This window comes from Aphis gossypii, chromosome X (genome assembly GCF_020184175.1).
Source record: "Aphis gossypii isolate Hap1 chromosome X, ASM2018417v2, whole genome shotgun sequence".
Taxonomy (NCBI): domain Eukaryota; kingdom Metazoa; phylum Arthropoda; class Insecta; order Hemiptera; family Aphididae; genus Aphis; species Aphis gossypii.
The window spans coordinates 38,820,370-38,923,688 of record NC_065533.1 but is presented as its reverse complement, the minus strand read 5'-3'; the positions used below and the strand labels follow the sequence as shown (position 1 = coordinate 38,923,688).

The 103,319-nt window shown below is 26.1% G+C and overlaps 5 protein-coding genes and 2 long non-coding RNA genes across 17 annotated transcripts; 3 read left to right on the top strand and 4 right to left on the bottom strand.

The window, feature by feature from the left end:
* Positions 1–2,510: 2,510 nt before the first annotated feature.
* Positions 2,511–14,371, bottom strand: LOC114129465 (angiotensin-converting enzyme-like). Of its 2 annotated transcripts, XM_027994208.2 has the most exons (15): positions 13,975–14,371; positions 12,172–12,309; positions 11,676–11,834; positions 10,776–10,878; positions 10,540–10,683; positions 10,079–10,270; positions 9,666–9,780; positions 7,569–7,721; positions 6,831–6,955; positions 6,655–6,753; positions 6,510–6,586; positions 5,314–5,474; positions 4,189–4,311; positions 3,240–3,421; positions 2,511–3,177 (listed from the first exon to the last, which is right to left on the bottom strand). In XM_027994208.2, the coding sequence occupies exons 1-15, from the start codon at positions 14,065–14,067 to the stop codon at positions 3,077–3,079; spliced, it is 1,965 nt and encodes a 654-aa protein (XP_027850009.2). In that variant the 5' UTR covers positions 14,068–14,371; the 3' UTR covers positions 2,511–3,076. The 2 variants fall into 2 exon arrangements, with proteins under 2 accessions (XP_027850009.2, XP_027850010.2); XM_027994209.2 differs by lacking the exon at positions 13,975–14,371 and having other exon boundaries at positions 11,676–11,830; positions 12,172–12,284.
* An 8,787-nt stretch (positions 14,372–23,158) lies between these two features.
* On the bottom strand, positions 23,159–59,465 carry LOC114129449 (homeobox protein Hox-B4). 2 transcript variants are annotated; one of them, XM_050207607.1, is made up of 4 exons: positions 59,328–59,465; positions 50,326–50,970; positions 27,467–27,627; positions 23,159–24,225 (listed from the first exon to the last, which is right to left on the bottom strand). In XM_050207607.1, exons 2-4 carry the CDS (start codon positions 50,942–50,944, stop codon positions 23,872–23,874), a joined length of 1,134 nt encoding a protein of 377 aa, XP_050063564.1. In that variant the 5' UTR covers positions 50,945–50,970; positions 59,328–59,465; the 3' UTR covers positions 23,159–23,871. The 2 variants fall into 2 exon arrangements, with proteins under 2 accessions (XP_050063564.1, XP_027849983.2); XM_027994182.2 differs by lacking the exon at positions 59,328–59,465 and having other exon boundaries at positions 50,326–51,348.
* Positions 59,466–64,884: 5,419 nt separating this feature from the next.
* LOC114129447 (uncharacterized) lies at positions 64,885–66,305 on the bottom strand. Of its 2 annotated transcripts, none has more exons than XR_003592837.2 (3): positions 66,074–66,305; positions 65,235–65,396; positions 64,885–65,166 (listed from the first exon to the last, which is right to left on the bottom strand). It is a non-coding gene; the product is annotated as an uncharacterized LOC114129447 (long non-coding RNA). The 2 variants fall into 2 exon arrangements; XR_003592836.2 differs by having other exon boundaries at positions 65,235–65,354.
* A 1,072-nt stretch (positions 66,306–67,377) lies between these two features.
* Positions 67,378–70,406, top strand: LOC114129460 (uncharacterized). Its single transcript, XM_027994196.2, has 5 exons — positions 67,378–67,540; positions 67,673–67,747; positions 69,145–69,233; positions 69,347–69,396; positions 69,575–70,406. Exons 1-5 carry the CDS (start codon positions 67,466–67,468, stop codon positions 70,363–70,365), a joined length of 1,080 nt encoding a protein of 359 aa, XP_027849997.1. The 5' UTR covers positions 67,378–67,465; the 3' UTR covers positions 70,366–70,406.
* A 14,717-nt stretch (positions 70,407–85,123) lies between these two features.
* LOC126552501 (putative nuclease HARBI1) lies at positions 85,124–85,699 on the top strand. The gene is made up of 2 exons (XM_050207208.1): positions 85,124–85,237; positions 85,310–85,699. The coding sequence occupies exons 1-2, from the start codon at positions 85,124–85,126 to the stop codon at positions 85,697–85,699; spliced, it is 504 nt and encodes a 167-aa protein (XP_050063165.1).
* Positions 85,700–89,716: 4,017 nt separating this feature from the next.
* LOC114129474 (uncharacterized) lies at positions 89,717–96,427 on the bottom strand. 8 transcript variants are annotated; one of them, XR_007606207.1, is made up of 6 exons: positions 94,065–96,427; positions 92,738–93,023; positions 92,464–92,667; positions 92,259–92,390; positions 91,615–91,747; positions 89,717–89,891 (listed from the first exon to the last, which is right to left on the bottom strand). XR_007606207.1 is itself a non-coding variant. In XM_050207732.1 (4 exons), exons 1-2 carry the CDS (start codon positions 94,406–94,408, stop codon positions 92,759–92,761), a joined length of 609 nt encoding a protein of 202 aa, XP_050063689.1. In that variant the 5' UTR covers positions 94,409–96,427; the 3' UTR covers positions 91,555–91,747; positions 92,658–92,679. The 8 variants fall into 8 exon arrangements, 2 of the variants coding, with proteins under 2 accessions (XP_050063689.1, XP_027850022.2); XR_007606209.1 differs by lacking the exon at positions 89,717–89,891 and having other exon boundaries at positions 91,555–91,747; positions 92,464–92,576; positions 92,658–92,679; positions 92,759–93,023; XR_007606205.1 differs by lacking the exon at positions 89,717–89,891 and having other exon boundaries at positions 91,555–91,747.
* A 135-nt stretch (positions 96,428–96,562) lies between these two features.
* Positions 96,563–99,203, top strand: LOC126551996 (uncharacterized). Its single transcript, XR_007605852.1, has 3 exons — positions 96,563–97,093; positions 97,164–97,230; positions 99,050–99,203. It is a non-coding gene; the product is annotated as an uncharacterized LOC126551996 (long non-coding RNA).
* The last annotated feature ends 4,116 nt before the right edge of the window (positions 99,204–103,319 follow it).

Below are 103,319 nucleotides of genomic sequence, written 5' to 3'. Positions count from 1 at the left end.
TATTAATATAAATATTTGGTGAAAATTTCAATTGTTTCTGAATGTTTGTTATTCGATTACTATAAAAGTCATAATCGCTTTTGTTGAATATTGGTTGTACGTAAAAATTTTCGTTTAGTGAAAATATTTTTCACTAATCAACAATAATTGTAAAAAGGTACACAAGTGGATACCACATTAGGTATCTAGTGGGTTACTGTTGTGTATATTTACAATTACATATTTATACATGAATTTAATTATGTATTATTGCATACAAAAAAGATTCTAAGCGGAGACGATTATCATCCTGTATAGTGAGATCTAATATTATACTTATTTAGTGAAATATATTTCATGAAATGTTTTTTTGATATAGCTATTAAAGTAATTTATTTTACTTTTAGTATTTCGATAGGTTGATATATTTTTTTCCGAAAATATTGCACTTATTATATTGTTATAATATTTAATTATTATAATAGTTTATATATTTAATATTTAAATCGTATTATATTAACTTACATACCCGATTCAAAACTTAATATTATATTTTTATAAATGACTATCGTAAAACAGTGAAAATAGATTTATAGTATAAATAGATAATAATATATTAGAAGAAATCTAAAATATCATTGCATATAATAAAATTCATAATAATATAATATGTTAAAATTCGTAGCGACGAATAATGTTTTTAAATTATAACAAACGTACATCTATTATTCATTATAATCATCAGGTAATAATATAAATAATAATTGATTAATATAATAAAAAATATACTATACATAGATTTTAATCGAATAATATAATTGTGTTTTTCTTTGTGATATTGATTCAGTTCATAAGTTAAGATGTGACTGCGTGTATATTATGTTTCTTAATAACATTTACTAATCGCATTACCTACTCCTATAATGAAGGGTGTTTATAACGTTATATATAAATTAATAAATAAGTAAATCTGATGTACAATTATTTACTTATTACTTATAATTCACGAATATTTCAAAATAAAAGCAGCGAGTGTGAAGTAAGATTATTAAGTTAAATAATTAATACTTAGGAGAGAAATTTAAAATAATTGCTGATTTAAATATTTAATTTAAGTAACCCGTACATTTTGTGTAATTGATAACGTGGCGAATATAAAGTTAGGTAATCCATATATTTACACGAAAAAATATGAATAGAGGACCAGAACAATGATTATTAATATGTTGTTAAACATCTGACATGGTTAATAGGTATTTCATTAATATTATTCTTCCCTATTTTGTCTAAAAAATATCTAAACTTCATAGTATCTATAGGTACATAAAAATAAATAGAATTAATAGTCAAAATTAGGTAATAGGTATTAAGTATTAACTTAAAATTAGGTATTTCCTCTTTTTGTAATTATTTTAATATTAAAAAGCGTCAGTAGCTGTGCGTTTGTTTTTTTAGATTGTGAGTAGAGACCCAGTTTGTTAATACTCGACTAAATTGGTTTTGTTTTTTTTTTTTTTGATGAAATTGAAAAATAAATATTCATAGATAGATACTTGAAGTTTTCATAAAATATTTGTGTCAGAATTATCTACACATAGTATACATTTTCTGAATGTTTTTGAGCTATTAATTATGGACAACAATTTGAATTTTTTTAGAATTTTTTTAAAAATATCAATAAGAATTTTTATCTAAGGCAAACAGCTTCGAAATTTCATGTAGGTTTTTTCATAAGATTTTCATCTACTATTTAAAATTGTCAAAACATAAACACACTATTTTATTCTACGCATTTAAAATTAGTGATGTATTAACTAGTATCGACTCAAAAGATAATAAAAATAACCCGAGCATAATAATGCGTACCAATATTGAATATGGTATAAATATATACTATTTTAATAGTTAAATATTAATAAGAAATAGTATAATGCAATATTTTCGGACTTGATTTCCGATTTCATTTTAAAATAAATTACCGAAATACTAACAGTAAAATAAATAGCAATATCAAAATATACATTATTAAATGTACTTAGTGATATAGACTTAGTCTGACTGACCGTCACTACTAAGAATCGTTTTTCGTTTGCTGTGATATAATATATCACATATATCAGGGGTGGTTAAAATTTTTTTAGTCACGATCTACTAAAATATATTTCACCTTTGAGGATCGACTTCTATAGAAATTTATTTTTATTTTTGAATAACTATAATTATTAAGAAACATAATATAGGGCCCGTGGGCCTAAAAATAAATTCTAACATGATCGACTTGGAAATATTGTCTGCGATCGACTGTTTGGCCGCCTCTGATATATATTATATCATTAAATTTAAATTCAACACATCCATAACAGTTTCAATTTTACATCTACTATACAGCAAAGCGGTACCCATTTGCCAACTTTTTTTTTTATTTATTGTTTTTTTAACCAGGATTTTATATCTATTGGATATTTTCATCATTGATAATATAACTTGGATATTTCGGTATAGGATATTTTTACGTAGATTCAGTGAGTGAATTATACACAAGAAATATTATTATTTTATTTTTTTTAAACTATTTAAAGCTATTTAAAAACTTGCAATAATAAAAACATATTGGTCCCTCTTTTTGTTGTACAAATGTTTGACTTTGTTTACCTGTATTTCTGATGGTATTAAATGTCTGTGTACCATATTTCATGTCAATCGGGCCCCTTGTGTGGTTAGGTTTGTTTGTCTGCAGTATTTTTTTTATCCGTTTTATGTATAGGTTATGATTATAATATTATATAATTGATAGTCCTACAATATTTTGTTGTGTTTGTACTTTGTAGTCATTAATATTACAAACACGAATAACTACAAAACATACTTTTTAAATTAAATCTACATCCTCTTCGCTTTATTTTAAATTAAGTAAATGGATATATTATATTATAGAATTAATTATTAAAACAACATGTCATATTAATGTATTTTACACTAATATTTTACTAATGAGTTACAATGTACAATATTAAAAATACGATACAAATTGGTTTAAAACTACATTATACAATTAAAATAAAAATTTGTAAATTATTATAGTTAACATAATATAAAGTTAATGGTACACATTTTTTACTATATTAAAAATTATAAATATAATTAAGTATTTGTCAACTGAAATGCAATTGTTGGCCTTTGATAAGGGTTCGAATAGTGCTGAAATTATTAAAACAAATACGGTGAGTGTCTTTTAATATTATGATTTGGTTTTTAATTACCTATGTCCTCGTTTAATCTAGACCATCCTATTCGTTCTGCCTTATTTTCATTAATTAACCAGTGTGTGAGTGGTTTAAAATATTCAATCAAAGGCCGTGCGTCAATTTCACTCGTTTTTCCTCCAGTAAGGATTTTAATAACTTGCGGCCATGGTTTTGAATAGCCCATTGACATTATTTCACTAATAGAAGACAAAACATAATAAATAGTGAAATGATTAAGTTTTATCAGACTTTTATTTTTATTTTAAACCGGTACTCGTTCTAACACCGTGGATGAGAATGAAAAAAGTTTAATGTGAGAATTTATCAAAACAACTATAGTTTTATCGTATACATAATGATTTTAACGACTAGTTTCCGAGCTATAACAATTAATAATAATGGTCTTTGGACTAATTGCACCTCTGTATATACTGGATACTATAGAATAGATCGTTTAAAAAGACACTTGTTGTAGTGATAATACAGATGAGATTAGATTTTTTTATATAATATATACTGTAATATATATTATGACATAATATTATTATGTATATAAGTAAAATATAAAAGTATATTTGTATTTTTTTACAATATATTATATACAATTATATCGGTATTTGTTTTCTCATCGTCAGTCAGATTTAAAATCCGTCTTAAAAACATAAATCCACTAGGATTTATTTTAAAATTTAATACTTTTTTTGCAATTTTTAGAGGTTTTAAAGTTATTTTAATTTTGTTTTGTCAATTTTTTCTTGAATATTTCTTGGTGGTATATTTGTAATATGTCTTCCTGGAAAATTAAGCTAACATTTCGCCATTTTTAAAACGAATATACCTAAAGACAATTTTCTATTTGATATTTAATTACATTTAAAACAATAACGCTTTACCGCCGTACTAGCAACATTTAAATTTATTTTACTATCGGCCAAATAAATGGATGATACATTTTGGTTCTTACCTCAATATTCGACCAGCTTCTCTTGAACGGTATATGTCACACGTGTGTAATGGACCAATATGTCCTGATGCTGTACATAAGGCTTCATGTATTTGAAACTGCAGAATTATACTAATGAAGAATCTGAAATAATTGATAATTTAAATTAAAGTATTTAAACGATATTTATTGTTATATTATATCATAGAAGTATAACTTATGTAATTATATGAACATTTTGGAAAAACAGCTGCGTTATTGTCTACGCGAAAAAGTTCTTAACAATATTTTATCAATAAAAAATTATATGAAATATGAATCATACATTTTTATTTACCAATTCAATAGTATTTTTTTATAATTGATAAACTGATGAATTTTATATTAATTTACTCATTAGTTATTTATATTATGTATATTGTATATTTTAGGTATGATATTTTAGATTTTGAGTGAAGTGATGATGATATATTTAGGTTACAATAATAAATGTTGTGGTTTTTTTCTTACATTTTTACCATCGTATTTTAAAGTAGTTAGTAAAAATTTATCATTCTTTAACTTTGCGATTTCTTTTAACAGATTAAATCTTTTTGGTACTTAAAAGTTTAAAAGTAAAAATTAATTTTCAGTAAATAAATAAATTAGTTAAAAAAATAACGGATAAATAGTATTATTTTGTTATACATAATTAAAAATTGAATAACTAGTTATAGGACAATATAATTTTAGATTCTGAGCGAAGTGATGAATGTATTAATTTTATAATGATGTGTATTTTTTTTTATTCTCTAAGTCTGTGTACAGCATAACTTGTCGAAATAATGCTTCAATTTCAAACTTCGGGGATGTTTTTTTAAATATAGTTTATGAAGTTTATATTTTGATTTGTATAACAAAATTGCAACGCGCAGTCTATTAAGTATATTAATTGCTTGGAAATTTCAAATTTTTTTATATTACTTCCTTTAAATGCAAAGTAGAACTTAGATATCTGTATCTTTATAATAGTACACAAGATGCTTATGCTAACATAAACTAGAGTATCCACAACTAAAAACAATACAAAATTAGAAATAAACTAGAATTATAATAAAATTATTTTTGAGCTTTTTATAGCTTTATTCAGTTAGGTGTTATACTTACTTTATGTAAGGAGTATCAGCAATTACATGGTATTTAGAACCTGGATCGAAATCGTTTTCATCCCTGGCTATGGGTGGAATGATTCCTTGATACAATAATTTTAAATCCCACCAACGAGCATTTAAATTGTGTATGCCTTTGGAAAAAACACTCCATCGCCACTATAATTTTACATGTAAATGTCAAATATAGGCAAGAATGAGTAAAATAAAATGAGTATCGCGGTGCTAGATATAGGTATTTTCAGTCTTGTAAAAGTATTCAAATTATTTTTAAATATTTAAATATTTATGTACTTTTTATACTTTTGAATATACTTTTAAAAGTGATTAGGGATATTTAAAGTATTTTAAATAATTTCTCAAATTATTTGTATTTAAAATCAAATATTTATTTTTAAATTCTTTTCTTTTAGGTCATATCTCGTATTTTGTACTTCCAATTCAATAATATTAATAATAATTAAAAAAAAAAATTATAAATTGAGAATGAATGTGTGATTTTAGTTAGAAAATATAATTTATATTTTACATACAAGTATAAAATAATACAAATTTGTCAGAAGATTTATTCAAATTGGTAAAATGATCTCTAAATTAATTTAAAATATAAAATTACTATAAAAAAACTGTTTTGATGGTTAATAATATACTAAAAAATGTCATTAAAAAATGTTAAACGCATCTATAAATAATTTTTTTAATTACCTATTTATTTTTTACCTTTTTCTTAAAATAAGTATATTATTTAAATTTGAATACTTTTAAAGTTTTAAACAGTATTTATTACACGACTGCTTACTTGTCTTTGAAATACTTAGATATACTAGAGACTATAACTTGTTGTGCTAAGTATAATGTATATTAACTTAACATAATATCACAAATTAGATGTGTGTTTACTTCTGCATAAGTGTTTTGACTGTTTTGAGTAGAATAATAATATTTTGTGGGAACATTTATCAGGTATTAACTTACCTTACTTACCTTGTGATGAACATGCGATGATTAGATGCCTATTGCCTATTAAAATCATAATGAGTTATACCTAGACGTTCTAGATAACACTCCTTAGAAAATTACCATTTACAGTGTAATCTAGCTTAATCGTTTTTTTTTTTTTTTTATAAACATTTTTTTATGGTACCTACACACAATTGTCTAGCATCATTATATATTAGAATTAGAATTACTTACCAAATCAACTGAATAGGCAAAAGGTAGATAAGCAATTTTGTCTAAAGCCATTTCCATTAAAAAGTCTATTTGATCTTCTGCAAAAAGAATAATAAAAACATAATGCATAAATTATTTTGATTTTAATTTCAAGTTTCAATCACACCATAATCGTCAGTTATGTTGTTTAATAGTCCAATCCTGTGTAAATGCCGTGGTGTGGAAATAGAAAGAATAACTGCATCACTCAAAGCTTCATGAAAACCTAAATATATTGATTTGCTTGTAATTGATCTAATTTTGAATAAATGTAATAATACAATATTTGCAGTTGGTATCTACCTGGATTTGCTCCTTCTTTAAACAGCAGTGGCTGATCAGAATAATGGAGATAATATTGAATATGAGCCATTTCATGATGTGTTGATAATAGATCATCCATTGAAACTTCAGTGCATTGTTTTATTCTATAAATAAAAATAAAATTGGAATTATTACTTAACAATTTTTAAAATTGTGTTCAGGTTAATTACTTGTTTATATATAATTATTTCTATACTTTTACTTAATAATTGTTAAGTGGAATAATTCTCATATACTTTTACATATTATATTAATAACTGTATAGAAAATAGTATAATAATCTTTTAATTAGATATCTTAGTAAATATACAATTTTAGTAAAATTTAACTGTATTTTAAAGGTAGATAGTTTAATTAATTGTCTATCCCGAATTACCGACTAGTTTTTTTTTCATCTATAGAATATTTAACTCTAATAAATGGTAATAAAAGTTGACTTTTATTTAAGTAGGTAGTTAATTTTTATTAATTACTCATACCTTTTCAATCTTGAACTTTTAAATGTATTTAAAATTCCACCAGCAAATGTCTACGTATTACCATAAAAGTTTATGTCTTTGAAAATTATTACTTTTATTATTAAAATATTATGCAATTATTTTAATTTAAACACAAAATAAATATAAATGGATCACTATTTAATTAAAAGATACACAGAATTAATTAGGTAGTTGATTAATTGCAATTTGTAGTATTATATATTATAATATTTTTTACCTGTAATCATATTTATTGCAAAAATCCCATGCAGATGCTTTGCACGACACTGGTCTATTTGTAGGCTTTTCCAAAATTGAATTATGCCAAAACTCCACTGGCATCGCTTTTAATCCAAGTGATGTGAAAAATTCTTCAGAAATTTGGAACATCCTAATATCATGTATGTATATTTTAAATGTATAACTTATCCGTTTTTTTCAAATAAAATGCTTACATTATCGTTATTATTATATGTCGTGTAAAATATAAGTAGGTGCGAGGTATCTATAAATTATTATTTTTACTCTCCAGTGAACCTACCAAGCATATTGTTTTATGAAACTTTCCACTACTTATACTCACCATACTATAATGTATAATAAAAAATAAATATCTATAACCAATAACAATATATTTAGAAGATAAATAATCGAAATATTACTTCTAAAATAAAAAGTGTCTTGAGATAAAAATAATAAAATAAAATAGGTAACACTATAAAAAGAACTTCACATCATTATACAAACAATATATATTTATCGTTCCCTTCAAAATCTAAATTTTAGGTACCTAATTGTATGAATCGATATTTGGTAACATCTGTGTAATGGGTTGAGTATGATAATCTATAGTCACATAGAATCATGGAGGTTAGGACGTATAAAATATTGACCATAATGCTCTTATCCCCTTAACAAAAGCGTTTTTCGATATCTGTCTCGTATAAAATAAAATATAGATAGTAGGTACCAATTTAATTAGTAACTTTAAATGTACAATTAAAATAAAGTGATCTATTTTTTTTAAAAAAATTCAATAAATCCTTTGTTATACTATAAAAAACAATACTGAATTGTGCATGGTTCATATTATTACCTATTATGGCATTTTATACGTGACTTGATATAATCTGAATTATATGAGTTTTTGAATTAAAATTGTTTGTGATTGTTAAGTTTTTGTATAATGAGTTTAAGTTTATTTAAAAAAAAACCATATCAAATTATTGCAGTTAGATTTCGGTACCTAACAAAACAATACGAAAATGCTTACATTATTTATTTTAATATACTTAATAAATAACAGATTAATTTATGACTTAGTGTAATGCCTAATTAGGTTTATTACGTAGATGTACGTATTTATATAACTAAATGGCCAAAAGAACAGTAGGTTCTATTGATTTATGAGTTTATCTACTATACATGTTAAAACTTTATGTACATAGGATTTACATTTACACGTTATAGAGGGGTTATTTTGACTTTGATTAGAGTTAAAGTTAAATGTATTTTTCAAATTGGCATCTACTTCGATTTTATTTAAAAGGTGAATAAAATAGTAGCACCGAAATGCGTTAAGTATTATGAAGTAAAAATGTAATATATGTCACTTATTATTTATGTTAGACTATGTGATAGGGATAGCTACAAATATAAAATAAATTGAATACTTACAGCAAGTCTTAGCAGTATAATATAAATATAATTATTAATCAATAAGTTTTATACACATAAACAATATGTATACGGATTCGTTTATTATTTAGTTACCTATTCTATATTGATAAGCTTCGCCATATTTGGTTTTGATATTTATTCTCTGGCTTATCAACTAGGTCCCAGAGTTCAGAGATTGACATTTTTAGGAATTAACAATATAATCATTAAGAATAGAATAAGTATTGACTTTGACCAAAAATAGTAGTTTTAGTACGCTTATTTGATGAAATTTTCTTAACTAAAAATATAACGATTTTGAATAAAAAAAATTAAAAAACTTTGAAATCAAAAGAAAATTGATGTATATAGTATATAAATATATATTTTTTTTTTTGTAACAGTTATGTTTGGTTAATTTCTATGTTTTTATTACAACCACTGTTTTCGAAATATTTAGATTCTAATTTACTAAATTTGTATTTTATAGGTGAGGTCTAAGTGATGTATGTTTAACATATAAAGTACAAAAAATGTTTAGTATAATAATATCATAGTCAAAAATTAAATTGACCTGTTCATAATTTGATAGATATATTTGAAAAATAAAAAATGTATTTAGGTCATTCTGCTATTGTTATTTGTTTAAATGTACTAATTCTAATGTATATATTACTTTAAAGGCGTGTATCCTTGGCGTAACATTTCACCGGAAACATCAATACGTCTTTTCTTCGGAAATGGAATCACTAAGTCTATTATGTTTTTCCAGTTTTGTGCCCACATGTTACCTTATAAAAAATATAGAACTTCTTAAGATATATTGTAAATTATAATGTTGTAAAAATGTCAGAAAAGATAAATTAGAAAAATATAAAAATAGATTTTTTCAAAACTGTTTAATTTGAAGTGCGCAATAGTGTAGGTTTTGTTGCATCTATAATATTGTACGAAGTATTTACATTTGAATATAATATTATTTAATTTATATTTGTAAATAATTTTGTGCAACAATTTATTATAATACTAAATTATTATTTTTAATATTTTATGTATTATATTATTTAATTTGTATTGTATGATACCTACCTAGTAAATGCGCTGGAATTGGTCCATCGATTCGAACCCTGCGTGTACCATAGTGAGAAACTAATTTTCGCCGAACGTAAGAGTGAAGGTGTTTATAAATTGGTTCTATAGCTGTCCACAAATTTTCAAGTTTTGCTTTAAAATTTGCATCTTCATACATTGCAATTTGTTGTTGACCCGCATCTTCAAACCCTACAGTCACAAATAAAAAGGAGTGATCTTGCTGATAGGACAATGTTTTAGCTGTATATTATTTTCGTGTATAATAAATACTTAATACATAATATTATAATATCATGTTAATACTACAGAATTATAAGTTATAAGATTTAAAATTATTCCGGTTATTTTATTTTTGTTCACTTTTAAACACAGTATGTTATATTTATTATTAAACATAGCGCAACTAATTATTATTCATCATTAATATTTTCAATAATTAAAAATATCATAGTACCTACCTATTGATCTTGCTGCTTCGTTAACCAATTCCATATATTTTATGTATTTAGGTCGAATTGCATGTCCAATATTATCTCTCCATGAACGCCAGGTGTACAATAGCTCTTCAAAATCTCTTGAGTTAGCCATTACTCTTACTAAATCTTTTTGTATTTTTTTTTTCAAAATTATCATATTACTATGCACACGACTGTTTATTATATAATATAAATAATGAATTATTAATTATTGATACCTGGTTCAAGACTTAGTTCACAATACGATGTCAATCTATAACTGAATGGACATATTTTCGCTTTAGCATAAATATCTTTCATTTCGTTTAAAATTGAATGCATCTATAAAACGAGAAAAGATTAATGTCTATTTTAAATAATAAAGTTATAGTTGATTACAAAAATATTCATACTGTGTAATCATATTTTGTTTGGTGCCTGCTTTAAATATATATGAAAAACTATAAACCTCACTCCCAAATATGTATAAATATTTTTTTTTATTAAAGGTTACGTAGTTTAATATTTAATTTTTAAGTGTTTCGATTAGTGGATGAAACATCTAAATAAACTATTTATTAACACAATCGTATAATAAAAAAATTATTCGAAATTAGAATTTCAACTGTCTATAAAAGATACTATTATTCAAAATTCTTAATTTATGTTAGAAATAAAAAATTGATGATATCATCGTATTTCAAAATAATAAATATAAACACATACCTATATTTTATTGGATTGCTAATAATAATTTTTTAATAAATAACTTATTCCGCAAGAAAACCTAAATTTGAAAAGAAATCTGCTTTTTAAATGATTTGATGTAAGAAATTTTAATGAAATTTTGAAAAGAATTAAAATTTTAAATTCTAAATGTTTTTAAATACTAAAATACATACTAATTCAAAGTATCTTATAACAGTAATTCCATGCACTCAAAAATTTAATGACTTCTATTTTCTAAGTAGTTCATATTTATTTTGTCTTATTTATGAATGACGAGCATTTAGTTCCTTTAATTTAACTTTTTATAACCTATTTTGTATTATGTAAAATAAATTTAGTATTAAATTTAGAATTCAATTTTTCTTTTTAATGAATATTAATGTGTGTATATTATATACATAGATATCTACCTGATTTAGTTTCGAATCTGGTACATTTGATTGGCCTTTCAATGCCAAAATTTTGAGTTGTCTTTGTATAATAGGATCCGATATACGAGTCCACATGAAATCAGAAGCTTTTCTCCAAGATACTCTATTGAACTTTGAGTTCAATTTTTGTTCATCTATCTTTATAATAATAAAGTTCGAAAGTAATAAATATAAAATGTATTATTATTACTATAGTAAACATGGAAATACCTACCAAATAAATAAAATTTATCATTTACAAAAGGAAAAAACAATTATTAAATTTATTACCAAAACTACCATCAAAATTGAAGATGTTCATCGCTCCAAAACATGATTCATATATTGATTTTATACATATTATAGTAGGTACATACCTTATACCTTATATTATTATTCTAAATTTTTAGTAGACAACCACTATTTAACAAATATTTTATCTATATCGTTATTTAAAAACTGAAATTCAAAAATATTTTAATTTGTATAGATTCACCATTTGTTTTTTATTGTATTCCGTTATATTTGTTGCGTATGTCCACTGTGCCATTGCCACTCTATTGCACGAGGCTACTGCTTCATTTTCCCATTCACGAAGGAATTGTGTAGCTTCTTCCATGTTAGTATTAAACCCCTAAATATTAATAATTATTTTACTATTTTATAAATAATAATTTAATATTTAAAATGTAATTCGATTTAATAATAAGAAACTAATATGCAGTGTTAATAATTGTTGATATTTTATCACAACAAATATTTAGTTTCATACAAAGATAAATATATTAATAACGTTTTATTTTTATTTACGATTTACCTATAATTAAAATATTTTAGTTAGCTTTCAAGATAACTTGATGAATTAAATTCACTTTTACCTACTTTTTAAATTTATGATTTATTTATTTATATTACTATTTAATTAAATTATTACTTATTAGATCTAATTCATTTACAAAATTGTCATAAAGAATAATCATTAGCCGTGAATTAATATAATATATTACCAATTCTTCAAGGTCAAAACATTTACCAATATACCTGTATCAATACATTTTGCTTGTATGTATTTTTTTATATAAATGTACATATATTTAAAATTTTAATACATTTATATATTTGAAAACACTTATTTAAAAATGTGCTTATTATTTTTAATTATTTAACGATAATTCAAAATTGTTTATAAATATTTTATGTTATAGGTATGTTTTTGATCAAATTTATTTAAATAAATTTATCTGGGTTTTGGATACGACTAATTTTCAACAAGATAAACATTAAATAACTTAAACAGCATGTGCACAATTAGAGGGACTTGGGAGTATTAGCACACCCCAATTTTAAAATTAGTGCCCTTCAATAATGTTCGTGTTTATGTATCAAAACTTCTGCTTACAAACAAACCAAAAACAGCTAATCATCAGCCATTAAGCTATCAGGCTATAATGAATGAAATAATGTTGTTTGACAATTGAAATTTTGTCGATATTAAATCTATTTATTTAACAGTATTTATTATTTCTCAATTTCTTATTTTTATCTTCTACTAAATAACTCTATCGTCAGTCATATTATTATCATGTTCAGTAGCGACTCAACGCTGTGACAATAGTATCGCGGAGTATTTACTTATATAAACAATCCCGTACTCGATTGTCGGGGTTAAATAGGGTAGGACAAACTTACGGATTTGTCAATATAATACATAGAAAAATATATGATAGAATTAATTCAATGTTAATACAATTATAGGCTCATTTGCAAAATAAGATAAACGTATAGGTAACTATTGTATAAACTTTTACATAACTCATGTACTAGTAAAATTCAATAGGTACTCATACCTATCTGTTGCATTAGTATTATTAATTATTATAAAATATAATAAACATAAGTATTTAATATTAAATTTGTTATAAAACATTTTTGCTCAAAAAGCCATTAAAGTTAATTTGTTCCTTATAACTATTATAAGATTTACCTATTTCAACATACCTAAAAATTCATAAAGAAAATAATATTAGCTAATTAGGTATATATTTTCAAATTAAAAATTAAGATCCAACTAATATAAACTATATTATTATTTTTATTAGTATAATATAATATTAAATAAAATATTAAGTTACTGTTATTTATATAAAAAAAAAATATTAAATAAAAAAATATCTGGATTTTTATCCATAATAATGGTATATATTATATTTACTATTTATCATATCAATAATGAATAGTAAATACATTATGCCTCAATTTTTCTATTTATATTAAGTAAAAATAAATTAAAAATAACTACCTGTATTTTTGAATAATCTAATTCCAGAGAATATTGTATGAAGTATACTGCAAAAACTAAAATAGTCTTCATTGAAAAATTAGAGGTCTTCATTTTATCCTTGAAGTGTTTTAGATAATTTTATCTTTAAACAATAAATGTATGAAACATATGTTATAGCCGTTATAGGTATATGTTTTTTACTTGACTATAATTTTTTAAAACTAATGCTTAAATCAATTTTTAACTGGTTAAAAAAAAAAATAGTTTAATAGCTGTCTTGTATAACTTTTTCAAAAAAAAATAAATACACACTTATAGAAAATGCACAAAATATTAATTTAAATATTTTCACTAAAATTAATTAAATTACACCGAACAACGTATGTATGTCCTATTTGGATCACAAACGGCAACTGTCAAAGGAGAATTATTTGAACGTATTTCTTCAGGTTTATATTGTAATAACTTGTATTGTGATCATCATCTGTAACGGGCAACAATTACATTCTATACCTTCACCATTTTCGTTCGTTGTTTAATTTGTGCTTTTATAGTTTTAAACACTTAAAAAACAAATTTTGTTTCGTTAAGAAATTCAAATAATTTGTTTTTACGATATACAGTTGATATTTAAAAAATAAAATAAATGTTGTCGAAACTATATTTTATTATTTAAATTTTCGTTAGGCTATATCAATAAGATATTGATTTGCAAGACAAATTTAGTCAAGTTACGTTAATAAATACATGTACAATATGTCAATATAGTCTCTATAGTATTAAATTACATCAAAGTTTAAAATCTAAAATAATACTGGTAAAATTCTTATACTTCTAATTCTAAAACATTAATGTTTTATGAAACATATTTTAAAGCTCGGATAAACATGCAGTTGGCCCATACACCTTTCACCATCATTATACAGTAATTATAAACAACTGGGTTATCACTGAGGTACAACAATAGCTAATAACAATTTCGGTACTTATTGTACAATGTGTTTAGTAAATAACGATAGTCATAATAATTTTGATTTGATGGAGTAGGTATAATCATAAAATATCATAATGTATACCGACCAAATAAAATTTAATAATTGTTCTGTTCGGACGTGCATTAAAACAATTACCAAACCGTGTCTTTTTACGTCTTGATAGTTATTATAGACAGCGTGTCTCATTTTTCTTGTCATAAATAAAAGATAGATTCAGTCGATTCAGATGACCAAACCACAGAAAAAAATTTAAATACATCATATTATTTACGAATTAGTTTTTATTGTTTTTAAATATACCTACCTATGTTATAAACACAAAACAATATTAACATTTTCTATTTTAATTCTTATTTTTACCTACAATATCAAAAATAGATTTTGTAAAAGACGTAAATTTTCATTTTGCAACTATTTTTACTGTCCTAAAAAGCGATGATAGATAAAAAAAACAACATCTATATAAAATACACATCATTGTAAAATCAATACATTCAGTTGCATTAAATGCTCTGCTAAAATCTAAAATGAAGGTAAACGAGAATTTTACGCTTAACTAATTTTCAACAAAATTGAATTCTTTATTTTGCAATAATTCATAAACGAATGATTCTAGTAAATTGAAATTTTCATCAAATGTTTGTATTATTATTGTCTATACGTGAAATAATTTTAAAAATAGTTTGATTTTTTTTTGTGCTTTTTGTAGACAATTGAAATTTACTTTTTTTTTTAATTGTCAATAATACTTTTTTTCTGCTCGGTCCAAAAACTTAAAATTTTATAAAGGTTCTCCGTGAATTATTCATAATATACTAATAAAAAATTACTAAAAATACATAAGCACATTTTTTTTACAAGCATTTGAAGTTAAAATTTGATAAAAAAAAAAACATAAAAATTAAGAAAATTTGTAAATACTTTTGTAGTTCAAAATTTATAAAATGTTCAATTTCTATAGGTTAGGCTTGAAAACTTATAGAAGGTTCCTCATAAAGTCATGTGTTCGTATTGAAATTAAAAAATTTAAGAAATTTATAACTACCCTTTATATAGGTACAAAGGTATGAAGTTTAAATTTGAATGAAATTAGGTATTAAAACGATGAATAACGGTATTGATTATTTTATTAGAATTAAAAAACATTGTACACGGAGACTTCCAATTGTTATTGTTCAGTATAATTAGGCCCTGTAAACATTTACAAATAGCATAATTATTATTCATTACAATGTATAGGTATCTTATTGGTGAAAATTACAAATTATATTTCACACTACTTACCTATTATTATTATTATTATATTTTTTTTTTTTGTTAAATTTGAGTTGCATACACTCTGATAGACGACAGCGAATGCAGATCGTTAAATTAGGTGAGTACACGGAGACAGATATATGGTTGTTATCATTTTTATTAAATATTATAAACTATAAGTAACCTGAAATATACTTTATATAGTTATATGACATTGGATAAATGTGACGATTAACATTTATTTTTTTATCAATTATCTGATTACTTTTCCGTATATAAGAGCAAATATCGAACCCATATAGATACGTTGTATAAATACCTACTCCTCCTTGCTTATAATTATTGCAATAGGTAGTATCTATATGTGTGACTGAACAGGACACGAGCCGTCTCGCTATTCGCTCACGACGGTGAAATATATATGCAGTTAATGCGTCGGGTACTTGTATTATTATTATAATATACTTTTGAAATCAACGAAACGATAATATTTTGTACATTAATAATTACCTTTGTGACAGTAAGCACTAGTTGACAGTTCGTAATTTTATTTATTTTTTTTTTAAAGACAATTTATGTACCTATATAGAAGAACTGTGCCTTCAATATTTTAATAACAGGATGTGTAATTTCCTGCAAATGTTTATCGGCCTGAAACGCAGAGATTATAAGATGGCTCTACTTTTTATGGTATGGTTCTTTGGCACAATGCAATACCGTTACAATTTTTTAAAACAATTATACCTAGTCTACGATGATTTACTTTTAAAGGAGGTCTTTATTTACAATATTATGTATGTATAATGTATATATTATACCGCCTTGTGTTTTTATATTTAATTTATTTGTTATTGCCAAAATATAAATTTTTTTTAATATTTTATTCATAGTCTTATTGTACAATACAAAAATAATTAGTTTATATAAATTTACCCGTATTTTCAGAAAAAATAAAAATAAAAAATAAGACTACTGTCTAACCCAATAAATTGCAGTAATTAATTTTCATATAATGTATAATGCGTAATACATTTTACTGTAATCGAATAACTGCAGTTAAATGCACACATAATTTCCTAAATTGTTTAAATTACCTATTTACGGGTACCTAAACTCCTTTGAACACTATTTACTCATGTGTTGTGTTAAATAATTTGTTAGTTAATCTGTATTTTTATTTTAACTCTTTCTGTTTTATTTCTGCACAAGAAAAAAATTCTAGGTGCCTAAATGTGACGGGCTCGTCAGTGATAAATTGATAACTAGAATATTATATTATATTAATTACAGCAAATAAAAATTTTATTTTTCCAAATTTTTAAACTTAATAGTATTGTGTACGTACTGCTGATTTTAAAATTTGAAGTGAATCGGTATCGATCGTTTATCATATTATAATTATAATATATAATATGATCACATTTTTAAACAATAGGTACATACATATTGTCGGACAAAATTTTAACGAATAATAGAAAATTTCAAGATTGTTATGATTTTTACTTTACATGCATGATTCGCAATTTAACATAATTTGAAAATGTAATATAATCCTAACACTTAGCATTTAAAATTTTAGTATAATATTATACTATAGGTATATTATTCTTAAATCTCTTCAACAGTTCAATTATGTTGGTTTATCACCATATGAAGATAATTTATATCACACTTAATGGTTATTATACACCTAGGGGTAATTTTGTTAGACATTTTAGCAGCAGTATAACTAAAAATCTGTTGACTGCAAGTTTTAAAATTACTTAGAAATCATCCATCTACAATATCATATTTCCATATCTAATTTATAAATATAATAAATAAAACAATACGTTGGGGATAAGTATACTAAAATTATACTTATACCCATTATGAGTATAATATTATCATCACGTTTACAATATTTTTCTTTTCATCCAAATTTAATTCAATAAATTAAAATTGTATACGTTTTTAATGACAATAAAATATTTAATATATATATTTCAAATATTAACCACACGCATAGCTATAAAAATTGAATATCTTATACAATTTTAACTACAAAAAATTTGCAAATATTCATGATTTTGACGAATTTTATAAACATTATAACTTAAACACTTATAAAAAAACCGGGCAAGTGCGAGTTGGACTCGCGCACCGAGGGTTCCGTACAAACCTGTAGGTATATAAGTAAAAGTTTTTTTTATTTTTATTGCAAAATGAAATTTCACGGCTGTATTTTTTCAATAAACATCAAATATCGTTTACAGAGAAGGTTTTAATTCCCTCGCAAGTAGTCGCGAGTTTGAAAATATGCGGCTTAAATTGTTATTATTTCTTTCGATTGCGTTGACATAAAAGTTTGATTTTGTTACAGTTTAAAGGTATTATAGACTTAAGTATTTAGTATGAATTTTAATTTAATACCTCATCGCGTTCATGAGATAAGGAGTAGTAACTTTGAAATTTTCAAAATTGTCAAAAATATTTTTCAAAAATATTTTTTTTTTATATGATGAACTAAAATTTACGGTTTTCGTAATTTTTCCTATATCTGTACTATAAGACGTGACTTCGTACGAAACTTCAGATTCTAAGTTCACAGGAAGTACCCTGTAGTTTTGATTCCCGTGCGAGTTTCGAAAATTTGACAGACGGACGGACGATATGCGGCTTAAATTGTTATTATTTCTTTCGATTGCGTTGACATAAAATTTGATTTTGTTACAGTTTAAAGGTATATAGACTTAAGTATTTAATATGAATTTTAATTTATACCTCAACGCGTTCATGAGATAGGAGTAGTAACTTGAAATTTTCAAAATTGTCAAAAATATTTTTTTTTTATATGATGAAACTAAAAATTTACGGTTTTCGTAATTTTTCCTATATCTGTACTATTGACGTGACTTCGTACGAAATTTCAAGATTCTAAGTTCACGGAAGTACCCTGTAGGTTTTGATTCCCGTGCGAGTTTCGAAAATTTGCGGAAATTTGCGGCCTAAATGGCTGTATCTTTTGATTGCGTTGGCTTAGAAGGTTGATTTTTCTACAGCTTCCAGGGACAGTAGACCTGAGTATCATATACAAATTTCAGTTTGATACCTCCACGCGTTCCTGAGAAAAACGCTCTTGACAGACGGACGGACGGACGGACAACAAAGTGATGTTATAAGGGTTCCGTTTTTTTCTTTTGAAGTACGGAACCCTAAAAACCTTTTAAGCTCAACTTTTATATTTTAATTCTAGTTATTAAAACTAATGAAGAAGGTTGTATTACATTTTCAAGCTTTTTGATAAAGCATATGAGATATACATTTTTATTAATTGTATTTAATAAAAAAAAATCGAAGGTAGGTGATTCGATTTTGTCGAAACTGCTTTTGTTTAAAAATACCTATTTGTAATTTATTTATCTTATTTTGTTTTTCTTGATTATTTCAAAAAGTAGGTACTGAGAATCATTAAATTTTATTTCCTTAAAATACCAACTAGTTCCGATCTTTTTTTTTTATCAAAAACCGCTACCAAGATTCAAGATGCAACATCGAAGTATTTTTCTACTATAAAGTATAAATCATAGGTATATAAACATAAAAAGAATATATCATATCCAAGTTTATTTTACATTTATATTTATTTTAATGTCTAATTGTTATTATTAAGATAATGAATAACAACATTAACTGTTTTCGGATTCTAAAAACAAATAATAATAGTTATCTATTATATTGTTCCTGTGTGGACTAAAATTAAATAATTTTTTATAATTTACTATTTCAGTAATTATTAACACTTATTATACTCAAATAAATGTTTATTTCAGTTAGTATAAATATGGCCATTAATGGTGTAATTGAATTACTACAAAATTCGTATACAATTAATGATTTATTAATAAAACTATTTTTTATTAGTAATCAAGGATTATCGATTCGTCTAATAAAAATGAATTTAACTGTATTTTTTTTTAACGTTGATCAGTTTAACTATAGACACTATCTTTTTATTTATATTTCATCAACTACTAGTCAACCTATATTTTTGCATACCTTTTACAGTACTACTATCGTAGAATGGATTTCCCTTTTTTCATTTTTTGCATAACTGCAGTTAATAATAAGTGTATCAGTATTTGCTGCTGTAAATTCTGTAAATAATACTATAGAATAATTAATAAGTATTGATAAGTAATTTATAGTACAACTAGTACAAGCATAAAACTGTAAAAGCATTATTGTTTTAGAATTCGTTGTTTTTATATTTTTAAACTGGAATAACTTTTTCGTTAACATGATATTGAAAAAATAAATACAATACTGCAATGTAAAAGTTTTTTTTCATTTTATAGTAAACATTTAGGGTTTATCTTGGGCTAAGACTGTCTACAAATCGAATGATAACCTTCTTGATTTTTTCCTTCGAGAAACCCGCTTTTATATAATTTCGTAATTAAGCGACAATTACCGATGGTACTATATTATAATGGCATTTAAAATTAGTACCTATTAAAATATATTTGAAATTTTTAACATTGATAATTTTATTAAAACTGTTTACATATGCTCTTTAAATGAAATGAATGTGTGGTGTCATTATGCTTATAGTAATATAGTATTAATGATTTTGTAAGTAACAATAACATTATTGTTAGTAGGTGTATATCGAAAATTTAATATATTATATTTAATATTTAAAACAACATATCGGTTACAACAACTAAACAATTTTTTTTTCAATTTAAAATTAAAATAATTATCTCTTATAAAATATCAATTTGTTATAAGCAACGTAAAAACATGTGTCTGTAAAATTAGTATAGGTACCTACACACTACCTGCCTACCAAAGGGAAACAATCGAATTTGAATAATATATATTTTGGGTTTTTTTTTCAATTAGGGTAGTGTATGTAAACTATACGAGGGTGAAAATGAAGAAGAAGAGCGATACCATAGTCGTTTTCATCAAATGGCCAGCCAGTAGAATATAGTTTTATTCCTCTCTCGTTGATCATTAATCACAAGTTTTTACGAGCGTTTTCCCCTGTGTCTACCACGTTTTCCCGCAGTTGGACCGGCTGGAAAACAGTTTTAATTAACAGCTAAATGTCTCTAATAGCTCCCTCGACATTACTTTAATCTGGAGCTAATTAGAGCTGCGGCGAAAACTCTCCTCCTCCCTAAACGTCGCCTGTTCACATTGGCACGTTGGTGGACCGCTACTTGCTTGCTCCGCCTAACATAAAACCACTTTTTAATCTCTGAAGGAAATTGTAAACTCGCCCTAGCTCATTTGTTTCTTTAGCGGGGCCATCGTTCGTATGTATTTAGGATCAACGTCACACATTTAACCTATTGAATTAATGTATTCATACTGTAATTAACGAGAACATATTTTAATCTTGTAAAATATATTATTAATTACACAATTTCATTTGAGTAATTGAATTCATCAACACCACAAAATTATAACTTTTACATGGCTGGTGTCCCGTAAGTCCGTTTAATGTGTTATTGACGTATCAATAAAGTTATTTATATGACAACAATTTGATTTTTGATTATACAAATATAATATGAGGTAAATAACGACGAAATAATTTAATATTAATATTATATTTTATATTATTATTATTTATTAATATTGTTACATATTATAGTAACAATTATACATAGATCTAGTGATTTACAAACATCACATAATCATATAAATATAATATAAGTCTATATAATATAAACTATACTTTATTCAAATTAAGTTCTGGATTACTAAACTAATAATGTTACCTAATTAAATTAACTAAAGAAGATTTTCTCAATATTTGTTCTATTGTAGCTAGGTGTTGTATTACATGGTGGTATAGTAATATTAGGTACCTATAGGTATAGGTATATTACATATATAGCCATATATAGATACTTAATATGATTTAATTAGAAGATATTATGATGCATTTAAATATAACTATAATATATTCAGTGTAAAATTTTCAAATTATCTAGATATACTTAATACAGCCATATAGGTATATTATTATTACGGTGAGGATATGTATTTATGACCTCGAAAACTAAATAGGTAATGTACGTAAATATGCGTGATAATTATTAAATGCTCTTAAAACAATCAAATACGACAAAATAAAACGCATTGAAATATAATATTGTAAAGAGCATTAAAATATGCGCTTATTTACTGTTTCATTATAATTTATTATGTTTATTCTTGTTAACTCCCAAATATGTAAAATAAAATTAAATTTATTACATCTGATTCTATGTCAAAATGAATTTATTACTTAGTCTGCAATGTGCACGACTAAAAAAATATATGTATAAAAAAAAACACAATGTACACATCCTAACCCTATTAATTATTATACTAATATAACTTACAAGCCATACATAAACCATATATTATACATTATGTATATTTATTGAGGAGAATGTATTTTATAAAATTATAACTGATTTGTTCAAGTCGTTCTAATCGTATTTGATTGTAATACCTTAAGTTTTTAACACAATGTTAATATATTGAAGGAGTGACGATTAGTGAATCCACTCTTGGAAGTGTACGTCATTTTTTATGTAAATACTTATTAATTATTAAACTGTATCTAAAAAATAATACAAATTGTTAAATTAGGATGATAAGGTTTCTGTGGTAAGATAATCTGTAATTACCAATAAAAATACTCAATTATGTTTTTAGAAAGAATCGAGATCCACAAGACCATTTTATGTAACCTGCCGATAATAAGATAAATTATTATGCCTAGTATAATTAATTTTATGAAGGAATAAATAAACGAGGCAAAAAATTAATATAATAATAGCATCTATTAAAAATACATTAAACTTTGGTAAGAAATGAAGCGCTTTTATTTTATATAATATGTAATTTTTATTTTTATTAAATATTCACATATATTATGTAGTTATTTACAATTCACATGAATAAAGCGTGCACTTATACAATTTTCAGATTTTGATTGAGTACTATCATTTATTCATTAAATATATTTCATATTATCTATTATTAAAATATTTCATAGTAATATTAAATTAGTAGGTAGTGAGTATGAATAAAAACAGTCACACAAAAACATACAATTATCTCTCTCGTAAAACTAAAATAAATAATATACGATATTATTAAAGAACATTAAACTTATGTAAAAGTAAATATACTTGGTAAATAACAATATTTTATTATAATATGAGTATACACAATGTGTGTATCGTATTATGAATCATGATAACGATTTCAGACGATTATTACAAATAAATATATTACTGGAAATCCAGATTAATATTCATTACATAAAATTAAAAATATTTAGGTAGGTATTATACTTATATGTTCTTAAATATAGTTTTTTCCAAATAAAATTCTAAATGTTTAGAAATGTGTTGAATACATTACTTTATAATTTTCTTGTTAATAAATTATTATGTTATTAAATTATTATTTTACTCAATAGTACAATATTATGATATATATAAAAAAACAATATAATATTATGTATAATGTATATGAATTTGATCAATTTATTTAATTATAAAATAATTAAAACCAGTTAATAATAGCTATAATACAAAATGGCAAAGTTGTTATAATTTTTGTTGGAATTTTATGCACAAAACAATTAACAAACTTACTCGAAAGTCTGTTATGATACGTACGGTCTGTATAATGACTCGCAATTGCCGTCTTGCTCATGCGATCTAATATTATTTAAAGTGTGATAATTATGGTTTAGTTGAGCAGTAGAATTGTGATGAGATTGAGTTTGAATTGTTGTGGCAGCGGAAGATGTCGGGCAGTCTATTTTTATGCGAGATTCTTCGGGAGATCTGATGTTAGGGTTACTTTGTAGATCATTACTCCCAGTGCCGCATGTACGAATATTTACGGTTCCTCGTTTTTCCAACGCCGTATCATCTCGCGAAGATATTTTAGCTTCTTGCTGAGCTTTTTTACTACGTTTCCACTTCATTCGGCGATTTTGAAACCAAATTTTTACCTAAAATATAAAATATTACGATTACTTAAACTATTATTTATAGCATGTTATTAATTGTTAATAATAGGTACATTTAAATACATGACTATATGTCATAACACTCATTACTTATAATATTCAATATAAATTAAACGGTTTTTCATATTGGTTAAAAAATCATAATTTGTTATAAGTTTTAGATAATAATTAATATGAATACAACGTCTACAATTAAATAGATACGAAGTAATACATATAATTAAATGTTTTTACTGAGTTTGTATTATACACCTTCAAATAGATAATATTTTATTTGTCAATGAATAATAAGTAGGTACGTACGCAATATTTATTACCGCATATAAATGTACAGTTCTATGTTAGAGTACGGCTAATTTATTGAATTTTGCTTTATAAATACTTATGTCGCTATTATTATAGTCCTATTTTGTTTCATTATTATTATTAAAACGACATAATATTCAAATCGATGTTAGAACCGTTACATTTATAATACAACCCATTTTTAATTTTCAATAATACAAAATATCTTTTTTCTTTTTTAGAAAAATATTGGGAAGAGGTGGATAGAGGTATCAGTTTTATAAATATTAATGAGTTTTTAGAGCACAGAACCGTGTTATTGCTTATTCTTAATATTTCAAATAAAACTTACAATTCCTAATACACCTAACAACTCTAGTTGATAAGATATAAAAATAATTAAGATTTGACGTATAATTAATAATTTACTCAATGTTTAATATATTATTTTACTCATAAGTACTGCTAGCTACATAAAGGCTTTATAAGTACTTTAGGCACCTACTAAATAAGTTACCTATATTTTCGAGAAGTTTGATAATTTATATTATGTTTATAAATAACGAACCCTATTGTATTATTCAAATAATTAAAATCATTATACTTTTATAAGTGAGGTTTTTTTATATTATATATTTACTTAGCGATTATGAAGTGTGTAGCTTAGTGAGCTACTGAGATATTATAATTTAAATCTACTCTTTAAATTACTTCATATTACTCGATGATACATTGTATTTTTATATGTACATTGTACATGGATATAACTACTTTCTGAAGCAGTGTAAAAGCGTGGTGAAATTATAACGCTCAACGGTATCTCTATATAGTCTTTATACATCTAACTAATGCTTGAATTAGCATTCGTATAATATATACATTTCAGGAAATTTAGCAGAATAAGGATTACCTATGTCTAAAGAGGATTCCGTGATGCGAATATATGTGCGCACTATTCGCATAAAGGTACCCATAAATATTTAAATGTGTATATAATTATAAGAATACAATTATAGTATGAAGAAAGTTTTACGAATGTGCAAAGTTTTGTTTTATACATAAACTTAATTAAATATTACTAGTCTGAAATAAATATGATGAATTTTTTTATTGCACTACTTTTAACTCAAATTGACTATAATATAAGTTTAAACCATAGGTGAGGTTAGCATCGATAGGTAACTTTTGGTTGTAAATGTGTAATAACGTCTAATATTGTAATACATTTATACATAATAAAAATGCAAAATGATTACTAATAATTTAATGACAATGAAATATTAGACCCAGGCAAAAATGTATATTTTGGAAAGTGAATACGTGAGTATGATTATTGTAAGTTGTTGTGTCAATAAAAGTTACGGTGATCAGGGCAACCTTTTTATATTTAGAGTGGAGTAGTGAGTAAGTGTGCAATTATAGTTTAACATTGATGAGCGATGACAGTTATTTTTTTCCAAACAACTTTTACAAAAGAAAAAAATACATCAAATATGTACTTCAAATCTTAAACACTCTTTATTTATTACAATTTTTGGAGTGCAAATAACAATTTCTTGCCTATTATAATATTCTTGATAAGATAGATAATTTAAAAAAAAATTTGAAATTTGATGATAATTTAATAATATTGTTATTAAATATTATTACTCAATTATAATGTAGCGGCAATAGCCAATACAATTAAAATTTAATTATGTATTGAAATTTAAAATATTAAAAAACAAAGTTTACTTATTTGATTTCAACAAAAATTATTATCATGATAGTATAAATATATACCTAATCTTGAAAATATTTAATTAAAAAATGCTTTTGAAAATAAAATGTTTAGATTTAAAAATGTGCGTTATTAATATTAATATCAGAAAAAAGCTAAAAATATACTTAGCACATAAATGTTAATCCAATATAATTATTTTTCACTGTATTAGTAACTGTATATTTAGAATCTAAAATCCCAGCGGCCCTTCCTTGTGCATACGAATAGGTTAATTATATGGCCCTACAACATACGTTGGGCGTATATTCCTATATTATTATTATTCATTGTTTAATGATCTATTATGTAATTTATGTATCCATGTTAGTGTATTCACTGTTTTTACTTAAAACAAATAGTAAATATTAACTTATTTGGTCTTAGTTTTTTGTGTTAAACTTTAGAATACATCCATATTATAGTGTTAATTTTTTTTTCATATATGATGAAACCTAAAACAAAGTGTATACATTTTATTGTAAACATAGAATAGTATAAAAACATTTATAAGAAAAATTTAAGTTTACATTTAAATATAAAGATTGTTTTAAAGCTCGAATTTATATATTTTTAAGTACAAAATAAGTTTGAAAAGGCTATATAAAATAATATTAAAAATTAATGTTTGAATACCTAACATAAATAACACTAAAAAAAAAATATAATATTTTCTCATATTTGAAAATTATTTTTACTAATTTAGGTACGTCTTATTTCTTTTGGTTTATTACATAACTTTAATATATAATAAATATTTATTGATTAAGTTAACTTTAAATATTAGTTTCAATTATTTTTAATAACTTATTATTGAGAAAATTTTTTTATAGATGTAAAGTATTACTTGACATGAAATAACACTGTTTTTTTAAAACATTGTGTGACATTTAGTTCCTAGGTATATGATTTATGTATGTGTCATTACAGAAACAAGTTATTTTTATTCATCCATATTATTATATATTATTAATAAAATCATTTTAATTAATCATACAATTTTGCATACATTTATTTAGAATTAATTAGGCAATGAAAAAATGTTCTAAAAAGATATTGATTTAAAATCATAATGTATTTGTAAAAATATACATACTCTTATACATCAATAAATTTTCAATATCACATTTACTAGTATAGTTTTATTTATAATAATAATTATTATTTAATTATTCTTACTTGAGTTTCAGTGAGCATTAAATTTGTAGCCACCTCGAATCTTTTAGGTCTGGATAAATATTTGTTTTGTCTGAATTGTTTTTCCAACTCTAGAAGCTGCTGACTAGTGAATGCAGTTCTTGGCCGTCTTGTCTTCCCCAGTAAAGTGTGTGGATGTGGACCTATAAAAATGTAATCGTTTGTGTATAATTAAGGTTTGTACATTTTTTTAATACATCATAATTACATAAAAATAATAAAATATAATGTTACATGTACACTGGTTTATTTGTTTAAATATATTTATAAGTCATATTCTACAGTAATTTTACGTCATGTAACTTATAAGTAATATTGATGGTGTAAAATATAATATTGAATAGGAGTCTTATATTATAGTAGGTCGCAACATTCGAAGAAATTGATTTTTACACCTTTACTAACCAGAATGTAAAATTAATTTATTATTGTTGTTTGTATACATTTCATTGATATTATCATACATTTTTTTTTAAACCTATCACATATACAAACAGTGGTTGTTGAGAATTTGTCACGCTTCGTTCACCATTGATGCAGGATAATGTTCCATTATAATTTTTGATTTGAAAGCAATGATGAATCATCGCGTTCGAAAAATAAAACTGAGGGAAGATCGGTTTATTAAAGTGTTTGTCGCTTTCCAACTTGAAGTGATCATAAACCAAATTTACATAACAGTTTCCGAGGGTTTTATTAACATTAGTAACATTATATATGATTAAAGTAGATAGGTAATCGATAATGCAGAATACTGAAACTAAATTTGTGTAGGTTGATTATTGACAAAATGAATATTGTCGTGTCATGAATAAATTTACCTATATTAATCAAATTATAAATAATAAAATATTTTTACTAAATAAGATAATATAAATTTATAATCAACTGATAAAGCAATCACTATAATATTACAGTGTAAATAGTATGATATAATACGATTATAATTTATAACGTTGTATTAAAATGTCAATTGTATGTAAACTTCAAGCATTAAAGTATTATCATACTATTCATACTATTAATTGGAAATTTGAATAATCTAAATCATTTTCAATTCATTATAAGATTATAGTGCTTACATAATAAGTCAATATTTTTAAATTTGTTAACTGATATAGGTAAGTAGCCGGATAATTAATAAATAATAACTAGCATATTTATAGCATATTATAGTACCTACTACTATAGTTAATAAAAAAGTCACAAATAAATTAAAGTGAATATATTTTTCGTAACTTAAGCTTAAAAACTAATTTGATTCTGATAGTATAAGAATAGACGTATATTTTTAATGTCTATTTGTTTTAAATTGAAGTAATTTGCTCGTTTGATAAGTTGAAGACTCATATAATTATTTAGAGAACTATTTGTGATTTTGTGCATAAAGTAAATAATGATTTAGATACCTCAAACACCAATCTATACTAAACATAACGAAAATATTTTTATAGCATTAAAATACCAACTTATAATTAATTCTATTATATTAATCTGAAATTACAATATCATATTGTGCTTATTAAATAATTTTTAAACATAAGTTATTAAATTATTATTCAAAAATAAGTCTCATAGAAATTTGAAACTTACGTATATTATTATGTTTTACTTATATTATACAGAATAAAAAAAAATATTAGACTAAAATGTTATGGTATTGTTTATTTATAATTTATATCGTATAGTACTACTATGATAAATAATAATCAGAGCAAACATATTTTATGATTATATGATAATAAGTTGACAGACAGTCTTTACTCAAAACCATTTTTCGTATACACAATGATTTATCATTAAATTCAATTTTAACTTGTTCATTACCTATTTTTTTATTTGTCTATCCACACGCTATATAGGTAGTAGTAAACTAAACATTTTTTGATTTACAACTTCAATATCTTTTGTAGAAAAGTGAATCAAATACTTTAATAAAAAAAGTTTGTAGAAAAAAGTGAGTTATTATGCGAAACTTGTTTTTTTTTTTTGTCAGAACCATTTTTTTTATTTTAATAATCGTAAATATTTTAAATTTTCATCGAATATTCTATATTAAGAACCTATATTATATTATAAAATATTTCAAATCTTTTTAAAATACCTACAAATAGTTTAAATTTTTTATTATTATTATTTTTTTTAAAGTTATGTTGATTAAAAATGTTATATTATATCAAAAAGAATAAATATTTAAAACAAAGTTCCTTAATAATTTAATAATATATTAATTCTATATTATTATTGTATAATAATTCTAATATAGGTAAATATATCACGAAATATATTTAATAATGTACAGGTCGACAAATCGTCCTCGCTCAAAATTGTCAATAATTAAACATTAAATCCAAATTTAATATTTTAATAACTCATTAAATGTTGAGGTAAACATGACAATGATTTTCTACTTTTACCTTTATAGTAAATGATATCTTTGAATTATTTATGTGAAGAATAGTATGTATCACATAATAAGATTATATTACAATTTATAAATAATATTACACGAGTAGGTTAGTTTTGAATAAGGACATTTTCATCGCGAATATATTATAGCAAACGCTAAAACTTAATCAGTAATCACTAAGAACAATATAACTAACTCGCTAAAGTTGGTTATAAAATAAACATTTTACGAGTATAAAGTATATTCATTTCACAATCGTTAATTTTTTTTCCTATGTTCAAGCACGAAATTTGAATCTAACGAAACTAGATTAATGTGTAACCTCAAAAATGTTATAATTTATTTTACTAACTTTGTAGATATGTATACCGAAACATTATTACGTTACATTATGCTAAAGCCGAGCTTACTAAAACAACTGCGTAATTTTTAACAATCATACGTTTAAACTCTTTAGCATATTATAAATTATATACGGTATATTTAATACGACTATGTTTTATATTTTAAACCTATAGGTTATAATATTAATGGTCATAACTCATAATTAACTATATTTCATAATTTATTTAATTATATTATGAGCATACTACTCGTATTATTGTAATAATAATATGATCTATAGAAAATCTTATACATAATTCCAAGTATTAAAACAGTTTAGACTCAAAAATTAAAATTATAAGTTTTAATATTTTATAAAAAGGATAATGATAAAATACTTCAATTCTTAAATACACTATAACATTAGTTCGAATTCAAACCCTTACAAAATAATTTACCAAAGTCAAATCTTTCCAATCATTGGTTTATACTTTATATCAGTATCTATAAGTAGGTAATGAAATAATATAAAGATAATTAACTTTATAAATTATTTGTTACTGGTATTTAAAATTAAAATCGGAACGTTTTGAAACAAAAACTTATAAATCAAACCTCATTTTTATATATCTTTATTCTTTATATATAAATCAAAAGCTCATTGAAGCTACGTATTTCATATTTTCATTAATAAATAATCAATTGATAAAAGATATCATCTTTCTTTTTTATAAATTTAACTTTTGTCTGGATAAGTACCTAATGTTTATATATATATACATAATTATTTCATATAATGCATATGATACTTGATAGATTTTTTTTAATATACATAATTTTATGATACATAGATATCGAGATGTTCTATTATACGTTTTTACCGAAAAATAATGATAAAATTATTTTTAAAAATGACCATAAAATATACACTGAACGTTAGAGAGGTATAAAATAAAATGTTATAACTCCATAATTTTTCAATTCTATAATAATTTTCAGTTCTTTCTTTTGTAATCCTTATAATCTTATCCAATGAGATTATGAAAATTAATTGCATCCTTATAAAATATATCGCAAATACACTTTTTATCAGATTGTCAATTTCGTAAGTAAATTTCCTATTTTGATAGACATACATATTATATAAATTACGTATTTCTTTTAATTATTATAGGTAGACCTAAAATGTTATTTACCTACTTTACAGTTACATATAGAATTAAATAAAAAAAATAATGATTTAATAATGACATAAACACTAACATTACGAATAACTAATAATGTTATAAATTGTATAACTTTAATGTATTTTGACTACAATTCCATGGTTACTATTTTAGGTATAGTGCTGATAAACTATTATTAAATATACAAAATGTATTTTAAAATACATTTTTCATTTTAAATTGTATATAAAATATTTACACAATTCTCTACCATATGGCACATTTATATAATCAGTTTTATAACAAATAGATAAGTATAGACTTATCATACGATAAGTTCGGTATTCAAAATATAAAATTAATTATCGGTTACTGCAGAAAAAAGATGCATCATGTTCTATCACTTATATCAAAATATACACTATTTAATCTATAAATTTATATTAGATTTAATATCACTATTAAATCTATGAATAAATACTTAACTTAATGTAATGTTTACTTTATTTAAATTAATATAAAGTTATGAAGTAGCTTATCTAGTTAACTTTAAATCAAATAAGCCCAAAACGTGCATATGTAATCGTGTAAATGCAATTAAGTTCGAAAAAAATGTCCTGCTACAATTCGTTTGAAGATGTAAGTTAAATGTAACTTCAATAACTATTAACTACATAGTATTAATGTATTATTATTAAATGTATCATTTTTACGGATATTTTAAATCATATGCACAGTAAAAAATATTCAAGCTGGCCCCTGTATAAATAACTCAGATATAGGCGTACGATCGTCTATCGAGGATCAATTATTATTTATTTTCTATCGGATTCTGAACAAGTATAAGAAAATCGAAACAAATGGAAAGTCGAATTGAAAACGGGACGAGTGCAGATCATATATAGTGACATTTAGCCGTTTCGACGTATACTCAGCATGTACTACAACTGGCGTTCTATAATAATAAGTATATATAGCACTATAACAGCTAACACATGGGGTGGCTATACTATTTTGTTTGTATAAGATCTACCGAGTATATATTTTTCCATCGGAGATCAACTTGTACGTCAGTGTAAATAATTATTAATCAGTATTAATAATAAACTTTCTAAAAACCGTACATAGATAATGCAATTAAATGTATATATAATAAGTAACCTAACTAAAAATAAATATTTAGTAATAAAATATGTCGTCAATAAAATAATATATGACATAAGACGATATTTAGTCGATCAAAATCTGGATAATTGTCAATCGTTATTAATCGAGCAGTTCGCCTTTTTTTAATCGATAATCAATTATTATCAATATTATTTTATATAAATATAAAATTTAGATTTCGTGTTGTTTTTTAAATCGCCTCACACAATTTTATTAATAATATTTCAAGGCATTTCCGACGATCGACTTTGAAACCGTCGCCGCGCGGAGTTCTGCAACCATTTGCTCTATTCCGCCCGTTATTGTACGTCGTGTCGTATATATGCACAGCGCTGCGACACGTTCAAAAGACATTCGTTTTAAACGTAACAATACGATAATAATATGCATTATTAGTATTTATAATATCGTATTGTACTACCGCGCGCGCATCATCCGCTCGTTTAAAATACGATCTTAATTTGTAAAATCGACAAATTCGTCACTGCAGCACAGTTGCTGCAGGGCGGTGTGTGTACACAATGCATTATACGGAATACGATCGTATTATTATTATTATTGTATTATTTATTATTATTATTATCGTCGTCGTCGTCGTCGTTGTCATTCGAAAAGAGTTTTGTCGTTCGTACACCGCGCCGGAACAATCGATAATGAGAGAAGTGCGCGTTGGGGTCAGCCTACGGCGGTGGCGGCGGCGGAGGCTGCGGCGGCGGCGGGCCGACACGATAGCCGTGAACCACATGCCGCGAGTAAACACAAGATCACGCCAAATGACGTCCCATTGTGGCCCCGGTGGATATAATATAATATAATATTCGTACGTTAACGCTGCCTCCTCGCTCGTGTGTGTGTGTGTGTGATTCCGCTTATTATGGGGCGGTTGGCCTTTTCTAATCGCACCCTTTATATATGATTTGTGTTTATCCGAGAATTAAATTATCATAACAATGGCAACTGTCGCCAACAATGGTTAAACGTTTAGTCAATGTTGTCGTTATCTATTAACCACCCCCCCCCCACCCTCCGCTTTTATACCGGTGATGGTTCTTGTCCGTTTTAAGCTACTCTCGTGACCCTCCGGCGATTAATTGGACGCTCCTCCTAATTGCAACGAGGGAACACTCTTCGTGTTTTTATATATATATGTGTGTGTGTGTATGTGTATACTTGCATGTACGCATATGCACCACCTCTATAATATTATATGAGTCAGTATAATAAAGTATATTATAATCTTGTGGTGACATGGTATATATTATTATTATTATTATTACACTACGATATAAAACGCCATCGCATAATTGTGTTGACGTTTGAATGCTCGCGGACGTGTACAAGACCCGCGCCCGTTCGACGTCGCAGTACCTACGAGTTTTGAACTCTTTCGGGTTCTGTTTTCGAACTCGAGTGCAGACAATATTTATATAATATACATATAATATAGTTACCTATTATAATGTGTGGCCCTGCAGGTACCCGCTTAGTATAGTATGTACGCTTTGATAATTCGATTTGAATCAAACGGCCATTCGCCGCAGGTCACATGTGACCTATAACTATTGCTTACCGACTTTCGGGTGTACAGCATTTACCCTTGGTAATTGATATAATACATATATACACACATTACACACGTTTATAAGTGTACGCGTATTGCGTACACATTCGTGTATGCTTAACAGACCGGATATTATTTTAAACTTGTAAATGATCACGTGTCTAAATAATAAAATTGTAGTAGCTGCAAAAGTTCAGAAAACAACGAAAATTGAACTTCATAAATTATAAATAAGTAATAAAATGTAATAATAAATAATACGTTTATAAAATTAAATAACTGTACGTAATTAATCATAAAATAATTGTAATTTGAAATATTATTTCAGCGAGTTTAATAACGAAAACCCCTTAAAATTAATGAATAAATATTAAAATAACTACATAATAGTACATATATAAAAATATTAATACATTATATAGCTTAAATAGTAGTTAACAGTGAGTTTTAATAGCTAGAGTTTATAAGGTGGTAGATCATTAACGTTGAATTAATAGGTCATCGTTATCCCGTTGATGAAACGGATTTAAGTTAAATGTTTGTGTCAAGTGCTTCGGTTTAAACGATGATAGCAGAAACCAATCACATATATATATAGGTATACCTATACTTTCTGTTATTGTGATGTTCAATATAAATAAGTCCCTATTTTAAACATCCAGTCAGAAATATAATATTAAATATATATTATAAATTATACTACTGACAAGTTCATAGTCTCAAACTAATAGAGATTCGATCTTTATTATTCGGCATAAAATTATATGAAATAGTGGCTTATATTTTTTTTTTAGTGCGTACCTATCTACATTAATCATTTTAAAGATGTATTTTATATTTTTTAATTTTAATATGAATTATTTTAAATATCAATATTGAAACCAAAATAAATAATTACTTTGAACACTTCTTATCATGATTTAGTTGCATTGATTGATTTTCATTGATTTAATATTATTATTTTCAATTTAAATAATTATAGTTTATTTCATATTGTAGTGCATAAAAATATCTACTGCGAATGTATTATTTACATAGTTATTTCAAATTGATGTATTTATATTTTTATTTTAAATAACTTACATTTTACTTTAAATTAAATAACCGTAATATGTATAAATATATTGTATCACATTAAATTAAATCTCATTTAAAACTGGACTAATATGATATTGAAAATTAATTAATAAAATATACAGGATTTCGGTACCTATGATAAATTTGTGATACAAAATTAATTTATAAACTATAATGAAAAAAGTAAATAGTATTTTTTGTATGTTTACCTACGTAGATTGGAAAACGTCTTGAACCAGGGAAGTTAAAAAGTCAATAATAAGCTCGTGTTATATTTAATTTTATTTGTACAAAAGTTGTACGTATAACAACCACATATACGGTATGCTATGTACCGTTAAATTATATAACAATAAATATCTTAATGGATATATTATATACTCTTATATATTTTTAAATTTGGGGCTTTTATATATTTTAAAAGGACTGAAACAACTAATACTTTTTATGTGTCTAGACCAATGAGTGGGAGAAAAATATACTTCCAACAACTATAGGTTTTAATTTTGAAAACTGTATTTGGTTTGTATTTCTCTTCTCCTGCATGTTTGCTCGTAAAAGGATTTTTATTTATTTTTATTTCATGACTATCTAAAATGCAATAACCAAGTAAAAGAAACGTGTATTTTGAAAATAAAGTTATTTTAGTTTATATTATATTATTAGGTAACTAAAAATAAAATAAAATCAAAAATCTATTTCCAAATAAACCTAGAAAATAGGTTAACTAGTTCAATTTTTTTTCAAAATAAATATTATCGATCAAAAAAATAATTTTTCTTTCTAGTTTAATATACTGTTTATACAAACTATTCATTTGTATTGGTTTTAGAACATTTCTATATGGGAATCTTAGTAACCGCAACAAAAATAATACTTATCCGGCTACCCACATGTTAAGCAATTATATAAATCGATACCAAAGTGAAATAATAATACACAATACTTATATAATGCATTGTCGATTCATTTACAAATCAAATAAATTTATATTATGAAAAAAAAATATTTGTTTTTAACTATTTAGCCAGTACAGTACAATTGTTGACAATGTGATATTTTTAAAATGAATGAAGACTGCTGTTTCGGCAATAAAAAATAGCTATAACTCAATCTGTTTTCACATTGGTAAAAACCAAAATTTGCTAAATTAAAACGTAAAAAAGCTTTTTTTCAGTTTGAAACCGCAACGTGGTGGGAATACTTTAGTAGTAGGTAATTCGCGACACAGCAAAAACGTAAAAAAAAACACCTTATAGTTGTAAAAACAATAACAATAAAGTAAGTAATTATAATAGGCACATTGATAAATTGATTAATTAAGATTAATATTTCTAATCATATTCTCTGTAACTGCCGCTAACTGCAACTATTGTGCTAACCTGTGTAAAATGTGCATATTTTACAACAATTAATTTAATACTTATACCTAACATAAGTAACAATACAATTTAAAAAATGGTATTTGGATTAAGTTATAGCCATTTTATAATACTTATATTTACATTTTATACTTAGATAATAATTATGCATTAATTTGACGAGTGTAAAATAAGTATTTGAAAATATTTGAATAATATATTATTACACTTTGATAAAATTATATTCAATTAATTTTTTTAACGGGGACAGAATAAAACATGTATAGTTAAAATTTATAACAAATTAAATGAATAATCTGTTTAATATATATGATTATTTATTAAGTGTAATATTTATGTCTAGTTTATTTTTATAACGACCCGAAGCAGGATAGCGATACTATTAAATGCAGCTAAACGATTTGTTTTCTATTTATTTTTGATAACAATCGCACTATAACGAGTGTTGAACATTTCAATTCCTAATTTATAATTTAATTGTGGTAATTTTGATTCTAGCCTATACAGATTAAATATAGAAGAATGATGGCATAATTGATAGACGCTTTTGGGGATGTAATTTAGGACGTTTGCCGAATGTTTACAAAGAGCAAATTGTCCGCATCTGTTGAACGTTTTTTTCTACCAGGGTTTCAAAGTAATATAAAAAGGGACGACGCCCGGGAGAGAACAAATAAAACTAGTCGCTGCGTAGCACTCTGTCGAGCCAAAAGCCATTTAAAAGACGAGGGGGGAAGGAGCGAATCCGGACGACGGGATTGCCTACTTAATTTAATCACTTAGCCTTTGCTGTGGACCATCACAACACGAATTGAAGGGAAAGAAATTCAAAAATTTCCAATACAATTCACATCAAAGTATCAAACAACATGTTAGAAATAATTATTATTTATATATTATTATATACAAACGTGTTAAAATGAATAGTTTTGGAAAAAGAAATAATATTTTTTATTTAATGTAAACGCTTCCGGGTATCTTATTTTATTATTAGAAATAATAACGAAATATATATATAATATATATATATTAATAAAATATTTAATTTAATTTAGGAATATGTATCTTAAAAATATTTTTCAATTATTAAATTCCATTAGGCCAATAACATTAAAAAATGTGTTTAATACTCAAACTTTGAGGTCTTCTGGTTATTATCATAAAACGATTTAAATGATAGAAAACTAAAAATAAATACATCTCATATGTTCGGATACTATTGAAGAATTCTTTCTTTTAAACATATTTTTTTATTTTTTTATACGTTATTACTATTTGATGGTGATAAAGTTATTGGTCAATGCTTAAAATAATATGTTTTTTTTTATGTGAATACTTTTTATAGTAATATAAATATTTCAAGTTTTATGTAAGATGTTATTTTATGTATTACATAAGTTTATAGATTGAATAAATAAGATACTTCTGTCACAAAGTTTTCAATAATTATGTGAACTCCAAAATAAAACTTTAATATGTTATAGGTAATGGTACTTCATTAGGAATTCATTTTTTTTTTTTATAAATATTTAAATATTTTCCAATCGTTTCAGCCGTGAAATATAGGTGAAAAAACCATCACAACTTACTTATATGATAAAATTGAAACTTAACTCCGTTCTAGAAATGAATTAAAATCACATAAAATAAATTCTAGACAGATTGTTATTTAGAACATGTCAAAAATTAGTTATAATAAAATACAGTAAGGTGTCTTAACAAGTATTCTCAATTACTTTTAGCGTTAGAAAGTTTTCGGTTTTTATAAGATAATATATAAAATGTAGATAATATTACTTTTTCAAATACATTTTATTTTATTACTTAAGTAAATTCAATTTAGGATCTTATCCTTCAATGTACGTTTTTATTTAATGTGATTTCAGTATTTTATTGATATTTATTTGCCCACTATTTCACCATATTATAACTATCAAATAATTTTTTTCTGTATCACATGATCCAATTATTGACCGTAAATAAATACAAGCAGTGATTTTATATAACTGCGTATTACTCTAACCTCCTGCTAATAAATTGGTATATATATATTATTATCATGTTTGTCGTTTGTGCCATGCACCCACACCATCTGTCACTACTATTTCAATATTTTATAGATTTATATTTTGTCGAGTAGAATAAAAACTGAGAAATAATTTGTGTGGATATATAGAACTAAAAATGTGGATTTCTTTAATAGTACAAAGTATTTTAAACAAAACCACAAAATAAGGTTTAAGTAGGTACCTTCATACATTAAATTAATTATGCTTAAGAATAGTTTTTATTGCTATTCTACATTATACGATGTGATATTGTTAGAAAAGATTTTAGGTATTATAATGTAATCAATTACCATTAACTGTATTTTATAATAGTATAAAGAGTAAAGGGAGGGAAGTAATAGTAAGGGGAATTTAAGAACATTTTGAACTGCTGAAAAACTGATCGTCTTTGATTGTATATGTTTTGTAGTTAAGCTTTGTTAACTGTTTATCTGTCACTGTTAGGGTTTTCGGTATACTTAGCATAATGGCTATAAATTTTACATGAAAATCCCTCGAGATGTTTTCTCTTCAGCTCAGTCGTTTTATCGTCCCTGTTGCAACTGCCGTGGAAAAAAATCTGCAATTCCAAATAGTCTGGCATATGAAATCTCGTACATTTTTCCCCTATTGTTCAGAATACATGTTTCAAAACTACACAAACTACTCAGTTATGCTAGCAGTAATCAGAAAAAGAAAAGATGAACTTTGTGTATAAACTATAAAATGTTTGTGTCTTCATAACGATTTTCTATAATGTATAGTAGACATTTAGTGTTATTTTGTTTTATTTAGGAAAATTTTTGACAAAAAAAAAAAACCCCTTATAGAAAGTTCAACGAAATTATAGTATTGTAATATTTAGATATATATTTATAATTTATAAGTGAGTAGTTATTACAAATTGTTAATATCTAAAACTGAATGATGGAAAGCACATCGTGGAAATCGTGAAACACTTCAAATTATCGTAATAAAAATCTAGCAGAAGGTACATAGTTTTCTATTTTCTATCAAGATTTAAAAAAAAAATCAAATTAAATATTTCAAAGGTAATTCGTAATGTAATTAAATTCCAAGTTGCAATTCGTAATTAGGAAAAATATCTTATTAAATATAAATAGTATTAAACTATGTATATACATGTTGTATACGCTTGTTAAATAATTTTTAATTTGATAAAGATTGTATTTTTCCTTACTTTTGTATTTGAAACTGTTTTTCATAGTTTATTTTTTTAATTTGAATGTCAATCGTTGGTATAATTAATTAGCAATAAGATATAAGTTATAATTTATACTGAACATCTATATAAAATGTAGATTCTTTACTCGTGTTATATTTATAATCTATACATTTTGATGATCCTATAGTTTGTAAGTTATAAAAATTAGTAAGTTAGTTTTAAATTTTTGATATTGAATGTATTTTATTCTATTCGTAGAATTTAGATGATTATTTTAATTATATAAAATTGCATTATTTTATTTTTGGAGTTTATAATTGTATTAAATATGTTTGAACAAATTTAATTAATTAAACAAAAATAATAATTGTCTTCATAATTTTAATAGAGGTACTTATATTAAATATTTTATTCATCATAGAAAATAAAAATAATAATATATCTAGTTGTAAAAGCAAGTTACTGACTAGTTACAACAGTTTTATAACAATGCACTAAATTGACAATAAGAATTTTTACTCTTCAGAAAAGTAATTAAATGTAATTTACTGTTTAAGTAAATACGACACCGGAACATTTTTGAATGAAACGTATTGTTTTTTTACAAAATAAACAGTTTTATCAGATTCTACGAAGGTGAATCAAATACATGCGCAATGCGCATAATACGTCATACAACTGTTTTAATTTTTATGAAAAAATTATGAAAAATATATAACTGTTTTTAAAATTATTATGGTTCACTCCAGATTGTGTCCGTCAAGCAATTATAACATTTGGCTCGATGTTTTCAGTATTTAAATTGACTTTTGCGTATAATTTCTCGATACATTTTTTTCTCTACCAATAAAATAATTATTATGCTGTAGTTCAAATTAGTTAAAAATAGTTTTATAGATTCATTTATAAGTTAATTTTAAAATGCATGCCATAATTCAGTCCTGATGATATATTATTATATTACAATAGTAGTATATCAAATACATTTTAATAAATATACCAAACATATAATCTGTAAAGAGTTTTGTAGTGCAAACGTTTCTTTTCTTTTTTTTTTTTTAATTAACACGATTAAAATTATAATACTACTCCCGGTTAAGATTACCTCAACTGTTGTATAAATAATGACGACAAGTCAGAATTGCATAATGAAAGTTTTTATTTGAAGTATACACATTCATTATCATTTCTAATTAAAGACAAGGCAGCGCTGTCGTAGGTTTATACCCTCATCAAGAATTGAAAACTGACGTTGGTCGAATGGTTATACAGTCTAATGCTTTTCACCATCTGCATAATAATTCTAACCGTTGCCAATATACTCTATTTAGTTGCCTTCAATATTTAACTTGGTTAAATTCTATAAATAATTTGTCCTTTAATTTTTTGAATAACGAAATATACACTTTTGTGTAATATTAGTTAATAAGTAATAATAAGAGTATGACCGATAATTAATTCTTGTGATAAAAATCAAATCAAGATTAGTTATATTTGATTTTTATCACAAGAATACCTACAAGGAAAATTCAAAAAAAGTAGATAACAATAAAAATTAAAAATTATGTTTGATAAAAATTTCAAAATAAACCTAAATCTTATGATTTAGACCACTAAAAACAAAGAGAGCTAATAAATAAAATATGTCATAACACTCATAACTCATACTTAAATTAATATGAGATTGATATTATTGATACATGCGTGCTCTTTTGAACATGTCTGTTAGTATTATTTACGTATTAAAAAAAAAACATGTTGGTATTTTTTCCAATAATACAGATAAATATGTACTTATTAAATTAATTAGTTTAATTATTATAAAACAATTGCGGAAATTATAATTTGTAAGTATGAAAATAATTAGGTACATTAAAAATAGAAAATTGAATGAAGTAGACAATAAATTAGTTTGTTTTAAAAATATAATAGTAAGTAATATATGAATGAAGAACGCTACGGATATCTTTTGTGATAATAATAATTTAATTCTTACAATGAATTTAAAATTCAATAAGTGTGCCTACTTAATATAATAATTTATAATATATTCATGTTTCATACTATAGGTACCTATACCAAATTTGTTCATAATTTTATACAGAGTCTTGACACAACGGTTTTTAGATAAGAACATATTGTAGATATACCTATCTATGTCCTGTGCGGACATCGGAATTCACATTAAATTTTATTAAAAAAACAACTTTGAGAATACCCTGAGGATTTTTTTTTTAAACAGTATTTACGTAAGTACGATTGACAAAGGCACAAGGTACTTATTGATTAAACTAATTTAGCCGAAGAGCTTATATAAAATCTTTTACTATCAGGCGGGAGTATTATAACATACTTTGGTTAGAAATTAATCAATAATGAAATTGATTGTCTTGAAATACTTAACCGTGTTCTTTTAAATGTTTTCACAAAACGTAATCCAATATTACTCTTTAATTTTGTTCTTTTAAGCTATTATTGTATAATTATCTCATTAAGTTGTTTATCAATTGATTAATGAACTTGATTTTAAGTTATGACGTTATTATAACAATTGTATGAAAACTGAATATCTATTTAAATCTTAGATAATATTATTAACATTTTTTATTGGTAGATAGATAATAATAATATAATAAATATAACTAAAGCTTTTATATATGTGTGGCTACTGTGCAGTGTATAGAAATAAATAAATTTATACATATACGTATTTATTAAATATTTACTAGGTAAGTTAAGTACCTATCTATAATAATGCATGTGAACTTAAAACATTTTCAACTTTAAATATACCAATTATACATGTAGATAGACATCAATCCAATAACAAAGCGTAATACTCAAGAGTATTTCTTAAACAGACAAAGTGTTTTTTCGTAACTCAAGAGTTACTTTACGTAACTACTACCTATAGTAACTTACTTAATAATGTACTATATACATTCTAGAACATATCTATTTTATATGATCATAATTTCAATTATTTTACTTAGACTTCATACTATTACTTTACGTATTTGAAATTTAAATTAAAATATATACTTTATTCACAAGCTTCGATTGAGACTTATGAAAACTGTACTTATTACCATTTATCATACTGTTTAATAATTATAATCTATTAAATACATATTTTATTGTAAAAAAGTAATTCTGGATCTAGGTAGGTAGGTATACGTATTTGTATCTTGACAAACTAATAAAAATTTCACAGATTTATATCTAAAAAACTGAATTTACTACTTATTTAAACCAATTCTTATTTAATAGTAACAAATAACAATACACATAAAAAAATACTTAGAGTAATTGGTTATAATCTCAACTTTATAAACTTTGAACTTTGCTTCCATTTTTTGTAAAATATATCTGTGTAAGTTATATCATTAAAAAATATACTCATTAATCAATATAGTCATTGTAAATCTACTATTACTTATTACATATTCGTTATTAATTACAAGTAAATAACTTTGAATAATTTGTCATACATTTTGTTTGTTTTAAAATTAAAATTAAATTGAAATCATAAATTAATTGTATATACGGGTATCTATTGAAATGCATGGTATAAGGTATAATATTTTTATAGTTTTATAAAAAATATTCTATTTTTAAATTTTCATAATAAAAATGATTAAAGAATATAAGCTTATGTACCTAATTTAATTACCATTATTTATGATAATTTCAGACGTTATTTCAATGAATGGCTTGATATACCTCTCGGTGTTATATTCCGGAATGCGAAGGGACAAATGGTCAAAGGGAGGAAAATATAATTATTACCATAGCAACCCTGCAGTTCTCGTACAGTCATGGCGGCGGAACCAGACGACAAAACCAATAATATTACTTTAAAACAAACACCAAATTTGCTTTTGGATTGTTAGTATCAGATTATTAGTTTTGATAACTAACTAGATTCCATTTTCAAACTCGGTATTATGAACAATTTGGAAGGTTTACGTAAATAATTAAATAAAGGCAATTCGTAATTTGAAATATAGAGTGATAGTAACAAATTAACAAATAATTTGAATGTAGGAATAATAATAAACTGTATTCTTGTTGATATCGTTCTTAATTTATATTGTAATAATCGATAATTAATTTTTTTTTTTTTAGAAATATGCTAGTGTAACTTGTTCCATAATGTATACAGTATTAAATAATGTTTAAGTTAATTTACTTTGTCGGCCAATAGTATCTGTATTTTCCAGGCAAAGTAATTATTCACTTATTCACTTTTCAGATATATTGTTTTATATATTTAATAGTGAACTTTTGACAATCCATAATTCATAACAAACTGTAATTCAGAACATTATAAAATAGGCAATAAAAAAATAAAAATAACGAAAGTTAATAATAAGGTATTTGATATAATTAACATAGCTCATTTGAGCATCACAAGGCAAGTATTGCAGTTTTAATCTACGTTTATTAAATTAATGTATAGACATTCCTCAAAGTTGAGCTTTAAAATTGTAAAAATCACAAATATCCTTAAATATGTTAACATATTTTATTCACGGAAATAATGAAAATAGTGTTAATAAAATATAAAAATATCGGCAAAATTAATAGTACTTCAATTGAAATAGTGTTAATATAATTAACGCTATTATCTACTACCTAAATTATGATCACTTCATAGAATACATTTAAGTATTTCAAGTTTTATTAGGAATATTAGTAATTAGAATCATCCATACATCAACTAAACTCGACTTTCGTTATTTTCAAATTATTTTTAAAAACAACTAGGTATCTATTACATTTAAAAAGAAAGTATGAATAACGATTTATACGCTAAGAAGACACGCAATTTTAAGTTCTGAAAATAAACAAATTTTTCGAATTTTATTAAACCAATTTGGCACGAGCTGTCGAGGTTGTTACTTTTGATTTGAATGTTCATTATTTGAAAACGATTCAAAGCCGTTTATTTTATCTAAAAATGATTGTAAAACATTTTATTAATACAACATAGTCGATGTGCTTTTTTATCTAGACTCCCTCAAAACTATAAACCGAAAAATTCAAATAAAATACATATATTAAGTGATACAATTTGTAGTTTTGTCTTTAATTTATAGAAATATTTATAATAGACTGAAGTTGGTGAGTTTTTTTTTAATATAAAAAAAGTATAAACTGAGAAGAATAAAAACATAACTACTCAAATTAATAAAAATCAAATAAGTCTTATTTAATTAATTTTTTTTCTTCTCTTGTAAAATTTACTATTTTGGATATACAGTCTTTGCAGCTCAGGCTGAAAATAGCATCGCTCGGCTAAGTATTAAAATCTAATATGTTCAATATCATTTTGTATAATACAGTTTTGAATATAGATGGTACCTACCTTCTTAATAACTAGTATAATACATTAATAGCAATAATTATTATTATATTTAATACTACTATGTACCTAATAAACTAATAACTAGGATTTCAAACTGTGAATTTGTATATTATTGTAATGAATATTGAATAAAATGTAATTCGTATAAATATTTATTTACTGTTAAGCATAAATTTCTTAACATTATATTTGAATCAGTTACTAATGAATTAAACTTATTTTGCAATTTTTAATTTTTGTAATATTTAATTTATTAGGTATTTTTAAGAAATTTTTTTCATTTTTTATTATGTTTTTCGATATTTTTAATAATTTTACCGATCGAAACTTTTTACACATATTTTTTAAAATTATTTTCCCCAAATAAATAGCTCACATATTATACACATACATCGTATTAAATTAACAATATCTTTAATCTAAAATATTTTACATTTAATAAAGTATTAGATTTCTTAAATCATGATTTTTGTATAAGTACTTGCAGTGCATTTTTTATAGTGATTTTTTGAGATTTCATTGTATTTATAAGGCAGTTTAATGCATTCCCGAGATTTATAGTACATTTTATTCTACATATTGTCAAGATTAAAATGCATTTTTTAACTATTAAAATGCATTAAATTCAATTTTCGTGTAATAATGTTTATCTTTATCATCTTCACCCAGTTTTATTGATCGTCCAAATTAGTACCATGACCAGTTACCAGTAAGTACAAAGTATACTAAACAAGTATATTAATCATCATACATTCATACCCATACAATTTATCAGACATTGAACTTTTAATACTTAAAAAAGTCGTGGTTAAATCAACAAAAAGTTAATGAGAGACATAAAAATAAACTATAGGTAAACTTTCATTTCCTAACACTTACATTATATAATAAGAAATTAAAAAAAAATAAGATAAATAGGTTCTCTAAAATATTATTGAAAACCCCGTACTCAAATATTAACTAGATTTAGTAAATTTAAAACAATACTAAAGCAAGTGGTATTGTAAGAATAATAGTAAGTATATACGCTTTTTAAAATGTTTTTTTACATTTAACATTAAGTATGTTTGATTTATTTGTCTTGGAAGATTTTCAAAAATTGTGTAGACAATAAGTGAAATATAACAAGTTAAAAATCAAAAATCCCTCTTATTGGTACCTAATATTTTTAGACTGTTGTTTAAAATAAATGGACGATTATCAATTTCAATTAAATTTTTTATCACCATGAAAAATATAATATCTGTTTTGAAATATTTGGGTACGTTTTTAAAGTTCATTAACAAAGACACTTACATTAAAGCGAAATATAATACAAATAATACAATATATAAAATAAATAAATAAACGCAAAACACATCAAAACTTATTCTATGTTTTGTTATCACTCCATAACTCAAATATTATGTTGTATTTGTATATTTTGCATATTTGTACACTCTTTTGTTTATTGTTAAATGGTATGTAATAAACTGATAAAATAAATAAATATTTGTGGTATTAAATAGACTATATGAAGTCAACATGACGTGCGACATAGCGTTTGAAGAAAAGTTTTTCGATTGCAGACGTTATGTTGAAATCAATACTTACTAAAAATGAGCTGTACGAATTACAAGCCAAGTAAACTTTCAATAAAATTAGACAGAATAAAACCACAGTGGCTACAGACAAATTTATTTACCTAATTACACATTGCCTATCTAAATAATCAAAGTATCAAAGCGTCCGTAGAATATATAGAGGACAGAAATGTATTCAAAACTTAAAATGTGTTTTCGGCTGAAAGCAAAAATATTAAGTAACAGTCAGAGTTTCAGTACTCAGTTCTATATTTCACAGGTTTGTCTGTTTAATTGTGAACTTTAATAAATATAACCTACTTAATTCAATCTGAAATCGAGTAAAGACGGACCCGTTGTTTGTCGGCTCGGTTGATCGCTATTTCTTCAATAATTACAATAGGTACCTATAGACTATGACTAGAAAATCGGTGGAATCCAAACAATCGCCATTTCACAAAATATCACTATCGGGTTCGTATTTTGTCGTGTCATTTACACTGAAAAGAACTTCATGAAAAAAACCAAGGAATGCGTTTGTTTACACGTTCGCTTGACGTTGACTGAAATAATACATAAATAAATAAAAGCGGAGCACGAATAAGATGTTTGAACAAGGGATTTGAAGGAATCATTCCTTAGGAATGAAATAGCTGAAGCATATACAGAGCTATATATATTCATATATATATATATATATATATTATAGCTTGTATATTCAGAGTTCACACACTCCCGAATTGATACCGATTCGTTTCAGTTAATGTCGATTCCAAGTCGATTGCTTAAACGTTTAGCGGGTATATACCTATAATGCATGCTTAGACACAATTATTATTTTTGTTATTTTTCGATTAGTGTGTACACAAACACGTATATTATGTGTAAGCTCAATAAAATATTCATTTTCAAGTTCAGGTAGAAATCTATGGCCATTAGACTACCTGTTTTAACTCGTCGTAAGTTCACATTTTTTTGTGTTTGACGTTTAAAGAAACCAATTAAAGTTATAGTTCATCCCAAAAACATTTAGTTATATTTGTTGTTGTATATTATATATAAATTATACATACATATGTGCCTTTCCATAAGTTTATAAGTATCGTTGAATTCGTATTTGTGATTTGAAAAAGAAAATTGTTTTCAGTAAAATATCATAGTATGATGAGCAAACCACAGTGAAACTGATAGAATACTATTCAATATGGATGGATGGTGAATCTACCGATTTAATGTATAAGTTGGTTGTGTTGGTGTTACAGATAAACTCACACACTAGAATTCATATTTTATTTTAATCTACTGTTGTGTTCAATTTTTGGTTTATTACCAATGGATAATTCGTTTATAATTATCGTCCATTGAAAGCTGAACTTAAATATAATAATAATTTATAAAAATAGCATATACAAGTATATACAATGTGTGCTTAGAATTTTCCGATTTAATTAAATATTAAACGAATAGAAAAAAACAGGATTATGTACAGATAATGCATTAGCCTAAGAATAAATTTTAGAATTATGGGTACGATTTAAATAAAACTTAGGTATTAACTCTATGGAAAATCTAAATTATTATCCGTTTAAAGCGATTCACATAATAGTTATACCCTTAGATCATATACTATATTATACTATAACATACTATTATTATACTATATTATATTATTATACTGTATAATATGATCTAAGCTTATATCTGATCAATTTATATGTATTTGTAATTCAGATTTGTATATGAATAATTTATCAGTATAGGTTAGTCTGAGCTTTAATATTTTCGTTGAAAGTTTAATCTGTCATATTTTATAATATATCAATAATAGGTAATAAAATGATTTGAGTTTGAAATACTTGTTTTGAAATTATTTGATATTGCAAACAAATAAATAAAGTAAATAATTTTCCTATTCCTACGACAAAATTAGTTTAATTTAACTCATTTAATTTTGTTTGTTTATACACTAAGAAAATTTTGTTCAATTTTATGATTAAGTATTTTCAATTTATGAGTTTATGACAAGTGAATCAAATTAAGATTCAAAAACGATTAACTACCTTATATGTATTATCAATGAATTTTATTTGATAATAATTATTATAGTTAGGACACAAGATAATTGTATTGATGGTTAATAAAGTAAACTATTATTGAGTAAAGCATAATAACGGGTTGAGTCATTTGGTCAATATTTTAATGATCGATAAAATATGGTCGAAATATCATGTAGTCGAATCGTTTAATAGACAAAAAACAAATGGTTGAATATTTTATTTATATGGTCAAAATATAATAATGTTTTTTGGCCGAATAGGTTTTTTGGTCGATGTGAAGATGTAATCATTAGATTTCAGATTACTTTATCTAATATATTTTGTTTTCAAGTACAATTCTACAATACACACTTAAAAGAAATGCATAAAACAATCTTAGTCGATCCCGGTTATGATTTATTAGAGTACTTAAGAGAAATAGCTCGACATTTTAAATTTTAATTATTTATACTAATTATTTTTATATTTTATTAAACTTTTTTTTTACTCAATATTAACTTAATCAAATTGTTTTGAAACAACATTCTTACTCATATGATTTTTTGAGATATTTACCTCAATACATATATTTTTCGATCGTACCTAATATATTTCGATCACTTGAATTTTCGATATTATATTTTTCTACAAAAAATGTGTTCAAATACATGACATTTCGATCACTAAACTTTCAAACACTAAATTTTCGACCAAAACATCCCCATACGCAAAATGATAAGTTAATATATATTCGGGACCATTATATTTTCTAAATAATTAATTTTTCTTTCTAAATAAGTACCTATATTATTAGAAGGTAATTCGATATTTGAAAATTCAAATTTTACATTATAATTTTTTTAACCGGAAGCTTTATCGTAACACATTATAATAAATATTATAGGCAATAGTAAAAATATAATTTAGAGATATTTTGTGATAATATGGCAAACCTAAACTAAATTATTTTTTATTTGAGATAGAAAAAATAACTATATTAAAATAACTATAATATCTAATTGATTCATTTGGTCTTATTATATTGGTTAATTATTATACATTTCGCTTACGGCAGTTGGAAAAAGTAGTATTATTTTGATTTTGTTATGCTAAATACATCCCAAATAATTATGTCTCATATTTAAAAAAATAAATTATTGTAATACATTTAAACTATTGAATGAAACCTTTATAAATTAATATAAATTTAATTACAAAAAAATATATATTAAATAATTAAGATAAGATGCTAAAAACCAATAATGCTATTATAAAAATATCGTCTTAAATATAAATAAATATGGATTTAAATATAAGTAATAAATTCTCTATTTTTTTTTTAAAAGATCTATATACCTATAGGAATTTAAAATATTATATTATTATTTATTAAGCTATTTTAATCTTTATTCCGGGAAAGTAATAATACTACTTAATAGTTTGAGTGTATAATTTTAGTTTTTGTTGAAATTGTTTGAATAACGTTATTATTATATTATAATATTACATTGTTTGTTACAGTGAAAAAAATAACTTAAAAATATATTTTACCTGTTAAATCGTGTAATCTAGGTCCAGCGTAAAACATTCCCGCTCTAGCAAACCACTCAAGTTGCATCTGTTGTAATTGGCCAGCAGAAACATTGGAACGATTGGGATTTGTAGTTGTTGCCGAAACTGTTGCGATTGTTGAGCTCGGCGAATTATTGATGTTCGTATCTATACGAGGTAATGGCTGGAATGCTGAAGATCCGTGAATAAATCCAAAACCACCATTCCGTCTATGATCGCGGGACAAAACGTCGGCAGCCGAGGAAGTGATCGGAAAGTCGGATTTCAAGTAGTTGGAATTGTAAGTTAATGATCGCATTGTTGTAGTCGAAATCGCATCGTTCTCGTCGCTGTGTTTACCTTCATAGCCGAATTGTTGTTCCGGTCCTGGAGATATCGAAGCACTACGGCTCGAACAAGGAGTAGACGAACAGTCTGATGACGCGGTCAATGATGTCTTACGCGAAACTTCGCGGTGGCCTAGCAACGCTTCTATACAAAATGAAGTTTTCTTCGACTTTGACGGAGAGTCGCTTGTAGGTTTTTGTTTCAAATCTAATGGGCTCGCCGAGTACCGTACTCTGGGGCACGAGTCTTCTTCAACATCGGACCGTGACATAATTTAATGTTTCACGTTTACAGTAACTACGACAGAGGTAATTAATATGATTAATTAATTTGATTGATTATTTTAGCTGGCGAAACAACACTGTGCTGCAATATCAATTGATGTGTTTCTACAGTGCACATGTGGTCGACTGTTACGAGATGGAGTTTATCATACAGAGAACGATTGTAAAAACCATTCGGCTACTTAACAGGGGGACGAGGGTTGGCGATACGGCTACCAGTACATAGGGTGAGAAAAGGGAAGCGAACGGAACGACCTTATTGGTTGCCGTTTTGTATAGAGGGCCACGCCTCTATCTCTTATTCTTTAGTAGTTGGCATATATGTGGGGTTACGGGCTTTTAACAACTTGTTAGTATCTTTACCAAACGCATTGGTCGTATTATTTGGCTTATTCATTTCTGTTCACGAGAACGATGTGATTTTATATCGTATTATTTATATGGGTTCTTATTTTATTATTATTTTTATTTTTTGTCGCGCTTATAAATCTAACAAACATTATTCGAGTAGCCAAAAATATGAGTAACCAAATTACGAACCATACTGTTCTCGTGCTTACGATTTTTTTGTACAAGCTTTAAGAAATAATTATCACACAATTTACAGATTAAGTACGACTATATAATACTGAGTTGGCTTGTAATAAATTACTGGTGTGTGATATACCGTGATTGCTCCTCTATTACAATTAAAATAGACATTTATTTTATCTTTTTAATTTACACATTTTTTTATAATTTCCTATTCCTTTTGCCACTTTATTCTGCATTTTAATTTGAGTGCGCAATTATGCATTGTATTACTGATTTAAACTACTGTTATTACGTGTACCTACGTAATATTATAAATAAACTTTTATTGATCCGAGTAAATGCGGCTTTACAGTCAACATAAAACCTAAAAGGATTATTTTTATCTTTATATTTTAAATTCTTGTTCCGTGGTATTTTAATAAATATACATAAAAATAAAATAAATACAATTTTATAACTATTATAGGTACCTTATAATTGGTAATTATACTGTACTTATATAGCAGCAAATAGGTACTGTTAAATACTACCTACTGGCAATATATACGTAACGTATATAGGCATTAATATTAAATCCTATTTGTTATATGTTAGTTTGCAGTTACTTTATTTTATTTCATTATACCTAATAGTCGGCTGAAGTATATATATATATGTTTAAAAAGACGACGTTGTTCTGCTATTGGATACCTACCCATTTTGAGGCTTACGTTCTATTTTTTTACTTTACGAAACTATATGTTGAGTAAACAAGTGTATTTGTGCCTTGTTGGCGAACATCAAGCTCTAATATACCCTGCAGGGACTACGGGTAATAAGCGGCGGATCTGATCTAATCAGAGTCCGCACGGTCTGCCGAAAAACAAACATAGTTCTCGTAATTCCAGTCACGTACGAATGGGAAGGCTGGCGTGCGAGTATTAAGCTATTTATCGTTTTCCACGACGACTTATAGTTAAGTTTTGCGTCGTTTGCGCATGATAATGTATACGAATTCTCCATTGTGATCGTTCGAATGAAATATTACAACTGTTTGAACTGAATAAGTTGTTCAATTCGAGACTAATATAAACGGCTGTTTTTGAAATCGACAATAATTTTCTTTTGGAATTCAATTTCAACGCTTTCGCTTAACGGCGTGTAATTGAATTGTTTCGTTATGATTAGTGTTCATATTTAGATACACGTATTGATGCTTATATTGATTACTGCGGTATGCCTATATAATGATAAAATTGTAGTTTGATTATAAATTTCTCAAAATGAACCATAAAACTCGTAAATTTACCGTAAAGTTAACCCGTTATTTTCTTAATGTCCAAAAACTAATAATTTTAAATTATTAAGTATATGTGTGTTTGTGTATTTATATGCTTTGTGTGCTGAGCTTCAATACCTATTTGATGGTATTCGTTATGGTATTGTGATTGTTTTTATTTATTAAGATTTCAACGTGTAGAATATAGCATAATACATAGGAACGGCTGAGAACAGACTACCACCATATTCCTCATAATTTTAAATGAGGAATATTGACACTGATACTTTTTGTTCATACTTATATTCTTAGTTAAATGTAAGTTTTGTAAATTTATTTTTACATTCTACATCAATTAGATACCTACCAATATTAAATTCAACAATTTTAAAACGTATATAATATAACGTTAGAAGGTATAATTGTTTAAAAGTATTAAACTATCAAATATAGGTACCTAGTTAATGTATATTACTTTACGAATAATTGAACACATTATTTATTAAAATAAAGTCTTAAAAATTAAATTGTTTATTTTTTCTGAAAATGATGTACAGACCCATCATTATTTTTTTAAATTAATAATTTTACGTGAATTCTATGCTAAAAGTATTAATTTTTATTAATATTCTGTACCAGAATAATATAATATTTATCTTGGTTTTAAGTGCCAAGTCTATATTATTTAAGATAGGTATTTACTTAAAACTATAAATTCCATTAAATTGAATAAATTATAGTTAACTATTGCAGAATAGAATATGTTGGTATGTATCGTATCGTTCTTATTTTAAATACTAATAATACATATTTACATCAAATATTTCTTAAACTAAATATTAAATTAAACGTAATAGGTACATAATATGTAGATTGTAGGTACACGTGATTGACTTTATAATCCGTGCCATGTATAAAACTGACATATTTTATGAGAAATTCTTCAATTCCATTAAATCCATTGATTTACATATTTAAACATTTAATTATAACGTATAAAACATTGTTTTATGCTATTATATGACAAAGAATAATGTTAAGCATTAAAAAAAAAATTATTTAAGTATTAGTAGTGAACTTATCCAATTGAAATAAATAAATGTTAGCATTTTATTTAGGTTAGTGTAGCTGCTCAGATACTGAAAACAACGTTAGTATTAATTTAAATTGTAAGAACTGAGCTTTAGTCTCAACTTAACTGTAGGCCATAAGCAATCACATGCATCTAATGATACTTTAGATACGATACTAATGATATAATAATAAAAATAATAATGTAAAATCAATATTGTTTCATCGTTTTTATCGATAGATATCTATATAGAAACGAAAATTGTACGTACAATTTAATTAACCACTATTTTAGATTTGTTTTTAGCACAGTACATTTATTTGAAATTCAAAAACTATAATTAATATGGCATTTCAAGACCTGCATTTTAATGAATTTGTTTCATCTGCAACTATCAGAAAATAACTTAGGTAATGACTTAAAATAGTCTCATAAATAATTGTTTTCATTATTATATAATTATAGGCATAATTCATATGTAACATTCTATTGATGGTTTATTCTTAGAAACTGTTAGCATTTTAATAATTATTTTTTGATAGTTCAATAAACAGTTGGAGATACAAGAATATTAATCCAATATTGTATTTTATATGTTTGTGCATATTTTAGTTTTTACTTATTAATTATTCTGCAAAAGAAAAAAACCCGTTCATAAAAAATGTAATTTAAACATTAAAAATATGACAATTTATAATTATTAGTTATTACCTAGATACATAGTAAATATTGTGTGCTTTTCACGCGGTTTAAGATTTGTAGTTTTTGCATTCCTCATCGTCGGTAACAATATCGATGGAATAATTTCTTAAATTTTTTATTTTTATTAAAGGATTAGATTTTCATATGACATTGGTATGAAAGCGATATAGTTTTCAAAAATAAGAAAAATAACTGTGCAAATAAATATAAATTAAAAACTTTAATAATTCAACAATATTTGCTTTAGAACGTAAGTATTTTGTGTGAAATATTTGCTCATTTTTTGGTATAATATCCAAGTGTATTATAGAGCATATAAGTCCCAAAGCCTAATTAATAATATGATATAACTTTATTTAAGTTAGTAAAAATATTAAGTATGATTTACTATAGTAATATGAATTTATGATATGTATGTGTAATAGTATTTAACAACCTATCTCAATATTGTTTTAGAAGTAGTAAAAATATATGTACAATATACATTATTATAATATTTTATACCGTAATATATATTATTATATAAAATAAAGCAAAATGTTGTTAATTTATTAAAGCAGAATAATAATAATAATAATGCTTATTCACATAACCACATGTGTATAAAAATAATATAATATCATATTTAAAATCTAGTTCTAAGTGTTGTATATAAATTGCACGTTATTTATTTTTATTAGTATTCGTCAGGTATCTGATCCCTTTAAGTAAAAACTTGTAGTAGGATTAAAGAAAAAATAAGCAAATTTTTCATTTGTGTGTATTTATAATATTGTAGGTACCTAGCCTAACCTAACCTAACCTATACAACTGTTGTATAATATATATAATGTATATACATTTAATAATGGATATACTTGTAGTGCCTATTAAGAGAATTTCAGACAAACACTATAATTCGTTTAATTTTTATGAAAATATTAATAAATTACGTTCCATTTCTATACAATTATGCACTCGAAACAACCCTTACTAATACAATATTATGCATTAATGTAATAAAACCATAACTATTGTCTATTTTATGATCTTTGAGGATCCAATAAGAAATGTTAGCTTTATAACAGGTTATTTATAAATGAAAAGGCGTGATACTATAATTTTCGCTTGATGTATATAAAACAATTCAATATAAAAACGATTCGTGATCGACAGAAAAAAGAAGTCTCATTACGAAGCCGCCATTTTGAAATGATGATACGTAACTTGGCACTGAGCTCAAGAAACAAAATAAAATCTAACGAAGCGTTACATAATTTGATTTTAACCTACGCCTCCCTTGCTTTGTGTAACCAGAGGGAAAAACAATTTTCCCACCACACTATATATACGTAAAAGCTTACTACTCATATTTTTATTTACGCTACAGTTATTTTCAGTAGCGTGGTCGCATAGATATCCAGAATTTTTTTATGTGTGCGTCTAAATATTTCTATTCACCTTCTAAAAAATAGGATCACTGACATTCATACATTTAAACATATTTTATTTTATTTCGAGTTGATTGTATAGTCGTTAACCCGAGATGGCAGGGTGGCTAGGAAGCTGAATATTTGTGGTTTTATCTAAAATATGTTTTGTATATATGACTAATGACTATATATAGTTATTAGATAGCAAATAGAAAAACAATAATCATGATAACTTATATTTGTACATTGTACTATTTAAAAAGATAAAAAATGTATACAACTCAATTATGTGTTTTTTGTGCATGTTTGAGGGTGGTTTTACATAAAAATTGAATCTAATTTGTGCTTTGGATGGGCCATAATTAAAAATGTCCATTATTTTTTTTTTCAATTAGAAAAAAACAAAAAATAAAATGAAGAAAAACAGGATTTTTTTATGCAAATTCAATATTTGACAAAATCAATTTTGGTTTTTTAGTGTAACACGAGAACGAACAACCGTATAGATAATTGAAATTTTCAAAATATTTCAACTATTTCATAGCTATTTAATATTTAAAAGCATCTGAAGTTTTCGATTTATTTTAATTTTTTTTTTATGAATGTTGATTAACAAGTATCCTCATCTAAGTAGAAATTATTGTTTAAAATGTTGACAAAATTCGTAAAAATAATATAAGTACCTACTTAAAATTTGTAAGCTTTATACAAGGTGATATTGAAAATAGCCTTCTACCAGAAAGTAATATTTTTGATAATATTTTAAAATTTTGTTTATTGACATAAGAATTTTTTGTTTTGTTTTTTTTTTTTAGATACTCAAAATTAAAACTATTAATAAAAATTTTTTCACTGCTCAAATTTCTTGAAATTTAATATGACATTGCAAATTAATTTCTCTTATATCTGTACAAAAATATTAAAAATGCATTTTTCAAATTTCACAATTTTTATTTATGTATTTGAAGTTAAAATATCGATGAAATTACTTATTTAAACAAAAAATAATGTTAATTATTTTGCTATAATTTAAAAACATTTTTCATCGTCTATAGAAACTTAAAACTTTTACATGTAGGTAATACATTATTATGAATTTTAAATTTTACTATGTGCAATGAACATTTTTAATTTATTTTAAAATATTATATCTATCTTGAACCTACCACAATTTTTAAAGTAAAATAAATTACTTAATAAAAAAAAAATCAATAAAAATACTTAAGGCTGAACGATCGTCACCGCATAGGATAGTTTTTCGTATATGATGTATCACTGAATTTAACATACAAATTACAGGAACACCCCCACCCCCTCATCGCCCCAATAATATACAGCAAAGAGGTACCTACCGCAACTTTCGTATTTTTTATTATTTTTATTTAACATATTAATTTGAATTTGAATTTTATCAAATATTTTATAGTTGTTAGAAATAATATAATTTTAAAAATATTATGGATCTTTTGTGCTATTTATTAGCTTTTGAAATTCACAATTTTTTTTATATAATATGATACCTAGGTATATGATAGCAAAAATCTTATGTTACATTTTAACAATTTCAGGTCAAGCCGCCAAGCATTGCTTTTATTTATCAAGATAAAATAATCTCATCACATCGTTTAGAATCAAAAAAAAAAAAAAATCGAAAACTTCAAATGACTAAAAATATTTTAAAATTAATCTAAATATTTTGAAAAACTCATTGTGCGTAGAAAATGGTATTAAAGTATCGGTATAGATTATTTCAAGAAGTTAATACATATTTTAGATTTTGACCTTATTGATTTTACATTAATGTGTAATGTGTATATTTTTTTTTGTGTCTGTGTACAGCTTAACAAGTCAAAATAATGCTTCAATTTCAAACATCAGGGGTAGTTTTCGACGACAAAGTGAATATCCTTCGTGCATTATACAGGTTAAAAGTATGAATTTTCCAACAGTTTACAAAAAAATCGGGAAAAAACAAAAAAAAAAAGAAATTTGTACACAAAAACAATTTTCAAAAAATATTATATTATTGTAAACTCAAATACTAATCACTGTAAATACTTGAAATTTTCACAAAATGTTTATATTATTTTTGTCTATACATGGTTAGGTGCATTTTCAAAATATTCTGGCTTTTTTGATCTATTTATAAACAACTACAGCTTTCGATTTTTTTTAAGTATTTTTTTTTGATTTCTTATAAGTTGTTCTTATTGCAATTAAATAAAATCAAAAATCATTGGTCACAATTTTTTATATAAGTTAAAATTTTTACAAAATATGTCAAAATTGCGAAAATTTACGAGTAATTTTGTAGCTGAAAATTCAAAAAAATTTTTATTTATAACTAAGGTTAAAAAATTCAACACTAAGTTTCCCATAAGTTTTCCTTAAAATAGCCGTAGAGAAAACTGGAAGCATCATTATAAAAAAAAAAATGTTATGAGTGTCTGAATTCAAAATTTTTACGAAATCGTATAACGATAACGATTTATCCTCAAACGATTTTCAATATTTGTTATTATTCAAAAAGTATGAGTCGTAGATACTTAAAATTTCACCAGTTATTTAGATTGGCATTTTTCTTACGTAAATTATTTTTCAAAATACTTCGCTTATTTTAATGCGATTTATAGCCATGTCGAATAATATCTTTGATTTATAAGAAATTAATTAACATTGTTATTTATCGTTAAAATACGTAATATTGTTCAAATATCTACAAAAAAAATTAATGAATTAAATTAAAATTGTGTTTTAATTTTTTAGATTAATTAGTTCCAGTATGAAATAGTTATGGGACTATTAAATTACATTTTTAAACTTAACCTATGAAAACTAAAGATTTTATCATTTTTGTTTTAGTATAAAACACTTGTAGTTTAAAATTTTCAGGATTTCGAAAAATGTTGTGAGTATAAAATAATATTTTTTCATTGTGTATTTTAAATAATTTTATGTATAGATATAAATAGACAATAAAAACTTGTGTGGGATTTTGTATTAGATTTTGTCTTTAAAAAGCTCAAACCATATTTTTAAATTATATTACATAGGAAATGCTAATATAAAAATGTTGTGAAAATCTCTACTGACTACGATTATTCGTTTATGAAGTACAACAACAAAAGGGAATAAGAAATTAAATTTACTTCAGTAAACATTTTTTTATAATGGGGGCAATATAACGGAAAACAATCTATATTACATTTTAAAATTTAAGGTTAAACAGATATTTTTTTATAAATTTCTAACTATAAAATTATAATAATTTGTAATGTTTGAACTTTTGACAAATGTTGTTAAAGTTCTAATTTTAAATGCTTATAAAAATGTTGATATATTATGTAGGTATATACAATATATACTTAGGTATATATAATTATAATACATACTTTCATTATTTTTTAATTGAAAAATGGTCCACTTAATACGTAATATTACATTTTAAAATACTTTTATCCATTCATAATTTTTTTATTGTAATTAATAAAAATAACTAAATAATAGAAAATTTAAATTGCCAATACATAGTTTTATGTCAAAATATTTGAAAAAATAAATTATGTTTTGAATAAAATATAATATAATATACCGTGTGACGTGTATATATATATATTTATTTATTAAAAATATCAAGTTTCTATAGTTATTGTTTTTCGAATTATGCTTAGAAAAACAAAATCGGTATTGTCAAAAACTAGATTTGTTTAAAAATTCATGTTTTTCTTAAATTTTTGTTTGTTTTTCCCTTATTATTTCAAACAATACTGGTAATTTAATTTAACTTTTTTTAAGTATTAAAATCGATTTGATATCCAAAACTATTATCAAAGATAAAATTCGAACCATTTTTTTTGATTACATAAGTATTGTGATTAAAAATCAATACGCTCCGAATTTAAACAACTTCTAGTTCAGTATTGGGACAATCTTTGGGTAATATTTTAATAATTAAGAAATAAACATTTAATAAATAATAATAATTCAATATTTCACAACACATTAGCAGGCATAGGTACCTAATAGAAGTGGTTTGAAGTGGTTGAGTCCTTTTTAAAAATCGAACTAATCTCGAGCTTCTACCTTTACAGTGACTTATCTACTCAATGATGATATACATTCCAAACAAATTAATTAATAATATTGCTGTAGATATATATATATATTTTAATTGTAATGGAATTGTGATATAAATGGAATGTTTCTTATTATTTGTTAAATATCAAATACTATACAGTGCTAATAATAAATATAGGTACATGAATTAATATTATAAATAACTTTAGGTCAGTGCGATACTCATAAGCGTAAAATGAATTTAAGCTTTTGTACCTTGATAGTGAAAAAATATGTATTACCTATACAGTATTTTACTCGTTTCACTACAGTTATTATTGTGTTTGCTTGTGTGGCTGTGTTTTATAATCTAACCACAAAGACGACCGCTACAAATCTAAAGTCATCTCCAATATACAAACACTTCTAGAACTATAAAAAAAAAAGAAAAATAATTTTGGAATACTTGATAACTGTAGGCTTCAAATTTTAAATTTAATTTTAAAGTACTTACTTGTTATAATTATATTCATAATATAATAATTGTAAATTTAAAATAATACTCATAATTATAATTTTTATTTTATATTTTTTCAACTTATTTTAATATAACTGTAAATCCTTAATTAAACATTGATAATAACTACTAGGTATTTAAATAAAATACACTTTATTTTTATAAAATTGATTAGTGCTTATGGGTTGTTAACAAGGTAATGTTTTTGCGTTTATGAGATACCTACTTATTTCTGAACTTTTGGATTGCATTTAGGTCATATTTTACGCTTATGGGTTACAGCCATTTTAAATAAATATATATTAAGTGATATGCCTAGTAATATATTTAAGGATAAAACTGTTTTATAAAAAAAAATGACACTATATAGATTGAATATTTTCCAAATCGTCGAAAACAGCACATGACCAAATGCCACGTCGTTATATTTGTATATAATTTATTTCGAATATAACAATAAAATAAATATAATGAATAAATTAATACAATAAAGTATTGGTATAATTAGTCTTTAACTAAGTACTGAATGATAACTTAATTCCAAATAAAAAACAAATAGGTATGGTACTAATAATAATGAGAGCAAAATAACAAATTCCAATTACTCACTAAGATAGGTAATTAATTTTATAACTTATAAATATGCGATTGGCACTTATAAATATTATAAATCATAAAATAGCCACGCACTGTATTATATATTTAACCAAAGTAAGTAATAATGAACAGCAGAGTAGTTAGGTAGTTTCTTAATTATGATATAGTTTTTCTGTTTTATGTTGGTTAAATATATTTTTTTTTCCTGACGGCGACATGTGAATATTATAATACAATTGTATATGTATTCAATGATTTTTTTTTTACGTTGGATATATTATTAACTGATAATACAACATATGATGTTTCCAAACAAAATTTAATCTCGTTAGGAGTTGTGTGCGAACAGACTGAGTGATAGTTTTATTGTGCGTGGCGAGAATGTGCAGAGGAGCCAAGCTGCTGTTACCAATCACCGTAATCTAATCACGTGCGAATACAAAAGTCACATATGGGAAATTGTTGTTTGGCAACCTTATACTGTTAGTGTTAGATAAAATGATACAATTTGTGAGTGTATATATATATATATTTTTTATTATTCCTTGTTAACATTATATGCTGTATCTACCTACCTAGATCTATATTTATTTCAATCAGATTTTGGTACTTGAAGATTTGTTGGCATTATTTTATTCTATATTCTACTATTTTTACACGATACTTTAAAACTATAAGTGATCCACATAATGCTGAAGAATAAATTATCTTCATGAAACCTATCAAGTTTGAAATTTTATTTTCACATTTAAAAAATATTTAACCCATACCCAAATCATAAATAGTATTTAGATAATGATATCGATAAAATAGTATTTTTATCGTACACTGAAGTCATAGTAAAAGAACTCGTAAGTACTAAAAAATTTAACAAGTTACGCAAATTCAATAATATTCGTTAATTATAATTAATAGGCACCTCCTATACAATTTATTTATGCTTATAATAGGTACAGCAACTTATTTTATAATTAGTAAATAAGAATTGTATTATGTTAATATTTATATATGTTTAGAATCAACCTAATGAACGCAACAATATTCAGAAAGTGAACAGGTTATTCGTACAATATGTAAGCATATTATCAGCAAGAGTATTATATAATAAATGATTTAAACACTACATAGGTAATTTTATTTTCTATATGAATATATTTCATTTTGCTAAATATTGCCTACCAAGGTTTTTTTTATTACATTATGTAATAACTTATTTATATTACAATATTTTTATTTTTATTGATTTAAATAAATAAAAAAAAAATACCTTCCTATTTTATATGCAAATATATGATATTAAAAGCAAAGTTATACAATTTAAATTAATTTACTACCTATTGATACACTAAATAATAGATAATAGGTACTTAGTTTTTAATTACGATCTCGGCTTAATTAAAATATCTGCAAATCAAACATTATGTTTCAGTTTCATAAAATATTTAACATTAATATAGGAGAATTATTTCCATCAAATTGTGAATGGTTTATACGTATATTGTTTTAAAAACGGGTATTTTTTTTCTGGTGTTTTGAAAGTATAAAATATGTTTTTGGTGATACTGATTATTTTAAAGAAATTATTACTTGCATTTTCTTAGTTTTTAGAGTATTTTTTACGTTTTGTTCATATAATGAACAAATAACAATTTATTTTTACAATCCCGAACATACAAAAATAGGCACAAATTTATTTAAGCTGAGGTATACCTGAGGTACGATTGCAATATTGTACATATTTTTTTCCAACTCAAACTGCTCGAGCTTAATAAAAAAATAAGTCATAATACATTTTTAGGTACCTATTTAATTATTTTTTATTTCGATCAACATCATCGCAAGGTGTTTGATGTGTTTTCATTTCGTATATAAATTAAAATCTAAAAAGATGAATTATCAAACTTACAATACAAATATTTCCACCTTTCAACACGATTGTGTTGTTGTCACGATTGTGACAACAACTTTAAACACTTGCTCAAAAGAATTTTAAATTTTATATATGAAATAAGCCTCCGTTATCATGGATAACTAATTTCATATATATATTCTTTTGAGCAAGCGTTTAATGTTGTTTTTACAATAGTGGTCGTATTAAAAGGTGGAAGTGTTTATTGTATTGTTAAGTGTCTCGATGTGCGCAACGAATTCTTCGTTGCACTGTTACCGCTTCGACGTTCCTCCGAACTCGATACGTTATGGACTCAAACGTCTGTCGACCAAAGTCGTGTTCGTAGTGATCATAGTTGAAGTACCGTGGAATCGATTTCGGTATTTGAAGCGAACGCGGAGACGGTGGTAGGTATACTATCGTACGTATTGTCTTTGAACTGAAAGAGATCAATTTGTGCTCGAAGCGGGGAACCCTTGGAGCGCCTGCAATCGGATGCGCCGTTTCCGATCGCGGAGCATCCTTTCCCGGACGTGCTTTTCGAAGAGTGGTTAGTCCCATAATACGTCGATCCGGACGCCGGTCACTTCGTGTCCACAGTACCGTCCATAGCGTCTTTGGCGTCCGACCGACGTTAAAAATGCACGAACGCTTAACTTTATGAATTAAATAAATAATTCACCGTTATTATGATATGGAATACAGTTTCTGTTTTTTTATAATATTTTATGTATATTATATTATGTATAAAGTAATATTATCTTTATCTACGTCATGGTATTTTAGAACTACTAGTAACAGTTTCAAGGTACTGAGACGAAAAATTAATGATTTATAAAATATTAAAAATTTCACTGTTATTATGATACGAAATAATGTTTTTATTTTTTTATAAATATTTTATGTATATTATATTATGTATAAAGTAATATTATTTTTATCTACATGGAATTTTAGAACTACTGGTAACAGTTTCAAGGTACTGAAACGAAAAATTAATGATTTATTAAATATTAAAAATTTCACTGTTATGATATGGAATAATGTTTTTATTTTTTTATAAATATTTTATGTATATTATATTATGTATAAAGTAATATTATCTTTAACTACATGTAATTTTAGAACTACTGGTAACAATTTCAAGGTAGTGAGATGAAAATTGAATGATTTATTAATAATTTAAAATTAAATTAAATATTTCACTGTTATGATATGAAATAATGTTTTTATTTTTTAATAAATTTTTTATGTATAAAGTAATATTATCTTTATCTACATGGTATTTTAGAGCTACTAGTAACAGTTTCAAGGTACTGAGACGAAAAATTAATGATTTATTAAATATTAAAAATTTCACTGTTATTATGATATGAAATCATGTTTTTATTTTTTAATAAATCTTTTATGTATATTATATTATGTATAAAGTAATATTATCTTTAATTACATACAATTTTAGAACTATTGGTAACAGTTTCAAGGTAGTGAGACGAAAAATAAATGATTTATTAAATATTAAAAATTTCACTGTTATTATGATACGAAATGTTTTTATTTTTTTATAAATATTTTATGTATATTATATTATGTATAAAGTAATATTATTTTTATCTACATGGAATTTTAGAACTACTAGTAATAACAGTTTCAAGGTACTGAGACGAAAAATTAATGATTTATTAAATATTAAAAATTTCACTGTTATTATGATATGGAATAATGTTTTTATTTTTTTATAAATATTTTATGTATATTATATTATGTTTATAGTAATATTATCTTTAACTAATTGTAATTTTAGAACTGTTGGTAACAATTTCAAGGTAGTGAGATGAAAATTGAATGATTTATTAATAATTTAAAATTTAAATTAAATATTTCACTGTTATGATATGAAATAAGGTTTTTATTTTTTTTTTAAATCTCTTATGAACATATTATATTTAAAGTAATATTATTAAATGGACGGGCTAATCTTACGGGATTATTAACAATAAAAGTAAAACAGTATTTTATTGCTTCAATCTTCTTTTACACTGTGTTGAGTTTCTTTGTATTATGTCGTGTGTTCTTGTCTATTGGTGCTGCTCGATGGGTTATTTCCTTGTTTTTTGCTTAACTGATGTTGGTGTTGTCCTTGAATTACACAGCCATTTCTATTTAATATCTTAAATGATATACTATTAATTTATTTAACCAACGTCTACAGTTAATTTAAGAGCAGATCATATATACCTTTTTTGCTGTTTTGGCTGTAGTTGTTACTGTGGTTTTTGCTGGTTCTCTCTGTAATTGATTTTAGTATGTTCAGGACTCTCTGAGTATACCACGATCAGTGCTACGTGTACTGATATCCTATAATTAATTCAATGCATGTAGGTATCAAAAATGTTAGGCCTAAAATACAGAATAATAAGAAGGATGTAATTTAACATATTGAGTTGGGAAGACATTGTACCATTCGTGTTCATGTGCGTCAGTGGTTCTTAACCGGTGTTCCGTGGACTTAATGTAAGTGTTCCGACAAAATTTTATAATCAGTGAAAAAAATGTTATTTAGTATTTATATTTTCATTCTCTTAATATTTTGACTTTTAAAACAAAACACAATGATATAAGTAAGATGTTTTACTAACATATTTGCAAACTGTTTTATGCTATACATTTATTGTTTAATATATTAAACAATTAAAAAATTAATATAATTACTGTTTTATTTTACGGCTGTGTTCCGCGAAAACCTTATAAAATGTTTAGTGTTCCGTCATACAAAAAAAGGTTAAGAACCACTGATGTACGTTAATATAATAATAGCAATATATTTTTAGGTCTGTAATCAACGATGGCAATAGAATATCATTTTTCAGAATCTAACAAAACAATAAACATATATTTTTAAGTATTTTTACCATTTATTTATTACACCTCTACTTCACAATATCCATTCATGGTTGCTCAAATGTGGACTGTTACAGTATCATCATGATAAATCAATACAAATTAATTAACTAACCCATGAAATAAAAGTAGGTACAAAAAATCTAGATCGCTAATAATTATAATAAAATACTCACTGATTTTTAACGCGTTCAACGCAACGGTCGACATTATAATTATTGCCCTTGTCGCCGGTCAGGATTACCGTCTACAAATATAGTGATCACTTTGACAGTTCATAATGTTTACTGGCGAATGACGACGAGATAAAGTTTTGTAATACATTGTAGCCCATCGTATCTGAATATGTTTCAAGAATCTTAGAATATATTGAATATAATTGTTTTTTATTTTGTTGATATTCGGTGTTTTTATTTATAATGATAATATTTGTTGTTATTATCATTATCAGTTAGGTATCAGTTTATCACAATATTATTTTGTCCTCCAAACAGATTTTTTATTTTTTATTCATTTAAATCAGAAATACGTAAATAATTTACATTAAATCTAAATACAATTTTCATGATTTATTATTATCTATCTCCTGTAAGCTTTTGATTGTCTTGAAGATAGATAATTAATTTAAAATTACAAGTAATATTTTCTAATAGTGATCTAATTTTTTAAGAAATAAAAATAGTTAATTTCCGAATTCTGAGGGAAACAATATGATTTATACCTAATACAATACATTTAATACCATAAATAAATTATAAATAAAAACAAAGATAACGACTTGGAAATTACATAATCATAAGAAACATAATTTTAATAGCATCAAAGAGCCTTTCAGGCGGACTATGATAAATAGATTTAGTGACTGTATAAAATGATGAATTAGTTATTTATGTGAAATAAATAAACAGTTATTATTTCATAAAAACAGTTGTACGGGCCGAGAGCATATAATAATAATACTAGAAATCAGGGTTACCTTATTTAAGTAGAGTATAAGAATGGATATGACATATATTTATAAAACAGATATTTTAAATAATTTATAAAGGTTACCAATCCGAGTATATGACGTTTGGCGTGCTGTGAGTGTGTATTCCATATGGTTTGCTGGTGAAGGAAGGAAGTGATGAGTTCCCTGAAGCGTCGTACTTTGGCCTAAAGGCAATATATTAGTTTGGCTCTTGTATTCAATGTTTAGGAGGCTTACAAAAATCATAGGGACGGTAGCTGAGGGTACCTGTGACGTGCTGTGAATGTTTCAAGTCGATAAACTAACCGGGAGATTTCATACGATTTTCGGGATGTATGGTTAGCATTTTTTGCAAGATTCCAGCGGTGGAACGATTTTAATTATTATTGAGACCTCCTCATAATTGTAATCAAATATATATTTACAACTCTGAAAACATTTAACAAAAAAAACTAATTTAATGATAGGCTTAAATAAGTGTATAGTTACAAAGATTTACATTTTATACAAACAAATTGTAAAAATTATTATAATCAAACAAAAACTATAGCAAGTAACTAATTCATTTTTTTAATTCGTTTATTTTATAACAATTATTATGGTTAAGATTCAGTTTTCAGTTAAAAATGCTTTTATTCAAAAATACACTCTCTTTTTAACAGCGGTTTGTCTGGTAAGTTCTAATTGTATAGTTAACACATAGACAACTGTCTTACTGTATAGCAAAAAATTATGCGTGGTCAAATTTTTTTTGTAAATTGATATTGAATTCCAATCAACGCATATATTTTTTAACGTTACAAAGGTTATGACGTTTATGAACATGATGAATCGAATTCACTACATTGGAGCCAGCTATGCTATTGGTGCAATATTAATGGTAATATATTTGTTTTTGTTTGTATGTGAAAAAATTATACCTTAACACAATATGATTACCTATATATGAGTGGTTTATCAAAGGAAATCGAAATACAAAATAAAACCTACACGATTGAGCATAAAAAAAACTCTGTAACGTTTCCATTTTCAATTTTGAACTATATTGTACAAAAGTATTTATTTAAATAATTATAATAATACAAAATATAACCTGCCAAAAAAAAAAAAATGATTTCATAGTCAATAATATAGTTACATTTCATAAATCTGTTTAATAATAATAATTACAGTTAAGAAAATAATAAAATCAAAATATGGTATCCAGAAGTTTCAATCACATTATGTTTATCTAAACATGATAACATTATTAAATTCACTAGGGTCAATTCTTTGCCTCTTTCTGATACAATAATTATTATACTGTAAATCAATTAAAAAAAAAAGAAACTATGTAAATAATTGGTGTAGTATAGTATGTATATTTTTCTCTTTTAACAAAATATCTGTGTGAAGTCTAAATATGTATTCCGAAATATATTTTGTGTAGGTACATCAACTGATGCTTTCATTCGCTTGCTTTTTAATTTTATTTCTAATAATACTGATGTATCAACATCTTTATTTGTTGTTATCACAAAGATTTATTTTTTAATAAAGGCAGAAGTATATTTTACAAAGTCTTCTACATATTTTTTTAATATTGGTAATTTTGCACAGTAATCATGATCAAATTCATTGAATAAAAAACTTCTTCATTATCATTATATATTGCATCTGCATATTTTCTAGAATTAGTACTAACAAATAAGATGCTAGCACTATTAATTGGAGAACAATTACCATACTCCAATCCTTTTATACCATGCCGAAAAAGTAGACGTTTGTATGCTGTCCAGGATTGTATTACGTTGGGAGTGTTATGTTCTGTTGTGCATTTTGCTCCAGTGTTAAGTTAACACTGAGAGAAAATTATTCTAAATAATGTTTTAATAAATTCTCTTTCACTACCAAAAAAATTATGAATTAAAAAAAACCTTATTGGAACTTTCCAATGACTATATTTAAGCATACTGCTAAAAAGACTAGAGCATTAGTAATTTCTAATTGTTGATTTGATTATTATTTAAATATTAACGAGTGTAATGAAATACCTAGATGCAAAGCTGGAATTTTAATCTCTAAACAAATAGATAATAGCGAAAAACACTTATCAAAAGATTATCAAAATAAATAATTAATCATTTCAAAAATATTATATATTTATATATTAAATGCCACATAATAGTTTATTTACGTTTATTTACGTTCTATTTTAGATATTAAATAGTATTAATGTCGTGAATTGTAGTGTTAGGTTTTTACAACATACCATTACCATTTTGTAATATTGTTTAGGGAATAACCAATCACATCCATAACTCATTAAGTATAACGGGAATAGGATGTATTTTGGACATGATTTATCTTATTTCCCGCAGATATAAGTAAGTGTATAGAGTTGATTTGTTTATTATTATTGGTGTATTACTATTTTTAAATTTTACTTACATAACTCATGATCTTATAATATGCTTATACATTTTATATATATTATTAGTTCAAGTTGGGCTTCAGTCAGATATTTCCAATGTATAATATATATTCTTGGTAAGTATGTACTTTTTGTACCTATATAATAAATAAATAATAATTAGGTAACTAAAATAAAATTGTAAAAATATAATAATTTTATTTGAATCTATACTCATAAATTTAAACCTACCAATATTTTATATGAATAGCTCTAATGAGTTTTCTTAACAAATTAATCGTGAGTTTAATATAGCTATCGTGTATGAATTAATGTACATGACAATGTTACATTGCTATTGGCAATATACTGAAGCAACTAAAACTCAACCACAAACATCATGGTTAAAAAAACAAATGATATTACCCGTCAAATTAGGACAATCCAGTGCAGGAGCACTTAATCCTAGTGTTTCGATGCCGCAATCTATTCAAACAACGGAACCAGATGCAGCTATAAACTCTACTGCACTAATACAAGAATCAAATACAGAATCTCAAAACTCTAATGCAGAAACACCAGAACCTAATGAAGTGACAGAAACTAGCCAAGCATTAACGGAGCCTAATGTAACAACTCCGGAACCAAATGTAGTGTCAGAACATGGCGCAGATATTAAACCTAGTGTAGATATAGAACCTAGTACAGCGGCAGATCCAAGTGTAGAAGTATTAAAACACACGGTATCATCAACAGAGCCTAATGAAGAAGAGCTTAACTCTATTGTAGCAACACCGGGACCTATTGAAATAACGGAACCTGTTGAAAATTCAACAGATCTTAGTAATACACTGGCGAACCTCAATACACCTATGCAGGGATCAAATTCAGCAGAGTTAAACTCTGTTTCAGATACACAGAACTCTATTGGGAAGATGGAATCTAAACCAATATCAGAATCTGATAAAAAAGATACAGAAGAAAATGTATTATCGATGGAACCCGATATAAACGCTTCTGAACACAATGTAACATTGACGAACACGAGTGCAACAGCACAAGAAAATAGTGTATCAATTCCAGAAACAAATGAAGAAAAACAATAGCTAATTACAAGTAGAATTGATGAATAAATCTTGTAAAATTAGATAGTTTAGTTATTTCAAAACTAAATGTTACAGTCGTCATGATTTTATGTAGTAGGTATTATCGATGACGTGTGCAAGCAAATAAGCGCTACAATTTTGAAGCTAGTATAGCAACTATGTATAGTGTATCTAATATATAATATATTTTTCATCAAGTTTTAGCAATAATTAAATTTATACATGAAAGAATCCGTATTCTTATATGAAGGTAATAAATAACATTTTTAATCATACAGTTTCTACATAGGATAAGTATTTTTTGTATTAAGAACAACACGGATTTTTATCTGAAAAAGTGCACATATTTATATTTTATGTATACTTTTGATAAATATATAGATGATTAACTTTATATTCATTTATAGTGTGAATTATACAGTTAAGTTTTTACAGTGATTAGTTTTTAAGTTACAACTATATAAAAAAATCGATTACCAAAGTAATTAAAGTAAATTTTGTATATGCCGCCACCTACTTTGAGTCAGATGAAATCTGCACTCAACTATCATTATTTTAGGACATACAAATTTTGTTCCTACATGTATAGCTTCTTCAAAGTCAACAATAAGTGTTGTTGGATTGAAATGTAAATTTTGTGATGAACATTTTTATATATTATTTACTTTACACAGTACTGGTAAATAATTTAGATTGTTCAGGATATTTTTGGATTTCTTTGTTAATAATTTTTGACGGTCTTTCCAATTCATCTTCATATTTTTTTAGAATTGATCTACAAATTTTTTTTATTTCTTAAAGATTCTAGTTAATTTTTGTGATTATGTAAGCTCTCATCTTTTACAATGATCTTAATGTCACGATCGACATACATTTTTGCGGTATCCTTTTTATTGACACATTGTCAATAAAATAGTCCATTTATAGTCGTCTAAATATTTTACATAAGCTTTATTATAAAATTTAAAACTTTTATATAATATTAATTTATTTTTTCTTCCACTAATGACGATTTTATAATTCATTTTTAACACAAGATATATTTATAATTCAGACGCGAACAAGACTACAATTGTCACTAAATGTTGATTATTTGGACACAAAACATATTGTTCAATATTTACTTTTATTTCTAATGATACCGATGTACCTGCGTGTAATAAAATATGTCTCTTTTCGATACAATTTTATTGATTATATTGATTAAGATATATGAAAACCTACTCGATAATATGTGATAACTACGTATATTATAGAATAATATGTTAGGAGATTAAGATGTTTGGTACAGTTGGGGAGTTCAAAGTTCAAGTTATATGTTTATAATGTAATGCTCTACGATTACGAAACTCAGTGCTGTTACGAGTGAATTGAAAATTAATTTTATACTAATTTAAGTTTTATATTTTGTTTTTATTATAATAAATAATTTACAAATAAAATCAATAAATACAAACTTCGGCAGAGTCGATAACCGGCGGAATCAATGTATAAAAAAGTTCGGTGGAGTCGATTTTTACAGATAAAAAAGTAATTTCGGTGCAATCAATATACGTCCCATCATAGATCGACCATCGGGCACTTGGAAACAACTTCAAACTCAATGATTGCACCTAACCTGCGGTTATACGCGAAGGGCTGAATAGTGTGTACAACCAAATAGTATTTTTTATGTTATAATTAATAAAAGTGTTATCTTAATATCAATAGTGTATTATTTGTGTCTTTAATAAATATCAAACCTCTTCCTTCATTCATCAAACATCTAACAAGTCAGACCTGACGATCAAATAAGTAAGTTAATTTACTTAATAATAAAATCCTTATATGCATATATGCGTAGTCTTATGAATGCACATAGCTCATTTTATTATACATGTTACTGGAAAAGATGATCATAAAACCATAAATTAAATATCCAACATTGCCCATCTTTTCCAGTCATTGTTAACTATAACTAGGATATCACGGCAATTCCTGAATTATCATATTTTCCAGTAACATATACATATAAGAGGGTATTGGTAGTCGCTCAACTATGGTACGCGCTCTGGTGGATTTTTTTGTAACTACTCAAACGAGGTAACCATCCACGACACTACGACAGTCTATAAATAGCGAATTTATTGAATGATTAGAATGTAGACTGTAGAGTAATTATTGTGGTGCACGATCATAATATAATATATTATCGAATTATCTTGATATCAGATTGTATAATATATTATATATAGTTATATTATATATAGTATCATTATTATCAAAGACTACCTATTTTAAATTTTGATATGATTTATGAACTGATTATCGCATTTCGTTTACCTACCTAGTGATATTTGATTCTCAATTTTGATTTTTGAATTTTTGATTAACGTTACATAATGGAAGTTGGTATGTGTGTGAAGTTAGCCCCCCCAGTGTATAAGACCTTTTCAAAAATGGTTGTAACCTTGTTTTTTCAATTTGTAACCATTTGTAACCAACTTTTTAGAATTTGTAACTTAATATTTTTCAAGCAACGGATAATTTCTCATTGAGGGGCTAACTTCACGCAGCCCCCCCACCTCAACGAAATCCTCCAAAACACTTTGTAACTCATAAAACTCAATTTGTAACTATTTGTAACCAACTTTTTAGAATTTGTAACCTCATCACTTTTGAGTACTGACCGATTTCCCTAAGAGGGGCTGGCCCCCCAAATTCAACGAAATCCTCCAAAACAGTTTGTAACTTATACAACTCAATTGTAACTATTTGTAACCAACTTTTTAGAATTTGTAACCTCATCACTTTTGAGTACTGATCGATTTCCCTAAGAGGGGCTGGCCCCCCAAATTCAACGAAATCCTCCAAAACAGTTTGTAACTTATACAACTCAATTTGTAACTATTTGTAACCAACTTTTTAGAATTTGTAACTTAATATTTTTCAAGCAACGGATAATTTCTCATTGAGGGGCTAACTTCACGCAGCCCCCCCACCTCAACGAAATCCTCCAAAACACTTTGTAACTTATAAAACTCAATTTGTAACTATTTGTAACCAACTTTTTAGAATTTGTAACCTCATCACTTTTGAGTACTGACCGATTTCCCTAAGAGGGGCTGGCCCCCCAAATTCAACGAAATCCTCCAAAACAGTTTGTAACTTATACAACTCAATTTGTAACTATTTGTAACCAACTTTTTATAATTTGTAACCTCATCACTTTTGAGTACTGATCGATTTCCCTAAGAGGGGCTGGCCCCCCAAATTCAACGAAATCCTCCAAAACAGTTTGTAACTTATACAACTCAATTTGTAACTATTTGTAACCAACTTTTTAGAATTTGTAACTTAATATTTTTCAAGCAACGGATAATTTCTCATTGAGGGGCTAACTTCACGCAGCCCCCCACCTCAACGAAATCCTCCAAAACACTTTGTAACTTATAAAACTCAATTTGTAACTATTAGTAACCAACTTTTTATAATTTGTAACCTCATCACTTTTGAGTACTGATCGATTTCCCTAAGAGGGGCTGGGCCCCCAAATTCAACGAAATCCTCCAAAACAGTTTGTAACTTATACAACTCAATTTGTAACTATTTGTAACCAACTTTTTAGAATTTGTAACTTAATATTTTTCAAGCAACGGATAATTTCTCATTGAGGGGCTAACTTCACGCAGCCCCCCCACCTCAACGAAATCCTCCAAAACACTTTGTAACTTATAAAACTTAATTTGTAACTATTTGTAACCAACTTTTTAGAATTTGTAACCTCATCACTTTTGAGTACTGATCGATTTATCCATGAGGTAACTCAATAAAAAAATCCACTTTATAACTTATAATTAGTGATATCTAACTATTGAAATTATTCAAAATTTAAAATTTGAATTTTCACATATCTCATGATTATAAAGGAAGGTGTTTATGGCATAGCTTTTCACATTTTCATATATTACATTTTTTATTTAAAACTAATGACTAAAAATGTATTTAAATATATATATATATATATTTATACCTATTAGCTGATCTTGTTTTTGGCCTTAAATATAAATTATGGTATTTCTTTCTTTTAATACACTCAAGGTATAAAAGTGTACAAACGCAATAAAGTCAATTGTTATTAACTGTAACACATAGTACCTACTTACTTACCATTCATCAGAAATTAACTATAAAGTAAATTAAACCAAATATTTTCTTTTTATTATTAAAATGATTATAATGAATAACACTTATTCTGTAATATTTATATAAAATAATAAGTGTGGTTTCACATATTTTGTTTCCGGACACTTATATATTGTTCTCTTTTTTGACAAGTCGTTATGTATTTCCCAATACCCTTTAACTCGTTTGCAGTGTGCTACGTAGTGGCCCATGTTTTTTATATCTGAATCTCCTATGTATGAAATTATTGATTGTAATGAAAACCTAAACAACAAATTATTTATAATTAGTATGTAATATATTATAACTTTATATATGAATAGTTTTTTTTTAAATATTAAACCATTTACCTTTCATCCCCTACAGATAACTGGGATGGTATATCCTTGACCAAGATTTCATTTTCATTACTCGTATTATTCCTATGAATATCTGTTTCCAATAAAATATGTTTCTGCAATACTTTTATGGAACTTCTACTAATTTGTTTGCAGTTTGGACACCATAATTCTTGTTTTTCAATATATTTATTTAAATATGTGTTTATTTCTTTTACACTTCCATTATTTGTTGACAGTTCATTAAGTATTATTGTTGAATTATAAAACACTGTATTTAGATTACATATGGAGCATATTAATGTTTGTATACTACTTGGTATACCCGAAAGAAGTTTGTTACATAAAGCATTAATGTTGACATTTGCGTCCAACATTGAGGTTCCATATTCTACTTGTGAAATTTTAAAAAGTTCACTTTCCACCAGCAAATGACCGCGTTGTTCATAAGTTACACTTGTAGATCCATGGAGAGCTACATCTTTGCATAGATTTATGAACGGATTTGATTTAATGTTATCGATATACAACATATAATTTTTGCTATCAATGTAGCTTACTGATATAGCTACTAAAAGTGAATCAAAAGCACACGTGTTAAATATCAGCATTTTTTTTTTATTTACTTTAACATGGGGTAAAAGATTTCCATTCATTATCACTGATAATGAAGTTGATCGCAATCCTGAAGTATTTAATACACGACGAATATCTGGACACGGACTTGTATATTTCGATAATCGATTGGAACTTGTTTTTTCTTTTTTGATTTTAATAGGTTTTTCTGCTTTATTTCTCCAATTTTCATGTGCCATTAATTCATCTGTTATCATTACATTTATGTCAGATTTATCTGAATTTATACTAGTATCGTTTTCGCTATAAAAATCCAATTTACTATCATCACTTAAATTGCTGTTCATATCAATATCTCTATTGTTTTCATCCTGGTATATTATATCGGTTATTTTGTTTGATTTAGTGTCATCACAGTTAATTTGTTCACTATCAAGACTGTTGTTTGTTCTATTGTTTGTTTCAATATAATTCGTTGATTTGGATTCCTGACTTGTAACTTGTAACTTGTTAACTTGTAACGATCTAGCCATTTTTAATTCTCCTTCTATTGATAATAAATGTGAACCAACAAAACGGTCAATAATGCTAAGTGATTGTCTCAATTCATTTTTAGCATGAGAAAAATATCCTTCGACTGGTGCTGAAGTGGCCGTTTCATATTCTGATTTATAGTGTCTAACCATAACGTTAGTCCAAAGTGGAAAATCTTTCGTTATACGAAGAAGAGAAGTACATAAATCAGGTAAAAAGTATCCATTCAAACGATCACCTTGTACATTAGAAAGTATTGCTACATGTTCTTTAATACTTTTAATGAATGTATCTATATTATTTGAAATGTCGAAACTTTGAATAATATTTTCAGTGTCTTCATTTTCTTCTGCCAATTCTTCATCATCTGAAATTATATTTTCTTTGAAGTTATCTTTTTCAATTTGTTTTAAAATTTTTTCTCTAAATTTTTCTGATGATGTGTAATATGTTGTACCTTCTATATTACCATCATATTCTGATGATGCAATGACTAAAATTTCAGTTAAAATTGTTCTGAATTGTTCAAGTGTTCTTGATTTTATGAGGAGAACTATAGCTCTAACGTAAAATTCTTTAATTTTTCCATGACTTCTTACCTTAAAACATTTCCATCTACAGATCATTTTAATTAAATGGGCAATATCTAAACGTACATACACATTAAGCCTAAAGTTTGGAACTGTTATACCATCTTCTTCATCTTGAAGAATCTTTAAACTTATTTCACAGTATTGAATCTTAGACAAACCACAGCAAAAAGAACGTATAACAGCTCCTATAAGTGCATTGGAATAATCAACAACAACTTCATATGGTGAAGTAGCGCCAGCTCTTATCCATTGACTTAACCAATAGGTTATGGTTGGTAAATCTTGTACTTCTGAAAGCATTTGACATACTGGTATTTGGATACATCCATCGTTTAGAACTGCGACGTATAAAAAAATGTGTGATGACTGTAATTCCTGTGAGGTTCTATATACATTTCTTACGACACTTCCTGTTGCGTCAATGCATAGCCTACAATTACGTAATGAATTTGCTTTTGATTCTTTATAAACAACCATCTGATATGGAGACCAATAATGGACGATTACTGGATCAATACTTATGGTATGAATTGATCCGGCATAGGGAATTGTATGCTTCATCTCCACTAAGGACAAAATTGGATTTTTAATTACAATTCCTAATTTTTGATCTCGGAATTCTTGTTTAGCCTTTCTCAATACATTTGTCTGATAAATATTTGGTGGGATTATATCTCCAAAGTCACATTTTTTTCTGATTTGATTATTTCTCCAAGTATTTGCGCGCACGTGCTGTAGATTTTCCCCGACACTATATCTCTTTTCTCCATTTAAGTTTCTTTTAAAATGTATATCATGTATTATTCCTCTAGTATCTTTGGTTTTTAAAGTCAGTTTTAAAGGTTGATTTTCAAGAGGGCGCTTATAAGCTACACCTTTAAGTTTAGCAGAACATTTATGATTTTTACAGGTTGCGTTAAAAACTAAAAAATGTTTAGCAGATTCACTGACATAAACTTTACACCTTTTAAATATGAAACAACACGGCAACTTGTGTATTTTAACAAATTCGTCAAATATTACATTTGACCAAACGCCTGGTTTCAATATCGAATATGTTCTTTTATTTTTTCCGTTGCCATATTCAACTTCGATAGGTTTCATTTTTTGATACACATCATACGGAATATCAATATGAAAATCTGTTAGACTTTTATCATCTTCGACATCCAAATCCATTTCTTCGTCTTCAGACTCTTCAGTACAACTAGAAATCGACATATTGTCACTTTGTTTATTTGTAGGTACCATAATACCTAATCTGGTTCTTAGATTAGTCAGTAAGTTGAAACGGTCCTGACTAACAGTTAAATAAATACTTTTTGATTTCATAGTACATCCCATATCTTTTTCAATATCTTTCCAGGATGGACTTTTAAAATTTAATTTATTATCAATGAAAAGTGTATCACCATATTTATATAAAACATCTTGAAGTATTTCTTTGTCAATTATTTGTTTTCTACCAACTCGATTCTATAAATTACATTATAAGTATTTAAATAAATATAATATAAAGTAGTTTATAATAATAAAAGTCCTATATATTTTTAATAAATCTAGGGAAAAAGTCCCAAAAATTCAACAGAAAAAAAGCCTTATCATAGGACAAACATGCCCCGTACCAAATAAATACATAATACTTTTTATTATTGTGTACTTTTATATTATAATAATATTTAACAATAACAAAAATGGGTGGTTAAGTGGGTAATGCTTTGCTGTACAGAGATCACTCTAATGTATAATGTGTGTGTTAACCCAAGATCCCTAGCTCGTTTTATTTTACGTGATATTAGTATATCAGTGTTATTTTTTACTTATTTACAACGAAATGCAAATTCCATTTTTATATAACTTTTATTTATTGCATTATGAAGTAGAGACAGTATAATATGTGGAATAATTTTCTCACCCCCCTCCCCCTTCCATTTAACTACTGAAATACTATACTTTATACTCACAATTTTTACATATAAAAATAATAATTTAAATTTAAATTTATAATGAAAAAAAAACGAAGTCAAGTGGGTACCGTTCTGCTATACATTAGGTGTCTTATGAATCACTGTTATACATTATAGGAGAGAATTATATTATAGGATTAATTTGAATCCAATGATAGATATCATTGTGCCATTGTATACGAAAAACGATTCTGAACGGAGATGATGTGTCAACCTAGAATATAATTTCCAGTGGATGGTGAAAATAGTGATTTATATTTTAATGGCCTGAATACACCAAAATTTAAATTCTTTTATAATTATTGTAAGCAAAACCTATAGAAAATCTTGTATTAAATTTTCAACTCTTAGCTACTTATACAAAATTTTATGAATTATACATTTACACCTACAAAATAATTTGCAATATTCATGGTTATGATGAATTTTTGTCAATATTTGAACTTCAAATTTTTCAATTTTCAAGCATTTTGACTTGGTCAAAAAAAAATTATCGATGTTTATAAAAAAAAAATAAACAAAAACGAATATTCCAAATGTCTATAAATAGCAATAAAATAAGCGAAATATTTAAAAAATCATATCATATCATATCACCAAGAAAATGGAAATCTAAATAACTGGTGAAATTTTCAAGTATCTACGACTTATAAATTTTGAATTATAACAAATATTAAAATTCGTTTGATGATAAATCGTTATCGTTACGCGATTTCGTAAAAATTTAAATTTCAAACGCACATACAATTTTTCCTATAATGATGTTCAAGTTTTCTTTATAGCTATTTGAAGGAAAATCTATGAAAAACTTAGTATTGCATTTTTTAACTTAAGATATAAACACAAAAAATTTTGTGATTTTTCAACTACAAAATTAGTAATTACTTGCAAATTTTCGTGATTTTGATATACATACTTCGTAAAAATTTGAACTATTATCGCTTTAAAAAAAAAATTGTGGCTAATGATTTTTTGATTTTTTTTAGTTACAATAAGAACAACGCATAAGGGACCTTATATTAACTTTTCGAGATTTTTTGAACACCCGAAATTTTTTTTATCGACACTTCAAAAAAAATACTTAGAACAATTCAAAATTTCAGTTGCCTATAAATAGCTCAAAAAAGCCAGAATATTTTGAAAATGTAACCGTAGGTAAATAGATAACACTAATATAAAAAATTGGTGAAATTTCATGTTAAATACGTGATTAGTTTTTGAGTTACAACCGTATAAAAAATCAATTTGGTCGAAAATTGGTTTTGCGTAAACATTTTCGTTTTCCGTCTTTTTTTTATTTGTGTTTTTTTCAATTTTTTTTTAAACTGTTGGAAAATGTTTACTAAGAATACTCACTTTTCCATCAGAAACCACCCCCGAAGTTGGAAATTGAAGCATTTTTTCGACAAGTTATGGATACATGATGTTAAATTATTTTATTACATTATAAGACTTTATTATGCTTTATGCACATAATTTATTGTACTAGATAACTAGATACTACACTTCTTTTATTGTTAGGTAATTATATAAAAAAAATTACATCTAGTATATAGTCGTAGTATATGATATTAAATAATAACTAATTATATCATAATTACAACCATAAACATAAACTACAAATCAAAATATTATATAAAATCACACAATTAACAAATAAATAGTTCAAAAAATTTTCTTTGACACCCGTTACTAATTATAAAATGTACAAGTATTTAGCGATTTAGGTATTCAGTTGGTACGAGGTTTTTTTAAGACTTCTATTTTCAATATTTTTCAACTAATATTGTATTAATGTGTTAAGAGGTCTGTATTAAGTATTCTTAGTTTTCAAGTTTTTTGACACAACGAATATTTAAAAGTGTTTGTAAAAAATTCAAAATGAGTAAAAATATGTTAAACATTTTATCATATATTATTGTACAAATAGTGAAAAAATAAATATTTGGTGAAAATTTCAAGTATCTATACAATTAATATTTTTTGAATTAAACTAAAAGAAGTAAATTGATTTATGAGAAAATTTTATATCAAATTTTAGATTCTGGGCAGGGCGATGACTGTATTGATTTTATCATGATGTGTGTTATTTTTTTTTTTTTTTTTGTGTCTGTCATCACGTTTTGGGGCAGTAAAAGTGCTTCGATTTTTAATTTTTAATTATAAAATTCTTAATACTTTTCTAAGTAATCGAGAAAAACAAACTAAAAATTAAGGGAAAACGGGAAATTTTACGCACAATCAGTTTTCGACAAAATAAATTTTGGTTTTTGATGTAACTTTAAAACAAATGACCATAGACACATGAAATTTTCACCGAATGTTTATTATAATGTATTATTCTAACCACCAAAATAAAAGAAATATATCGGCACAATTTTTTTTTACAAGCATTCAAAGTTTGAATTTTGACAACATAAAAATTTTTCTTTTTAAATCTCTGATTTGAAAATTTTTAATCATCTATAATATATCCTAGACAGATAAACCGTTTCCACTCAAAATTGTTTTTCGTATACAATGATATAATATCATTGGATTCAAATTTAATTCCATCCATTACAATAACCCACTTTTAACCTACTGTACAGCAGCGAGCGACATCCACTTTCCCGCTTTTTTAAATCTTAGATATAAATAATAATATTTAATTATACAAATATAACACTGATTAAAAAAAGTAGGTTTCTTAACTTTTACATACATCAACTAATACTTACCTAATATCTATATAACCTTGGAAAAATGCTTACTATCTTTAATCTATTGACATGTACTAAATGTCTCTCACCACTTAAAAAGCAAGAAAACCTGCAAGCCACCACTGATTTCTCCGAAACCAAATTATAATATTTAAGTCGATAGATTTTAAAGATTATTTCGTTTTGTGTTATATTTTGTTAAATTAAATTATATTAAATATTATTTTGTTTTGTGATATAGGTATTGGTATATAATTATTTTTGTTTTCCGTTTTAACAATATATCAATGTCATATGTATATAATATTACAATAACATATTATACAAATCCTATTATAAAATAAAAAAAAAATAGCGTAGGTTCCATTTAACACATATAAATATTTTTTAAAATTGACGATATTTAACTTACCTTTTTTGGTGCCATTCTAAGTATATTAGCATTAATTAACTAACAGTGTCAAAAAAATGTTGTGTAATTGCAATTTCACTGCACAGTATTCATTGAAGTACAAAACACAAATGATGAATATCACTTAATAAAATAAAATAACATTTCGAAAAGATTAAAATTAGAAACAAAAATAATTCGTTAAGTAAAAATATATACATGTATGTATGATTAAATACGAACAATGGCTAGAAATAAACCTAATATAAATAGCTTTACAACAAGCAGATAAGAGTGTTGCAGTCTGAAGATGCATGTATTATAGACATCACAATCATCATTACTATTTTTAATATAAAACTTATTATTAATAAATAATTTCAAATAAAATATGTAATATACAAAAATGTGAATACGAGTATGCCATGATAAAAACAATTACAACGGCGGGTACACAACAAAAATAATAATTATTAGGTACCTACCTAGTACCTACTACTTATCCGGCATTCTTTACTCATAAAATATTTTATTATATGAAATAGTTATACATTGAGTATTATAAGTTATTACTGACTGTTTTAGACGATTTGATTGAGTTGGGTGGTATTATAATTTTTTTTTTTTTTTTTAATTTGCCTTTTATAAAAAAATAATTATAGCAAAAATAATTTATTTAAATTAATAAATTAAATCAATTAATTTTAAGTAATGGTGTCAATAATCTCCGAAATCCTAATTCCATTATTATTGAAATGATCCAGATATCGGAATAATCTTAACTTGTTGCATCATTATATTTAAAAATTCAATTATTAATAACTAATCTGAAACTTGTATTTTAGATTATGTTTTATTTAATTCGGTAAGACTTTAAATTATACGTTTTATATATTTTTAAACCTTACGTAGCACACTGCAAACGAGTTAAAGGGTATTGGGAAATACATAACGACTTGTCAAAAAAGAGAACAATATATAAGTGTCCGGAAACAAAATATGTGAAACCACACTTATTATTTTATATAAATATTACAGAATAAGTGTTATTCATTATAATCATTTTAATAATAAAAAGAAAATATTTGGTTTAATTTACTTTATAGTTAATTTCTGATGAATGGTAAGTAAGTAGGTACTATGTGTTACAGTTAATAACAATTGACTTTATTGCGTTTGTACACTTTTATACCTTGAGTGTATTAAAAGAAAGAAATACCATAATTTATATTTAAGGCCAAAAACAAGATCAGCTAATAGGTATAAATATATATATATATATTTAAATACATTTTTAGTCATTAGTTTTAAATAAAAAATGTAATATATGAAAATGTGAAAAGCTATGCCATAAACACCTTCCTTTATAATCATGAGATATGTGAAAATTCAAATTTTAAATTTTGAATAATTTCAATAGTTAGATATCACTAATTATAAGTTATAAAGTGGATTTTTTTATTGAGTTACCTCATGGATAAATCGATCAGTACTCAAAAGTGATGAGGTTACAAATTCTAAAAAGTTGGTTACAAATAGTTACAAATTAAGTTTTATAAGTTACAAACTGTTTTGGAGGATTTCGTTGAATTTGGGGGCCCAGCCCCTCTTAGGGAAATCGATCAGTACTCAAAAGTGATGAGGTTACAAATTATAAAAAGTTGGTTACTAATAGTTACAAATTGAGTTTTATAAGTTACAAAGTGTTTTGGAGGATTTCGTTGAGGTGGGGGGGCTGCGTGAAGTTAGCCCCTCAATGAGAAATTATCCGTTGCTTGAAAAATATTAAGTTACAAATTCTAAAAAGTTGGTTACAAATAGTTACAAATTGAGTTGTATAAGTTACAAACTGTTTTGGAGGATTTCGTTGAATTTGGGGGGCCAGCCCCTCTTAGGGAAATCGATCAGTACTCAAAAGTGATGAGGTTACAAATTCTAAAAAGTTGGTTACAAATAGTTACAAATTGAGTTGTATAAGTTACAAACTGTTTTGGAGGATTTCGTTGAATTTGGGGGGCCAGCCCCTCTTAGGGAAATCGGTCAGTACTCAAAAGTGATGAGGTTACAAATTCTAAAAAGTTGGTTACAAATAGTTACAAATTGAGTTTTATGAGTTACAAAGTGTTTTGGAGGATTTCGTTGAGGTGGGGGGGGCTGCGTGAAGTTAGCCCCTCAATGAGAAATTATCCGTTGCTTGAAAAATATTAAGTTACAAATTCTAAAAAGTTGGTTACAAATGGTTACAAATTGAAAAAACAAGGTTACAACCATTTTTGAAAAGGTCTTATACACTGGGGGGGGGGCTAACTTCACACACATGAAGTTGGTGCAATATTTTCTCCCCGTAAAAACAATTCCAACCGATTTTGTTCTGTATATGGGTGTACTTCACTAGCTAGGAGAAATCCAGAAATTAAATTTTCTACATTTCCTAAAATTAATGTTGCGATAAGAAGAAAAAAATGGATCAATGTTTTGAAAATGGGAAAAAAAGTTACTGATTCTATTAGCTATATTCATAAATCACACTAAGTGGAAATTCAGTGTGAACTTAGTTAAAATCATAATTTTGATATTCATAAACATATCTAAGTAAATATTAAGTAAATTGTTAGTAAAATCCGAAAGTTAGTAAATAGATAGTAAATTAGTATTCATAAATAGGAATTAACTGTTAAGTTAGAAAATTCTTGGGGAATAATTAGTAAAAGGTTAGCAAGCTCTGGTGTTCACTTAGGCTCCCTTATCATTTGAATTTTGCAAAAATTTGATTGATATAAGAAAAGTATATTTTTATGTTGAAGATTAACTTATACATTTATTAAAATTTACTTGAAAGAAAAATGGATGATTTTGTGGATTTTGATGACAATTATGAGTTTATAAACGAACCAGTTCAAATTAGAGCTAGGAAAGTATATAAAAGTGTTATGGGCTATGAGATATCTATAAGATATCTACGAGATATCAAGGCTAAGTTAGTATGACCATGCCTCGTGTCAAGGGTAATGCGTATGCTACTATGACCATGATACGTGTCGGGATAGTAAGCGCAAAAATAATTACAGTGCACTAATGATGCATTTGAGATGTTATTGCACATCCTCACATTCGTGTCCGAATTTGCAACAACAACTACAAGGACACCTGGTTTCACCCAGAAGGCGGCAACTCGACGTAAACAAGAGACGCACCACAATATATAAGGGAGCCCGAAGACCAGCAACGGCAGATGTACCAAAGCTATCAACAACTGAGCACTTTCACGACACTCAGCCACTTATTTATTTGTTACATGTATTTTATTTATATGCAATAAAGACATATTTCGTTATTAAGTTTAACTTTCATTCAAATTAACCATTTGGATTCAAATCTGATACTGACACGCAACAAAAGAAATAAGTCAGACCCTTTGGACGTTTATTCGGACTATGAGTTTTTTAGAAGATTTCGGTTCACTAAGGAAATTTTTTCAAATATTTTAATGCCTATGATATTTCCTGAAGGTGACCAAAATGTTAACACAGATATGAGAGGATTACCCATAACTAATTCATGGAAACTTCTTACGGCATTAAGATTTTATGGAACAGGATGCAACCAAGTAATTTTATTAAATACCTACAATTTAAATATTTAAATTGAATTGATACAATCACATTATTATTTAACTTAGTTGGTCAATAGTGATATGTTTGAATTAAGCCAACCAACAGTCAGTCGTATTATTAAAGATATTTCCTTGAGAATAGCTAAGCATCTAAGAATATGGGTTAAATTTCCTCAAGCCGACCAAGAAGAAATAATTAAAAGGACATTTTATGAAATAGCTCGATTTCCCGGTGTTACCATGGCTATGGACTGTACTCATATACCAATTAGCAGTCCAGGTGATGAAAATGCCGAAGTATTCCGTAACAGAAAAGGATGGATGTCTTTTAATGTTCAGTTAATAGTGGGGCCTGATATGGAAATTTATGATGTAGTTGCCAGATGGCCTGGATCTGTGCACGATTCAAGAATCTTTCAGAATAGTAGAGCTCTAGAGTTGATAGAAAACAGGTAAATTTATATGATAAATTGTAAATTATTATATTAAATTTGGAGGATTTATAATCAAATATATTTGCTATAAATATTATTTTTATTGACTATTATCATCAGACTATTTCGAAAACAATATGACAACCACAGCTGTAGTTCTACAGCCTTGATGACAACTTAAAATTATTGATTTATTATCTACAATCACGAATTCACGATAATCTGATGTATAAAATAAACAATACATTTGTTCAATTTGTTGTAAGAATTTTATTCTAATAGACATTCAATTATAGAATTGCAAATATAAAGTATGCAGCCAGTACATTGTTTAGATAAAATATATTTAAAATACCAATTTAGGTGATAACACTTGCAAAATTATATGTATATTGTATACAATTAAAATATTAACCCATTATGATTGAAAAATGAAAATATTTAACAATTTTCAAAACTTTTCCATTATATCACGGCATACGCATATGCTGCCGCTCGACGGTTACCTCGTTTGAGATAGACCACGCCCACCGTTCAGATACCAATAGTAATCCAAACCTTATGCACAATATATATGGATAGTAGATCACTTATAAGTAAAAAGAAAGTAAATACATATTATATATTGCGCGGGAGTGTCTAACACTCATTACTGTACACACAAAAATATAGTTACAAAAAAAAAATTATTTATTGATCTTATTAAATATGTTTTAAGTTCAATAAATGCAAAAATATGCAAAATAAGAATAGTACCATTTCCATCAGAATTGTAGCATTTGGTACAAACTCAATTTTTTTTTGTAACGAGGATCTAGAGAAGATACTATTTGTTTGGCATAAACAGAACTTGCCTCATCCCAGGTAAGTTTAAATCATTATTTTCATTAATTTACATTTTCAACGGATATTATGATCCAATTCTGAAATCATAACTGAAACTGGAATAATGTCCGATGATAAATTTTCAACATAAATAATTATTGCTATTGTATATGAACCCCAGGCGGGATGAAAAGCGTTGAAGTCGCCATAAAATAGAGAGTTTGGAGTGACTAATTTAAAGATGGTCAGCCAGAGATCAGTGGGAACATTAGAACTACTGGGGATATAGCAAGACCATACCTTAAGTGGAAATGGGAAGTCTGTATTCGAAATTTTGATACCAATAAGATCAATTTTAAATCTTATGAGACTATTTCTAGTTATAATGTCAATAGGGATAAATTTAGATTTAAAAGAATTATGTATGGCAATGGCGACGACACCATAACCATCTGGCCGATCACATCTGAGAGTGGAATTTTGGTGGAGCGTGATGGGAGGAGCCAGGTCTCGGAAAGAATGGCTATGGAATATTTATGGTTGGCGAATAAGTGCTGCAGAGATGGAAGGCGAGCTGCAAGGCTCCTAACGTTCCATTGCAAAATATTGACATTTTGGGGGGAGTTTATTTTATTTTTGTGAGGGGATAGCATATTTATTAATTATTTAATTGTGTATAAGTTTTGAGGTGATAGTGTGATAGCTAGATTATTGTTTTACTGAGCAGGAGAATTAGGAATAGGTATAGCTAGGAGAAAAGATAAGGAAGATTCAATTAAGTTTTGAAGGGAGGAGGGCGAAAACGAGGAAGAAAACGAAGGGGAGTTAATGAGGGATTCGGAAAGTTTGAGAGATAATGAATGTACCAACGAGAAATCATTATGAGTACTTTCTTGTACAAAAGATTGATTAATAGCTGAATTGTTTAAATAACTCCCATTAGGAGAAGAAATAAGAGATAAATTTTCAACATAAATAATTATTGCTATTGTATATATTAAAAGCTTATTAATATCAATAGATCTTTAAAACATGTCATATGTGCTATTCCATCTTGTTGCAACATATTATACCAATTAAAGTAAATTACGGCCCATTTGTGTTTGTATTTCTTTCAATTTAATATATGATTTCGTAGATCGTTTAAAAATATCTACGATACCTTTATTTAAAATCATATATTTGGTCAAGTCACTTCCATTAAAACTCTATCTATTGGGTGCTATAGTCAAAACAAATAATATAATTTAAGTATAATATACAGACATAATAATATATTAAATGTTCATGAAAATTATTTAAAATTTAAGAAAAAAGAACCAAATGAGGAAAAGAGCAAAATACAGTTACGTTGGGTAGATTAGATAAAAAAAAAATAATATTGTATAATTAATGTAAGTATACTTTATATCATTATATGACCTAGTTATTATCTAAAGGGTGATCAATTATTGTCAAAGTCGTTCTTCTAAATCAAAGTCTGTATATACCAAATCTACTGGCCTCTTAGGTAGGTATTTAATACCTGCATCCCCAATGTCTGGATATTAATTATCATTAATATTAGTTTAAATAACAGCTTTGGTAGGTTTCACGCTTGCCTCAAGAAATAATAATAATAAGTTCAATATTTTTAGGTCAAGTTTTATAAATCATTGCTTGTGGTGAAGTTCTCTGTTTCCTGTAATATATAACTTAAAATGTCCCTTTTTACATAGGTATTTGTAAATTCAGATAGCAGTGTTCGATTAAAACTTGATAATTTTTTTAGTTTCTGCGACGACGTAATTTTTTGTTGTTATAATAAAACAAAAACTCTTAAATGCTTTTATATCTTACAATATCAAAGATAAATACAAAAGCATAAATAAACAATATTCTTACTTAGTAAATAAGTTCCCAATAATTGTTAGGTTTTTCATAAAGTGGATTTTCCTGGAACAACGATTGTAAGCGTTGAATGAACGCCATTTGTTTATAAGATATTAGTTTCATTTTTTTAAAAAAAATATGATGTTTGTTATATTCTGCAAATAAAATTACAATTACAGTAGATCACATATTCACATCTTAAAATATGAACTTGCTAGTAGGTAACACGTTAGACTTGGGTTTCCAACCTTTTTTTACAGCGGGAAAAACCTGAGATACATTTTTTGTAACGGACCAACATTTAAAAATGCTAAAATAAGTAAATATCTTATCTTTTTTAGTATTTTTAGTAATCAACTTTATAAGTTCGGGTTTACAGAATTCTAACTATGCTGTTGACTGCTTTTGTCAAATCCTTCCATTACCGTTAATTTTTCTGCAAAATTCGCCAATGGTTGGTAGTAGTGGTGCCCTCCGCTACTTCCTTTTAATCCCTTTTTATGAAAAGCAGAAGTTTCTGTGGGTCTATTCTAATAACCGACCCCACAGGTTATAAATATCTTTTGTTAAAAATAATTTCTTTAATGGTTTTTTTTATTGGAACTAACTAATCTTGGATGTCTAATTTTTTACACAAACTACGCTTTAAATTTCTAAAAAGTAATACTAAAAAGCATCATTTCGGTAGGAATAAGAATGCTCAAATAAATTACCTTCGTTATGCTCAATTATGAACATTAAGCATAATGCAATCACAATATAGTTACATCCCGTTAAATATTGGGAACTGATTGCGATCTTCCTATTAATTACTCATATTCCTAAATTGGTGTTCTCAAGTACTTCTATAGGAATAATTTGTGTTATTAGTGATATAATGAATATAAAATTCTTTTCCTGCATTATAAAATTTGAAAGTTGGCAACAATGAAGTATTTTGTTTATTTTTAAAAGTTGTTAAAATAAGTATATCTCAATAAATTATAGGTTAGAAGTTTCACCAAGCAATGCAAGGCCACATACTTTTTGATTTTGGAAGTCATATTCTATCAGAATAATTATAATATTAAACTATATACCATGAAGGTTTATAACATATCTATTGAGGTGAGACTTTTGAACAATTTTTTTTACCACACAAAGAGCAAGTCTAACGCACACCATCATGTTTTTTTTTTTTTTTTATGGGTGACTAAATTGTCATTGGCCATTGCGGTTAAATAACGACGAATATTTATCATACTTAAACTTATTATGAAAATCACAGAGTTAAACACAGGCCGAAAGACGTTGCGAGTGTAGATTAATACGAGTTGTAGCTATTTAAAACGTGATTTATTATTAAAATAACGATAATTAAATGTGATCCCTTCTGTATACTCTCCATCCTTAATTAAACACCGTTATATTCATGTATTCCATTGTTCGAAGCAGTGTTGTAACTCTTCAGGTTTCAAGCTCTTAAGTGGGTCCATCGCTTTTATCTTCACCTATTTCAGGAATCGAAAATGAGTCCCCTGCTAATCAGTTTTTATTTTTAGAAATATATAAAAATTTAATTGCCCTAAATCTAATGAACACGAAGGATGCTCGAATATCGGAATGCGTCTATTGGCTAAAAACCGCTTAATACAAAAAAGCATTGTGTATATTGTGCATTGTTATGATGCAGAATCCAGTCATTGTTCTTCCAGAAATTTAGCCTTTTCTTCCTTACACGTTCCCTGAACTTAATAAGAAGTCGAGTATAATATTTTTAATGAACTGTTTGACTTTGAGGAATCTATTAAATCATAATTTTACCCTTGATAAAAATTTTTGAGTACGACGTATAGTCTAGGAGTTATTGTATGCTGATCTAATTTTTTCACATAAAAAAAATTCTTGATTACCCATTTTATTGGCCTTTTTTTACGTTTGATGTACAATGTTTGTGGTATTCGTCAGTGTGCTAAAACTTTGAACCTAAAGTTCAAGACCGAAGCTTGATATTTCTTACATATCTTCTATGTATTGTGATTGTTGTTTAACTTCTAATATTTTATGAAGAGTAGGACTGAAATTTGAGTTTTTTCCCCGTCTATTTCATTAATGCTTTATTTGAATTAATGTTAAAATTTTATCATTAAATTTAAATTTAAATTTCCTAACTCGTAGATAATAATGATAACTTTAGAATTTTATTTAAATTTGACATTGTTGTATGTAATGACATATTGTGATTTTTGCTCAACTTTTAATTTTACATGATACTAACTTTTTAGCTATATATGTTATGGAATCATCTAATTTAAAAATAGAAGGGAATCTATATTCGTATACAGATGACACTACATGAGCTGTGGCTGGTGATACTTGGTATTCTTTAACTAAAAAAGCAGAAAACCCTTTAAGTAAAATAAACGGATGGTTCTCTAATAATAATTTATCATTAAATTATAATAAAACCGTTTGTATTACCTTTTCAAATTCAATTAAAACCTCACGGTGACAACCATACTAGACTTCTAAAACAGGAGGTGCTAAATATGTGAATGCACCACAGAGATAGTGCTTTTTGATGCGACCTATTAACTAAAAATTGCTAGTAAGCAATATATTTCTCCATAATGTATACCTCATCGTCCTTATAGTTAATCGTCTAACAATATTATGGAAATATCTGTGTATGGAATGAATTATATTATATGACTTATGACAAAATAGTTAAATATTTTTTTAATTTGAAAACATAACATTCATGGTATTTCAATAAAATAATAAAAGTTATATATTATAAAAAACAGGGGGTGCTGAATTTTAACTTGGGAGTGATATACACATTTTTTCACCACCCTAATTGTGCTACTGACCTCACCTAATATCTCTAGTATAAAAGCCTATGAACCCAAAAAATACATCCACCTACCTCACAATCTAGTAATAGAATTATAAACAGAGAGTATAAAACCAAATACTTAAGCGTCACTTTCGATCAACATTTAAGCTGGAACCCTAACCTATAATATCTAATTTCGGTATGAGATTTTAGCATATCATTTCTCAATGGAAATGCATTATCTGCTAAAAATACATCAATTGGTGGGATTTTTAAGTGCTAATTAAAAATATAATTTCCAAAAAACCCTAACATCGTTTACACGACCATTTGTACCAATTTCAATACAAGGAAAACAGTAATTCGCATCGACAACAGCATATAATATTACACTTAATGAGTATTAATTGTAGTTATAATACTCAGATTTAGTATTTTTCTGACACCAGATTAAATTATGTTTTTTGTCCACTGCTCCGACATAGTTTGGAATATTCCAACGTGTATAAAATTCGTTCTGAATATTTTTTTCCACTCGTCCTCAGTGTTTATCATCTAAAATAGATAAATAATAATACAATAATTGTTTATTAATTATATCAGTAATATGTTTTTATAAATAGTACCTAACGTGGGGTATATTATTATGCGTTATATAATTATACTAAAATAGTGAAATATACTAACAATAATAATTGGTTATTAATACTTGTTATTTAATATATATTTGTAGTCTATTGAGTCTTCAAAGCAACCTACATCTTAAGTAATAAATGATATCAATGACGGGTAAACCACAGATATTGATGAAACCCAATCAGAAATATCTACTGTTGAAAATTAAAATTCGTCAGTCACGGAAAAATTGAATATAACACAACCTCGAAAATTTGCTGATAAAAGATGTTAGCAAAATTGGTTAAATAGAATATTCTTGGTGAAGTTATATCAATGATTTATTTAATAGAATGGAAAAAAAGAGGATTAATACATGTTCATATTCTATTATGGTTAAAAAATAAAGTTCATTCCAATCAAATTGATGATCTCTTTTCAGCTAAATTACCATATTCAGAGAAAAATCTTGAGTTGTTTAAAATAGTAAAAAACAACACATGATAAATGGATATTTATGTAAAATAGTGGATTAATCATTTTTCTTTAACGTTTCTTACAGCTTTCAGTCATAACACTCCAACTACATTAGAAACAGATGTAAGTTACGAAGGATTAAGTACTTGCCTGTCATAGATTTATAAAATACTTATTACTTATATAAGTTGTCTTGGGGCCAACAAAAAATTAAATATCTTGAAGTCGAACATCGTCGTGTTTACAGTCTAGTATATAATAATATTTTTTATTGTCTACACAACTTTAAAAACTGTAAAGTAATAGTGTTTAAAAAAATCATTATTGTATTTAAAACTTCTTTGTCTGTATAAGCTTTATTATTTCCACATACCACTGAAAGACTAACAACGCCTCTAGTTAAAACGTTCAATCAATGTAAGAAGTATGTTCTTAATTATTTATTCAATTTACATTTTCTTAAATGTTTAATACTTATGTGGAATTCCGTGGAAATAATCTGAAGTTTATCGTAGTTTCGTTATTTGGAATATCAATTTTCGTTGTTATATGGATAATTTTTTCAAATCCAACATATATTTTTGCGGCCATATTGTGTAACATAACTGGATTTTTTAAATGTTTCACAATAAACTTTACAATTACCCACATTTTTGTTATAAACGATATAATCATTTTTGGGTATTGCCAAATTTCATTTATTGTATCTTCTTCCCAAGTCACTCCTGGTATTTCGAACCTATTAAATACACCAATAAGTTTTATATTAAAATATGCTGAGTAATTACAAATGGTCAATATAAATTTTTGAAATAAATTTTAAAAAGAAATATTCATTTTATTGGACTGTACCTAGTAATTTATAATAATTAAATTGTGTGAACATTTTAAAAATAAAATTGAAACAATGGCTTATTGACACACCAAAAAAATATTTCTAAAACTACCACTGATTTTGATAACAAGTATCTAGGTATTTAATTTTTAGTTTTAAAAGTATTGTTTAATTTAGGAAATTAATTTCATGCAGTCCACAAATTGAGTAAAAAAACCAACATTGTTAAGACTTTATTTTCACCGATGAAAAGTTTTTGCACCACAAATTTATTTATTGAATTGAAATTACTTGAAATTTCTAAATATACTATTCATACAAAATACAAATATTACATAATTTATAAATAAATTGGCTTTGTTGTGTGTACCTTAACATGCCTATCTACCAAAGGTGGGCAAGTTAAGGAAAATAATTAACTGTGGCTAGTTAAATTTCTTCAATTAAATTGCCTTCAGTTACAGTTAAAAGTTAACAAAAAAAAAAAAAAAAATTAACTAAATAAATTAAAAGTTAAGATAGAAAATAAAATTAACTTAAGTCAGTTAAAAAAAAGTTAATTTTTTTTCAAGTCATAATATTCATGTCATAAATTGCAATAGTATTTTGATTTGTACAAACATTTACCAAGACGCTTAGCACTGTGTAAACATTAAATTTAAAATTATTTTTACAGTACATAGGTACTACATTGTTACTACAAACTTATAGGTTACATCTATACATAAAAAAATTAAATTAACTTAACTGTAAAATAATGATAATTAACTATAAAAAGCTAAGTTAAAACAATATAAAATTTAGCTGAATAAGTTAATAAGTTAAAAACAAAAATTACATACTAGTCAAGTTTAAAAGTTAAAAAAAATTAACTTTTTAACAAGTTAATGCTCATCATTGCTATCTACCCAAACTATTTTCTTATTGTCAAGAAGTAATACATACCTAACACGGCATGGTTTTTTCACAAAATATGTCTGTGTGCCAATTGAAACCGGTGGATCATTTCTCAGTTCGATCAACAAACGTCTATCCTCTAATAACTCCATTATCTCCAACCTCAGAGCCACTTCTGCCCTGTGTCTATTTTTTTCCAATCGATTGATCATCTTAAACGCACGAGACATGCGTTTGTTCAGCGCTTCCAAAGGTTGTAGGTCGTCCTGTTTGACTTTGTTCACCTTCATTGCTATGTCAATTATGGGTGAAATACTTGTCTCTACGGGTTTCACAAGCCGCTGAGGGTTTCTCACAGTTGAAAAAAAATTTAATATCCCAGAATTGAACATTGTCTTGGATACAATATAATATATTATAATACTTTTTATCGTCTACATGAATTTAAAATTGTTAAATATTAATGTTTAAAAAATTTAAACTAAAATATATTTACTAAATAAAATTATTTATACAATTTTGATTCTGTAATAATTCGTTCATTGTCATGGAAATTTAATGAAACTATTTATAACTATACAACATTAATTCTGGTGAGGGAAAATACAAAATATGTGGTATACGAAAAAAGAAAAATATAAGTTTAACTTTTTTGGTAGATGGAAAATGAGAGTTTTAAATGTTGAGCCGCTGAGCCCCTCCTTGTTGCAGCTCCTTCACCCTCACCGACCGACGCCGCGATATCACCGTTCCCGTTGAAACATACTTAGTGCGCTATCTATCCGTAAAAACAATGTTTAATTCCACTGCTGTAGAAAAGTTATTATCGACGACCAGTTATCACATGGTGTGTTTAAAAATCTTTTTAAAATAATAACCTATTTACCATATAAAAATTTATTTTGACGATGGTCCGACATGTTCTGACATGCATACCTTAAATACCCCAATAAACCTGTAGAGTCTTTGCCACACATGTTAGTAACGTTTTCATTGCAACACATGTTAACGACTAAAATTTCACAAGTCAGATTCAGTTAATATTTTTTCACACGGACTTCGTGCTCGTACTTCTGCTGCCCGGCCTGAGCCTACGTTTCAACGACGCTCTCCGCCGATTCCGGTCATGGTAACCTTTAATAACGCGACCCCAATTAAGCCCCTGGGGACACCCTTGCTCAATTGTCTTTGCGTACCGTCCATCTTCTAGGGTAAAGCTCACTGTGCGTCCTCCAAAGTAGTCGCTAACCATGTTAATAGTTTGCAGTGAACCTAACCTAATCTAACCAGGAACACCCCAAAGACTATTGTTGGAATCCGTACAAACATACGGCGTTTTTATGGCAGACACTGTGGATCTTCCGAGTATGAAGCAGTACTGCTGTGGGAATTTTTTGAGCTCTATCTCGCGTTCCAGATCCTGTATGACCAACATCTCCAATACCTTAGCGATTGCAGGTAGCAGGCTCATCATGTCGATGAGGCCGGTGAGCCATACGACTATTTAGACATGTCCGTTTTGCCTGTCTTGAGTATCACGACTAGTTTTGTGTCCTTCCACGTTTGTGGAAAGATGGCCTCCTCAATGCATGTTCAGAACAGGCCTACGATCTCTTCTTAGAGGACCAGCAACGCTTTCTTCAGCAATCCAGCTGTTATCCCATCAGCGCCTAGAGACTTCCCCGGGTTCATTCTCAAGATGGCTGATCTTACCCTGTCTGTATCCACGGTACCACCGTGTTCGTTTAGCGGGCCATGTGCCCATGTGGTATGAACTCTCTCCGGCGTTTCTCTCTCGAGAAGAAGGTGCTAAGTACCAGATTCCACTCAGTGTGTTCGTAGAGGTGCCGTTTGCGCGAGTCACAGTCGAAGTGGACCACTCGTATCCTCCAGCCATTCTTTGCCCAGCTAAAGGCCTTGCCCTGTGTGTTTTTATTCTAGTTTCTCGCTAAGTTGCGCCAAGTCTCCGCGGATCTGATCCTATTCAGGTAGCTGTTGCGTGTAAAGTTGTACGCCAGTCAGTTAGTACGTTTGAGGCCAGCTCTCCTAATCCTTTGGAGATCCTTTTTTTAGAGACAATAGCTCCGTACACCACCAGGGCTGTTGCCGGAGCGGTGACCCACCGATATCCAGGTAACCATATAACCAGGGTAACCGTAACACTCTTCCGTAACGGTTTTCGATTATGTGTGCCAAAGCAAAGACATAAAATGTCAAAAATTAGCCCTTTAGATAATATTGCTGCTTTTCCCTTGAAAATTATTTAAAAAAATTAAAAATGATGGTACGTAAGCATGATAAACCACTTCAACAAATAATAAGGAGGTTGAATGTAAAAGCGAGATGTTTTCTCACGGTTTTTCGTTAAGGTATAGGTATATGGCAAGAGATACACTTCAAAATATCGCAACAATATTATCGCAGTAAAAATATCGCAAACGTAACTATGTCGTTGGTACACAAATATCGCAATATATAAAATTTTATTTTCATGGCAACTTAAGTAAAATAATAATAAATATAGTCATAGATAATTAATAATTTTATAATTCATAGTATAATATAGCGTTTTATTTTCATTAGAAAATAATAAGTAGTCATATTCATATATAATAAAAAAATGTGTGTGTCAGAGTTTGTATCTAACGCTCAATATTGATGTGTAACTAACACGATAAAAGAAGCTAAAACTAAATATTATAAATCTGAACTAGAAATGCCGGAAATGACTAGAAACTAAACTGGAAAATTATTAAAAACTCGACTAACCGTTCTAAAACAAATTCCTTTATTCAAACTCTTAATAACAAATTTGGTAAAAAACTGCACTCCACAGATAATTCAAAAGAAATATCGAATTATTTTATCGAGTACTTTATAAATGCAGCATAAAACATGTATAACCAAATAAAACGTAAAGACAAAATATACATAATGTATAATACACATATACTAAACAACTAACCTCAAACACTACAAATATATGATTTAATAATTTAGCGTAATTAATTATGAAGAAATCATAAAAGCAATAAAGGCTTTAAAATGATTCTTCTCCAGGATTAGATAGAATTTCAGTAAGAATGCTCAAATTAAATATATATTCATTGATTAAACCATTATCACACATTTTTAATTTTGCTTTAGGCTATAGCAACATCTACTTTTCCGGAATGCTATAAATTTCAGTTATAACCCCAATACACAAAAAAAGGTAACAAATCTAATATTGAAAATTATCGCCCAATCTCACAAATATCAAATATTGCCAAAGCTTTTGAAAATTATTTAAAAAGAATTGGTTCATTACCTTGAAATTAATAGTCTTCTATTATACACCCAATTCGGTTTTATACCTGGTAAAAGTACTGATAAAGCAATTGCAACAGTATCAAGCTATATTTATAATTCATTCGAAAATAACAAAAAAAGGTGCAACTGTTTATTTAGATCTAGCAAAAACATTTGACATTAGAGAATATAAATCATAAAATATTACTACAAAACGTTAGCACACTTGGTATCAATGGAATGGCCCAGAATTTATCAAATTCATATTTAAAAATTAGAAAATAACACGTTCGAATAAACAATAAATTAAGCGAAGAAACTTCAATAATATGTTGTGTACCTCAAGGGACAACCCTATTGCTTACACTGTTTAACATACATATAAACCAAATTAATTACTTGAACACACACAAAAAACTAGTTTTCTAAGCAGATGATACAGTACCAACCTTTAGTAGTACAACGTCAAGTGCATATTAATATATTATATGTATAGCTGTACCTACCTATTTTATACAAGCACCTTATCGTTCATTATAAAAAAATAAATATATAAATTAAATACACGGTAGTGAATCCCTTAGATGGATAGGTATGTCGATATAATATACCGGCAGATGGGTAGCATCAAGATATGTCATTGTTATTAATGATTCTCCCTTTCACGGGAATTTGAATGAAGTTGTCGTATTCCGGTCCAGTATGTTTGAATTCAGACGTATTATTTAACCACCAATATAATGAAGTTTTTATGAAAAGATTTTTAAAACTTTCGTGCGAAAGGATAAGGGTAGGTACTAGGTAGCGGATATTCTGTTGTCACGAAGCGTCTGAAATTCTATATCAAAAACACATTTTACTATGTCGAATAAAACAAACTGTGTTCTGCGTGGCGTCAGTTATTATAATGCCATTTATAAGTAACATAATATATTTTATCATACATTTGTTTTTTTTTAAATTTTGAATTTCTGTGACTGGCAGCCAAACCGGATACATCTTAATGTGTAGGCCGTAGGATCAGTTTGTAATGTATGTTTTACAAAAGAGTATAACCTACCTATATTTTGCTATTTAACCATAAATAATTTATACCACAGAGTAATAATATACCGATTTATACTCGGTGCCTACCAATTCGTCCACATTTTCTTAATAGCATTTTGAACACACACATACATATCATTAATATAACAATTATCTGTCCTGAATACTGACCGATGCTCCGACTACCACTGATCTAATTTCGTTAACTAGACTACATATACCCTATACATGTTGACGACATTAATATTTTACTGTGTATAACTTCGATTTCGGATAAAATGGGGCTCAGCACAATTTCCCATATTTTTGAAAACCACAGTTTGGAATAATTTTATAATCATACCTAATCCATAATAAATAATATATAAATAGTATTATACACCTCATTCTACCACATTTCAAATAATAAATTGTCTTTCTTAAAAATAGTCGAGTTCATACTATTTTATTATACGATAAGTGTTGTACAATGGTACCTACATTTCAAATATTACATTTAATGCAGATCTAAATAAATGTTATACCTAGTACCTACTAGGATGTACCTACCATACGTCCACACAAATAATATAAAAATTGTTTAGATTATAAGTATAGGTATCAATTGACCTATTTGAAGATAATTGGCCAAAACTTTCAATTACCAAGCCCATATTTAACATTCCCTAATTTATAATTTATTAAATTGTGAACAGAGCGATGAATCTATTGATTTTACTTTGAAGTGTATTTTCATCACCTTTATTCGGGGAAGTGAAAATGCTTCAATTTTCCATTTTGGGATTAATGAAAAACTCAAAAACAGGAATAAACCTAAACTTGACAAAATTGATTTATTTATGTTGTTATAATTATAAACTATACATTTTCACTTCGTGTTTATTTACTCATTTTTTTATAAATAGTACAATATTCAATATATTTTGACTTGTTTAGAACTTATAACTATTAATATATTATATAAGAAATTTTCGATTATTATTTTTTGTTTTTTTTCCTATAAATATTTTTAAAAAAGTTGGTCAAGTGGGTACCGCTTTTCTGTACATTAAGTGCCATTGGATCAATATTATATATTATAGGAGTGTTAAATTTAAATCCAATGATAAGTATGTTTGTATAAGAAAAACGATTCTAAATGGAGATGATTTGTCAGCCTAGGATATAATAAGCGAAATATTTTTAAAATTAAATCATGTAAAGAAAATACCAATCTAAATAACTGGTGAAATTTTCATGTACCTATCTACGCCTTATACTTTTTGAATAATAACAAATATTTAAAATCGTTTGAGGATAAATCGTTATCGTTACGCTATTTCGTACAAATTTAAAATTCAAACGAGCTTAAAATTTTTCCTATAATGATGCTTTAAGTTTTTTCAATAGCTACTTGAAGGAAAAGTTGTGGAAAACTTAGTGTTGAATTTTTTATCCTTAGATATAAACACAAAAATTTTTATGATTTTCCAACTTCAAAATTACTTACAAATTTTCCCGATTTTGACGATTCTGACTATAAATAACGCTTATAAAAAAAATTGTGACTTACGATTTTTGATGTTTTTTTTTTTTAACTACAATGAGAACAACTCATAAGGAACTTTGTATTCAATTTTCAAGTTTTTTTGGTCATTCAAAATTTTTTCATCGGCACTTCAAAAAAAAATCGAAAATTTCAGTGGTCTATAAATTATAAATCAAAAACATATTACATAATTATAATTTTTATAGAGGTTTAGAATTTGTACTGTACGTAATGACATTACGTGCAGTAATACTTAGACACTTAGTTTAAGATTATTTGTTTGTACTATGAACCTTATTTTTACTGGTTTACGATATATACAGAAAGATGTTATATTTTGAGTTATATAATGGTATAAATATATATTATTGTAGGTAATTAAAGGCCAGATTTTGATTCCCTAAACAACTTATAAAAATGCATTTTTAACTTAAAAATATAGACATATATATGATATATATATAAAAAAATTGCTTTATATCTATATCGGGATAAACAACCTTTTTGGTGTTAAGGGCAAAAATTATTTTCACGGGCCATATACTTTAATTTTTTACAGTTTAAATTTTTAATCCAACTAACATATTGTGATATTCTATATTTTTATACTAATTATAAATTGTAATCACGGGCTGCATAAAATCGCTTCACAAACCGCGGGTTATCAACTCCTGATCTAAGTATTTAAAAACATTTATTAAACTATTAAATTAAGTGCGTAACAATCCGATCTCAAATGACAAATTATAAGCAATTATAAACTTAATTTTAATAAAACGAAATTATTTTTACGAAAATTAGTTAATCAAAAGTGGCAGTTTATGTATGTGTGTATGCATGACAGGGACTAATTGATTAAATTGTTGGTCGGTCGATCCTGATGACAATGTATAGGTATAGGTTGTGGTGGAGTATACTAGCTGCGAGCTGTTTATAAATACCGATTTGCAACCGCTACCCCATCATAATGTATGATTGAGTGTGGATTATTTTTCCAATCGGTGAATAAAAGGTGTTTCACCCAATACGAATTGGAAGGTAGATGTTCAGAATATTACTGTATCACAGCCACGCCTTCGGAAACATAATATATGTACACAATAATCGCGCGTGCGCTCTTAATTCACTGTCCGATTTGTACACCTTACGCCCCAGGACAGAAGAAGACTGTGGACACGCTATCAGTCTTCATTTTACATCCAGGCTATTTATTATTATTCTGAACAATCCGATTGCTAAACAACATCGGGGTCAACATACCGATTTTTACCGGAGTATTTATTTAAACACGTCTTTCAGTGATGGATTTCAACGGAAATTTCAACGTTTTCATAGACGACTGCAGCATCAACAGTAAATATATAAATTATATTTTTCATTGTGTACCTGTTGGCGCAAAAATTAGTTAAATATTAACTTTAATTTCGTATTCAACTCATAAGTGCTATTTTTAATGTAAATATCTATAATAAATATAAGTAGTCATATCAAATAATTGGTATCTATATATATTAATTATTTTAATTTTACTTTAGTCTGTATAGTGCGAAAGACACGTCTTATTTCATACATTATAATATACGATATTGAAAAATAAAAATATTCTGTTGTTTATTATTTGACATTAATTTAAGATATAGATAATTTTTTTATATATAAATAATAAAATAACAATATTATTAAAAACTAGGCATGAACGTGAACTACAGTGTACTCTAAGCGACTTATAATAATTATATTTATAAATATCATAAAAAGTATCCAGTAGTACGCATTTTGTTATATTTCGCTTTTAAAATTAAAAGATAAAATTATTTACGATAATTTTATTATTTTGTTAATCTGGATCAATAGTGTATTTTTAGCGTAACTGCGGTAGTGGGGCATTAAATATTCAATGGAAAATTGTATTGCATTGATGATGGAAAAGGAAGCCAAATTTTAATATATCTATATATATCTTGTGATTTTTTTTTTTAGGCACAAAATCTGCAATCCTTGACGACGTGTTCACCACAATGATAATGCATCACAGCGGTGGTGAGATGCCAGCTGACAATCAGAGACTTCAACCAAACGTTGATCAATTTGAGCATCCACGTACGGAAAAAGGTCTGGCAGGACCATCAACGGTTACAGTTACAGGAACAAGTAAATGCTTGGAACATGATAATATGCTACAATTTTCAGAAAATGCAACAGCAACAACATTTAATACCGCAGTACCGACCTGCTTGGTACATGACAAATCTTGGGTCACGCGAAATTAGACACACAGTGCCCGCCGAAAGCATCTCTCCTATTTGCTCCTATCCACATGCGCATTGTTTGGAACATAAATGTTTACCTGTTCCGAAAACAACGATCGCTCCATCACACACGCTCTCATCAACCATGAAATCTACCGAAAATGTATCTTGTAAGTTCATATTAATATATTATTTTTAAGAATGGTCTGACATTAGAACCTATTATTATCAATATCAATTTTTTTTTTCGAAACCGATATTTGAAACTAAACTGTAAAAAAAATAAACTTATATCGATCAGTATGTATATAGTGGTTAAAAATGTAGGTATAGTTTGTTGATAAAATTAATGGCAATTGGTAGTATGGCATGGCTATATGGCATTATTGTTACATAATTATGATCACATTATTTATTTTAACAATCAAATGCAAATATTGTAAATTCAATATTGTCACAACGGTTGATAATAATTAGTATTATGGAGTAAATGAGTAATCACTAATAAATAATCATTAACTACGCAGAATTATTTCTAGTCACATCACTACCTAAGTTACTTGTTTATTGTACACAAGGTAATTCTTCTATAACACATCACTTACTATTTTTATATTTAAGAGTTATTGTTTTTTTAGAATGTCATTTAAATAGTAACGATGTCGTTTTCACAAAGCTGTTTCAAATATCTACTCCTCCGAGTGATCTATTATTTCCAATTTCGTCGTTACTTAATAAATTTATGTCCTGTTGTTTAAGAAGCCGCGACTTTATTTTCCCTATCAGTAACTGAACTGTAATTCGTTTTTATGTTTGAAATATACCTTTAATGTCTGTTGATGGCGAGAAATGTACATAGTGCGTGCACAGATTATGTGTATACCTAAACGTTAACGCACTCGTAAATAGAGACTAACCGAAATCAATATAAATTAACATAAACAGTGTAAATATTTAAATACATTTGAGTTACCTATGTGAAAAAGTCAATTTAAATATTCGTATGTTCCGGTTGTCGTCTTAAAGACGTGCGTTCAACATTATAGTCCGCGATACGAAAACCAGTCGGTGACCGGTGCGATTCTAGCGGCCAGTTTTAAAGTCGCTGGACTGTAAAACTCGTTAAATAATCAACGTCGATCGGACGCCCGTCGGCCGTCGGTCATTTGTGTTAGTCACTTCGTCGGT

Bases quoted from the DNA above. Each gene is read 5' to 3' on its own strand.
- LOC114129449 (XM_050207607.1), bottom strand. From the start codon at position 50,944: ATGTCACGGTCCGATGTTGAAGAAGACTCGTGCCCCAGAGTACGGTAC. The intron at 27,628-50,325 runs GTAAAATATATT...ACATTTTTATAG, and splicing joins TAGATTACACGATTTAACAG to GTCCACATCCACACACTTTA. The intron at 24,226-27,466 runs GTAAGAATAATT...TTTATATTTTAG, and splicing joins TAATGCTCACTGAAACTCAA to GTAAAAATTTGGTTTCAAAA.
- LOC126552501 (XM_050207208.1), top strand. From the start codon at position 85,124: ATGATATTTCCTGAAGGTGACCAAAATGTTAACACAGATATGAGAGGA. The intron at 85,238-85,309 runs GTAATTTTATTA...TATTTAACTTAG, and splicing joins ATGGAACAGGATGCAACCAA to TTGGTCAATAGTGATATGTT.
- LOC114129465 (XM_027994208.2), bottom strand. From the start codon at position 14,067: ATGAAGACCTCTAATTTTTCAATGAAGACTATTTTAGTTTTTGCAGTA. The intron at 10,879-11,675 runs GTAGATATCTAT...CTCGTTTTATAG, and splicing joins CAGATTCGAAACTAAATCAG to ATGCATTCAATTTTAAACGA. The intron at 4,312-5,313 runs GTAAGTATAACA...CAATTATTTCAG, and splicing joins GCTGATACTCCTTACATAAA to ATTCTTCATTAGTATAATTC.
- LOC114129460 (XM_027994196.2), top strand. From the start codon at position 67,466: ATGGTTAAGATTCAGTTTTCAGTTAAAAATGCTTTTATTCAAAAATAC. The intron at 67,541-67,672 runs GTAAGTTCTAAT...AACGTTACAAAG, and splicing joins TTTTAACAGCGGTTTGTCTG to GTTATGACGTTTATGAACAT. The intron at 69,234-69,346 runs GTAAGTGTATAG...ATATATTATTAG, and splicing joins CTTATTTCCCGCAGATATAA to TTCAAGTTGGGCTTCAGTCA.
- LOC114129474 (XM_050207732.1), bottom strand. From the start codon at position 94,408: ATGTTCAATTCTGGGATATTAAATTTTTTTTCAACTGTGAGAAACCCT. The intron at 93,024-94,064 runs GTATGTATTACT...TGTATTTAATAG, and splicing joins AAAAAACCATGCCGTGTTAG to GTTCGAAATACCAGGAGTGA.